Raw genomic sequence first — 104477 nt, forward strand, 5'->3', positions numbered from 1 at the left:
ACAAAGTGAGCAATCACCAGGAATGACAAGCTGGCACACAGAGCAGAAGTAATCATCTCATTGGAATCCGACTGCCCCTCTCAAGTGATTAAACAACTTCTCTACAAGCTGTTGAAGAGCCAGAACTGAGGTGATAATTGAGGAGGCCACACTTTTCCCAGTGCTATTAAATTATATGTGCTTCTTACCCAGTGTGCAGATTTTTTTGCTACTTAAGCCTAAAGCTCATGTCAGAACCCCATCAATAGGTTGCAATGCTTACTTGCCCTCTTTTCATAGTACATTGTGTTGATAAACCTGTTTCCTCAGCATTGCACTACCACTTGTCTCTGTAATGGGTATGGGAGCAAGTGGCCCTAGGCCTCTAGCCAGGGACTGTAGTTACATTCACTCACTTTTTTTTCCCCCTATGTACACACATCTGTGTGTTCTATATCTGTGCATCCTGGTGTCTTCATATAGAGGCTCCAATAGATTGAATTAGAGCCCTCCCACATAACCTCTCTGTGACTTGAATATTTCTTTTAAGACCATATATCCAAATTCTGTTACATTTAAAACTACAAAGAATTAGGATTTCATTGTAGAATTTTACAGGGAATCCAGCTTGGTTCATAACATTTGTAAATGGGAAAATAGAGAGCAGAATCAGGTATTGATAAGTTTTCTTCGTGTTTATATGTGTGTAAACTTAAGTAAATATAAGGATATCTGGTCATGAAAGTTACAAGAACAGTTTGAGCATGTGGGTTTAGCAAAAAGTGTCAGGGTAATGGAGACCTCTCCCATCAAAATTGGTTTTTGTAGCATTTTAATCACATTGTAGATCTAAGCCTCCTGAGTAGCTAAGGATTACAGGTGTAAGCCACCAGCATCCAGCTTGAGGTTTCCATTTTATTAATCATTTTTACCTAGCCATCTGTGCAACCTTTCTCCAAAGAACTTTTCTTTCCCAGCTACCACACTGCCCCCTGCAGGTCACGAAGTAGAAGTGTGTCCTCAGTGAGAATGTCAGGAGAACGTGAAACATTTTCTCTATGGAATTTACATCATTTTGAGAAAAACAGTACTTTATTTGTTTTGCTTTTGTTGCCAGCCTTGGGGCGTGGACTCAGGGCCTGAGCACTGTCCCTGGCTTCTTTTTGCTCAAGGCTAGCACTCTACCTCTCCAGCCACAGCAACACTTTCCGCTTTTTTCTATGTATGTGGTGCTAAGGAATTGAACCCAGGGCTTCATGTATACAAGGTGAGCACTTTACCACTAGGCCATATTCCCAGCCGAGAAAAACAGTATTTTTACTCTCATATATGCATTTTATTTGTTATGCCAAGTCACGAAACGACCACCAAGAAGGCCACCGAGACTCAGACGTTCCGAAATGCAAAAGCAAGGCAAGGCTTTATTCAGGCGTGCTGCAACTCGGGCCTCATCCTACCCATCGACACAGTGGAGGTTAGGAGGAAGCCTCGAGCTACGATTACACAGGGCTTATAAAGGCAAAACACAAAGTTACAGCAATCAGGTGTTCGAGCAAGCAAGATTAGGACACAGGTACAAATCTGACTGGCTCAGGGCTCGAGGCATTCTGGGGGCGGTTAGAGTTAAGCATTCCCAGCGGTTAGAGTTCTCCACCGGCTGGGCCCTAATAAGCTGCCTGCTTATCTCAGGTTCGCGTGGTAAAGTGGGGCCTGACTTCAAAGTCTGGCTCTTCATATGGATCGTGAAGGGGATTATAACAAGAAAGCAATAATTTTATTTATAACACAGGCCAAATTTTGAACAAATATACTTATGTGGTTATCATAAGGGGAAAAAAGGTCATCTTAGAATATCATGAATAGCATAGTGGTTTTTTTCAAAATGAGTGGTGTAATGAAGTAATTAACACATGAAATGAAATACAAAGCAAATTAGATTTTAGTTTATTTGTTTTGTTTTTGTTGCCAGTCCTGGGGCGTGGACTCAGGCAGGGCCTGAGCACTGTCCCTGGCTTCTTTTTGCTCAAGGCTAGTACTCTACCTCTTGAGCCACAGCACCACTTCCAGCTTTTTTCTATATATGTGGCGCTGAGGAGTCGAACCCAGGGCTTCATGTATACAAGGCAAGCATTTTCCCACTAGGCCATATTCCCAGCCCCAAAAGCAAATTAGAATGTTATTAAAATGACATTTTCAAATGTTCCTGTAATTTCAGGAAAAGTCATTTTGGTTTCAACAACCTTAGAAATGGTTATTATATTGGCGACTCCATAAACCTTGGTTTTATTTGTTTGTTTTTTTATTTATTTAATTTTTTTTGGCCAGTCCTGGGGCCTGGACTCAGGGCCTGAGCACTGTCCCTGGCTTCTTTTTGCTCAAGGCTAACACTCTGCCACTTCTGGCCATTCTCTGTATATGTGGTGCTGGGGAATTGAACCCAGGGCCTCATGTATACGAGGCAAGCACTCTTGCCACTAGGCCATATCTCCAGCCCCCAACCTTGGTTTTATTTGTGTGTGTGTGTGTGTGTGTGTGTGTGTGTGTGTGTGAACCTAGAGCTTGAACTCAGGGCCTGGGCACTGTTTCTTAGCTTCCCTCCTATGTCCTAAAGCTATTGTTCTGTCACTTGAGTCACGGGTCTACTTCCTGTTTTTTTGTGGTTAATTAGAGATAAGAGTCTCATAAGCTTCCTGTCTGGGCTGCCTTTGAACCAGGAACCTCAGATTTCAGTCTCCTGAGTAGCTAGGATGATAGGCATTAGCCACCAGCATTGAGCCATGACTTATTTTTTTGTCAGTCCTGGGGCTTGAACTCAGGGCCTAGGCATTGACCCTGAGCTTCCTTTTGCTCAAGGCTAGCATTCTACCACTTGAGCCATAATACCACTTCCATTTTTATCTGCTTATGTGATACTGAGGAATCAAACCCAGGGTTTCATGCATACTAGGCAAGCACTCTACCACTAAACCACATTCCCAGCCCCATGACTTATATTTTTAGTATAGAACAATATAACAAAAGCCGGGTGTGAGTGGCTCACATCTCTCATCTCAACTCCTCAAGAGGCAGAGATCTGAGGATCGCAGCTCAAAGCCAGCTCAGGTAGAAAAGTCCCTGGGAGGGCTGGGGATATGGCCTAGTGGCAAGAGTGCCTGCCTCGTATACATGAGGCCCTGGGTTCGATTCCCCAGCACCACATATACAGAAAACGGCCAGAAGTGGCGCTGTGGCTCAAGTGGCAGAGTGCTAGCCTTGAGCAAAAAGGAAGCCAGGGACAGTGCTCAGGCCCTGAGTCCAAGGCCCAGGACTGGCCAAAAAAAAAAAAAGAAAAGTCCCTGGGAGACTTTTATCTCCAATTAACTACTTCCAAGCCAAGTGGTAGAGTGGTAGAATACTAGCCTTGAACACAAAGAAGGGATAGTGCCCAGACCCTGAGTTCAAGCCCCAGGACTAGCTAGCAAAAAAAAACACAACAAAAAGGTCAAATGAATTTGGTAGCAAAGCATTTTTTTTTCAAACCAGATGTGATAGTGCACACCAGTAACTCCAGTGCTCTGGAGGCTAGAGACAGGAGGGCTTTGATTTCTGGGCGAATCTAGACTACACAGTGAATTGGAAGCCAGTGGGTGCTACCTTGCAAGGCTCAACCTCAAAATAATGACGCTATGGGCTGGGGATATGGCCTAGTGGCAAGAGTGCTTGCCTCGTACACATGAGGCCCTGGGTTCGATTCCCCAGCACCACATATACAGAAAACGGCCAGAAGTGGTGCTGTGGCTCAAGTAGCAAAGTGCTAGCCTTGAGCAAGAGGAAGCCAGGGACAGTGCTCAGGCCCTGAGTCCAAGCTCCAGTGAGGTGCCAGACTTTGAAGTCAGGCCCCACCACGTGAACCCCATTTTAGAATCGAACCCTGAGCCAATCAGATTTGTACCTGTATTCTAATCTTGCTTGCACAGCTGATTGTTGTAACCTTGTTCTTTGCCTTTATAAGCCCTTGTAATCACAGCTCGAGGCTTCCTCCTAACCTCCGCTGTGTCGGTGGGTAGGACGAGGCCCGAGTTGGCAGCTCGTTAAATAAAGCCTTGCCTTGCTTTTGCATTTCGGAGTGTCTGAATCTCGGTGGTCTTCTTGGGGGTGGTCTTGCGACTTGGCACAACACCAGGACTGGCCAAAAATAAATAAATAAATAAATAAAATAATGACGCCAGACACTGGTGGTTCATACTTGCAATCTTAGTACACAGGAGGCTAAGATCTGAGAACTGAGGTTTGAAGTAAGCCTCAGCAGGAAGGTCTGTGAGACTTTTATCTTCAACTCACCAGCAGAAAAATCCGGAAATGGGGGCATGCCTCAAATGGTAGAACACCGGGCTTGAGTCAAAAAAGCTAAGTACAAAGCCCTGAGTTCAAGCTTTAGTACGAACACACATACACACAGAGACTCAAAATAATAATGTTAACAGTAATATGCCAATAGAAAGATAAAATATGAAAACCATCATATTCCCAATTGAGTATATTTTCATTTGGATTTTTTAGGGTACATCATTGAAACTGTGCTTTCTGAAAGTCCCTCCTAAGACATTTGATAAGGCAAGCTCTCTGTGTCAGTTGGATCCCTTGAGAAGCAGGCACGGAGATAGATTTGGTGCATCAGAAACATACTGGGGAAACACTTGAAATAAATAAAGGGAAGAGACCAGGAAGCTGAGATAGGAAGATCAAAGTCCAAGGCAAAAAGTACACAACTATTGGGAAAGTGAGTCAAGAAGGTATTAGAATAAAGAAACAACCTCAGCAGATTAAGATCAACTCTCATGGAAGGCTGAAGAGGGACACCCCGGTGACTTGAGGGGACAGAAGGCCTGGCATAATGGGGCCAGGGTTGGGGGGGACTTAAGTCCGGGTACTGGATGGGGGCAGGGTCGCAGGTAGCTGGAGGGTTCCAAGAGTTTTGTGGGTTTCAGGAACAGCCCTATCTAAGTCCAGGGAGCAGCCTGACCACAGCCGCCTCGCCACCGCCCGACCGACAGAGGGCGCCCACGGCACCCCTCCGCGGAACGCACCGCTGCGCGTGCGTCGTCGCAACCCTGTCGGCTGGGCCCGCCCCTGGGCGGGGCGGGAGCCGAGCGTACGAAGCGCGACGCGCGACACCGTGCGGCGCGGCGGCAGCATGGAGGGCGAGAGCACGTCTGCGGTGCTGTCGGGCTTCATGTTCGGCGCGCTCGCCTTCCAGCACCTCAACACCCGTGCGGACACGGTGAGCCGGCGCGCGGCCTCCCTCCGCGCGCCTCTGCGGGGTCCTCGCGGGCCAGGCCCCCCGCCGCCGCCCGGCGTGTCCAGGCTTGCGGTCCCCGGGTGCCTTCTGTGGGTGGACCGCCGTCTACCCGGAGCCTTCCCCTTCCTCCTCCCCCGCGGTCCCCACTCCCTCCCGGTCTCCCTTAGACCCCTCTCCGAGGTCTCCGTTCCCCACCCTTCCCCTCCCTTACCTCCTCCCTTCCCCTTCCCTTCCCCCCTTCCCCTTCCCTCTCCCCCCTCCCTTCCTTTCCCTCCCCTCCCCTTCCCCTCCTTTTCTTCCGGGCACCCCGACCCCAGCTCTGCCCCGCGGGGCCGAGGAGGGCAGGGAAGCGGTGGGCGAGGCCGCCCGCCGGCCGCCTTACGCGGATCTTTGGGAGCCCAGGCCTAATCTGGGGTCTCATTTGACCTGCCCCCTTTTTGTGTCGCCGAAGTACTCAGCCCTCCTTTGGTTCCTTTCCTATTGTCAGCTATAAACAAACTTGCCCTCAAAGTCAAGCATGTAAGTTTTCTTCCCCTTTTTCCTTTTTTTTTCCCCCCCAGCTGGAGCTGCTTTTGCTCAAGGCTAGCACTCTACTACTAGAGCCACAGCGCCACTTCTGGCCCATTCTGTGTATGTGGTGCTGAGGAACCGAACCCAGGGTTTCATGCAGGCTAGACGAGCACTCTGCCGCTAAGCCACGTCCCAAGTCCCCTTACCCCCCAAATCGCCTGGACACGTTAAAAATGAGTGGTTTTTGTTTTGTTTTTAAATTTCAGAGACGGTGCCTGAAACTTTGTGAAATGAAAAACAAATTCTGTAAAACTTTGGGTAGTATCTAGTAGTAAATACTCACTTGAAAGACATTAGAAGCATCTAAAATATACCGTCCTACTGTACCAAGACTTTGTAGAGAATGCTTTGTAGTTTCGGTAATGTGCTCTTCATTTAAACATAAAAGTCTGGGTTATCATAAATCGGATGAATGACAATTCTGAGCACCATCCTAGTAAAGGGTGCAACTTAGTGTGCTGTTTGTACATTACTTCAATTACCTCACAAATTAACATGTGGTAAAGAACAGATTTATGACGATTTGAAATAATGTGAGTAGTTGTGGAAATTAATAGTATAAAGACAAACAGGATGGATTCCTCTGCTTAAAGGATTAGCTCTTGGTAATTACAGCTCCCTGGTGTTAAAGGAGACCTCTTTTGCCTGTTTAGCTTCTGTCTTGGAAATGTTAGTTTCCTTGAGAGTTGCCTTTTCATTGTCTCTTCCACTTTTCTCAGTTTTTCAGCACTCAAGGGCATTCCTGATTCCTTCTCTCCCTCCCCCCCCCATTCTATTAAAGACATTGTGGAAACATTGTTTTGTGCTTTTTTCCTTCCATGAAATGGAGATGGGGACAGAATTAACTTATTTTATTTCTGTTGATCATGGGGCTTCAACTCTGGGCACTGTCCCTGAGCTCTCAGGTCAAGGCTAGTACTCTACCACTTTGAGCCACAGCACCACTTCTGGTTTTCTGGTGGTTAGTTGGAGGTAAGAGTCTCACAGACTTTCCTGCCAGGATGGCTTTGAACCAAATTCCTCAAATCTCAGCCTTCTAAGCTAGGATTACAGCCATCAGCCATCAGCCCCCGACGCCCCACAGAATTAACTAATTTTAAATTAGACAAAATTTCATTGTCAAGCACCTTTGAGAGAAAATTATGTTCTCTGAAGTGTAAATCCATACTACTGTGGCACATGACTGCATTTTAAATCAGCCAGGCTAATATCACCCCTTGTATAAAAAGCAGACTTAAGCCTGTAATCCTAGCTACTCAGGTGGCTGAGATCTGAGGATCAAGATTTGAAGCCACAACTGTAACCTCTCTGTACATCACTTTGACAATAAATAATTATTTAAAAAAAAAATTGAAGCCAGCAGGGGCAGAAAAGTCCCTGTGAAACTCCAATTAGCTACTTAAAAGCTAGAAGTGGTTCTGTGGCTCAGAGTGGTAGAGCACTAGCTAGCCTTGAGTGTAAGAGCTCAGGGACAGTGCCCAGGCCCTGAGTTCAAACTCCACAACCAACAAAATAAAGCAGACTCAGAAATTGGATTCTAAGTTTTCAATTTTCACATTGTGGACAATTTTAAATCTGAAAACACAAATTGTGTTATTTTACAGCTTAGATACCTCCCCTGACTCTTAAAAACACATTTTAAACTCAGAACCCTGGTAAGTTACATGGGATGTTTCATGACTAGAGGGGAGCCTCTGTTCCAAGGCAAGATGCTTTACTAATTCCTCATAGGTTCTCTTGGCCTCTGCTGCCTGAAGTTGTGCTAAGAGCTTCTAGTTCTGCCTAAATAATGATTGCCAGCCTTTTAAAGTCAACTCCATTCCCACCCCTCCACCTGGCTTCAAGTCATTGGTAACCCCTTTTCCCTTGCCAAATATAACAGTGGTATTTATGATATATGCTAATTTTAACTTTTCCAATCAAACTGAAAGCACATATGCCACTTAGCTTGTAAATACCCAGAAAACAAGTTAACAGGTTAAGCAGTAATTCAATCAGTTAATTGAATTCCTTAGGCTGCTTATCTTTTTCCTCCTAGGAAGGTTTTCTCCTTGGGGAAGTAAAAGGTGAAGCCAAGAATAGCATTACTGATTCCCAAATGGATGATGTTGAAGTGGTTTATACAATTGGTAAGTCACTTCTGTATCTTTGTGTATGGTGCTTGAACTCAGGGCCTCACACTCCCCCTTGGCTTTTTTGTTCAAAGCTGGTGCTCTTATCACTTGCTCCATACCCCAACTTCAGCTTTTTGCTAGTTAATTGGAGATAAGAGTCTCATGGACCTTTCTGCCTGGGGTGCTTTCAAACATGGTCAGCACAAGATCCACAGAATGGGATATGCTGAAAGAGATCTGCTTGGAGCCTTCCTTTAAACCAGGATGCCCTTGAACCATGATATCACTATCTCTATCTCCAAGTCACTAGGATTACAGGCTGGAGTGTCCCAGGCATAAATTGTTTCTTTGTGTGTGTGCCAGCCCTGGAGGTTGAGCTCAGTGTCTGGACACTTTTTCTGAGCTTTTCTATTCAAGGTTAGAACTCTATCACTGGCGCCACAACTCTGCTTCTAGCATTTTGGAGGTTAACTGGAGATGAGTCTTACAGACTTTCTTGCCCAGACTGGCTTTGAACTATGATCCCTAGATCTTAGCCTCCTGAGTAGCTAAGATTACAGGTGTGAGCCACCAACACCTGGTTAAATTGCTGTTTTAAAATTATTAAAATGGATATAGAGTTTTTAAAGTCAGAATTTAAAAGGACATATTGTACTCATTTCCAGTTAAAATTATATATTGTGTACAGTAATGTAAAATGTTGCAGTTAAGATTGCTATGGTGGAATTAGGAAACAGCTGTTAGCAGCTATTCTTTTAGGGAAAAAAGGTTCATGAGCACTAAAATACATAGGGAGTTTTCTGATTAACATACAGTTCTAATCATGTTCTTTAATTTTTTTTAATTTTAAGTAGATGTACAAAGGAATTTCAGTTCAAGTCAGATTATGAGAATAATGAATCTAAGCAGATGTATATTATTTTAAGACAAATATACTTGATAAAAACTGGCATCATGATATACATATTATGACTATTTTCTTAAGTTAAACAATCTTAGTACCATTTTTCATAATGGCAGTATATTCTACTTTGGCCTTTCTGTGATTTCAGTAAGCTTTTAAATTATGGTCAGTTTAGTATCAAACTATTCTACAATAATATCTTTGTACATAATATTTTCTCTTTTATCTTCCCTCCTTTTTCTTTGAGACAAGAGGGTCTCTGTAGCCCCAGCTTACCTCTAACTACTAGGTTCAAGCAATTTTCCTATCTCAGCCTTCTAAATAGTTGGGACTATAGGCATGCACCACTGCACCTGGTAAGGTATGAACATTTTTAAGGGTTTTTGGTTTTTGTTTTGTTGGTTATGGGGCTTGAAGTCAGGGCCTGGGCACTGTCCCTGAGCTCTTTTGCTCAAGGCTAGTCCTCTGCCTCTTTGAGCCACAGCTCTACTTCTGGTTTTTGAGTGGTTAATTGCAGGTAAGAGTCTCTCATGGGCTTTTCTGCCCTGCCAGCTTGCAACCGAGATCCTTAGATCTCAGCCTCCTGAGTAGCTAAGTTTACATATGTGAGCCACTGGCAGCCAGCTGTAAGGTTGTTTTTGTTTGTTCAGGTTCTTTGTTTTGTTTTGTTTTGCCAGTCCTAGGGCTTGAATTCAGAGTCTGTGCATTGTCCCTGAGCTTCTTTCTGCTCAAGACTAGCACTACTACTTGAGCCACAGCACCACTTCTGGCTTTTTCTGTTTATGTGGTAGTACTGAGGAATTGAACCCAGGGCTTCATATATGTTAGGCAAGCACTCTACCACTGAGCCACACTCCCAGCTCTGTGTTGGTATTTCTTTTATTTCCAATGTACATAAACACACAACTATAAATGCATACATTTTTATTCGTACAAATAGGATATTATATAGGCATTCTTACCAAGGTATCATTAGTGCAGAAGAGAATCAGCACAAGTAGTCTGTCATTCTTTGTAATATATTCATATCCCATTGTATGGGTGTACCATAAGTTGCTTACCAGTTAATGGTTTTCTGTTTATTAATATAAACATATGTAGTATATATGTTTATATCGGAAACCACATTCCCAGAGGTAAACTAGCTGATAGTCCTTTAGGAAAGTTACGGCATTTCAGGTTCCTCTACAATACATAAAACATTACCTAGGTAAATGGGGAAAAGGCGCGTTCATTGTTTTGTTTTTTTGTTTATATTGCTTGGGATGGAACCCAGGGCCTCCTAGGGCCCCCTATACTGCACTATACTCCTAGCCCTTAACTACTCATGCTTTTTCTTTCTTTTTCCTTTTTTCTTTCCCATCTTTTTCTTTGAAAAAGCCTGCTTGGCCTGTTTTACCCTTTCTCTCTCTTTTGCTGGGGGGTGGGGTGGGAGGGTGGGGAGCAGGACTGAGGATTGAACCCAGGACCTTGCAACAGGCCAGGCAAGTGCTTTATCACTTGAGCCACATTTCCAGCCCTCTGTTCTACTCTGCATTTGTACTATTTAGTTTTAATTGTCTTGTAATAGCATAAATTAAGGAAACTGGCCTTTTGTAATATGGGTTATACATAGGTTCATATAGCTTTTGTTTGTTGAGGCTTTTTTTTTTTTTTTTTGGCAGAAACAGGTTGTGAATTCAAGGCCTCATACTTCTAAGCAAGTTCTCTACCACGGAGCCATGTCTCTACCCTCATACAGATTTTTGATATGGTCCTATGTTCTTTTGGTGCTGGGAATTGACCTTGCGGCCTTATGCATGTTAAGCACAACACTACCACTGAGCTGCACCCTCACCTTTATTTGTTTGCAACTTCTTTTTCTTTCCTATTTAGACACGTGGAGCATTCCCTACCAGCAAATTGAATTAGCATGCCACTAAGGAAATATTTCTCGAGGAAACACATTATATTAGGCAACAATACTAAGCTTTATGGTATTTGGCTAAATTGTTTAACAATGTTCATTTGTATGTCACCAAACACTCCCTTGCTTTAGCTCATGAGCTTTTCATCATTTTCAGACATTTTTTGAATGCACAGATTTTAATTTAGTGTAGTATAACTCCTTTACCTACCTTCCCCCACCTGAAATAGAGTTTGAATTTAGGGCTTAAAGCTTGCTCAGTTTTCTGATACTCTTTTCTGGTGCCGTTTTCTGATGTTCTACCACTTGAGTCATGCTTCCAGCCAAGCTTTTTGTTGGTTAATTTGAGATAAGAGGCTACCTGGGCTTGGGCTGGTTTTGAACATTAGCCTCTTGAGTAAAGTGGGATTACAGTAGTAAGTCACTGATACCCAGCTGTAATAATGCTTCTGATAAGAGAATAAAACTTAATTTTTAGGAGATAGTGGTGTTTTCACTTGTTTTGTTTTGTTTCATCAGTAGTGAACACTGACAAAACCTTTATGAAACAACTACTTGGAATAATAAAAGAAAAGCCTTTCAATAAATACTTTTAACAGTTGATCAAGCTTAGAGCATAACTTTTTTTCTTTTTTTTTTATTATCAAACTGAATTACAGAGAGGTTACAGTTTCATACATTAGGAGAGCATAACTTTTTAGTAGTAAATGAAAATATAGCCATATTTACTTGAAGATTATATAGTTCATAGCAGTATTTAACTAGCATGAAGTAAATACTCACTGCTAATCAAATTATTAATGTACTCATAACAAAATCCTTTATTTTTAGACATTCAGAAATATATTCCATGCTACCAGCTTTTTAGGTGAGTAAAGTATTAATACAAGCAAGTAAATACCCATTGTGAAAAATGAAATATGTGTTGAAACTAACAAAGTATCTTAGTTCCCACTTGTAAATGAGGGTTATTTTTTTATAGCTGACAATTCACATATGCATGTCTGTAGTTGTCTCTCTGTTAAGCTATATGAATTGTGTTAAGTCTTCACTGCCCTTCTCAAGAATCAGCTTATTTTGAGGATTGCTTTCCTTTGCAACTGCTCTCAGCTCATATTATGAGCTCATTGTGTGACTTGCTCTCTTAGAGCAATAACAGATCTTTTTTCCACCTTTTCATTCCACTGTATTTTTTTTGTTTTTGTTTTTGTTTTTGTTTTTGTTTTTTGCCAGTCCTGGGCCTTGGACTCAGGGCCTGAACACTGTTCCTGGCTTCTTTTTGCTTAAGGCTAGCACTCTGCCACTTGAGCCACAGCGCCACTTCTGGTCGTTTTCTATATATGTGGTGCTGGGGAATCGAACCCAAGACTTCATGTATATGAGGCTAGCACTCTTGCCACTAGGCCATATTCCCAGCCCTGTGGGTTTTTTGTTGTTGTTGTTGTTGTTGTTGTTGTTGTTGCTTTTGGTCTTGAACTCTGAGCCTGGGCACTGTCCCTGAGCTCTTTAGCTCAAGGCTAGTGCTCTGCCACTTGAGCAACAATGCCACTTCTGGTTTTCTGGTGGTTAATTGGACATAAGAGTCTCACAGACTTTTCCTGCCTGGGCTGGCTTCTAACTGTGATTCTCAGATCTCAGACTCTTCAGTAGCTAGGATTACAGGTGTGAGCCACCAGCTCAAGGCTCCTTGTTACACCTTTTTAGTGTTATCTTCTGTCTGCTGACTAGTTATATTCTTTAATCTGTTCTTCATATTCTTAGTACTACATTCAGTACTAGAATTGTTAGCTGCAACATACTGAACTTTTAACTTTTTTGTGTGTGCCAGTCCTAGGGCTTATACTCAGTACCTGAGTGCTGTCCCTGAGATTTTTTACTCAAGGCTAGTACTCTACTACTTGAGCCATATCTACTTTGAGCTTTTTGGTGGTTAAGTGGAGATACTACTCTTATAAACTTTCCTGCCTTGACTGGCTTTAAGCCATGATCCTTAAATCTCAGCCTCCTGAGTAATTAGGATTACAGGCATGAGCCACCAATGCCTGGCTATTTTTAACTTCTTACTGAGGTATAACATACATATAGAAAAAAGACAGAAATCAATTTTAAAAAATGAAAGCAAAACATGTAACCTGTAGCATGGCATGTTATTAATGAAATACCTTATGATTTACTTAAACCATACAAAAATCATTATCTTACATTCACAATATGTACAGATGTCTTAAGGCTATATAAAAGCACATGATCAAGGTATGAAAGATTTATGTTGAAGGGATGGCAGGAAAAACTTAATATGATCTGCAACTGATGTACCAGGAAAAGTTATACTGATAGTCCCTTAATATCAACTGACACAAAAGTATTTATTGAATGGGGAATTCTTGGTGGATACTCATACAAAGGACTAAGAGGGAGAGTGAAAAGTGAGTCTGTATCTTTGGGCAGATACATTAGTAATTAGATAAATTTAGTTAGAGTCTTAAACCTGTAGTAAGTATATAATCTAGACTTTTAAAAAGTTGTTTGTTTTTGTGCCAGTCATGGGGCTTGAACTCAGGGTCTCATACTCAGTTGGATTTTTCACCCAAGGCTGGCATTCCACCACTTGAGCTAAGCCTCCATGTTCCACTTTTGGGCGGTTAATTGGAGATAAGAGCCTCTAGGATGTGTCTATTCAAGCTGACTTCAAATTTTGACTCTCAGCTTCCTGAGTAGCTGGGATTTCAGGTAGGAACCACTAATTCTCAATTGTTATTCAGTTTTTTGAAACAGGATCTAGCTGTGTGTAGCCCAGGCATGCTTCAAGCTCATAATTCTCTTGCTTCAGCTTCCCAAGTGCTAGGATCATGATGTGCACCACCAAACCCAGTTTATTTATTTATTTTTGTACCAGTTCTGGAGCTTGAACTCAGGGCCTAGCCACTGTCTGTGAGCTTCTTTTACTCAAGGCTAGCACTCTACCACTAGAGCCACAGCTCTACTTCCAGCTTTTTGGTAGTTAATTCTAGATAAGAGCCTCAGACTTTCCTGTCCAGGGTGGCTTCGACCATAATCCTCAGCATTTAGACTCCTGGGTAGCTGGGATTACAGGATTACAGGCATGAACTACCCTCGCATGGCTATTGCATTTCTATATTAAACTATGTATGAAAATCCCACTGCCTTTCATCCCTCCAGAAACTTGACAGCACTGTCACAGATATAGTTTAATCTATGTCCCCTACATACTTATTTTTTCAAGGTAATAAAAGCTGAAAAAAATTAACTGCAACAAGTAAATCCCTCTCAAATGAAGAAGCACTTATCCATTACTTAGGGCAATAATGAGTTTCTATCACATGGCTTCTGTGTTCCCACAAATTGCTCTCAACAGCTGCTCTCGAGATTCCATCTCCGTCCTTGTCAACTCCAGATCATCCTTTTTGATTGTGACCATTCCCAGTTCCTTTTGCTACTATTTGGCTTTCTGCTCCTAGGACAGTCCATCTTAAACAATGGACATAGCTGTTTCCAGATTGGAGGTCTGGATATCCTTCTCTTCAGCATAGTGGGTGACCAGCCCCAGGTCTGCAGCACCACTGCCATGTTTCCAGGGCTTCTCAGGAGGCCACTCGAGGCTGCTGGTCTCCAGCACCAGCGTGGTTGCCATACAGATCACCAGGCCACCAGAAAAGCTGGCCTACACACTCTGGCCCACCCATTTGAGAAGCCCAGAAATAAGTTATCCTAGCAGGGTAGTTACAGGCTCATGCCTGTTATACTGGGTACTCAAAATAATCTCAGTTGGGGGGCTGGGAATGTGGCCTAGTGGTAGAGTGCTTGCCTAGCATGCATGAAGCCCTGGGTTTGATTCCTCAGCACCACATATATAGAAAAAGCCGGAAGTAGCACTGTGTCTCAAGTGCCACAGCAATAGCCTTGAGCAATGAAGCCAGGGACAGTGCTCAGGCCCTGAGTCCAAGGCCTAGGACTGGCCAAAAAAAAAGAATCTCAGTTGGAAGCCAGCCTTTGGGAGATAAAACCCACAGGACTCTTACCTCCAACTAACTAGCAAAATGCCAGAAGTGAAATGTGTGGCTTAATAATAGAACACTAGCCATGTGCAGAAAATGCCGAAGCCAAGTTTAAGCACCATTTTTTTTAAAGGTAGACCATGCTAGAAAATGTAGTTAGGAATAATAATTTAGGAACTATAAGTATGTAAGAAGGAGTAATCCGTTTGATCAGGTTAAATACTATGTTTTTTGTTTTAATTTTTGTTTTTGTTTTATTTTGATGTACAAAGAGGCTGCAGTTACATAAGTCAGGTAAAGAGTACATCGGACAATGTCACTTCTTTCTCTCTCCCAGTAAACATTGTGTTTTTAATGAAAAAATACTGTTGATTCCTTGTAGTTAAAAAGTAAAGGCATTAGTGGCAGAGTGCTTGCATAGCATGCATGAATCCATGGATTCAATTCCTCACTAACACATAAACGTACAAAAAAAAAAAAAAAAAGGCTGGAAGTGGTGCAGTGGCTCATGTAGTAGAGTGCTAGCCTTGAGCAAAAGAAGCCCAGGGACAGTGCCCAGGACCTGAGTTCAGGCCCCAGGACACAATTGTCAGCAGATTTCTGTTAAAATAGTTATTATTTAGGATTTTGCTTAACATTTCACCAACATAGAAAATAATATTGTTAGTCTTTATGTCTAAAGGAAGGAAATATTTACAGTTCCTGTCATGGAGTGGAAAGGGAAAGATGTTGGAAGTAAATGCTTTATAATCTTACAATTCTTGTTCCTCCTGTCTTGGGACATTCCAACTACAGAACCAAGGCTCTCAAACTAAATTAAAATCTGTTCCCTTCTGCCTCCTCCAAAACCCAACAGCCTTCTAAAATATAAATTTGCAATGAATAAGTTATCTTTTTGTTAATGGGCTTTAGTAACCATTACACCTTCTTTCATAGGTGTCAATATTATAAAAATAAAAACATTTATTAAGCTGAATCAATTATGAACTGGCTATATGAAATTACTTTCCAGTACTCTTATTTACTGGTTAGTTTATTGTTTTTGTTTTAGGTTAAAATAGTGATGCACAAAGTCACTTGAAGTTTCTCTGTTCTTTACCTTTTCATTGTTTATGGACCCTGTATTTCTACCACCTTAAGTCTTATATTTTGTAAACTTTCTCTGCTATTTATTTTAGGACTTTATCTGACAGATTAGAAGGTACAGGTCTTGGTTGGGCAGGTTGGGTTAGAAGTAACTAAAACTGAAAATGTTAATAAAATTATTCAGATACCTAGCTTATCTGAAATGTCTCTAATTTTGACCTTTGTAGCTTCTACAATTCTGTAGGTGAAGTAAATGAGCACTCACTGAAGAAAATATTTTCAAGTACACAAAAGGTATTTCCTAGTTTACCTTTTCTTTGTTGGTATTGTATGCATTATTTTGGGGATCCTAAAAATATACTATGACAAAACTTTTAGGTAGTGTTTGTCTTTATGTTGACAATTAATGCTAGTAAGAAAAAGCCTGTTCTTTCCCAATATTTACAAAGGTTTCCCTGAAAGAAAATCTAGTCATTAACACTATGAATCTTGGACAAGCTCTGGCTCAAGTTACTGTAGAGTTTCAGCCATGAGCAAGAAAGCCAAGAGTGCAAGCTTCTGAGTTCAAGCTTCAGTACTGACAAAGAAAAAAAACACATAAATCTTGTCTTTATTGCTCCCTGATTACCTAATTAACATCAATCTCTTTCTCTTGTGTTGACCGTTCTTAAGTTTCTGGACTCAAGTGTTCCTCTTTCTTCACACCTCCCAAGAAGCTTGGACTTCAGGTGTGCATCACCAAGACTGGCTTTGCAATTACTGTTTTTTTTATAACTGCAGGGAAAGCCATACAGCTATAGTATGTACTGAATAGTTGCCTATACAATACATTTTTTTATATTTTAATTCCTCCACAAAATGTTTGATGTTTAGCTAAAAGTTGTTGAATAACCAAGATGGATTATTTTCCACAAATACAAATACTTTCTGCAGTTTGAATTTTTTCCTCTTAAAAACTTTTCTATCTCTGATTTGAGAATAAAAGTATATTGAGTAAAATAAGTTTCTCTGAGTCTGGGAATGGTGACAAGTATCTGTAATCCCTGCTACCCGAGGCTTGGACAGGAGGACTGCAAGTGTGAGGATCGTCTAGGCAGTTTTAACAAGACAGGGTCTAGTTTATACCTGTAATCCTAGCTACTCAGGAGGAAGAGATCTGAGAATTGATGTTTAAAGCCAGCCTGGGCAGACAAATCTTGAGATTCCTATCTCTACAATTAATTAGCAAAAAGCCGAGAGTTGAGGTATGGTACAAGTGCCATCTATGAGTGGAAAAAGTAGAGCAAGAGCTGTTTAAACTCCAGTACTGGGTTGGGGTTTGGGGATACGGCTTCATAGTTGAATACCTGCCTAGCACGCAGAAGGACTTGGGAATCAATACAGAGTACTGTTGTGGTTTTTGTTTTTTTTTTTAATTTCTTAAAAAAAAATCCTTTGTTGAAAAGTGGTTGTTGGATTTTATTTATTTATTTTTTTTGGCCAGTCCTGGGCTTGGACTCAGGGCCTGAGCACTATCCCTGGCTTCTTTTTGCTCAAGGCTAGCACTCTGCCACCTAAGCCACAGCACCACTTCTGGCCATTTTCTGTATATGTGGTGCTGGGGAATTGAACCCAGGGCCTCATGTATACGAGGCAAGCTCTCTTGCCACTAGACCATATCCCCAGCCCCTGTTGGATTTTTTTTAACAATTGTATTTGAGTAATTTTTGTTTTGTTTTTGTGCTTGTCGTGAGGCTTGAACTCATGGCCTGGGCACTATCCCTGAGCATTTTTGCTCAAAGCTAGTGCTCTACCACTTGAACCACAACTCCACTTCTGACATTTTAGTGGCTAAGTGGGCATAACAGTCGCGTGGCCTTTCCTGCCTGGACTGCTGGCTTTGAACCATGATCCTCAACCTCTTGAGTTGCTAGGATTACAGGGATATGCCATCAGCACCCAGCTTTTCGATATTTTTTTTTAAATGCACCTATAAAAATGTTTAGCTTTAGAAAGAACAGAAACAATTGCTTTTGTTTTTTCTTTTGAAGCATTGTCAGTATACAGTCCAGGGTGGCCTCAAACTCACAGTTCTGCCTCACTTAGCTTCCCAGGTGCTGTGGTTGCAGGCACAGGAGCACTTGAAATGTGCAAATACAAAATGTTATTGCTGAATTGATCACAGATTTCTATGAATTAAAGCAATTATTTTTCTGTGTTAGATTTACTGAGTTTTTAGTAATGAGAATTGTTTTTCTGATTTAAGAACAGCTTAGTAATACATTTTTTAAAGGCATGTTATATTTCACAAAACCCTTTCCCATGATTATGAACCCAAATCAGATTATTCAACAAACCTGCAGGGAGCTAGTGATGCCTGTAAGGTGAAACACTGACATTGCTATTTCTTGCTTGTAAATTTTTACTAAAGATGAAGATTGCATGAGAGCAAATGCCATAAAAGGAACTAGAGTAAGTCAGGAATTTTTTTCTGTTGAAACTTTTCTCTATATAAATGAAAGTGGTCACCTTAACTGAATAGAAAGTAAGTATAAGTCAGTTTGCAAACTTTACAAAGGTAAGTAAAAAAATTAAGTATAGTTTTTATTACATGCCCCAAATCTTCCCAACTTAAGAAAGCATTTTAATATATCAGTTTTGCCTTTAGTTTGTTTTTGAGAGTGGGCCTCACTGTATATTCTAAGCTGCCTTGAACTCGGTCCTCCTGCTTTGGCCTCCAAATGAGTGCTGGAATTACAGGCATATTGCATCATTCTTGGCTCAAAACTGTCAATTTTATTGTAAGGTCATTATAAGACATGTAATGATAACTGTAACCATTGGAATTGAGATATCTAATTTTCTGTATTTTCTTTCAGAATATGGTAGGTTGGTACAAATTTCGTCGTCATTCAGATCAGGTCATGACATTTAGAGAGAGACTACTTCACAAAAACCTACAGGAGCACTTTCCAAGCCAAGAACTTATTTTTCTGCTGTTAACATCAAGTACAGTAACAGAAAGCTGCTCTACTCATAAACTGGAATATGCCTTATATAAACCTCAAAAAGGGTAAATGTTGGTTGATCACTGGCAATTTTAAACTAGTAGGAAAATATATATATATATATATGTATTTATCCAGTACAGTTTGTTTCTTATGTGTTTTCATACAGTGTTTTATTAGGTTGTCACAATAACTCTGAGTAGGTCATAAAGTGCACTAATTGTAGACCTGAAAATGGTCACCTAGGGAAATTCACTAAGTATGGAATGATGGCTTGGATTTCTGTTTTCTCCTGTATCATGTAGAAAAAAGGTTTGTTTTTTTGTCAGTATCGGGACTTGAACTCTGCCTGGGTACTGTCTCTGAGCTTCTTTTGCTGAAAGATAATCCTCTACCACTTAAGCCACAGCCACTTCTGACTTCTTCTGTTTATTTGGTACTGAGGAATTGAATCCAGGGCTTCATGCATGCTAGGCAAGCACTCTACCACCAAACTACATTCCCAACCCTGTATTTCTTAAGTATATTTTTGCAATATTTGTTTTGAACTCCTTTATCTTGTGCTTGCTAGGCAGGTGCTTTACCATTTGAGTCATACCTCCAGCCTTAAGTTTTTAATTTGTGTGTGTGTGTGTGCGCGTGCGTGCGTGCATGCATGCGTGTGTGTGTGCGCGTGCTCGCTGGTACTGGGGCTTGAATTCAGGGCCTTTTACTGCTGCTTAGCTTTTTTGCTCAATGCTAGTGCTCTACTACTGGAGCCATACCTCTGCTTTCAGCTTTTTGCTGGTTTAGAATCTCTTGGGTTTCTCTACCTGAGCTGGCTTCAAACAAGAATCCTCAGATCTCAGCCTCCCTGAGTAGCTAGAATTACAGGCTTGAGCTACCAGCACTTGGCTACACATTTTTGTTGAAATGTAAGGGAGTAGCTAGAATTACAGGCGTGAGCTACCAGCACTTGGCTACACATTTTTGTTGAAATGTAAGGGAGTAGCTAGAATTACAGGCGTGAGCTACCAGCACTTGGCTACACATTTTTGTTGAAATGTAAGGGCCTTAAGAGTGTTGACTCCTTCCCCAGGACCAGCCCATTGGGAAGAGCCACTGTCCACAGGTTGGGGAAAATTTACTGAATTGTAACTGACTAGGGCATGGTTTTGTGATCTGAATAAGTTAAAGATCTACTGTTATTTTGACTCAGTTTAGTCTTGATTTAAGCCTTTATCCATAAAATGAGTAGAGTACTCCACAAAAACTATCTTGTGACGTTCCATGACTTTGGTGGGGTATAAAGGCTGGTAATCTGTGAGACAGAAAACCTAATACCAGTGTTTTCTCTCAGCTAGCCTTGCAATCTCTCCCACTATTTTTACTTCCCTTTGCATTTCTACATGCTCATGACTACCTGCTACCTATCATTCTTGGTAGGGGTAGCTGGGATCCCGGGGCATCGATGCTGAGCAGTGTAGTAGGAATACATACTTTGGAGAATGTAGCCAGCCGTAGTTGTGTTTGAGAAGAGCCATACTAGAAGCCTCAGCTTTGCTTTTCTGAGGCAGGATCTACAGTCCAGGCTGCTCTGGAAGTCACATCTTCCTGCCTTGTCCTCCCAAGGAATTTTCCACTTGTGCTGGTGCTCAAAAATTCAGATTTTTTCCATGTGATAGTTCATGCTAGTAATCTAAGCTACTTGGGAGACAGATACAGGAGAATTACAGGTTGAAGCCAATCCAGGGAAAAAAGGAGAATAGATAACTGAAAAAAAAGTGGTATATGGTGCATGCCTATAAAGAATTATAGTTGTACTTTGGAGGCATAAATAGAATCACAATCCAAGGCCAGCCTTGGGCAAAAAAAGTATGAGACCATAGCTGAAAAATAACTAAAAGCAAAAAGGAATGGAGATGTGGTTTAACCAACACTTGCCTAGCAAGCACAAGGCTCTGAGTTCAAACTCCAGCACACCAAAACATAAGTTTGGGTTTTTTTCCTTTCAGATTTTAGATTTATTTTCCAGTGTTGGGAGAACACAGAATCTTGCACATAGCAGGCAAGCACTTTACCACTGAGCTTCATCCAGTCAAATTTCTTCTCTCTTTTTTTTTTTAAACTAGGTCTCATGATCTTGTTACCCATGCTAGCCTGAAACTTGCCATCCTTTTGCCCCAGTATCCCAAGTAGCTGTATTACCTTTTTTTTTTCATATATTGAATTAGTTAAACTAGTTGTTAAATATTTTTTCAGGTTTTTGTTTTGTCTTGTTTTCCAGTCCAGGAACTTGAATTCAGGGTCTGGGCCCTGTCCCTGAGCTTCTTTTCTTTTGCTCAAGGCTAGCACTCTACCACTTGAGCCACAGTGCTACTTCTGACTTTTTATGTTTATGTGGTACTGAGGAATCAAACACAGGGCTTCATACATGCTAGGCAAGCACTCTACCACTAAGCCACATTCCCAGCCCCTCACAGGTTTTTTGTGGTTTTTTTTTATAGTATACATACTTCACAACTTTTTTCCCCGTTATGGAACTTAAATTCAGGGCCAGAGTGCTGTCCCTGAGCTTTTTTGCTCAAGGCTAGTGTTTTACCACTTTGAGACACAGTACCACTTCTGATTTCTGGTGGTTAATTGGAGATGGGAGTCTCATAGACTTTCCTACCCACACCTCAGATCTAAGCCTCCTGAGTAGCTAGGATTATAGGCATGAGCCACCAGTGCCTGACTCCTTGAAACATAAAAACTAATTGCTTCAAGTTGGGAAATTTTGTCTTAGTACATAAGGAATGGGTTTTTCTGTTTAATTGTATAGGGGGAAAGTAGTATATTCTGATAGGTAGGGTGCTATTCTATTTAAATTTATATTTTAAAATTTTATGTTGTCAGACTTTTTTACAGGATCCCTTTAGTGGTTGCCAATCTGGGCATGTCTGAACAAATGGGTTATAAAAATGTGTCTGGTTCCTGTACGTCCACTGGTTTTCACAGAGCAGTAAAAGCACACAGGTAAGATACCTTTGAAATTAATTTCCTTGTTACACAAACAAGAATGAAAATGAAAGGGATGTTGGTGTGGGGTGTGTGTGTGTGTGTGTGTGTGTGTGTATGCCAGTCCTGAGGCTTGAACTCTGGGCCTATACACTGTCCCTGAGCTTGTTTTGCTTGAGGATAGTGCTACCATTTGAGCCAAAGCTTGACTCCTGGCTTTCTGGTGGTAAACCAGAGATAAAGGGTCTCAAGGACTTTCTTGCCCTGCCTAGCTTTGAATTGAGATCCTCAAATCTCAGCCTCCTGAGAGCTAGGTTTATATGTTTGCTCTTCTAGTGCCCATCTTAGGAAAACTGATTATACGAACATATTACTCAAACTAGATTGTGTTTTTTAACCACCTCTATACTTCTTGTATTTGTCCACTTGTAAGTTCTGTAGACTTAAGGAAGTTGTATTATTTTACAGGTCTGAATTTTTTGAAGAAGATGGCTCTTTAAGGGAGGTACATAAGGTAAATAAAATGTATAATTCACTACAAGAAGAATTAAAGGTAAGTTAACATCAAGCATTTAAAAACCACTTCTAGAGTTTATATTAAATTGTTCAGTATGCCATCAGATTTATTTGTATTGTATCACTTTATCTGCTGTAGTAGACTTAACATGTAGTAGACTTAAGTGATCTTAACACACAACAGTTTAATGTTATCCTAGCTACTCAAGAGGCTGAGATCTGGAATATTGAGGTTTGAGGCCAGCCTGGGCAAGGAAGTTGCTAAACTATCTCCAAAATAACCAGCAAAAAGAATGGCTGGAGGTAAGGCTCAAGTGGTAGTGCCAGTCAGTGACCTGAGTTCAAACTTAAGTACTGTTCTCGACCCCCAAAGAAAAGTTTAATCTGTTCTCATTCTGTCTTGGCTTCAGATATTCCTTCAGGTTGTCACCTTCATTTCAGGATCCAGGCTGAAGGAGCAGCCCTTACTTGGGGATGTTTCTGTGGTGAAAGGGAAAAAGGAAGATGATGGAAATTCTTAAACCTTAGCTGCCCTTTCCTCTCATACTTCATTGGCCAGAGTATATCATATGACAGTGATATATAATCCTTTTACAAGGTGAAGAGGGAAGTAAACATGGAGCACAACCATTTCAGTATTACAATCTGGTGTACCAGCGCAGGTCCTTTGAGAAGTAACGTCAAGATCCTGAGTTCAAGAGCTGCACTGGCCTTTGTAGGACAAAGCAGAGGGACTAACAAAAGACAAGAAGATTGAATGTATGTGTAACCCCTGAGAAAGAAGGGGTTAGAAAGAACCTCAGAATTCAGTATCATTCTAAGAACAGCCATTAGTTTGCTTGATCCAACTGAGTTGCCGCAGAGTTCTGAGTAGTTAGGATTACAGGCATGAGCCACCAGTACCCAGCATCAGCCCAGCTCTTTGATGGTTATTTTGGAGAACCAGCTGCCCTTGAATGGCAATCATCATCTTTCATGACTATTTGAATGGAAAGATATTCTAAAAAATATCCACAGAGGGCTGGGAATGTGGCTTAATGGTAGAGTGCTTGCCTAGAATACATGAAGCCTTGAGTTGGATTCCTCAGTGCCACATAAACAGAAAAAGGTGGTAGTGGTGTTGTGGCTCAAGTGGTAGAATGCTAGCCCTGAGCAAAAAGCTCAGGACAGGGACAGTGCCTGGCCCTGAGTTCAAGCCCCAGGACTGACTATATATACATGCATACATACACATATATGTATGTGTGAATATATATATATATATATATATATATATATATATATATCCACCCACAGAAACTAACCGTAACAACCTAACTTTTGTGATCTTGGGGCTTAGACTCAGGGACTGGGTACTGTACCTGAGCTTTTTTGCTAAGGCTAGCACTATACCACTTGAGCCACAGGTCTACTTCTGGGTTTTTGGTGGTTAATTGGAGATAAGAGTCTCACAGGCTTTCCTACCTGGCTGGGTACAAACCACAATTCTCAGATCCTTAGAAGATAAGATTACTGGTTTAAGTCACCATCACCCAGCCAAATTATTTTAAACTAAGATACTTAGAGCCAGTTTGCTTTTCCAAACTAATTTCTCTCCTTTTAAAAAAATATTGGTTAGCAGAAAAATAATTATAAATAAGCCAAGCACCAGTGGCTCACACCTGTAATCCTAGCTACTCTGGAGACTGAGATCTGAGGATTGTGGTTCAAAGCCAGCCCAGGCAGTCCTGGGGCTTGAACTCAGGGCCTGAGCACTGTCCCTGGCTTCTTTTTGCAAGACTAGCATTCTACCACTTGAGCCACAGTGCCACTTCTGGCTTTTTCTGTTCATGTGGTGCTGAGTAATTGAACCCAGGGCTTTGTGCATGCTAGGCAAGCATTCTACCACTAGGCCACATTCCCAGCCTTCAGTTTCCTTTCATAGGAGTAAAATAGCACCTATTTTTGTTATACTTTTCAGTTTCCTGATGTAAAATATGTGCATTCTTTGCATCTCTGTGTGTGTATGTGTGCGTGTGTGTGTATGTATGTATTGATCGTGGGGCTGGTAATTGAACCCAGAGCCCTGTTCATGCTAAGAAATCTATGGCAGCATGGAGCTGCATCCCCAGCCAGAATTTATTTGAAAGTGAATTTCATTTCTGTTATCAAGGAAATAACTGATATGATAAAGCCACAAATAAATAGCAAGTTAATGTATCTGAAAAGTTTTTACAACCTAATACAGTAGCATACAAGTCAGTGCTTGTTGAGGTCTTTTCTTTAGAAAACAGTAGCTGGGAATGTGTTTTAGTAGCAGAGTGCTTGCCTAGCATGCATGAAGCCCTGGGTTCGATTCCTCAGTACCACATAAACAGAAAAAGCCAGAAGTGGCGCTGTGGCTCAAGAGGTAGAGTGCTAGCCTTAAGCAGAGAGGCTCAGGGACAGAGCCCAGGCCCTGAGGTCAAGCCCCAGGATTGGCAAAATAAAGAATTTTTTTTAAAAAATAAGAAAAAAGCAAAATAAAATTTTTATGAAAGACAGAATTTAACTGAGAGTTTTATAGTATTTGTGTTTATACTCTGTTAACATAGTAGTTGGAATTTTATCTGTGCCTTTATTTTATTTTGTATAGTATGTATGCAAGAATGTGGAACAAAGTGAGAAACAGATAGATAAACTCATAAATGAGATAAACAGATTAAAAGAAGAAATTGGAAAAAAGCAAGCACAGATGCAAGCGTTAAGTAAGTACAAGAGCCCATGTGCCTCCCTTGCCTCACTGTCGTTCTTCTTTTCACCGCCATTCTTCTGCTCATGGGACCAGCCAACTATGAATACCTGTATACTTGTCCACCTTGGGACTGAAAGGATCATTCGTCAGTGTTCTTCACTCCCACTCAACAGAGAACATGGTTCTATACCAAGCAAGCAGCCTTTGCTCATATTACAGCACATAACTTTAATTTCCTCTTAGAATCCTGTGGCCTATAAATAGGAATGAAGACTATGTCATTGTGCTCACTTTGAATAATTGGATATGCTTGTTGAAATATTTTTGTGTTAAATGACATATAGCTATTATAAAAGCTTTGTGGCCTGAAACTGTTGAGCTGTTATTTTGTTTTGCTTAGGAGAGAAGAAAACCCCAGGAGACCAACAGGAGAACATTTTTCTCTATCAAGCTTTACAGACCTTTTTTCCAGATTGTGAACTTCTTCATTCTTGTGTGATCTCCTTGACAAATGGGCAGATTTTAAAAAGCAGATGTAGTACTGGCCACCAACTATATGCAGTAGACAACCTGACCTTAATGGTTCCGCACACCCACACCCCTAGAGCTAGTCCAGTTAGCTCACCACAGTTAACTAAGCGGACAGCTGCTGCAGAGACAGATGGAAACCAAATGAAGAGATCACGGTTGCTGGAGATAGAAAGCAAGCTGTCGAAGACAAACACTGACAATGAGGACCAGGAAGGAGCATTCACATCCAGCAGCTCAGACACAAATGAAGACAATGAGAAAATGAAGGGCTATGGCGAATATCCTCAGTCTCCCACATTTTGATCCTTTTAAAACAAAAATCACATTTTTTTGATTGGCTGACTGGAGAAAGCTAAATGTTTGTTTTTACTTTGGCCAGTAAAATGGCAGTAATACATGAAAAGCTCATTTGTTTTTACTAAGAAGCTACTTGTAAATGGAAAGGTTTTATTTTTACTATGTTCACTTAAAGATGATGAACTTTTTTATAAACTACTTTTAAAATATGAGATACCTCTTATCTATTTATTCATTCATTTATTTATTTGTGGTACTAGAGACTACCAGGACCTCATGGTCCTAGGCAAGTGTTCTTTCACTTATCTGTGCTTCTGTTCCAGGACCCACCCTCCTTTAATCCCTCCCTCCCTTCCTTCCTTTCATTTGCCAGTCCTGTGCCTTGAACTCTTGGCCTGGACACTGTCCCTGAGCTTCTTTTGCTCAAGGCTAGCACTCTACCTCTTGAGCTTCAGCACCACTTCTGGCCTTTTTTGTTTGTGGTACTGAGGAATCAATCCAGGGCTTCATGCATGCTAGACAAGCCCTCTACCACTAAGCCACATTCCCAGCTCACGCTTTTACTTTAAAATCAGCACTTTTCATTGTTCTGCATAATTCAGGAAAAAAATTACTTGGATGAGTTTTTAAATTTTTTACAGACATCTGGAACTGCAAGTCTTACAGTGTGGAAACATGAAAGTTTACCTTAGGATTTATTTTTAACTAAGTCATTTAAAATTCCTATTTCTTAAGTGATGGTACATTAAGTTGGGCACGGGGGTGTATAGTAGTCTCCAGCTACTTGGGAAACAGATTGAAGGATCACATTAGTACAGAAGTTAGTGGCCAGCCTAAGCAACATAGTGAGACCCCACTGCAAAAACGTACAAAAATCAAAAGAAATTTCTGCATTGTCTTTTTCAGTTTCTGGTGTGCACACCTATGAAGCCTTGTTTATTCACTCTGGAGATAAAGCCAATGAACACTTGTTTTTGCAAGACAATGCCCCTCCCTCCCAAGTACTGGGGGTTTGACCTCAGGGTCTCAGGGTTAGCTAGGCTGGCATTGTAACACTCCAGCCTTGTTTTTGACTAGTCTCACTTTCTGCTTTTAGGCTTCCAGTGTCCCTGGGATCACAGGTGTGCACCACTGTGTCTAGTTTCCTTCATGTGGAGATGAGCATCTAGAGACTTGTACCCAGGCTGTCCTAGCATCACAGACCTCCCAGTCTGCTTCCCAGTTAGCTTGAGATGACAGACACATTTCATCGCACCCATCTATAGTTAAATAGTCTCAAAAACGTCTGCCTGGGCTGGCCTGAAACCGTAGTCCTCCCATTTGCAGCCTTCCTAGTAGATAGAGTTATACAGATGTAAGCCATGGGTGTCCCTCCAAACAATTCTCTTAACAGCATTCTGATAATCTTCCAAGTTAACATGCATTAATCACCACAGGGTGTTTCTGAAGCCACATAATACCCAGGTGACTTGTGAAATTCCCAGGGCTGTGTTTTGTTGGAAACACATAACTATTAGACTAGGTACATCAAGGGAAGGAGAAATTGGGTTGTCAGTTGGTTCCTATTTATATCACTGGAGAAAAGATGACACAATAGGTGACATACCATCCTATGTGTGAAGAACACTATCAGTTTAGGAACAGACTTAAGAATACCTACAATTCCACTTCAAGCCATTTTTCCCTCCCATATTTCCTAGTGTCAATGGCATATAACTGTATACATTAACTCTTGAGGCCAGATCATGTACCATTTTGATCCAAAGTATGGACAATGAGCAAGGTACTGGTGACTCATGATGTAGTCCTAGCTACTCAGGAGGCTGAGATCTGAGGATTGTCATTCAAAGCCAGCCCCAGCAGAGAATTCCATGATACTCTTATCTCCAATTAACCACCAGAAAAATCTTAAGTGGAGCTGTGGCTCAAAGTATGGATAAAGAGCATTTTTTTGCCGGTCTTGGGGCTTGAACTCAGTCTGGGCGCCGTCCCTGAGCTCTTCAGAAGAGCTCAAGGCTAGTGCACTACCACTTTGAACTACATTGCCACTTCTGGTTTTCTGGTGGTTAACTGGAGATAAGAGTCTCAGGGACTTTCCTGCCCAGGCTGGCTTTGAACCGCAACTGTCAGATCTCAGCCTCCTGAGTAGGATTATGGGTGTGAGTCACCAGTGCCTGGCCACAAGGAGTATTTTGATTTAGTTGGGTTTTTTTTTTTTTGCGGGTTTTTTTTGTTGTTGTTTTTTGTCAGTCCTGGGGCTTGAACTCTGAGCCTGGGCACTGTCCCTGAGCTTTTCTTTTGCTCAAGGCTAGCACTCTACCACTTGAGCCACAGCACCACTTCTGGCTTTTTCTGTATATGTGGTACTGAGGAATCGAATCCAGGGCTTCACACATACTAGACAAGCACTCTACCACTAAGCCACATTCCCAACCCACAATGAGTATTTTGAGCAATTTTCACAGAACATTCATGGGTATGGAGAAGAAGCTTCACCACTTCTAATCCTGAAATACTTTTCTACTCAAAAGTTAGTCTGAATCAACACTGACATACAACTGCTTATTAGAAAAGAATTTATTAGCAATAACTTCACAATTTATTCCGGATATCTGATGTTACAAACTTTGGGGTCTTTGAGATAAGCAGGATCCTTGTATGTAACTGGCATGAATCCTGAAAAGAGATCATTAAAGTCCTTCACAGAAAATAATGAGCAGAATTTTGACCAGTACAACCCAGTTGTTCAGGTACACTTACCCATGATTTGAGCTCTTTTAATTGCTTTTGTTATTTCTTTCTGTTTCTTCCCACAAAGACCTATACATTTTGAAAAAAGTGATTTATTATTTGTAAGAAAATTCCAGTACTCAAAATTTGTCACTATTTCTAAGGTTAAAGGTTGGTAATTTTCTTTTCTGTGAAGATCACAATAGTAAATATTTGGGGCATATAACCAAGTCACAACTGCTCCATTTTGCTATTGTAGCTCAAGAGAAACCATGTGTCACTATGTAAGCAAACTAGAAAAAAAAAGTAATAAGCAACAAGCTGGATATGGCCTATTCATGGGCCACAGTTCACTGACACCAAGTCTTAGTCTAGGATGACTATGTGTGATATGTACACTCCATTTGTAATGTGTATACATCTCAAACACCACATAGTTTGGAAACACTGAGGTTTAGACTCAGGATCCTACACTTGCTAAACAGGTGCTCTATCTACCATTTGAGTCATGTTCCTTGTACTTTTTTTGCTTTAGTTATTTTTCCAAAAAGATCTTGAGGTTTGGCTAGGGGCTGGCATTGACTGTGTTTCTAACTACAGCCTCTTCTATAGCTGAGTTCACAGGCATACACCACCATGCTGCCTATTAGTCGAGACATGGTCTCATCTTAATTTTTTTTGTCTGGACTAGACTTGAACCACATTCCTCCCAATACCTGCCTCCATAGTAGGTAGGATTACAGGCATGAGACACCATATCCAGTCTTCAACTTTTTTTTTTTTTTTTGCCAGTCCTGAGGCTTGAACTCAGGGCCTGAGCACTGTCCCTGGCATCTTTTTGCTCAAGGCTAGCGCTCTGTCACTTGAGCCACAGTGCCCCTTCTGGCTTTTTCTATATATGTGTAGTGCTTAGGAATTGAACCCAGGGCTTCATGTATACAAGGCAAACACTCTACCACTAGGCCATATTCCTAGCCCCACCATATCCAGTCTTAAAAAAAAACAAAAACATTTTTATATGTTGTCAATCTACAGTTAGGTCTGAGCATTAAAAAACATACAAAAATTAGCACAGGTTTAGGCTAGTCACACCAGAGGATCACAAGAGTCCAATAGCTATATGCTTATGAACACATAAGATGATGCTAAGTGAAATGAACTCCATGTTATGGAAACGACTGTTATATCACTGTTGTAATTACTTTCAACATGCAATGTAAAACCGTAGCTTCTATTATTGATGATCCTCTTGTATCCCCTTCCCATGGTTGTACCTGCACTATCTCTGTATCTTATCTGAGTACATTGGAAACCATGTATACGGATATTAGAACTAGGAAACTGAAAGGGAATACCAAAATCGAGAGAAACAGGGTAAAAAGACAAACGACTATAAAAGTAATACTTGCAAAAGTGTTTGGTGTAAATTGTTCAGTGTAAATCAACTGAACAACTCATGGGGGGAAAGGGGGAGGAGGAATGAGGGAGGAGGTAACAAACAGTACAAGAAATGTATCCAGTGCCTAACGTATGAAACTGTAACCTCTCTGTACATAAGTTTGACAATAAAAAATATTTCTGTTTGTTTTTTTGCCAGTCCTGGGCCTTGGACTCAGGGCCTGAGCACTGTCCCTGGCTTCTTTTTGCTCAAGGCTAGCACTCTGCCACTTGAGTCACAGCGCCACTTCTGGTCATTTTCTGTATATGTGGTGCTGGGGAATCAAACCCAGGGCTTCATGTATACGAGGCAAGCGCTCTTGCCACTAGGCCATATCCCCAGCCCTAAAAAATATTTTAAAAAAACATACAAAATGATAACCCTGAGTTTAAAAAGAAACTTTCTCTAAGTACAAAATCCAGCTCCTGTAGCATATAGTCTAGAATGATTTATAGCAATGATAGTACACAGATACAATTCTTATTTACATTGAAATTACTATGATTAAAAAAATACCTGTTATATGCCTTCCATAAATTGATCCAGTAAATGGAGAAATAAACTGAGACAAAAGCTGTTTTTTGAGAAGGAAAATTACATTGTTATTCTGTGAATATATATATATATATACATGTATATATATTTAAAAATAATTAAAACCTTACACAAGTCCGTAAGTCCTATAAACATAAGTTTCTGACTTATTTTGTATCAAAAAGTATACTACCAATTAACAGGTCAATCAGCTTATTCAGTGCTAAAGGTAGTTTCTTGATTTCCACAAATATCTAAAACCACTGTTTCTAAAAACTTACTAAAATGCTTCATCTGTCATGACAGGTGGCCACATCATCACAAAGGTAAATAAGACTACAGTGAAGTCTTGGGAGGTATAGATACATTGGGTGATTTGTTATATATAACTTAGCTATTTAAAAAAAATTGTGTGCTGATATTAGGATTTGAACTCAAGTCTTCACTTTATTATTGATTTTGACACTTTAGTACTATCTTGGTGCCAGGCAGTTCTTGGCCTTTTATAATTTCCTAGACTTTCTCCCTCAGAAGCAGCTATTATTTTATGTTAATATGCCTAACACCGGCACCATTCACTGCTCTCAAATTTGAAACTTCTCACTTGCTGGGAGCTGATGAAGGACAATACTGAACCAGAACATGGAGGTACAAAGATCAGCTAAACATAGGAGTTTTTACAACTAAAGCACTTGTGCCCTCCAACTGGAAATCCCTGCTGTGGTGAGCCATTTCTCAAACCTTGGAGCATCAGATACAATGAGCTGAAATAATAGTACATGCAGATGAGCCAACAGGCTCCAAGGTGAATAAAGATACTTACATATAAAATTATACCCTAATTTGAAATTATAAGGCTGCTCAAACAGTTGCCCCTAAAGCTGCTATGAAAATGACATGATCCTCTTTAAGCAAGACTAGCAAAGAAGCAAAATCCTAAACTTAAATTTAATACAAAAGCAAAACCATATCTTACCTGAACATTCTTATAATCTACACGTTTCCCACATAAGACACATTTCTTAAGAGGTTCCTTATAAGGATTTTCCATTGGAATGGGCTATGATAAAGAAGAAAAGTGTCATGAAACAGACTTAATTTTGAAGTAAGAAAAGTTACTATGTACCTGTTTGAAAATAAAACAATGAAACTTATTGAAATAGTTTAGGAAAGAGGGAAGCAGGAATGGGGATATGACTAAGGAGTTTGATCATGGTACACTATATACATACATGGGCACCTGAAAATGAAATCCTCTTGTAAAACTGATTAATGCTAATAAAATGTAAAAAAAAAAAAAATCGTAAACATCCACTGAAGGTACACTGTACCTTTCTTACTGTGTGCCTATTTTGACCAAGCACTTTATTTTGTGTCAGTTGGCTAAGGAGAAGTTAATTTATGGAGGATTCTGGGATAAAGATAATCTTTGCAGGAAAGGGTTTATGGGAGAAAAAAAATACAAGTCTGATTTTGAAAAAGTGATCAGGTACTTTGTTCAGAATGTAGATGACTAAACCATTTAAATTTATTTTCATTTATTTTAACTTCAAGACAAACACACAGCACAAAGGTACCATGACATTTCTAAGTAAGTACAATTGCTAAAGTTTAGCCCTCCTATTTCTCCATCAGGTGTTTCATCACATCTTCTTTTAGGATAAGGCTAGAAAGTTGAACTGAGGACTTCTTACTATGCTAAGTTGTCAGACATTATGCTTCTTCTGTGAGTCTAGGAATAAGGAAGACGAAAGAGGCTAGACTACTGCTAGATTCCTCTTTATTTTAATGCTTACTTAAGTGAATATATCTTTTTTCCCCTGTAGTTTAGTTCCAAATATCTGAAATATAAGAAGTTCACTTCCTGTTTTCAAGTTCCTTACTAATACAAAGAAAATCTTACCAGGTCCTTATTGCTGGCCTCCTGTTTATACTGTGAACAACCTCTTCTCCATAGAACTGCAATTAAAAAGAAACAGAAGTAAACAAAGTCTGTTAACTGGCTGAACAGCCAATAAAGATTTTGAATTTATGGAATCAGGGGACACAAAACAAAAGTGCTATTAAGGAGTGACACTGTCAAAAAGAATTGTACTCATCACCTGATTTATGAAATGGTAAACCTTGTGTACAGCATCTTAATAATAACAATAAAACTACAGATATACATATATAAGATGCCGTACGGTCTTTATATTCACGATGGGTGGTTTACCGTGTGTTCCCACCCATAAAACCTCTTTTATGACCATTTCTCCTCATGGAACATTTCTCTTAGAGATTTCAATGCAGTTTCACACCGGAGGAGCAGTAGAAAGGCAATGTCATCCCCAAGGCAAAACGAGTAAAGTCAGTAAGACTCTCTAGAGAATACCTATTAGAGAAACACAGAGATACAGACTTGAAATGAGTTGACAGGGCAACTCGTTTGCTTTCCCTTCAGCTCTAGAATACTAGTCTCGCCCCCACGTATCCTGCAGAAACGCAAGCGAGAAGCCCTCCGCCGGCTGTGAGAGGCAAAGCCACGCGGCGTGATCCCAGGGAGGCTTTACCCGCGCGAGCTCCACGATCGGGAGGGCAGGCAGCAGCCAGCACCCAGCGTGTCAGACTCGTCCGCCCTAGACCCGGGCAAACAGGTAGCAGAGCCGCCATGGTCCTCCGCCCTTCCTCTTCCTTTCCTTTTCCCAAAGCGCCACGTCAAGTCCCTTCCGGTCTCTTCCCCAGTGGGCCCCGGGACTCCAAGGTTCCGGGGTCGGACGCCGGGGGACACCGCAAAAGGTATGCGAGGCCTTCAGTGCGCATGCGTGACAGCTGTCTGCCCACCCTCAACGCGCCGGAAGTCACAAAACGCTTGTAGCTGGACAGGGAACGGGCCGGGTTAACGCTTGTACCCCTGCTTCCGGTTGGGGAGTTCAGGGAGCTTAGTGGGGGTCTTTATCTGCGGTGTGTGGAGGCGCCCCCTCCTCTTGAGTCTGGCGGCCGGGTCTCCGGGGATGTGTTTGGGGCCGGATTCTCGCCTCCGCCATGGATGAAGGTGTCCCCCGCATCCGGCGGCGGGTGTCTGTCCGCAAGAGGAACCGAACTAGCGTACCGAGCCCCGGAGCCTCCCCCGCCGCGCCCCGGTCCCGGCCGTGCGACGGGGAGGACGAGGAGGACGAGGAGGAGGACGATGAGGAGGAGAGGACAGCCGGGAGGCGCCGGCGGAAACCCCTGGGTGTGCCAGGCGCGGAGGTACAAAGCCCGCCCCTCTCACTCCCCGGGGCGCCCGGGCCTGACTCCCGCGCGCGGGCGGGCGGTGGGGAGAGATCCAGGCCTCGCACTTCGCGTGACACTCAGAGGGCTGGCGGAGACGGGAGCTGGGTGCTCGGGCTGCAGACCTGCGGCAGTTTCCGTTAGATAATCGCTGTCGTTCGTTTCTGTTGCCGCCGCTGATTGACACATAGCAGATGTCTTGTTTTCCCTCCTTTAAATGGTCATGCGAGTTTGACCCCAGGCATGGAAGTTGTGTACTGGACAGCCTCTTGGCTTGACTCAGACAGAGGCCCAGAATCAAATCACCGCTGCTCCTACTGTGTAGTGAACTATGTATGTGTTGGTCATTCTGTGAAACTACCTATATGATCTAGATTTTTACCACAGTCACGCCTGACAAGTTGAGGATCTACAGTTCTGATTTCGAACTGCCCTTATCCCTTTACTATATTGCTATCTCACCATTTGCATCCCTTCTATTTAGTATTTGGCCACCCTAAGCCAAGTGTGCATACCGTCTCAATTCCGAATTCAGAAGCGATTTTTCTTTGGTAGTGTCTAGTGGTACAACCATGAATTTGTCCCACAGGCCGGTCCCCTTTAAGTCTGAGAATAGATTGCTGCAGTTATCAGAAGCATCTAGTGAGATGACATTCCAGTGGCTTAGCACAAATGTAGCAATTAGAATCTAGGAGCCAGAAGTGTAACTTAGTAGTAGAACCTGCCATCACCCCTCATGCAAACACATTTCTTCTCCCTCTCCATATACAATGCAAAATTAGAATCACTATCACTTCAACATTGTTTCAACAGGAACATTGTTTAGGCATGATCACTTTACCTCTTCAGGTTTCTATTTATCTGTAAAAAAGTTCTTTATCTGTAAAATTATAAATACTCATAGTGACACATATAATTGTATATTTGATTCAGAACTAGGCTGAAGATTTTGTTCTTATGCTGGAATTGTCCATAAGTCTTTTTTATTTCCTCCACAGCCAGTCGACAGTGAAGAGGACATGTTTGGTGACTATGATAGTTTTGCAGAAAACTCCTTCTTAGCCCAAATGGATGATGTGGAACAGAAATACATGCAGCTTCCTGAACACAGGAATCATGCTGCAGACTTTGCCACTGAAGAGCTTCATTCAGAAAGCATCAAAAATAAACTCAGCATTCCAACCGAGAGTAACTCTACTAAATATAAAACTAAAACCCAGCATGAACATGGTGTCCCTGTTGAACCTACCAATGATCTTTTGTATGATATGCCTTCTTCTCAAATTTTATTCTTTGAAAATTTGTGGAACTCTTCAAATGAATTGGATGCTCCATCTCCTATAGTAAGGGATAGGAACGTATCCTCTAACAATATCGTGAGTGAAGAACTGCCCCCTGGTCACACAGATCAACCCCAGCAAAATGATGAATTCTCTTCAAAAGTCAGAACTAGCTCGGATATGAGTAGGAGGAAAAGTATTAAAGATCATCTAAAGAGCGCCATGACTGGAAATGCCACAGTCCAAACCGCAATGTTTTCTAAGAGTAAACAGCTCAAAGAGACTCTCCTATCTGAAGAAATTAATGTTGCTATGAAAACAATAGAATCATCATCATATGATCTTGGCCCTTTTTATTCACTACCCAGCAAAGTGAGAGACCTTTATGTTCAGTTCAGAGGAATTGAGAAATTATATGGTAATGCTTTTTGTTGAAATGAAAACAGAATTTGGGGGTTGGAGGTGTGACTCAAGTGGCAGACCAACTGCCTAGCAAGCACAAGGCCCCAACTTTAAACCCCAGTATTACCAAACAAAAAAAAAAATCTTCCATCAACAGAAGCAGGTGTTTCCATTCATATTTGTCATCTTGAAAAATCAAAGGCAATTGTCTCTCAACCTTCCATTTTCTGTTCTGCCACTATGGAACCTCTTTCCTACACAGTCATTCTCAAACCAGGTTATCCTTGCTTTCCATTTTCTTAAGTAATTCTTCAGCACACACCAATGCTGAGTTCTGTGCTCCCAATTATGATATTATGGCTAGGAAAAAACAAAGATATAATGACTAGGGTGTGAAAATCCGAGGTTACTTTAGTAATAACCTTTCCTGACTTATCAGTACTTTATCTGCTGCTATGACCACACCTTTATTACAACTCTTGATACATCTACTTGTGTTCATTTTCCTCTGAGTAGCAGTTTCACAGTTTTCATTGGTTGGCTCTTGTCTTCTCAGCCCAAATTTAGTTTTACTCCATTGAATGCTGGGATGTCTTGAGGAAAAGAAGTCAACAATACCATTAATTAAGCTTTACCATTTCTAAAGCCAGCTGTAGTTGCTATTTAAATGCAAAGATATATAGTGTTTTTCAGATCCTTGCATATATTTCATTGTCACTTTAAAGAAGGGACAGTTGCTGTTCTACTGGGAGATCAGCTCATCAGCCAATTGCTTCATGAGTATTTCTGGAACTCCTGTTAAGATCTTATGAACTATATGAAAATATGGGCTCAACTAAGGGAGAAGACAGGTTGGAGAAGTAGGACTTCAGGAAGCAATCAAAGTTTAATACCAGACTACAAGGAGAGGTTCATGGTATAAGAGGTAACAGTCTATTGCACTTCAAGTAAATAGTAATTTTCTTATCTTTAGCTTTCTCCTCGCACTTTGATCTTTGTCAAACTTTCATTTCTTGCCAAAGTAAATTCCCTGAGAACAATATGCTAACCCTTCCTTATCTTTTGTAACTAGTACTATGCTTTGGACCTATGGTAGGTTTTCAGATGTTAAAGCTGTTAGCCTCCTTAGGAATTCTGGCCCTGTTGCCTAAACAGTAATGCGTTATCAAAAAGAGCCAATAGGGGCTGGGAATATGGCCTAGTGGTAAAATGCTCGCCTCGTATCAATGAAGCCCTGGGTTCGATTCCTCAGCACCACATACGCAGAAAAAGCTGGAAGTGGTGCTGTGGCTCAAGTGATAGAGTGCTAGCCTTAAGCAAAAAGAAGCCAGGGACAGTGCTCAGGCCCTGAGTCCAAGGCCCAGGGCTGGCAAAAAAAAAAAAAAGAGCCAATAATTGTTTTGCAAATTATACTTTGAAATGTCAAATTAAATTGTGCCAATAATTACATTGGTTCTAGGTAAGAATTTCAGTAAAGAACATTTTGTATGTGTGTGCATGTGCATACCTGGGCTTGGAATCGGGACCTGGGAGCCATCTCTAAGCTTTTTGGCTCTAGGCTAGGGCTCTACCCCTTGAGCCCCAGCTGTACTTCTAGCTTCCTGGTAATTGAAGAGTCTTATGAACTTCCTGCTCCTGCTTGCTTCAAACTGGGATCCTCAGATCCAGCCTCCTGAGTAGCTAGGAGACCTTGAGCCACCGATGCCCGGCTTATAACACTTTGAAAATTCTCATTTTATATAAATCTGGCTTAATAACATGGCCAATTTAAAGCATAAGTTCATGGGCTAACTCAGTATTCAAAAGCAGTGTCTTTTTTTTTTTTTAATAACATACATTAGTTGTACAAGTAGGAAGGAGGCTTATTGTGACATTTCCCTACACGTATACAGTCCCAGTCAAGCTCACGCCTTGTGGCACTCTACCTCTTCTTTCTTAAAACATTATCAATGGATTTCATTTTTCTATTTTTTATACATGTAAACAAACTCCTTTGGGTATAGTCATCCTCATTCACTCCCTTGTTAGCTCAGATGCTGAACACATCTCCCAACAGAACCTGTCTTATTTTGCTGTGTTCTTCTTTTTTAATGTGTATTAACTGCAGCAAGTGGTCTCACCATGGAATTAGGTGTGCATAACACCTAATAATGTTTTGATCAGAATATTCTCTATTGCTTTCTCTTTCCCCCAGCCCGACCTCCCCCCTTGAACCTTAGCGTTCATTGAGATTCTTTTATGCTGTTTTCATTCATAGTAACAATGTACTTCAAAATTACCCTCCTCTTTCCTCTCCTCTTCACCGCATCCTAAATAGTCTCATGGTTAGAATCTGTAATACATGAAGAAATTATATTCCTAAATATTAGTCACTTTGGTTTAGGCTTAAAATATCTGAGTTGGATAAAGTGAATATGAGTTTGGGCATGAACATCTGCAGTTTGATAGCTAATGGATGATATCAATCTGAGGTATTTTAAAATAATGAATTTTGAATATTAATTTAAGCATCTCAGTGTTTAATTTTAGTGCTGAGATTCAACCCAAGGCCTTATGTATGTTAAACATACTCTACTCAGCTGTTCCTCTAGTCAAGTATTTTAAAGATAGTTTTATATAGTTATATAGATACCTGAGAATTGTGTTAAAAAAAAACACAATGAGGTTATTCATAAATGTCATTCAGTCATTTTTTTTTTTTTTTTGCCAGTCCTGGGGCTTGAACTCAGGGCCTGAGCATGGTCCCTGGCTTCTTTTTGCTCAAGGCTAGCACTCTACCACTTGAGCCACAGCGCCACTTCCGGATTTTTCTACATATGTGGTGCTGAGGAATCGAACCCAGGGCTTCAAGTGTACGAGGTGAGCACTTTACACTAGGCCTTATTCCCAGCCCCTCATTTTTATTTTTTTAAATGTTCAAGCCCAACATTTTGATGCATAATTATTTTAAAATACTTGTGCGTAATTGGCTTCACATAATTCATCACATTTATGATCTGTTTTTACTGCTTATGAATGTACATAGATTGCTTATATTTAGATTCCCATGTGATTGTGCAATAAGTCATCCCCTCTACCACTCCATAGCCCCTTTGTTATCCTCAAGCAATGCTGTATCCTCTTGCTCTTTTGTATTTATATAGAGCCCTAGAAGTAACACTTCCAGATTAAAGGTAAGTGTGATTTTATTTTTGAAGCTTCCAGGTCATTATTGAGAAAGACTATAGCAGTTTATATTCTTACAGACCATAAGGAGGAATGCTTGCCTCTCCTCACTACTCAGCTGTAGATTTTACAAAGGAGGCCTTTATTTAGGCAATTCATCTGTTTATTTTACCAATTAAATTACAATTGATCCTCTATTCCAATGACCATTTTATTTTCCTATCATGAAATGACTTCCTTTGCTTATCTTTCTTATGATAAAATACTGGTGCATATTTTGGAGATTGTCACTCTCCATTGGGAATTATTCTATAGAATGTTATAGTAATTCTATAGTAATGTTATAGTATTTTCATCAATACTACCTTGCTAAGTGGTGGTAACCCTACGTGTACCAGTTAGTACTCCTCTTCTTTCATGCTTTACTCTTAGTTTAAAATGGTATTCAACCATTCAAAGTTTAGGTTTACAAGAGAGCTAACTGAAGTTAGTATTAGCTTATGCAAAACTTTGTGGACTTTCATTTCTTCTACCTTCTCTTCCTTTGTAAGATAGCTTTGGGTGAAGAAGGAAGGTCAGCTTTGCAGAATTTAAGAGGAAGATCCTAGAATATTCACATGTTGATTTGATCCGCACATCTCTTGGGTGATGGTCGCTTGTCACTCAGGCTGCAGTCAACTCTGTCCCTGACTAAGTTTTAAGCTGAGTTTTAAGGGGGCTAGCTGTTCACCCCATGGATAAGGCCTCTACTATACTCTCACTGGCTCTGGATATTGCATATTTTTAATTTGGGCATTTAATATTGATTTTAATGATATTTACCTTTAGGAGAAGATTGCTTCACCGGGAGAGATTTAATGTCTGTGCTTCTGGAAAAACAGATTGCTTCTCAGGGAGGGATTTAATGTCGGTGCTTCTGGAAAAACACTTGAGATTAAAAATATGAAGATGGCTGAGTGCTAGTGACTCATATCTGTAATCGTAGTTTCTCAGGAAGATGAGATCTGAGGATCACAGTTTGAAGCCAGCAGGAACAGGATCTAAGAGACTATTATCTCCAAGTAACCACCAGAAAGCTGGAAGTGGAGTTGTGACTCAAGTGATAGAGCACTAACCTGGAGCAAAAGAATGCTCAGGGTCAGCACCCAGGCCCTGAATTTAAGCCCAAGGACTGGTACACACATGTGCATGCACGCACAAACACACACACACACACACACACACACACCACTCCATATACATACAAGAATATGAAGAGAAAAAATAATGTTTTTTTGTTTTGTTTTGTTTTTTTGGCCAGTCCTGGGCCTTGAACTCAGGGCCTGAGCACTGTCCCTGGCTTCTTTTTGCTCAAGGCTAGCATTCTGCCACTTGAGCCGCAGCGCCACTTCTGGCCATTTTCTGTATATGTGGTGCTAGGGAATTGAACCCAGGGCCTCCTGTATACGAGGCAAGCACTCTTGCCACTAGGCCATATCCCCAGCCCCGAAAATAATGTTTTGTTTTTTAATTCCACAGAATGGCAACATACTTGCTTAACACTGAGTTCTGTGCAAGAAAGAAAAAATTTAATATATTCTTTGCCAACTAGTGGTGGAAAAACTCTTGTAGCTGAGATTTTAATGCTACAAGAACTACTTTGTCGTCAAAAAGATGTCTTAATGATCCTTCCATATGTGGCAATTGTCCAAGAAAAGGTATGTTTTTTTTCTAATATAATTTTTTTACTAATATTATTGTGACATTACGATCTAAAAAGCTTAAATGTACTAACTATACAGATGTATCTCTTCATGATGAATTTTTTTTAGTATGTACTAAAGCATCAAGTACTTACCTAATATATCATCAAATGCTCCTTGTATTTTTCTCTAAATTGGTAGCTTGAACTCTGTCTTAAATATACTATTCATGTTTACTTTGAATTTTAAAGCAAAACTAACCAAATGTTTTGTCAAATGAATGAGTTAATTCTGATACTTTTCTAACATCATAGAAGACAGAATTTATTTTCACATTTATTCGATGGGTTAAAAGTTTGCATTTATTTTATGAGCACCTTGTTTTTACTGTATTTCTTAGATAAAAATGTTTAATCTCATAACTGTTTTCGTTGATTGATATTAGATACTGCTTTGGCTACATTTTTTTTTGTTGTTGGCCATGGGGCTTGAACTGAGGGTCTGGATGCTGACCCTGAGCTTTTTTGCCTCTACCACTTTGAGTCACAGCACCTCTTTCTGTTTTGCTGGTAGTTAATTAGAGAAAAGAATCTCATGGCCTTTCCTGCATGGGCTGGCTTCAGACAGCCATTCTCAGATCTGAGCCTCCTGAGTAGCTAGGGTTATAGGTATGAGCCACTAGCACCCAACTAACTACTTTCTTAAATCATTCTAAGCACTTAATAATTGTTCTTATTTATTTGTATTTTTTATTTTGTTTATTTTAATATTCTAGATTTCTGGTTTGTCAAGTTTTGGTATAGAACTTGGTTTCTTTGTTGAAGAATATGCTGGAAGCAAAGGAAGATTTCCCCCAACCAAAAGAAGAGAAAAGAAATCCCTATATATTGCGACTATTGAGAAAGGTCATAGCCTGGTGAACTCCTTGATTGAAACTGGAAGGATTGGTAATTTGGGCCTCATTGTTGTAGATGAGGTCAGTTACCACTTTGACTTTTATCACTATTTTCTTTATACTAGTGCGTTACATTTTTGTTGTGATTATTTTGTGGACTTGCTTAATACCTCATCAAGAAGGAATTCATTTTAATATACAGAGGATAATACAAGTATAAACATTTCACTTTTGGAAAGCTCCAGTCTGCAAATTATTGATATTTCCAGTGTCAGGTGTTTCTTGAAGTGGAACTATATATTTTTATGGATAATTTTTTGGAATTGCAGATGTGTCAGTGTGTTGCCAACCAGACTAATTAACTTAAAATACCATCTGGTATTGTAACGTGTATTTACTGTAGTCATTATATCTAAAATGTTAAGGAATTATAAAGCAAGTATTAAATATTCATTTCTTACAATTTTTTATATGAACATTTTATGAAGATTTACTAATGCCTTATTTTGGGGAGGGGAGTTCTCTCTTTTCTTTTTCTCTCTGATTTGTTTTCTTTGTTTTATTTTAATCTCAAAGTTGCACATGATTGGTGAAGGGAGTCGTGGTGCCATTCTGGAAATGACCCTAGCAAAAATCCTCTATACTAGCAGTAAGTATTTGCTGATTCATAATTAAGAGATGTAACTATAGAAGACTCCTTTCAATGTATTATGTGACCTAGAGCAAGATACTTATAGTTCTTGCTTTAGTTTCTTTTTTTAATTTAATTTATTTATTAATTGAACACAAATTTTTTGACAAGGTGTTGTGCAAAAAGGGTACAGTTACATAGTAGGGCAGTGTGTAGATTTCTTGTGATATCTTACACCCTGTTTTGCTTTAGTTTCTAAAGTAAGCACATCATTTTTTGTTGGAAGAATTGATAAATGAGTAGAACTCTGAGGATAAGTTAAATTAACATTTGAAGGAGCTTTCTATTATTTCCTTCTACTCACTAGCTGTGTTTGCTTAGTCCCATTATTTAACCTGATGAGATCCTTGTGAGGATTACCTGAGTGAAAGCATGTGAAGTATTCTGCAGTGCCCAGCCACTGCTTCCATTGTCACCATCACCACCATCTTAATGAAATAGTATATTTAAGTAGTCACTTGAAGGAACTACTCGGCAGTCCCACTTTTCTTTAAATGTGCATGAAACATTCTAAATATCATCTCTATATCTGTAGTTGTTTTTACTTCTCCCTGCTTACCTTTTTCCCATATCATTTGAGAAGAATTTAGAACATAAAATGTTGCTAAAATTACTTTTGATGTAAATGAAACACTTTTCCTAATTCTTTGAGTTGTTGTTTTTTTTTAGAAACAACTCAGATTATTGGTATGAGTGCAACATTAAACAATGTTGAAGATTTACAGAAGTTCCTTCAAGCAGAATATTTCAGCAGTCACTTTAGACCAGTATGTACCTAAGGTTTGCATTGTATTGATTTGCTATGTATTATCTTAGAAATAAAAGTAGTAAACGTAATACATTTAAACATTTATAGAAGCCTTGTGCTAGTGGTTCATACCTGTAATCCTACTTCTCAGGAGGTTGAGATCTTTGAGGTTCAAAGCCAGCCTGAAAAGGAGAGCTCATGAGACTCTTGTCTCTAGTCACAAAAAGAAGCCAGAAGTGGAGCTGTAGCTCAAGTGGTAGAGTTCTAGCCTTGGGCAAAAAGCTCAGAGACAGTGCTCAGGCCCTAAGTTCAAGCCCTAGGACTGGCACATACATAAAAAAATTCTATAGAATAAGCTGGGCACCCATGACTAATGCCTATAATCCAGTTCCTTGAGAGCCTGAGAATGGGAAGTTTGTGGTTTGAAACCAACTCTTGTAGAAAAGTTCATGAAAACCCTCAATCTATAGCAGGGTTGAGCATGGCTCGGCATATCATCTCAAGCTACGTAGGAGGCCGAAATTGAGAGGATGGGTGTTCCAGGCTAGCCTAGACAGAAGCTCTAAACAGAAGATCTCCATGGAGGGAATCTGATTGCCGTGGTCCACACTTCACATCCCAGCAGTGAAAGAAAGCCAGAAGCAGGCAGATCATGTACCTAGATGGGAAGCAAAATACTATCTCAAAAATAACTAGTGAAAAATAGGGCTGGAGGCATGCCCTAACAAGCATGAGGATCCGAGTTCACACCCCAGTACTACCCAAAAAGTTCTATAGTAAGAGGTATAATTTCACTTACCATAACTACATATAACTATCTTCTTCCCCCCCCCCCCCCCGTGGTCATGTGGCTTGAACTCTTGGCCTGGGCGCTGTCCCTGAGTTTTTCAGCTCAAGACTAGCACTCTACCACTTGAGCCACAGCACCACTTCCAGTTTCCTAGTGGTTAATTGGAGATAAGAGTCTCACGGACTTTCTTGCCAAGGCTGGCTTTGAAATGTGATCTTCAGATCTCAGCCTCCTGAGTAGCTAGTGTTACAGGCATGAGCTACTGTCACCCGGCTCCATAACTACATTCTAACAATTAAGTTTGTGTGTAGAGAATGTAAGTTCTGTGGGGACCAGGATATTGGCTTATTAATGTATCTACAGCACTTGAAACAATGATTGGCTTGTGGACCCTCAGTGAACATTTGTTGAATGAATTATTCTAGACTTTTTTTTCTGTTATTTGTAAGGTATATTTTCATTTGGCTCAAATTTAGTGAGACATAATTGGCTGATGAAAAAAACGAAAATCTCTGCAGTTGCAGGTTTATAATCCCATCACTCAAGAGGGAAAGGTAGGATTGTGAGTTTGAGATAAGCTTAGATTGTAAAACAAGACTTTATCTGCAGCAAACTAACCCAAACAAAAGTTTACCTTTAAAATGTTTTCAAATAAGACTTGGAAAAAAATCATATTAAGTGAAGAAAGCCAGATCCAAAGAAACATATACTCCATGATTTCCCTCATTTGTAATAATAAGTGTATGTGTAAGATAGTTCTAGAAGAGGATCACAGTCGCCCAATAACTATGTACATATGACCATAGAAGATGATGCTAAACGAAATGAATTCCAAGACAAGGAAACGAGGTTTTTCTTTGATTTGGTTTTTAATGTACTGTGTGAAGTTATTTCTTTTTTCTTTTATTTTTTTTTCCTTTGGTTTTTCCCCTGTTGTCACTGTATTTGATTTTGGTACCTTGTGTCTCATATATATGTTTATCTGAATTGGGGAATGGGAGGGACTAACATAATGGTGAGACATAGGATGAAGGGCAAACCAGTGCAGCAGCAATACTCACAAGACAGTATAAAGTTCATTTTGGAAATTAACTTTACAACTTGGGGGGATGCCTGTGGGAGAGGGAAAGTGAGAGAAAAACAAGGGAGGGAATAACAGTGTTCGACAGGAAATGTACACATTACACATATAACTGCAACCCCTCTATATATTACCTTGACAATAAATTAAATGTAAAAATTTTCAAATATCTGCACTTTGATAGTGATAATACCTTTTTCATAAGTTAAGGCTTAACATAGATTTAAATTTAAACTCCTCAATAACATAATTCTCCAAATGCTTGAAGCAAGGAAACAAAATTTAGTTATTCAAAGTAGCTTGTAATGAATGCATGCGAGAATACTAGTGAGGATGTTCTAAGTAGAGCTCCAGAAAATAATATTTAAGAATTAGCAAATTGTATTTTGAAGTTGGGTAGCTTTACATTTTTTTCAATAACATGAAGAAAATTAAGAAGTACTAAGAAACATTTTCTAACCATATGTTTCACATTAGACACTTAAAAATTTCTTTTGAAATAGGGTTTCAGACTTGTGTAGCATGGCTAACCTCAAATTATAATTCTGCTTCAGCCTCCTGAGTGCTACCTGACCTAGCTAATAAACTTTTCTTTTTACTATTTTTTTTATTTTTTAAGTGTAATTTTATTTTATTGTAAAGCTGATGTACAGAGAGGTTACAGTTACATAAGTAGGGTAATGGGTACATTTCTTGTTGAATAGTGTTATCCTCTCCCTCATTTCTCCCACTTTCCCTTTCTCCCTACCTCCCTCCCCCCAGTAGACAAACTTTTAAAATGAAATTATCTGTTTTTGTTCATAAAGACTTAAATTGACAATAATAGCATGATGGTACTTAAAATAAGAAACTGATAAGTAGCACAGATAATTTTAGATCTTGAAAAATAACAGAAGATTAATGTGAACACTACAACTCACACTTCTTATTTCCTTTCAGATAATGTGCCTATTTCAGGTCAGTTTTTTTCAAAGATATTAATGCTTATTTTTATTTAGAAGCAAAATGAGGGAAATGAACGATAAATCTAATTTGAAGCATTGTTTTAGATTTCTTAGTCTAAAGTCTTTTTTTCTTTTTTGGCCGGTCCTGGGCCTTGGACTCAGGGCCTGAGCACTGTCCCTGGCTTCTTTTTGCTTAAGGCTAGCACTCTACCACTTGAGCCACATCACCATTTCTGGCCATTTTCTATACATGTGGTGCTGGGGAATTTAACCCGGGCTTCATGTATATGAGGCAAGCACTCTTGCCACTAGGCCATATTCCCAGCCCCAGTCTAAAATCTTTGTATAGCTTTTTCCTTTGTTAAAATATATTTTACCAACTTTCAGGTCTTGCAAAGTAGAATTTCTTTGTGTTGATTATTTCCTTTTATTTCAAGGTTGAATTAAAAGAATATCTGAAAATAAATGATACAATATATGAGGTTGACAACAAAGCTGAGAATGGTATGACTTTTTCACGGCTTCTTAATTTTAAGGTATGTTAGTGGGACTGGAGATAGTATTAACCTTTGAGAAAATGGCTGATGCTTGGGCAGGGAATGTGGCTTAGCGGAAGAGTGCTTGCCTCGTGTGCACAAAGCCCTGGGTTCAATTCCTCAGCACCACATAAACAGAAAAGGCCAGAGGTAGCACTGTGGCTCAAAAGGTAGAGTGCTAGCTTTGAAAAGAAGCCAGGGACAGTGCCCAGGCCCTGAGTACAAGTTCCAGGACTGGCAAAAAAAAAAAAAAAAAAAAAAATGTGGCTGATGCTTACCATATGTTGGTCAATATAATACAAACTACAAACTTTCTGTTCTGCTTTGTTTGCAGTGCTAGGGATTGAGCCCAGAGCTTTGTTCATACAGAGCAGGCACTCTACCAGTGAGCTACAACCCCATCCTTCATCTCCAATTTTAATGTCGGAACACAGCATATTTCTTTCTTTGATGTCAGATCTCTGTGCATTTGGGCTTTCTGTAGTTTCTATTTGCAAATACCACATGACTGTTAGTAGCTGTGTCCAGTCTCATTTCAAAGTTTGAAAGGTACCACCAACTCATACTGCCAATTCATACAACCCATTAGTGAGCTTCTATGGTTTTAGTAAATATCTCACTAACAAAACTGCTACTTATTTTTTCGCCTTGGTGCTCTAAAAACCTCTACTATGATTATTATTTAGCAACAACAAGAAAAATGTATAATCCACATACTTGGAGTGGATGTCTACAGTGTTAACATTATACCATTTACATGAAGAAAGTAGAGGGGAGAAAGGGACTGGTGGATGAGTCATGGGGTTTGAGCACAGGGTGGCGCTTGCAAAGCCGGTTCTCTTACCATATGAAGCATACCACTACGCCTTTTTGGTTAATTATTTTCTGGACACAGTCTTGATTTATGCTTGAGCCAAACTCAGCCATAATTCTTCAATTTGTGTTTCCCTTTGTCAGCTAGATGACAGGAATGCCCTATATTCCTAGCTATCGTGCTTCCTATATGGGGTAACAGGCATGTGCTATTGCACTAACTCATTGCTTGAAATGGAGGCTCATGAACGTCTATGCCTGGACTGGCCTTGAACCCAGATCCCCAATCTCTACATTTATTTTTATTATTTTTTTTTTTTTTGGCCAGTCCTGGGCCATGAACTCAGGGCCTGAGCACTGTCCCTGGCTTCCTTTTGCTCAAGGCTAGCACTCTGCCACTTGAGCCACAGCGCCACTTCTGGCCGTTTTCTACATATGTGGTGCTGGGGAATCGAACCCAGGGCTTCTTGTATAGGAGGCAAGCTCTCTTGCCACTAGGCCATATTCCCAGCCCCCCCCCCCCAATCTCTACATTTAAAGTAACTAGAATAATAGACTTTTTTTTCAGTGTCTAAGTCTGGACTCAAATTCAGTACCTCACGCTTTCACTTATTGGCTGGTGGTCTACCAACTGAGCTATACTTTCAACCCCAGGATAATAGACCTGAGCCACTATGTCCAATGCTAAGTCTATATCTCAATTCATTTTCAGTGAAATAAAAGATACTAAAGGCAATTTTAAATAACTTTACCTTTTTAAATTTTTCTTTGATTTTTTTCATACCTGTATAATGTTATAAAAGTTACCATAATTTGATGTCAATTTTTTTTTCTGAAAGTAAATTCTGTAATATGGTGAATCTGTTTTTAAAAGGTATTTGTTTTGTTTTGTTTTTGTTGCCAGTCCTGGGGCGTGGACTCAGGGCCTGAGGCGTGGACTCAGGGCCTGAGCACTGTCCCTGGCTTCTTTTTGCTCAAGGCTAGCACTCTACCTCTTGAGCCACAGCGCCACTTCTGGCTTTTTTCTATATATGTGGTGCTGAGGAATTGAACCCAGGGCTTCATGTATACGAGGCGAGCACTTTATCACTAGGCCATATTCCCAGCCCCTTTAAAAGATATTTGTAATAGTAAAGGGTATGTCTTTATACACTCCTTATTAAGACTGTTGGTAGGACCCATATTTGCTTTTCTCTGTGAACTTTTTTTTTTTTTTTTTTTTTTTTTTTTTGGCCAGTCCTGGGCCTTGGACTCAGGGCCTGAGCACCCTGGCTTCTTCCCGCTCAAGGCTAGCACTCTGCCACTTGAGCCACAGCGCCGCTTCTGGCCGTTTTCTGTATATGTGGTGCTGGGGAATCGAACCTAGGGCCTCGTGTATCCGAGGCAGGCACTCTTGCCACTAGGCTATATCCCCAGCCCCTCTGTGAACTTTTTTGATATGCTTTGTTGAAGATGGTATGTAGTAGAGTGACTAATAACAGTAACTGTTTTTCACTTCCTTAATTTACTACTTAATTCCTATTGTTTAAATACATCTAAGAGATCCCTAATAGCCAACGCAGAAAGCACAATTTAATTTTGATGTTTAATATAGGCTTCTTTTTTGTTGTTGTTTTTTGTCAGTTGTGGGGCTTGAACTCCGGGCCTGAGCATTGTCCCTCACCTCTTTTGCTCAAGTCTAGTGCTCTGCCACTTAGAGCCACAGTGCCACTTTTGGTTTTCTGGTGGCGTGTTGGAGATAAGAGTCTCACAGACTTTCCTACCAGGGCTAGCTTTGAAACATGATCCTTAGATCCCAGCCTCCTGAGTATTTAATATTATAGGCATGAGTTACACTCAGCCAGATTTCATTTTTTTTTAATATTCAGATTAACAAAGAAAGTTCAGAGATTGGGATGGTGCGTACATGCATGAGTGTTTGTGATTGTCTGTGTGTAAGAGGCAGGGTACTGGGCTCACACCAGTACTGGGACTTGAACTCGGGGTTTGAGCTCTCACTTGGCTTTTTAGCTTGTGCTGGTACTGTACCACTTGAGCCATCCTCCAGTTCTGCCTTTTTTCTGGTTAGAGATAAGAGCCTCTCAGATTTCTGCACAGCCTGGCTTTAAACTTCAGTCCTCAGATCTCATGAGCCACCAGTGTCTGATTGGTTTGCAACTTATTTTTCAAATCAAATAGATATAATAAGTTGATGATCTCAAGGATACTAACTAGCTGGAACTTACATGTTTTTGTTTGCAGTATTCGGATACCCTCAAAAAGATGGATCCTGATCACTTGGTAGCATTGGTGTCAGAAGTTATTCCCAATTATTCCTGCTTAGTTTTTTGTCCCACAAAGAAGAATTGTGAAAATGTAGCAGAAATGTTATGCAAATTTTTAAGCAAGTATGTTAACCTTTTATATATATATCCTATTTTATTTCTAGCATAGATTACAGATTGTGTATTCTGTTTATTGAAAGAGCACTCATTACTCCGTAGAGAACATTGTGTTAGTCTAGATTTTAAAGGAACTGACCCTGAAGGAAAAAAATCATCTGTGCAACAGAACTCCTTAAGTTGCATTTAGAATGCTAACTGATAGAATCTTCAGAAACTTTATATCCATGATTTGAAAGTTTGGCTGACTAATTAATCACCAGAGATTTGAAAAATCATCATGTCCAGGTTACATCTTAGACAAATGAGAACCTATGAGAGTGGGAACCAGGAAACAGCCAAGATCTAGATCTACTGACTTAGCAAGTCAAAGGATTAATCACTGTAGAGACGAATCATAACTTCAGCTTAACTTTCTCTTTAATTAAATATTTTTGTCTTCATTTTCCTGGTCAACTTCTTATTTAAGTTGTTTGGACCTTTGACTTTGATTTCCAAAGTAATTAAATATATTGGTTTAGAAGTTTATGATTTAAAAGTTATTTTTAATTTAATATTATTATAAAGGTGATGGCGAGAGGGGTTACAGTTGTACAAGTCAGGTAAAGAATACACTTCTTTTTGAACAATGTCACTCCTTTCCTCATGCTCTTCCAGTGTTTCCCTCATTTATGATGTTTAGACGTTAGCTCTGTCCTCCTCATAAGGCTAAATATAAAGTCATTTTAAGTACTAATTCTAATTTTTCTACACATATCCCATGTGTGTTTTTATTTTTCTAGATTGGTTTTTCCTCTTCGTTTGGACTATGTTAACAATCAGAGACTATTAACTTGGGTTTTAATCCTGTCATCCAGTTAGTGCCTACCATCTCAATCCACTGACATAAATTTTTCCTGAAATACTAGAATTTGATTTATGGATGTGTACAAAATGAAGGAGTGGCTCATCTTAGTAATTAGTTGCCTTTGCAATGATAATATTAACTATAGAAAATAAAGGAAAGTTTAAATTATCATTACAGGTTTCTCAATAAATGGCTAATTTTTTATAATAAGGTATTAAGACATAGAATATTATATTACTGTATACTCCTGAGATTTCTAAAGTGCTATTTTGGGCAACATTTTACCATATAATTGGTAAGATTTAATATATATTTCCATCTTCACAGAAGAAAATTTATGCCTCAAAATAAACCATATTCTGTAAAGGTACATCTTACAGAGAAAAGAACCAGTCATACCAACTAGAACAAACCTATACTTGGCATCCATGGATTTATGGGAAGTATAAGGTTGAGCTCTACAAACTTGAAATGACACGCAAAGTGTGTGTTTATTTGAATACTTGGGTTTTCCCTTAGCATTCATGAGGCTTTAATAGGGTTCTGTAACATACACAAAGATGGATAGAGAAATCAAGATCCAAATTACAAGAACATTTTATATACTTACACAAATAAAAGAAAGACTTTTTTTTCCTTTTTTCTGCGTGTGTGTATATGTGTGTGGGAGGGAGGGATGCGCATGTGTCCTTGTCCTGGAGCAAAACCCAAGGTTTGGGTGCTGTCCCGAGCTTTAGTGCTCCAGGACAGCTCTCTACCACTTTGAGCCACAGCACCACATCTGGCTTTTGGTCATTAATTAGAGATATGAGTCTCATGGACTTTCCTGCCCAGGATGGTTTGGAACTATGATCTTCAGATCTCAGCCTCCTGAGTAGCTAGGATTACAGGTGTGAGCCACCAACCCCCCTAGGCAGACATTTTTTAAAAGAACGCTACTAAAATTAAAATGATGGAATCTTCTTTGTTACTGCAAAATCAAGGGTTCTTTTTTTTTTTTAAAGGGCACATCTGAAGCACAGGGAGAAAGAAAAATGTGATGTGATTAAGAACTTGCAGAATGCCAGCAATGGCAATCTGTGTCGCGTCTTAAAGCACACTATCCCGTATGGAATTGCGTACCACCACAGTGGCCTAACAAACGAGGAGAGGAAGCTTCTGGAGGAGGCCTACTCCACTGGGGTTCTCTGCCTCTTCACCTGCACGTCCACCCTGGCCGCAGGGGTCAACCTGCCCGCTCGCAGGTGAGAGACCAAGAAGTGCTGGCCAGGCTCAGAACAGTTCACCTCCTAGCTTGTTTGTGTAGTAAGAATATATAAAATGGTAGTTTTTTTAGTAGTTGCAAGTTGACAGTTTATTTCCTCTAATATGTTTACTAAAAACTTAATATGTCCTGGTATTAGAATTTCTTCTTTCTTGCTCTCCCTATTTATTTTTGTTTTGAGGCTGTGTGTTAGTTTGTTTCCTCTTACTTATCTGGTTTTAATGTTTGAATCTATTATCCCAGTTGTACAGAAAGAATTGGAAAACTTAACAGTTTGGGTGACTCAATGAAAATAGAACATTTTGAAATCTTGAGGAAGTGATCCATAAAGCCGGGCTGGGGATATAGAGCAGTTAGTAGAGTCCCTGCCTAGCAGTCATGGTGCCCTGGATTTGATCCCTAACACTAGAAATAAAAGGAGAGGGATCTGGGATTTATGAAACCTTTTAATGGTTGAAACATTTGTGTGTGTGTGTGTGTGTGGCAGATATTGGTTAGTTTTTCAGTTATCACCAAAACTGATTCTTAAATTCGTAATTGATTTCTACCCTTTATAATTTCTGACTATGGGCTGGGACTGTGGTAGTGCTAGAGTGCCTAGCATACATGAAGCCCTGGGTTCGATGCTTCAGCACCACATAAATAGAAAAAGCCCAGAGTGGCACTGTGGCTCAAATGGTAGAGTGCTAGTCTTGAGCAAAAAGAAGCCAAGGACAGTGCTCAGGCCCTGAGTTCCATCCACAAGACTGGCAAATCACAATAATAATGTCTGTGAGTTTTTCTCTTCTAATAAATGATTTTGATGAATACTAGAAGATGTTTATTTTCCTGGGTATGCAAGATTTATGTTTTAATGGGATTGCAGTTGTTAATTGTGTTCTTGTTAGTCTATTTTTTTAACGTTTTGATTCTGTGCCAACTTAAGAGAAGTGTATTAGTCTCTCACTTTAAGTCGTTGTCAGTTTCTCCTTTTTGCATTTCTAGAAGTTTTTTTTTAACTACTATTTTCAGTTAACACATCATTAAACTTACTATTACAGATACATAATGGAACTAAGAATTTAAAATGTAGGTCCTATTGCTATAGATGCAGTATTGCCTTTAATTAATTTTGTCAATTCTATAGAGTTATTTTACGAGCTCCCTATGTTGCTAAGGAATTTTTAAAGAGGAATCAATATAAGCAGATGATTGGCAGAGCTGGTCGTGCTGGAATAGATACTACTGGGGAGAGCATCCTTATAATGCAAGAAAAAGACAAGAAGCAGGTAAAATTTAGATTTAGTTACCATCTGGTCAGTTGTTTATATTTTTCTTGGTCTTACATCTGGTCCTTATATGAGAATATCTCTCAAAAGCTAATTATTAATGTTCCTTGGGAAGATGTATCCTTCTCCTATATGGTTGTGATTTAGAAAGAGTATCTGAATATATTTCAGACAATGAAAACAATATTTGTCCAATTACCTGTTTTTAGTTTTAAAATTCTTCCTGTTCTGTCGAACTTTGAACTTTATTTTTTTATTCCCCCAAGATTTATTTAAAGTATAAAACCTTTATCTAAAACACAATTTATTTTAATAATAACATGTAATATTGCTTTGATTTTATAGGTCTTAGAATTAATAAGCAAGCCACTGGAAAACTGTTATAGCCATCTTGTTCAAGAATTCAACAAGGGAATCCAAAGTTTGTTTCTCTCTTTGATTGGTTTAAAGGTATTTTAAATATTTTTTTAAAACTTTACTACTATTGCCTAAACTAATAGTGCTTAAAAATTGTGCAAATAATTTAAAACTTTGTTGCAAAGAAACTTTATGCCCAAACAACTTTCCTGTGAATTCTAACGTACACTTAAGGAAGAAATAATAGTAATCACATACATTTTCTTCCAGAATTTAGAGAAAGAAAAAATATTGCTAATTCCTTCTTATGAGACCAGAATTACTATGACACTAAGACCTGACCCTCCCCACCAACAAAAATCACTGATGAACATAGATAAGAAAATCTTTATTATAGTATTAGTAATACATCAATACAGTAAATGAGTAATGTGCTGTGATCAAGATTTTTCCAATAATGTAAAATTGGTTCAACATTAAAAACTCAAGGGTTGAGAATGTGGCTTAGTGGTAGAGTGCTTACCTAGGATGCATGAAACCCTGGGTTCAGTTCCTCAGTACCACATAAACAGAAAAGGCCAGAAGTGGCTCAAGTGGTAGAGTGCTAGCCTTATTCATGGACAGTGCCTAAACCCTGAGTTCAAGCCCCAGGACTGGCCAAAAACCAAAAAATTCAAGCCAGGCATTGTGTAACATACCTATAATCTTAGTACTCAGTAGACAGAGGCTGGAAAATCCCCTGTTCAAATCCAGTATGAGGTACATGGACAGTTTAAGACTAACTTTAGCTACACTGTAAGACCCTAACTCAAAAAGACAAAGGCTTTAGATGTAGCTCAGTGGTTGAGCTCTCACCAACATGCATGAGGCCCTGAGTTAAAGCCTTAGCACTAAAAAAACAAAAAAAGGGGGAAAAAATTCTTCAGTCATATTGTTAGAATTTAATACACATTCATAATGAAAACCAAGCAAATTTAGGATTAAAAAATATCTTTTCCAACCTTATAAAGAATGTTCATTTGAAAGCCTAAGGTAACATCATACTTAAACTGAAGATCAGGAAAAGCAAAATGCCTGCTCTCACCATTCTGTTTTTAGGTCATAGGCAGTACAGGAAAGTAGATTGGAAAGAAAGAAAGAAAACCATCTTATTTGCTATTGACACTGTGTTCAAGAAAGTCCAAAGGGGGGGCTGGGGATATAGCCTAGTGGCAAGAGTGCCTGCCTCGGATATACGAGGCCCTAGGTTCGATTCCCCAGCACCACATATACAGAAAACGGCCAGAAGCGGCACTGTGGCTCAAGTGGCAGAGTGCTAGCCTTGAGCGGGAAGAAGCCAGGGACAGTGCTCAGGCCCTGAGTCCAAGGCCCAGGACTGGCCAAAAAAAAAAAAAAAAAAAAGAAAGAAAGTCCAAAGGAATGTACAAAAAACAACTAGAATATAGTTAGCAATGTTACAAGAAAGAGAACCAAAATACAAAACTCAGCTATATTTCCAAATACTAAAAATCATGAGAAAAACATTTTCATTTACAAAAGCATCAAGAAATAAGTAGGGGGCCTGGGAATAAGGCCTAGTGGCAAGAGTGCTTGCCTCGTATACATGAAGCCCTGGGTTCGATTCCCCAGCACCACATATATAGAAAACGGCCAGGAGTGTCGCTGTGGCTCAAGTGGCAGAGTGCTAGCCTTGAGCAAAGTAAGCCAGGGACAGTGCTCAGGCCGAGTCCAAGGCCCAGGACTGGCAAAAAAAAATGATAATAATAAAATAAAATAGGAATAAAGAGAAGATGTGTGCTAGACCTATACAATGAAAACCTTAAAACATGACTGAGAAAAACTAAGCGAGGTATAAATACATGGAGATACCATATTCATGAACTGGAACAATTTAACTTTGTGTTGCTTTTTCTCAAATTGATCTGTACACTCAGTGTAATCCCAAGAATAAAAATCTCAAGAGATCTCTTGTTTGTTTAAAAAAAAAATTCCATATTCCAGTGGAATTGGGAAGGAATCAGGACTTCACTTGAGTTCAGAGCACTCAGTAAACATGGAGACAGAGCTACTTTGGCTATAAGGATGTGGCTTCATCAACTCAACCAAACACAACATGAAATCACAGTTTTAACAACTACAATATAGTAGAGAGAGTCAGGCAGTAATCAGTTCAACAGCTGAGGGAGTCAGAAGCTGTCATTCAAGTCTGCTCATAGGAGATGGAAACCAAGCTATTGGGTCAAGTCCAGGGATCAGGGTTCCTCCTGGAGTTGACAGTAGCACTGTCATTATGGCAGGAGAGTGGAATTCTAGACAGTCTGTAACTAGGGAAATCTTTCAGGCTAGAATCAAGGCAGAAGTCATGTCCTCTGGAAAGGAAATAGCAAGTGGGAAAGGAATAAGAGGTCATTGTAAAATGGGGCAGAAGGGCAGAGGTGAACAGCCCTAGAGACAGTAGACCCATGCTTCGATCCATACATAGAAGAGATGGAAACTCCAGGAAGTGAGAAAACAATTGTTACGCCTTGGGTTTCAGGAATCCTCTAGTTTTAGTTTATTTATCACAATAGTGTTTCAGACACACTTGACATGGGTCTTTTGTTGTGGTTGTTGTTTGTTTTCCAGTCCTGGGGCTTGAACACTGGCCTGGGCACTGTCCCTGAGCTTCTTTTGCTCACGACTAGCATTCTACCCCTTGAGCCACAGAGCTACAGAGACCCTTCAGCTTTTTCTGAGTACTTTATTGGAGATAAAAGTTTCATGGGGGATTGGGAATGTGGCTTAGTGATAGAGCATTTGCCTAGCATACATGAAGCCTGGGTTTGATTCCTTAGTACCTTAGTACCACATAAAAAGAAAAGGCCAGAAGTGGCACTGTGACTCAAGTGGTAGAGTGCTAGCCTTGAGCAAAAGAAATTCAAGGACAGTGCCCAGGCGCTGAGTTCAAGCCCCAGGACTGGAAAAAAAGAAAAAGTTTCATGGAGACTTTTCTGCTGGCTTTGAACCACAGCCCAAAGATCTCAGCCTCCTTAGTGGCTAGGATTACAGATAGGCATGAGCCACAAGTGCCCATCAGTGTGGGATCTTTTTTTTTTTAATGTTTTATCCTAGTTCTTGCACAAGGATTCAGGTTTTGCATGAAGTAATATTATTTCTGTTTTATAAACAATGATTTGGAGGCAACGAAAAGCCCCTATTGGTCTCCCTGCAACCGCTGCTAGGCCTTCCTACATCGCCTCGAAGTAGTTCTTTACATAGAATAGTCTTTTCAAAATGTAAATCTGAACATGTCACTCCTTCTGCAGAAACCTTGCCAGTGGTTTCCCCTTGCTGTTAAGATGAAGTCCAAATTCCTTATTGTGATCTCTGTCATTGATATGGCTTCTGCCTGTCTTTCCAGGTCAGTTTTCTTGCACTGCAGCCTCTGTTTTCATTTCTCTAACATACTGTGCTCACTAGTGCTCCCTACACCTTCAGCCTTCGCTCCTCCCCTTGACTAGCCTCACGCTCAGCCTATTTCTTTCTCTTAGTCTCGCTGACCTTTAGATTTAGCTTACCATCACTTCCTAGGGAAAGGAAAGCCTTCCTACACATCTGAGTCTGCTCAGTAGTTGTTACATACTCCAAAAGAACTGCATTTCTTTCCTTAGCAGCGCCTTTCACACTGCTAGAGGAGTTGGAAAAAGGACTGGTTAAGCACTTGGGATTTGTATACCCTGAGATAGATAGATAGATAGATAGATAGATAGATAGATAGATAGATAGATAGATAGATAGATAGATAGACAGATAGATAGATCTGAGATATATATATATCTTATTTATAATAAATGTACCCCATCTTTTTTTCTAACAGTCGTGGGGCTTGAACTCAGGGTCAGGGCACTGTCCTTGAGCTCTTTTGCTCAAAGCTAGTGCTCTATAACTTTGCACTATAGCTCCATCTCCAGTTTTCTGGTGGTTAATTGGAGAGTCTTATGGACTCATGGTCCTGCTTGGTCTGGCTTTGAACCACAATCTTCAGATCTCAACCTCCTGAGTAGCTAGAATTACAGACATGAGCCACCAGCACCCAGCTAACACACTCCATCTTTAAGCCTGTATTTATCCACTGGTTTCTCTGGTGGCTTTTAGGCTGGCTTCACCAGCTGTGATGTTCTCTTGCTGTGACTAATTGCCATGTACCATATTCTTAGAATTTAGATAACCCTTTATAGAGAAACTGTGTGCCTGTACAGAGAATTATAAATCAACCTAACATTGAAAAAGGAAAAATTTCATGGGCTCACATTTGTTTTCCCTGATGACTGAATCCCAGTGTTTCACACAGTGCTTGGAATGTGTTCAGCACTCAGTCAATGCTTGAATGAGTATTACTGACTTTGGAATAGAGCCTAGGTAAACTTGCTAGTTGGGACATTGGTAGAGAATTCAGCTTTGAGAGGCAAAAGCTGAATTAATACGTTTAAATCACAAGGAGGAATGGAAGGCTGATGTGAGGGCAGATAGATGAAAAAAGTCAAGGTCTTCACCTGGACCGGCCCACCTGGCTCCCATAGTGAACTGTGATCAGTCAGGTAGGAAACATGATGGAAACAAAGCGCAATAATCCACAGACTGAATATGATCATCATTTTAGCTTGACAATATATTAAGAATGAATGTTACTGAAAGGAGAGAGAAATAATGGAAAACTTTGTTGCCATGTAGTATTTTTCTTATCCCTCTTGTTAGTCTAATGTAAAATAACCACTAAAATTTTCCAGTTGAAGTATCATCAGAGTTGTAAGAGAAATATTGATTGACATTATTTTTAAAAGTACAACATGCTGGCATTGAAATTGACTAGTAAAAGATTTGCTCTCATTCAGTGTTACTTCAACATCTTAATAACAAGCAGAGTACATAGGATTACTTATTTGTGGTCAATGTGATTTTAAAAAGTTGTTTTAAAAACAGTGGGGGTTTGGGGTTTTTTTTTTTGTTTTTTTAAGGTGGGCACCAGTGGCTCATGCGTGTAATTCTAGCTACTCAGGAGGCTGAGACCTGATGATGCAGCTTGAAGCCAGTCTGGGCTGTGAAACTCGGTATCTCCAATAAACTACTCAAAAACCGGATCAAGTGGTAGAGCACTAGCCTTAAGCACAAAGAGGATCAGGGACAGTGCCCCGGCCCTGAGTTCAAGCCCCACAACTGACAGAAAAATAAGTTTTCTTTTTTTAAAAAATACATTTTCATAAAAAGCATGAATATGAGAACTACATTTTCCCTTAAGTTGTTTTTCCTGTTAATTTTTACAGCTGTATAGTTTTTATACTAGTTGTTAATTTGAAAGGCTGGGCCGTGGCTGCAGGGAGACCATCAGGAGCTCGCTTCCCTTTCCTGCCAATTCATTGTTTAGAAAACAGGAATAATAGTACTTAATGTATTGATTAATGAACACAGGAATGCCTGGAATTAAGGAAAATGCTCCAATGATACCCACAATTGTTTCAGATTGCAACAAATCTCGGTGACATATATCATTTTATGAATGGCACATTTTTTGGTGTTCAGCAGAAGATTTTATTGAAAGACAAAAGTCTCTGGGAAATAACTGTTGAATCACTTAGATACCTGACAGAGAAAGGACTTCTACAAAGAGACACTGCTTGTAGGTCTGAAGAAGAGTTTCAATGCAATTTTCATATTACAAAATTGGGAAGAGCTTCTTTTAAAGGTAAGAATTTCCTTAAGTCTCTTTATTAATCTAAGAAAATGTGTTGGAAAAATAGAAATTAAGTTATTCTCTTTGCATTTGTACTCATATCAATAGCACTAATTTCATAAGCTGATAAGGTATGTAAGCTTAAATTGAAAATCATTTCAAATTTTAAGTGATTAAAATACTGTACAAGTGTATATAGACAAAGTTCGTCATTCCTCATTTGACTTCCCTCCTCAGCAACCACACAAATTTTAATATCTTACCCACTATAACAGAATGTCTTTCCCTACCTTCCCATACATTTCCTTTCAGTTTAGTTCATAATAAATGCATGTATACAGTTTTAAGTTTTTGCTTGTAAACAAGTGATCATTTATGTTGTTCTATAATTTGCTTTTTGGCTTAATATAGTAACATGCAAATTATTCTATGCTTGAATAAAGACATTCTTTTCTTCTTTTTTTGTGCCTATACTGGAGCTTTGAACTTAGCTTTTTCTTTTTTTTTTTTTTTCTTTTTTTGCCAGTCCTGGGGCTTGAACTCAGTACCTGGACACTGTCCCCGAGCTTCTTTTGCTCAAGGCTAGCACTCTACCACTTGAGCCACAGAGCCACTTCTGGCTTTTTCTGCTTATATGATACTGAAGAATTGAACCCAGGGCTTCATACATGCTAGGCAAGCACTCTACCACTAAGCCACATAAGTTGACAAAAGTTTCTTAATGGTATATTTTTTGTTTGCAAACATTCCTATTTATAAAATGTCATGAGAATTTTAACAGATGAGTTGTTTAAAAATTATCACATCTTACCATTAATAGTTTAGACATCAATAATTGGATATACCATAGTTTATTTAACCATTTAATCCATTTATTGATGGATGTCTTCATTGTTTCCGATTACAAACAGGGATGCATGAAAATCTTGCTTTATGTATTTTGGGTAAATACTGCAACGTGTTTCTTAGGTATATTCTCAACAATAAGATTTTAAGGACTTTTTGCTACATTAGGTAACTTATAAGCAAAACTTAATTTGGGCTGGGAATATAACTCAGTGATAAAAGTGTTTGTATGGCATGAATGAGGCCTTAGGTCTAATCTCCAGCATTGCCAAGCAACAAAAAATTAGATTCAATAAAGGACTGAGGATTTAAGCTTAGCGACAGGACATCTTTCTAGCATTGAACCTTAACACTGCAAATAAACAAGACTTTATTTAAAATCACTTCTCTCCCCCTCTAGTAATAATGCAAAAATTGAAATGTTTGTCTATTTTAGGAACTATAGACTTGGCTTATTGTGACATTCTCTATAGAGATTTGAAGAGAGGCCTTGAAGGCCTTGTGCTTGAAAGCTTCCTTCATCTGATCTACCTAACAACTCCCTATGACCTGGCTTCCCAGTGTGAACCAAATTGGATGATATACTTCAGGCAGGTGAGACTCAGATGTTTCCACTAGGCTACTTAGTTTGAAATCATGAAAATGATTTCAGTCAAATGGTTATCTTTTTTTGTCTATTGAAATTACATTTGGAATTGTCTTTTTTCTTTTCTGTTACTAAATATTAATTGTACAAAATAATGGGTTCCATGTTGACATTTTCATACATGTATATATGAAATAATTACATGACAACATTTTTATTTATTGAACTTAAATATTATTTCCCTGTTAAATAGAAGCATATTCAGTATTGGAGAGACAGACAGATTATCCCAAAGACAGTTTTACTAAGATTTGATAATAAGGCCTTATAATGCATAAAGCAAATGGTGCAAATGTTGCTGATGATTGGATTTAATTATGTGAAATCTCTATCAGAGTAAAGCATGGTGATGTATCAGATCTGATAATGATTATATCTGCAAAGCAATATTTATTTTATAGCCAATAGCAAGGTGAAACTCGCCATCCATTAGCAGAACCAAGTGATGGAGTACCGTGTATTATGGCTTACTGTGATTGGCTGATTGAATGCACACTAGAGAGAAACAGTATCCATACTCCTCCCCAGTGGTGGGAGTTAAACCCAGGGCCTTCCATGCTAAGCTAAGCTAAGCTAATACTAAGCTAAGTATGTGCTCTACCACTCCGCTATACCTCAGGCTCCCTGCATATGTCTTTCAGTCTTAGGAAACTAACTTATTTTATAATGTCATAGTTTAAAGCCACTGCTACGAGTCTTTAAGGTGGTATTTTATAATGCTTTCAAGATGTTTCCCTCTTCCCAGCTATATCCAATATTAAACATAATCGCATAGTCCATGAAAACTAGTACTTGTGTCACCTAATGATGGAGATATGTTCTAAGAAATGCATTGCTAGGCAACTTCATCATTGTGTGAACAGTCCTCTGGGATCACTATGATATATGTAATATGTGTTAGCTAAAGCATGAAGCATCTATTTGCTTCATATGACCACAATGCTATTGATGTATAATATTTACAATATTTTTGAAACTTTCAATATTTGTTAATTTGGGGCTGGGAATATGGCCTAGTGGTAGAGTGCCTGCCTCATGTACATGAAGCTCTGGGTTCGATTCCTCAGCACCACTTATATAGAAAAAGCTGGAAGTGGTGCTGTGGCTCAAGGGGTAGAGTGCCAGCCTTGAGCAAAAAGAAGCCAGGGATAGTGCTCAGGCCCTGAGTTCAAGTTCCTGGACTGGCAAAAAAAAATATTTGCTAATTTATGTCATTTTTATGTCCCTTCATATCATGAAAATGTGATCTTAGTGTAAATGCTAGATTTGACTTAAATGACAGATATTTTTTTAATTACAATTTTACTTTTTTTCTTTTATTTACTCTTTAGTTTAATCAACTCACTCCTGCAGAACAAAATTTAGCTTCTCTTCTTGGGGTCTCTGAAAGCTTTATTGGGAAGAAAGCATCAGGCCAAAACATCAGGAAGGTACTATAATCTTTTTTTTCTCTTATGATAAACTTCAGCTCATTCAAAAAAATATTATGTCATTTCCATTGTTGTGTTGATCTTTTTGTTTCACATTCTTTTTCCTTTAATATTATCCTCATGTTGCTATTTTAAATGTATCTGTATTGAGTCTTGTAATTACAAGCTTGTAATCCCAGCACTCAAGGGGCAGAGGCAGGCAGTAAGATCACAAATTCAGGTCAACTTGGGCTACGTAGGGGAAACTCTGTCTTTGACTGAATGAATGAATGAATGAATGAATGAATGAATAAATAAATGAATACCTAAACACCAGCAATGTGTGACTTTTTATAAACAGTATTTCTGGATGATATGATGGTATTTTTGTTGGCATTGTTGTCCCTGACTTTTTTTTTTAATTTCTGTTGGTCGTGGGACTTGAACTCTGGGCCTGGGCACTATCCCTGAGCTCTTCAGCTCAAGGCTAGCCCTCTACCACTTGAGCCACAGTGCCACTTTTCTGGTAGTTACTTGGAGAATCTTCCCCGGCTGGCTTTGAACTGCAGTCCTCTGATCTTAGCCTCCTGGGTAGCTAGGATTACAGGCTTAAGATACCATTACCTAGCTAGGCTAATATATCTTCTTTTAATTTATTTTTTTTGCCAGTCCTGGGGCTTGAACTCAGGGGCTGAGCACTGTTCCTGGCTTCTTTTGGCTCAGGGCTAGCACTCTACCACTTGAGCCACAGCACCACTTGTGGCTTTTTCTGTTTATGTGGCACTGAAGAATCGAACCCAGGGCTTCATGTATGTGAGGTAAGAATTCTACCACTAGGCCATATTCCTATCCCTAGGCTAATATAGCTTAATGCCTCAAATTTCAGTCAAAAGACGTGAAGCAAGGTCTAAGACATACACTAATTGTAAAAGAAGCAGAAATAATGCTTTGGTAACAGTACCTTCAGCTTTCTTAAGTTAACATCATTTTTCCCCTCATTTTTTTGTTTTAATTTTGTTTGTTAATTCAATTTTCATCGAAACCAAATTAATCTGTCATTTCCTGCTGTATCTTTTTATGTGTATGTATGATACTGGGACTTGTTAGAACTCAGAGCCTCAAACTTAATTAGCTACTGCTCTATCACTTGAGCCACACTTCCAGGTCTGCTTTTTGCTAGTTATTTGGGAAATGTGGTCTCACAAATTGGCTGGCTTCAAACCTCGATTCTCTGGATCTCAGCTTCCTGAGTAACTAGAACTACAGGCATGAGCCATCAGTACCTGATTTACCCTTATATCTTTTAGCTTATTCATGCAATGCTGATTTCATTTTCAAAAATAAAAGATGGTATTTACTTTCATTTACATTGAATGATGCAGCTTTTCCAACTGTTGTTGTATCAAAAAAGTTAAAAACATGTAATACTTAAGCATGCACATTATTGCAGTTGTTAGATTGAGTCTCTTACCTTAGAAATGGCTATGTTGTTTAGACTTTCAGTTTTGTGTTGTGTTTTGTTTTGTGACAGAGTCACATTATGTAGTCCTGGCTGGGTTCAAGCTTGGTATCCCTTTTTTCAGCCTCCCAAGTACTGAGATTACAGGCTTTCAAAATATTGAACACAAATACCTTTAAAATGTATACCTTGTATGTCAAACTCTCAAACCTCAAATCATGATTTGGAACTTATTACCAAGTAATAACTGTATGCAATATCTTTTTTAAGTTTTGTTCCAAAATTTAATTTGTTACATTTGATTTGTTTCTTTTTGAAAAATATTTATTTGGCCACCTCTTATGTTTTTGGGGGTACCACAAGTGTGTGTATGTGCATGTCCCATGCTGAAACCTGAACTCAGGTCCTGTGCTTCTTGCTTGGCCTTGTTTTTGCTCTGGCTTGTGCTCTAAGACTTGAGCCATGCCTCCAGTTCCAGTTTGTCAGTTTAAAAAAAAATCAGTTACTTCAAAAAATATTTTTGAGACAGAGACCTGTTAATAGCCCACACTAACCTTAAATTCATGGTCCTCCTTGTTACATTCCTTTGAGTACCTGAATTACAGGTGCACACCACTACAGCCGGGTCAGTTTTGTTACATTTTATCTAATATAGTCAGTAAATACTTGTTAACTAAGTAATTGAATATTCAAAGAATAATATATTAGTTTATCTCATTTAAAGTGAATTTGTTACTAGTTTAATATTTTATTATTTAGCATTCTTAGCGAGTACTGTACATTTGAGCAAAACCCATAGACCCTAGGAATGCTAAAGAACATGATGCTTAAAATCTAATTGATTTTTCCATATTCTTCTTTTGTACTTATTTCTTTCAAAAAAACTTTAATATTGGCATAAACCATTTTGCTCTGTAATAATTAAATCTTAATTTTTATTGGCTTAGGAAATACATTCTAAGCAAAACCTACATTAACTCAATTTATAGCTACTACTAAAGGTACATTAAAATTAGGAAATTAAAAAGCTATCTTTTTCTACTTGATATTCAACTACCATAGTTTTTTAGCTTAATGCTTTTAAAAAAAATTATTTTTTGGTGATGGAGCTTGAACTCAGGGCCTGGGCACTGTCCCTGAACTTTTTTGCTCAAGATTAAGCTTCTCTACTACTTTGAGCCACAGCTCCACTTCCAGTTTCCTGGTGGTTAATTGGAGATAAGAGGCTCACAGATTTTCTTGTTCAAGTTGGCTTCTAACTGTGATCCTCAAATCTCAGCCTCTTGAGTGGTTAGACTTATAGGCATGACCTACCATTAGCTGGCCTACCTTAATGCTTAAAAAAAAAATGATCCATGATGAACATGTAGAATGTGAAATATGTAACTCACAAATCTTTCAATATGTACCTTAAATTCTTATTTCAATCACAAGAAGGATATAATGTCTTTTCCCCCAGAGGGCCAGTTTTAAGTAGCCTCGAAGTTTTAATCCTCCTACCTTAACCTCTAAAGCACTGTGATTATAGGCATGCATCACTGTCACACCTAGCTAATTTTACATTTTCCACATTTCTCCCTCTGAAGTTCATTCTCCTTTTCTTCTGATTTTAAGCATACGTTAGGTTCAGAGTTAGCCTGATATTAGCAATGAGGTGCGTCATGAAAAAATATAGACACTAGATATACCACTGGCAAAATAGGTACCCAGAACGAAGCTGTCAATGACTATTTTTTTCATTCCTTTTACTGTCTTACCTTTGGAAATATTATTTTTCATAACCATGTAGAAATTGTAGCATAGTATTGTCTCTCATTTTATATGCATTTGTCTAACATAATCACAATCATTCACAGATTATATACATACACACAACCAACTAAACAGATAACTTAGTTCAGGGGACCACAGATGGACATCAGTGCGCCAGCAGCATTGATTTCTTCAGGAGTTTCTGAGGAGTGAGCCATCCTGAGGTACTCCCCTAATTCATGGCCGTCAGGAGTCCTTGGTGTTCCCACACCCGTCACTGGAGCCTCCCTCTTCTCATTGCTTAAACTCTGGGTGACTTCAACTAGAGATCCTATTCCCAAGTAAGGTCACAGATGTGGGTACCAGGTTTAGGACATGAAGTTTTTTTGGTTTTGTTTATTTTTTTTAGGACAGTTTAATTCTACTACTATATTCCCAGTAGAAGGAAGTTTAGTTTAAACTTGAAAATTGGAAACAGCTTGACATGTCTCTTTTTTATAGTTGGAAAAATGGGAGTCAATGTATGAAGTTATTCTCACCTTGCTAACCTGTATAATACAACCTCACTTCACAGTCGTTCCATCTACTTACTTGCTTGATTGTGTCTTTCTAGAAGGTGGACAAGGATATTGTCAACAGACTCTACCTGTCATTAGTTCTTTATACCTTGCTCAAGGACACTAACATTTGGAGTGTGTCTGAGAAGTTTAATATGCCTCGAGGATACTTACAAAACCTGCTTACTGGAGCTGCCTCATTCTCCTCCTGTGTCTTACACTTCTGTGAGGTAATTTGGATGACTGTACTGATCCTTTGTGGAGCTTCTTATTTTAACTGTTAGCCAATAGGTCAGTATTTTTTCCTAGTTAACTTACATTATTTCAAAGCAATCAAGATTTATTTAAAAATACATCTTTGTTTTTTATCTACCTATGTGGAAAATGTACAAAAATTACTGAATCAAATAAAATATATAATAAAATAGTAGAAAATGTTTTGATATCTAGAATGAACTGTTAAAAACAGACTTTTCCATACTGTAGTTTCTATGTCAGTATGTTGATACATGTTGATACATGTCTAGTGTTTGGTTACTAAGTTACCATTTCCAATAGCTGCTATGGGACTGCTCAGTACCACATTTTCTCTCTTTCCTTCTCCCTCCCTTTTTCCCTCCCTCTCCTCCTCTCTAATTAGTGTACATTAACTGTACAAAAGGGTTCGTCATAATACTTCCATACAGTCATATAATTTCCTTGATGGAATTCATCCCCTCTATTGTTCTCCCTCCCTCCCAACAATATGTTATCTTGATTTTTATTCTTCATCTTTAAATGGGCTCTTCTTTTCTTTTTTTTTTTTTTTTTTTTTTTTTTTGCCAGCCCTGGGCCTTGGACTCAGGGCCTGAGCACTGTCTCTGACTTCTTTTTGCTCAAGGTTAGCACTCTACCACTTGAGCCACAGTGCGACTTCTGGCCATTTTCTATATATGTGGTGCTGGGGAATCGAACCCAAGGCTTCATGTATGTGAGGCAAGCATGCTTGCCACTAGGCCATATCCCCAGCCCCAGCTCTTCTTTTCTTTTTTATTTTTTTTTTATTTTTTATTATTTTTTTTTTTTGGCCAGTCCTGGGCCTTGGACTCAGGGCCTGAGCACTGTCCCTGGCTTCTTCCCGCTCAAAGCTAGCACTCTGCCACCTGAGCCACAGCGCCCCTTCTGGCCATTTTCCATATATGTGGTGCTGGGGAATTGAACTGAGAGCTTCATGTGTAGGAGGCAAGCATTCTTGCCACTAGGCCATATTCCCAGCCCTCTTCTCTTCTTGATACTCTTTCTTTTCCTTTGTTTGATGTTGGATTGTGAAGACATATGTACCCTAGACAAATAACTTTAATGTTGATGGCCAGTCCTAAGAAATATCTAGCTAATGACCACTATCACTCTTAAATATTTTTCCTTCTAAAAAAGTATGTAAGTGGGGCTGGGAATGTGGCTTAGTGGTAGAGTGCTTTCCTAGCATGCATGAAGACCTGGGTTCGATTCCTCAGCACCACATATACAGAAAAAGCCGGAAGTGGTACTGTGGCTCAAGAGGTAGAGTGCTAGCCTTAAGCAAAAAGAAGCCAGGGACAGTGCTCAGGACCTGAGTCCCAAGCCCCTGTACTGGGGAAAAAAAAATATGTAAGTGGTATAAAATGATAAATTGGTTATATTGGTGAAAAAATGATTTTAACTGCAAATAATAGAAAAAAATCCACAGGGACTGGGGATATGGCCTAGTGGCAAGAGAGCTTGCCTCGTATACATGAGGCCCTGGGTTCGATTCCCCAGCACCACATATACCGAAAACGGCCAGAAGTGGCGCTGTGGCTCAAGTGGCAGAGTGCTAGCCTTGAGCAAAAGGAAGCCAGGGACAGTGCTCAGGCCCTGAGTCCAAGGCCTAGGACTGGCCAAAAAAAAACAAAAAAAAAACAAAAAAAAAAAAAACAAGAAAAAAATCCACAGAAGTTTAACCAGTAAAGAAAAATCCCTATTTCTGTAAAAATGAAGTCAGAACTAAGGCAATTCCAGGGTTTATTGGTTCAGTACTTGTAGTCAAAGATTGTCTTCTCTTTCATTTTCTTTATTGCATTAACTAATTTCTAACTGGTTGCAATGTGTCAGCTGATGTGTTCCATGCATCATGTATTACCATCAAGACCCAGAGGTGGAAAGCAACATTGAAAAATCAACCACTATAACAGAAAATGTCAAACAATTTAAGAAGACAAATTGATATGGTTCTATGCCACAGTTGCTAATTATTAACTCATGATTTCCGGTATTTCTGTTCATTTAATATCATATTGAACATTATGTATGTTTCATTTGAATTTTTTCATATTTAACATTTGTTGTTGTTTTGCCAGTCCTGGGGCTTGAACTCAGGGCCTGAGCACTGTCCCTATCTTCTTTTTGCTCAAGGCTAGCACTCTACCAATTGAATCACAGCGCCACTTTCCACTTTTTCTGTATATGTGGTGCTGAGGAATCGAGCACTCTACCACTAGGCCACATTCCCAGCCCCCATATTTAGCATTTTTTTCTGGATAAATATCCAGAAGGCACTGGTTTTAGTTACTTCAGAAAAAAATTATATCTAGTTCCTGAGGTTTTGATAAAAATTAATAGAGCCCTTATTTCTTCTGTGTGTGTTTGTGTGTGTATGTGCATACATATATGTACATATGTACATACATACCAGTCCTGTGGCTTGAACTTGGCCTGGGTGCTGATCCAGCTCAAAGCTCAAAGCTAGGACTCTACCACTTGATCAGCAGTTTGATCAACAGCTTCACTGCTGGCATTTTGCTGGGTAATTGAACCTAAGAGTCTCACGAACTTCCCTGCCCAGGCTGGATTTGAACCATGATCCTTAAATCTCAACCTCCTGAGCAGCTAAGATTACAGGTGTGAGCCACCAGTGCCCAGCCTTATTTTCCAATGTTTAACTTTTTTTCTTCATTTAAATTATATCACTAAATTTCTCAAAAGAGTCTCCCAACATTTATCCTCAAAACAGTTTTGATCAGAATCATCTTTTATTTCCTGCTTAACTCAAGTTAAGGAACTAGATATAAGGACTTAAGCCCTTGCCGCACAAACTAAACTAAAATAATGTAGAGAAGTTAAATTATATATATATGTGTATATATATGTGTGTGTGTGTATATATATATTGTGTGTGTGTTTTTCAGGAACTTGAAGAGTTTTGGGTTTATAAAGCCCTTCTGGCAGAACTTACCAAGAAGCTGACATATTGCGTAAAGGCAGAGTTAATCCCTCTCATGGAAGTGACTGGAGTCTTAGAGGTCAGGAGCTTCCCAATTTGTCACCTGAGGTTATTTTGGCTAACAGGGAAAAAAAAAAAGTTTTGCTGTTGTGCCAAATCTTACTATAGAGCAAATAATAGCAATGACTTATTTGTTATGGAAGATTTTGTTTGGTTTGGTTTCATTTTTAGGATAAATTGGTGCTATGGCCTCCCAGACATCCTTTGCTAATTGAGAAGCAGATTTGGTTTTAAACAAACAAACAAAAAAAAAAAAGACCCGATTGTGGAAAATAACAGTAATAATAACTATAAGAGGAGTCTCCCCAAGTGTGTATGCTGTCATTTGTACTTAGCTTCTCCTCCCTCTTTTAAGCTCCAGTGAGGAACTGCTTGGAGAAGCAAGGACCATTTGCATTCTCTTAAGACAGTCTGAAGAAAGTGTTCTTGATTGGTTGCTTTCTGATTTCTGTTAACTGTTTTCTTAGTTCTGCTTGAGTAAACACACACACATACACACACACAAAAGTGGTCCTTTGATTGATGGTGGAAACATTTAAGATATTGGGCTAGAATTTTTGTTTGTTTGTTTGTTTTGCCAGTACGAGGCTTGAACTCAGGGCCAGGACAGTCTCTGAGCTCCTTTTGCTCAAGGTTAGCACTCTACAACTTGAGCCACAGCGCCACTTCTGGCTTTTTCTGTTTATGTGCTAAAGAATCAAACCCAGGGCTTCATTGCATGCTAAGCAGCAAGCAAGCACTCCACCACTAAGCCACATTCTTAGCCGAAGCCCTCCCCCCTCAAATCCTGGAGCTTGAACTCAGGGCCTTGGCTCTGTCCTCGAGCTTTTTGCTCAAGGCTAGTGTTCTACCACTTGAGCCACAGTGCCACTGTGGGCCTTTTCTGAGTAGTTTATTGGAGATAAGAATTTCATGGACTTTCCTGCCTGGGTTGACTTCAAACCTCACTCTCAGATCTCAGCCTCCTGAATAGCTAGGATTACAGGTGTGAGCCACCTGCCCTTGGCTAGACTAGAGCATTTTACTTAGGTCAGTGCTATTCACCTAAGTTCATAATATCTTTCTCATTCCTGGGTTTAGCACATATTAACAGGTTTCAGCTGCATAAAATCTACTTCAAAGTCAGATTTGAAACATCCAAATGCACCTTAAAAACTTCTTCAGGATTCTCATGTTATTTCTTCACATTTAGTTTATTATCTTAGTTTATTCTTGTCTCTTGCATGTGGATTTTTTTTTCCCTATCTCAAATTCTGATTCTACTGATTTTTGTAACACTTTTCAGGGTCGAGCAAAACAGCTGTACAATGCAGGTTACAAAACTCTAATGCACTTAGCTAATGCAAATCCAGAAGTATTAATAAAGACCATTGATCATTTATCAAGGCGCCAGGCTAAGCAAATTGTTTCATCAGCAAAGGTAAGCAAGTAAATCATTCTCTAACTTTAAAATACTTTAAAAGTATACCCCCATATACCTTAGATGTCAAAACAAAATACTGAACACTGTATACAGTTGTACAGTTACAGACACAAAAATATATGTGCTCAGAATTTTGGGTGTGACGCAAGACTTGCTAAGAAAAAGACCTCCTTAAAAATATAGCTGCTCGACCCCTGGAAGCCACTACGCTCTGCTTCCCTACAGCCTCTCTACCGAAGTCCTTTCTCAGCATCCTCATTGTTTGTTCCTCCTCAGAAACACACTCACTGACAGGAATTATAGCCTCAGAAATCAAGCTCCTCTATCTCTGGATGCTTTTCCTCCTACAAAATTCGTCCCACTATCTTCAAGTTAAAGTTGTTCCTCTTAAATTCCTAGCACTGAAACAGAGTACTACTCTCTGGAGCCCAATCTACACTTTCTTACTGTCATAATTCACATGTTTGAAAATAGCCCTTACGACCTCTAAGTGTTTCTCTTATACTAAATAAAGCTGTTAGACTACTCACTCCCTCTCCTCTTACTCTTTGCTATATGAAATCCAGGTTCTTGATGCCCCTCTCTGTTCCATGTGGGTAAAGCCATTACATGGCAATTTAGACTTTTTGCCATCTTGATCTCAACTGTATGTTTCCTTTTGTTGTTGTTGTTGTTTTGGTTTTGGGGTTGTTTTTTTTTGCCAGTCCTGGGCCTTGGACTCAGGGCCTGAGCACTGTCCCTGGCTTCTTCCAGCTCAAGGCTAGCACTCTTGCCACTTGAGCCACAGCGCCACTAGGCCATATCCCCAGCCTCCTTTTTCTTTTATATTAGCATAGATTTGCTGCAAAGGGGGAGTTTTGTTGTGTCATGCATGCAGGTATACAGTGTACTCCATCCAATCCATCCCCCTATTACTCTGCTACCACTTCTGCCTTTCCTAATACATTTTCAAGCAACGTTACTGTTGGTTTCATGGGTGGAAACCATCTATTCTGAGCACATTCATTCTCTTACCCTTATGAGCCCAACCCCCTCCCATGGGTTCCCACCTCCAAAAGACCCTGTTTCTCTTTCCCCTCCTCCAACTCCTCTATTATATTTGTTTATACTTGTGTGTAAAAGGTGGTGGACTCATATCAATGACTCCAGTCCTAATACTTCCTGATACATACTATGGTATAACAGAACTTTGCTTTAAAACTTAGTGGCTTAAAACAGTCATTTTATTTTGCTGTGTTGTTGGCTAGAAAATTCAGAAGTGTTCAGCCACATGATTCTCTCATTTGGCCTTCCATCTAATCATAGCTAGATGTTGCCTGAGACTGGTTGTGTGGAGGCTCAATATGGCTGCATGTCCAAAAGAGCTCCCCCCCCCACCCCACCCCCGGCTGACAGTGGTGACGGGCTATTGCTGGGGCTTTCCATTGGAGGAGTAGCTAGCTGAACATGGCCATTCCATGACCATAGGTTTTGTGTCATCCACTTACTTATTGCTGATCTGTGTGGCTTTCATTGGATATATTGGGAGATTTGTTTTACATGGTCACAATTGCATCAAATATTTGAAAGCTTACCCAGTTACTTTTTTGTTTTTGTTGATTTTGTTTTCTTTTGATTTTGACAGCGTGTCACTGTGTAGCCCAGGCTGGCCTCAAGTCTGCTCATCCTCCTGTCTCAACCTCCCAAGTGCAGGGATTATAGATCTGAACTACCACACCCAGCTCCTTAACTACATTGTAATTTCTCTTATATAATGCTCTGCAATGCTGTGCTCCATCTAATTGGTAGAGAGTGCTTTTGTTTCATCTGATTTTGCAGAACTTCTAAGTATAAATTTATTATTATTACTATTACTGTCATTATGATTATTATTGTTGATGGTCCTGGGGCTTGAACTCGGGGCCTGGATGCTGTCCCTAAGCCTCTGTGCTCTAGGTTAGCACCCTACCAATTGAGCCACAGTGCCATTTCTGGCTGTTTCTGAGTAGTTTATTGAACATAAAAATGTCATGGACTTTTCTTCAAACCACAATCCTCAAATATCAGCCTCCTGAGTAGGTAGGATTACAGATGTGAGTCACCAGCACCTAAGTATAAAAATTTTATAACAGAAGAAACACAATTATTTCTCCCTTATATATACAACTAATACCAACATTTTATTTCTGATCATTAGAACAAAGGAGGGAAAGTCATTATTCAGGGGCCATGCTTTGTTGTTGTTATGGATTCTTTTTTTCTTTTGAGTCTGGGTCTCAACTCAAGAATGCCTGTGCCTACCAAATGCTGGAATGACAAGCATGTTCCCTTATGTGAGCTAGGTGCTATATTTAGAAATACTATTTTCCTGTACATTGGTTTTGAAATGAGCCATGTTTCTGAGTATGGTGGCACATATTTACAACTCCAGCAAACTGAAGTGCGAGGATTGCACATTTGAGGCCAAGCAGGCCTACATAGCAAAATTTTGTCTCAAAACAACAGAAAAAAAAAGTGGAAGGGAGCAAGGAAGAGGTTAACTATGTTAGCTTTAGCAACTTGAGTAAAGTCTTTCTTTGAAATGCCCATGAGTTTTTTTAAAGCATATTAAAATTTGAGGATTAATAAAATTATATAAATGATAACACTTTTAGGAGCTAATTAATATTTTGCAAAATTGTGCAAGATTTTATAGATTAAAAGGTAATCTTTAAGTGGCTAGGTCTTCAGTAAAACAAATCTTTAGATGTATTAAAGCTCCTTTATATTTGGTATACTAATGTAGTGATCAGCTGAAATGGTTTTTAACTAAATGCCTCAGCCACATTAATGATAATCACTTGTTCTTAAATGGCCATTTTTTTAATTCAGTCTCATTATTTTAGTTTTAATTCCTGGATTGTGGATGGATGTGGATTCAGGTTTCTGGTAGACAGTGGACCTGTGGGGCCTCATGACTTGATGTTCTATTGCAGATGCTGTTGCATGAAAAGGCTGAGGCTTTGCAAGAAGAAGTAGAGGAATTACTGAGGCCGCCCTCTGACCTCGCTGCGGGTGTGGCCCCATCTGTTGAAAAGGAATGAAGTTCTGTGATGCACATTTTTACAGATTATTTATTACATACATATTTTTAGGAAAGAATCCTTAAAATTTATAAATGACAATATATCAATTATGTGTTGAGTACTGTGGTCATGTTTAAATCTGTCTCACTCATAATTACCAGCACCTCCCCACTAATAATTTGTCTTCTTCAACACACACATCATTCCCCTGTGAAACTTCCTGCTCAGCGTAGCACCAGCCTACCCGTGTTGCCGTACCTTTCATTATTCTCTTACCCTATGCAAGCTAAGCACACACTCTACCACACTCTACCCCTTTCTTTTATCATACTGGACTGTTTGAAATCCCCAAACTTTCCCTGCAATTTTCAGGCTTCCATGTCCTAAACTGCTGTATGTTATTGCCAGTAAATGAAAATGTGCCTTGCATTTCAAGTATCAGGTAAAAATGTTTGAATACTGTCTATGACATTATCTCATCTTCATCCTCATATACCTTACAGGTGCTTTTTCCCCTCTTCAAGCATTGTGGGTCTCTCATTTATACCCCCCCCCCGCCAGCTACTAGTTTATAACCTGGAGGAAGGAGACCTTTTTGCTCATTATCCTTGATACCACATAGCATCTGCTACACTTTACTCCACAAATAGGAACCTCTGTGAAGAATAAATGCCACCCAGATTAACAACTTAATATTACCTTTCCCCATCAGAATCATAACTCAAGCATACATTTTTCAGATAAACCCACAGCCTACACCTTTTGTGATGTAGCATTTTAACCCTAAATATTAGACATTTACATATAGTACTTTCTGTGTACCAGGCACTAGTCTAAGTAGTTTGTGTGATTTAGGTAATTTAATCCCTTCAACAACCAAGTAAGCCAAGTGCTATTATTACTCTCACAATAAGTTACAGATGAGAAAGCTGAAATGGCAGGAGTTCCTAGCCTGGGCTATTGAGTGGTAAAAGAACAGGGATTCGGACCCATGCAGTCCAAACCTAAAGTCCATGTAGATGATGTACCCCTGTTTTCCCTTCCTAAGTGTTCTTTCACCTGACCTTAACTTTCTCCCTGACCTTACATGCCATTCTTGTGCCCCATTCTGGACTGTCTCTATACACATCAAAAATGGCATACTCATGTCTCAGTAGAATCTTGGGTGCCAGTGCACACATTCCCTTTGTAGCAGCTACTTTGTCTTTGGTAAAAGCAACTTCTGAGGAGTTCTCAGAGGTGCTGAGATACTCTGCTTCCTGGTATTAGTGCTGCAAGAGTCCTCAAAAGATGTGATATATTTTGTTTCTGAAGTCCTGAGTTCTTGAGGGTCGTGGTCGAGTCAATGGTTTGGTCTTAGTGGACAATTTCTGGTTTTGATGGTAGTTTTCCATCTTCCTCTTTTAACTAGGCAGATCTTGTGGGCAGCTCAGTAGATGTGAGACTGCAGGGCTGTTCTGCCGGCGCAGGGGAGCATGGGAAGGTCCTGCCACAGTCCTCCCACCGGAGTCATAAGGGCTGCTGCACCTGCGGCACTTAGGCTGCTTCTCAGCATGCATCTTCATAACGTGCTACTGTGCAAGAGAAAATTGAGAAAACAGCCTGTCGTGACCTCTAGGGCATCCTTTAATTAGTAAGAGAAGTTTGGTGCCGTTTTAAAGTCTTTTGGTGGGGGGGGGCGGGGGTGTCAGTCATGGGGCTTGAACTCAGGGCTTGGGCACTGTCCCTAGCTCTTCAGCTCAAGACTAGTGCTCTACCACTTGAGCCACGGCACTGCTTCCAGTTATCTGGTGGTTAATTGGAGATAAGAGTCTCACAAACTTTCCTGCCCAGGCTGGCTTTGAACTGTAATCCTCAGATCTCAGCCTTGTGAATAGCTAGGATTGCAGGCGTGAGCCACTGACTGGCACCCAGCTTCAGATCTTTAGTGTTGAATTTCCTGTGCTTTCCCTCAGACGATGGCTCTTGACCAGGTCAGGTGCGTGTTGAGCACGGGGCTGCTGGGCAGGACCTTGCTGCAGCCTGCTCAGTGCACTGATGGCACAGCCCCTTCATGGCTAGATGAGCTCCCGGGTCGTGGCAGCAGCCTCTCAGACATGGCCCTGGCACAACCGGGCCATCGGGCCTCTTGCATGGCTCCATACCTTCTAGTTTTGTGTGCAATATTTTTGTTTTATTTATGTGTCAATCATGGGGCTTGAACTCAGGACATGGGTGCTGTCCCTGAACTTTTTTGCTCAAAGCTAACGCTTTACCACTAGGGCCACAGGTCCATTTCAGGCTTTTTGATGGTTCATTGGAGGTAAGAGTCTCACTGACTTTCCTGCCTTCGAGCCCTAACCCTGAGATCTCAGCCTCCTCAATAGCGAGGGTTACAGGCTTAAGCCACCAGTGCCCTGCTTGTTTGCAATATTTTAAATTGTACTTGTGGCTAATGAGATATTTTTTCTCTTATCCTGTCAATGATGGCTTATGTAAAGTTTTTCATTAATTAAAACAAGAGGAAAGATGAAGCTACCACCAACAATTGGACATTTTCTCAAGCCTTCTCTCTTTAAAATGGGCAGAAAATATATTCTTATAATAAAGAGAAATACATAGAGTTATGAAAATGTAGGATAACAGCAATTTAAGTGTAAAGAATTGATATAATGCTATATGCTAAATTGTTTCCTTTTGTGGTAAAATAAAATGTTTTTGTAAGACCACATGAAATTGGGAACAAATTCATAGGCAATTGACTACTCACTGTGTACCAAATGTGACACTAGCTTGACTGTATAAATCCCTGGGAGTTAATAATAAGTATACTGTCTGCCCCAGAAATAATGAAGGCCTTTCACGTCATTTTGTAGAAATTTGTCAAAGCTATTTGGAAGCTCCGTGAAAATATTTAGGTGCATTTACTGACTCGTTTTAATATTTTTAGTTTGATGCCAACCACTGATGGAAAATAAAGTGAAATATCCCATCCATATTGGCCAGAAAGGAAATCTAGAAGCACTGATCGTTCTCAGGAAGACTCTTAAAGAGACTCTGGAATAATCCTAAGGGATCAGTTCTTAGAGTCAGGTTAGGGTCTGTTCAAGTCTTTTCTTTTTCTTTTTTCTTTTTTCTTTTTTCTTTTTTTTTTTTTTTTTTTGGCCAGTCCTGGGGCTTGGACTCAGGGCTTGAGCACTGTCCCTGGCTTCTTCCTGCTCAAGGTTAGCACTCTGCCACTTGAGCCACAGCACCAGTTCTGGCTTTTTCTGGTAATTAACTGGTGATGAGAGTCTCATAGACTCCTTCCCAGCTGGCTTCGAACCATGATTCTTGGATCTCAACCTCCTGAGTAACTGGGATTACAGGGTGTGTGCCACTAGCACCCAGTGAGTTTCTTGTTTTTTTTGTTGTTGTTGTTTTTTTGTTGTTGTTTTTTTTTTGGCCAGTCCTGGGCCTTGGACTCCGGGCCTGAGCACTGTCCCTGGCTTCTTCCCGCTCAAGGCTAGCACTCCGCCACTTGAGCCACAGTGCCGCTTCTGGCCGTTTTCTGTATATGTGGTGCTGGGGAATCGAACCTAGGGCCTCGTGTATCCGAGGCAGGCACTCTTGCCACTAGGCTATATCCCCAGCCCGAGTTTCTTGTTTTCATAGGCCAAAGATTGAAGCTTCAATCTTTCAATCAGACTCAAAGAAGTCTGTCTGGTCAAGAAGACAGTCTTAGCCATCTTCTAATATTTGTTCTAAATGCTCCACTTAGCTCATTTACCAATTCAGATTGATATTTTATTTCCTTCAATTCATTAAAAATCTAGGTCCTGACCTTTAAACTAACTTAATTTTGGTTCATTTTTATGCATAAATTCTCTAAATTGGAATGTTCCCAAAAAGGGAAGAACACCATAGTCATTTTTCAGATTATGTCAGAAAGATGAAAGCTACTGCTAATTTTTAGAGCATTTATCTGTTGCTCATTGAGGAAAAATGAATAGCTTTTCTGACCCGTGTAAGTGCAGAATGAAAGCCCTAAAAATTCAGCGATATAAAGCTCATCCTAATAGATAGGAATAGTATGAAGTACTGCTGAGAAGCTTGTTCTTTACTCCTCCTTGAGGGGCTGAGTTTAGGAGTTTCAACGAGCTCTATTGACTCGTGGGTTTACTCAGCTCCAAAGCCATGGTTGGTGTCAAACACATGACTTGAACTTGACAAGGAAAGGTGAGAAAACCTACATGATTTCAAACAGCCTCCTCTACCTCTTCATCTCCCATGATTGTGAGTTCTATTTACAGGCATGGGAAAAAAAATATTTGGAAAAGAGGTTGTGAATCTACTTTCTTCGGGTCATATTTTTTAAATTTCCCCCGATATCACAGGAGACTGAGTAGGAAGATTTTTTTGCAAAAGGCATGCTAGCTCTTGACATACGTTTCAGGCTCCTGCAGCAGACAGAAGCCTTTAGAAACTCCAGTAACCTTGACACACTTCCCTTGGCCATCACCTGGGCCTGAGCAGGTGCTGTTCAGAATGACCTGCAGAGGAGGCAACAGCCTGTGCTTTAGCTGTCCCAGCCTGTGCAGACACACTAAATCTAAATGAAATGTTAATGATGGTGGCGTCTGTGTCATTCTGCTGGGGAAGCTAAAGCACAGAGGAACAAGGCTCTAACAGCTGTCAGTAAGCAGGTCACCACCTTCCCTTGGGCCCTGTCTGCCACGGTTTATATTAACACCTATATCCTTAATGGTCCTGCGACCCAAAATGCCCTCCTTTGACAGGATGTGAGGCTAGAGAAACGTGCTCTTTCCAACGTCCTTGAGAAAATGTGAAAGGAGGGAGTGAGTCCACACAGAAGGAAGGATGGACTGATGCCCAAGTGAATACTGTCACAGGCTAAAGCGCAAGCCCATCAGCTGCTACAGCTGCCCTTCTGCTAAGTGGGCAGCTTGTACTTCAAGGGGGCCTGGGCCACCTCAGACTGATGGATTGTTGTTGCTGTTGCCTTTTTCTGAGAAAGGAGAAGATTCTAACCTGTCAACCCTTCTTGTCAATTCAACAATGAGCAAGAGTCTTTCCCATTATTTATTCCAGTTATGTGATTGGCAACTTACAGATTTTTTTGATGGTTGGTAGTTTTATTTATAAATAATGGCTGATTGGAATTCGTGCCTGACACAGAGCACTGAGAAAGCTAAGACCACAGAAACCCATTCTAGATTGCCACTTTTCCATCATGAACTTTGAGATCTTTCCTGAATGAAAAGCTTGGTTTGGGGGCTGCGAATATGACCTAGTGGTAAACTGCTCATCTTGTATACATGAAGCCCTGGGTTTGATTCCTCAGCACCATATATACAGAAAAGGCCGAAGTGGCGCTGTGGCTCAAGTGGTAGAGTGCTAGCCTTGAGGAAAAAGAAGCCAGGGACATTGCTCAGTCCCTGAGTTCAAGCCCCCAGGACTGGCAAAAAGCAAAACAAAACAAAGAAAAGCTTGGGTTTTGCCTTGAGGTCCTGGCTAGTCTGCAGGAACTGCAGAGAAATTGTTCCACAGCTAACTCAACTGGCTGATAAGGAGCTGAGCTCCATTCCATATTCCATTGACCAATTACATCACTAGTTTCACGTATGTAGCCGTTGGTGATAGTGGAAGTCTCGGATAAAAAGCTCTTTGTGCTACTTAGACAATATCTCTAAGCAAGTTAAACAGGGGTGAACTGTTAGGCTTGTCATTGGAGGGGTAGACATTGCTCCCCTCACAACAGAGTGCTATGTAAGAGGGACATGGTAAAACCATCCACAGAAAAGAGGTCAAAGCCAGGCACCAGTGGCTCACGCTTGTAATCCTAACTACTGAGGAAGCTGAGATCTGAGGATTGCATATTAACCCAGCAGGAAAGTTCATAAGACTTATTTCCAATTAACCACCAAAAAGTCAGAAGTGGAGCTATGGCTCAAGTGACAGAGCACCAGACATGAGTAAGAAAACAAAAAAAAGCTAAGGATCAGTGTCCAGGCCTTGAGTCCAAGCCCCAGGACTGGCACAATGAATGAATGAATGGTCTGTTTATTTGCCTGTTCATTCTTAGTGCTATTCTCTGTTCCTGTCCTCTCTCTGGACATTGGCATTTCCCAGGTTGCATTTCCCTCCAGGCACTAAGGTGTAGGCTATGGCGACCCCCCAAGGAGCCTCAGAGCCACTATGCAGATTATTTTAAATAGAAGACCTTTGAGAGTCTGCAGGTGCACAGAGCATAATCTCTGGGCACTTCTTTTATTGGACAAAAAGTAGAAACTTAAGAAATGAAGCTACCGTATCTGTTTGGAGAAAGCCTACTCAGAGAGAAGAGTTGAAGATCCCCACCAATTCTCTTTCAGAGGGAGTCATGGCTAGAAAAATGATAGAAAGACAGTCGCCCCTGTGTCACAAACATCTCAAACCTTTTTGTTTCCCGTTTATTCCCCTAAGATCCCAATTGCCTTAATTACACCTATTTGTTCTGAAGTCTATTTGGAAGTCGACTGTTGCAGATACAGGCAGTTAGGCTAGACCTTGGAGGGTAGGCCTCGAATCCAATATCACGGTTACCCTTTTAACAGTAGGATGCTGGACACCACAGGCCTAGCATGCAGGAGGCCTTGGGTTCCCTGCCCAGCACCTCGTTGGAGTGATGTGTCTACAAAATATGCTTGGTCCGTCTGATTTCAGACTTCTAGTCTCCAGAATTGAGACTAAATTTCTGCTGTCTTAAGTTCTGTGGGGTGTGGTATATCCTTTCATGCAGCAGACATGCTTTGCAAGCTAATTTGATGGCATTGGTGGGGCTCTTCCCCACCCCCTCCTCTCTTCCCTTTGACAGAGTAGGGTCCTGATGCCACCATCCATCTCCATCCAACCCTGCTCCTCCCCACGGAGGAGGGAACCGAAACCAATGGGGTTGGGACAAGAAGCAAGGCCCTCCTTGCCAGCTCTGTCTTCTCCACTTTGCTCTCGCTGAGATGCTCCTGGACCTCTTCTCTTCAGCTCTGCCATGGAGTCAGGGGTAGTAGGAGCAGAACTGCGCCCTGGCATGCTAGAAACGTGGCCTGGTCCAAGCACTCCAGAGAAGCAGGAAGGGCAACAGGATGGATCTCAGCAGCAGCAGAAGCCGATCTTCAGGCTAAGCCAGTGGAGCTGCTCCAAACCATAAGCTTCATCCCCTGCCCTCCACCATTGCTCAGGTGTGGGACCTCCAGAGGCAGGGAAGAGAAAGCAGAGCAGAGCCTTTGCCCAGGTCAGAGCTGCTTTTGGGTGGCAGTTCTCCAGCACAGGAGGAGCTGTGCCAGCAGCCAATGCTCAGCAACAGAGCATGGCACAGGCCATGCAGGGCCCGCACACCTCCACCAAGGGGCTGACCGCTTGACTCCTTCCTGGGTGGATGGATAATGGAAGAACTGGAACCAGAAACCCCTTCATCCTGAAGTGTCTTTCCAACACCCTCTGCTGACCAGACCAGGGCCAGTCCAATTTTACAGTCTATGATAAAGGGTATTTTTCAATCTGAGCAGTCATAAATTGTAACCTGCCACACCCACTGAGATCACAGCTAGATACTAAACCATCCTTGCTCCTGAGAAATTTTTTTTTTCCCCACCAGTCCTGGGGCTTGAACTCAGGGCCTGAGCACTGTCCCTGGCTTCTTTTTCTTCAAGGCTAGCACTCTACCCACTGAGCCACAGTGCCACTTCTGGCTTTTTCTATATATGTGGTGCTGAGGAATCGAACCCAGGGCTTCATACATGCTAAGCAAGCACTCTGCCACTAGGCCACATTCCCAGCCCCTCCTGAGAATTTTTAATAGCTATCAAAACCTTAGCCAGGAGCCAGTGGCTCATGCCTGTAATCCTAGCTACTCTGGAGGCTGAAATCTAAGGATCACGATTCAAAGCCAGCCTGGGCAGGAAAGTTCGTGAAACTCTTATCTCCAATTAACCACCAGAAAACTGGAAGTGGCACTGTGGCTTAAGTGGTAGAGTGCTAGCCTTGAGCTGAAGAGCTCAGGGATAGCACCCAGGCCCAGAGTTCAAGCCCCACAACTGACAAAAAAAAAAAAATCAAAGTCATCCGTGTGTCTCTGGGCCTTATACAAAATAAGGGAAAATGGGACTGGGCAGGTGGCCTAGTGGTAGAATGCTCGCCTAGCTAGCCTCAGTACCACATAAACAGAAAAAGCCGAAGTGGCGCTGAGGCCCAAGTGGCAGAGTACTAGCCTTGAGCAAAAAGAAGCCAGGGACAGTGCTCAGGCCCTGAGTTCAAGCCCCAGGACTGGCAAGAAACAACAACACAAAAAAAATAAGGAAAAAATCTAAACAACTAAATCCTAAGTTTTATGAATGCAAATATGATGTTAATAAATTTTCATGAAACATATCGAGCTTTCTGTATGCTGTTTTACATATTTTATACTAAATATTAGAAAAAGTGGAGTGTGACCCTTGGGGAGAACAAGAGACCACAGCCAGGAAGAGCACCGATCACAGGATTCTCATGAGCATCTGCAGGAGGCCTGGAAACCAAAGGTGATGCAGGTTTCTCTGTCAACTGCCCCACCTGCCGAAAAGTCGAGCACAAAACAAGAGAATTAACTCAAAATGTCAAGTGAAGAGAAAAGGGCACAACTAAAAAATGACGTAGGAGTAATTAAAAACCAAATTAGATTCTAAAAATGAACAAAACCTGGTTAGATGCTCTGCCTTAAAGAAAAATCTTACATGGGAGCCCTAACCCTCCTATTGTATTTGGAGATGAAAGTCTTTAAAAGCATAATTAATGGGCTGGAAATATGGTAGAGTGCTTGCCTCATATACATGAAGCCCTGGGTTCGATTCCTCAGTACCACATATATAGAAAAAGCCAGAAGTGGCGCTGTGGCTCAAGTGGTAGAGTGCTAGCCTTGAGCAAAAGGAAGCTCAGGGACAGTGCTCAGGCCCTGAGTCCAAGGCCCAGGACTGGCAAAAAAAAAGAAAAGAAAAGAAAACACAACATAAAAGCATAATTAATGTAAAATGAAGTCATTAGAGTGTACCCTTATACCATATGACGTGTTTTGTTATTGTTTTCTGTCAGTCATGGGGCTTGAACTCAGGGCCTGGGCACTGTCTTTGAGCTCTTTTTGCTCAAGGCTAGCACTCTACCACTTGAGCCACACTGCCACTTCTGGCTTTTTCTGTTTATGTGGTACCGAGGAATCGAACCCGGGGTGTCGTGCCTGCTAAGTGAGCACTCTACCACTAGGCCAAACTCCTGGCCCTTGACTGGTGTTTTTCAAGGAGAGAAGAGAAAGGGCCACATGAGGACGTAGGCAGTGGCTTCAGGAGAAACCATCCCTTCTGACACCTCCATCTTGGATTTCCAGCCTCCAGAGGTATGAAGGATTCCTGGGTTAAGCCACACAAGTGTGGCTGCTGTAGAAAATTAATACACAGATATTTTCCAGCGGAGAATGCAATGAATAAATGAGAGTATTCAAACCACAGGGAAGTCTCATCACCCATAAAGAAAAACTATTAACAACCACTGGATGTGTAGTTATTGTTCAAAGACAGCTTTTTTCTATTTTTCTATTTGTTGTTACTGTTGTTTTGTTTTCCTCCTGTCCCTTTGTAGCCAAGGCTCACCTTTAACTCTTCTTTTAAGGGGTGAGGAGTTCCAGGGATTAAACTCAGGGATTTGTGCTTTCTGGCAGGCTCTCTCCCATTTGAGCCATGTCTCTACCCCCTGGCCTTGAACACTATTTTTAATTTTTATTTTTATATGCTTGTCTCAGGGCTTGAACCCATGGACTGGTACTATCACTGGGCTTTTTTTTTTCTCAAGGCTAGCATTCTACCACTTGAGCCACAGTTCCACTTTTTTTTTTTCCTGTTTAATTGGAGATAGGAGTCTCATGGACTTATCTTGCCCAGGCTGGCTTTCAACTTTGATCCTCAGAGCTCAGCCTCCTGAGTAGCTAGAATTACAGGCATGAGCCCCTGGTGCCCAGCTGGCCTAGAACTCTTGATGGTCCAGCCTCAGCCTTCTAGTGATGGAGTTATAGGTGTGTGCCTCCATGCCAAGTTTATACATTTTTATTTATAAATAAACAAGGGAAACAAGCCACTTTTAACTTTATTCCAACAGAAATATATACCAGCTACTAATCTAAGTATCTTATTTTATTGCTTTGGCAGGGTTTTGTGGTAAGCTAATCTTAGGGTGAAAGATGACAAACTGATTAGATGCTTTGGGTGACTGCTGAGGCCCTGTGACATTGTCTGGGTGAGCCTGGGCCTTGTAGCTATTCCCCATGGATGGAGACGATGAACAGCCAACCACACAGCTACCACAAAAACACACACATTTTGCTTCCCAGAATTCCTTGCAGCTGGGTTGTAGACATGCAATGGCTTTATACTAAGGACATGCATGCATGTGTTTTATGCTACTTTCCACCCTTGTGACCTTGTGCTTAATCTCTCTTGCCTCAGTTTCATTGCCCACCAAATGAGGATACTGACAACAGCTACCTGATAGGAATGTTTTGTGTTTGTGTACATGCTATGCTGGGGCTCAAATTCAGGGCCTTTTGCTCTTACTTGGCTTTTTTTTTTTCTTTGACAGTCCTTGAACTCACGGCCTGGGAGCTGTCTCAGCCTCTTTGTGCTCAAGGCTAGCACTTTACCACTTGAGCCACAGCACCGTTTCTGGCTTTTTTTCTGAGTTGTTTTGGACATAAAAATCTGTCTTCATAAGAATTTATATATGTATTTATGAAGATGATTCTGTACTCTAATAAACTTTTTTGGGCATGGACTAATTTGTATCTCTTCATACTCATCCTCTGCACAGTCTGTATATACTACATCAAACATAGAGGTATAACCTTAAATTTAACTTTTTTAAAAAACTGGGAGGTTAATAAAATTTAAACTCCTTAACAAAAAAAAAAGCTCATGGACTTTCCTGCCTAAGCTGGGTTTCAACCAAGATCCTCAGATCTCCATCTCCTGAACAGCTAGGATTCCAGGTGTAAGTCACCAGTGCCCAGCTTACTTTGCTTTCTTTGTTCAAGGCTTGTGTTTTACCAGTTAAGCCATACCTTCACTTCTACCATCATCCTCATCACCATCACCACCACCACCACCATCATCATCATCGTCATCATTGTCGTCATCGTCGATACCGGGGTTTGAACTCAGAGACTAGCACTTCTCTGTAGGCACTTTGCCACTTGAACTATCCCTTCAGCCTTGGGACTTTGTAAGCTGAGTGATATGAATCTCTTTACCTGGCCCATGGTATCTGGAAGTGTTGTGCTGGTGCTGGTGGTTGTGAAGGTCAAGGGCGGCTACCTTTCCTGCGATGTCCCTTAGGTCCACGGAGGTTTTCATGGTGTTCATGGTGTTGGATTGAGGTTAGGAACATGTGTCTCTATGTCCATTACCCCCGGAGGACAAATCAGCCACAAGTCTCCATTAGAGGCTCAGTTTACAACCCTTTCTTCAAGGCCCCTCAACAATTCTGTAACTGCCTAATTCATTTTATAAAAATTTTCCCTCTTCTTAAAAACCTGTTAAGTGATGACCATTTCCCACGGCTGAGTGCTCAGTGATCTTCTCTTGTGAGCATCTTTCTCCCTTTCCCTATGTCCCGTTTCTAGTTATGGAAATACACTGGAAAATTTATTTAGAAACAAGGTTCTGCAGGCAAGATAGGAGAGCTCTGTAGGGGTTGGCAAAGCCCAGCCTGAAGGCCAAGTAGATCTCCCTTCCTCAATTCAGTGCCTCTTGTTAACTCAGACCCCCAGGGATACAGCCTGTCCTGACCTACTGGTCCTGTGACCCATCAGCAGAGAAAGACATGGAGGAATTTGCAGTTCACTCATGAACTGCTTCAGTCCTTTCAGGCCATCATAAAACAAAGCGCTGCAGGCCTGGAGGGTTATAAACAACAAATATTTATGGAGCTGGACATAGATAATGCAGTAAAAGCCAGTCAAACTGGATATGATTCTTTTAAGATGACCATTGCATTCTTTTCCTCTTAGAAGGGTTATTTTTTAAAAACCCATGAAAGATTCTATGAGGAATATTTTGTAAATGGCTTTTACTGAGCCAAGGTTGATTGAGTAAGAGACAGAAAGGCCTGCGGTAGAATGAAACAGAGGTTTCTTTGTAAACTTAGGATACATTGGATTCCAAGGTCAGAATTAAGTTCGTGTCACTGGGGGACAAGGCATGGAGCAGGAGCTTCCTAGTCTCTCCGCTGTGCCTGTAAGCCATTTCTGCCTTTGCTTTGCTGGGCGTGGCTGCTCCACCTTCCCGCCCCATGGGAGGGCTCCCCAGCCAGTTGCACTAAGTCAAGCCCATCATCCTCACAATCTCCATGACAGGGCCTGGCATTTCCACACCAGCAACCAATCTTCTTCTGGCTAAGTCCCATTTTCCAGAAAGCAGTGATCAAACTTCAATTCGAAAGCCAGACACTGGGGACTCACACCTGTAATCCTAGCTACCCAGGAGGCTGAGATGTGAGGATTGCAGTTCGAAGCCAGCCTGGGCAGAAAAGTCCATGAGACTCTTATCTCCAATTAATCACCCTCAAACTGGAAGTGGTGCTGTGGCTCAAAGTGGTAGAGTGCTAGCCTTGAGCACAAACGTTCCCCTGAGTTCAAACCCCATGACTGCCCCCCCCCCAAAATTGAAAAAACAAAATTTAAATTAGATTTCCTTTCTCAATCAATTGATGGTGGCCAAGAAACAATGCCCTTCATACAGTACAAACTGATGGCACAGAATTAACTCTGGATGATTCAGTGAATAGTTCTTGGAAGTGTGAAGTGTAGGCAAATACATCATAGGGAGTATGAGAGACACACTATTTCATGGAACACAGAAAACAGCCTTAGCTTCACATTTAAGAAATGATACTTTTCTACTCGGGATCGTGGTTCAAAACTAGTCCAGGCAGGAAAGCCTATGAAAGACTCTTATCTCCAATGAACTACCAAAAGAAAACAAAAACAACAAGTGAAGCTGTACCTCAAATGGTAGAGCACTCACCTTGAGCCCAAAAGCTTAACAACACCCAGGCCTGAGTTCAAGCCCCAGGACCAGCACCCAAAACAACAAAACCACAACAAAATGATACCCTTTGCATATAACGTTGAAATGTTTCCCAATGGTTCAGTGGTTTTAGTGTGTTCCAAGCAATATGACATGACTACTCTGAGACTAGCTAGCAAAGCAACTAGAAAACAAATTAATGAGCTAAAAATTGAATTCTAGATGTCTCTGGGAGATTAAATGATACTCAGCATGCAAATGGAGCACTTTTAAAGGTGTGTTCATTTATCTGAGGGTACCACTTAAGGGATTCTCATTTTGGTAAATAACAGTAAATAGGAAACTAATGATGGAAAATCACCAGGCTGCTTCCAAAAGCGCTGATTTTCACCCAGGAAGTCCACAGAAGAATGTGGATAGAACAAATAGCCAGATGAGTAACGCAGAAGCAGAGGGCGTGGCAGAGGCAGGATCCCTCTGAGAGATCCAGGGCTGGCAGTAAGCTTTAAAGTGTGTTTAGAGAACGCGCTGCTAGCAAGTTGATGGTACAGGCCTCCGAAGTTGCCGTGCCAGGAGCTAGGGCCTCTGTGCCATAGGAATTCCCAGACATAGTCATAGCTCAAGCTGTATTTGAGCTTACAACGTGAGCAAAGAAAAAAACACTAGCAAGTAAGAAGTGTGGGCAAGAGGAACAGGTTCCTCCTACTTGAATCCTGTTCCTGCTTCACACCTGTGCTCTCTGCTCATCTGAGGCAATTTTTTCCCTCTGTGTCACATTGATTATCAGCAGAAAGGTTTTTCTAAATCTTCACTGGTGGCTTTTGTGCCTTCTTGCTTTAAAAACTAGCATTCAAACAAGGTACTAGTAGCTTCCACCGATGAGGCTGTGATCTGGAGGGTAACTGGTCAAGGCTAGTCTTCAAGACCATCTGCAGCTATCCGCAGAAAGCGGGGCTGGAGCTGTGAGCAAGCTAGCAGTCCAAACTAGCAGAGCAAGCTCGAGGCCTTAAGTTCAAGTCCAGTTTCAGAAAATAACAGTAATAAGAATGAACAGCATTCAAATTCTCTAAAAATCCCATTATTTCTTAAGAAATAAGCCTTTTTTTTTTTTTTTTTTTTTTGTCGGTCATGGGGCTTGAACTCTGGGCCTGGGCACTGTCCCTGAGCTCTTTAGCTCAAGGCTAGTGCTCTACCACTTTGAGCCATAGTGCCACTTCTGATTTTCTGCCAGATATCAGAGTGTCAGAGACTTTCCTGCCCCGGCTGGCTTTGAACTGCGATCCTCAGATCTCAGCCTCCTGAGTAGCTAGGATTACAGGCATGAGTCACCAGCGCCGGGCTAAGAAATAAATATTTTTAAGGCATGTAATTTGACTTGTAACTCTAGGCACTTTTAAAACATATAATTTAATTCATCATAAATTCCTTTAAATATTTTAATAATAGCCATTTAAATAATTGAAGTGTTTTAGATTTTTTTTTTTTTTTTTTGCCAGTCCTGGGCCTTGGGCTCAGGGCCTGAGCACTGTCCCTGGCTTCTTTTTGCTCAAGGCTAGCACTCTGCCACTTGAGCCACAGCGCCACTTCTGGCCGTTTTCTATATATGTGGTGCTGGGGAATTGAACCCAGGGCTTCATGTATATGAGGCGAGCGCTCTACCACTAGGCCATATTCCCAGCCCTGAAATGTTTTAAATAATTTAAATAACATTAAATATACATTAATAAAGAAAAATATTTTAATAATAAAAGCATATTTAATAAATCAGTAAAAATTAATACACAGAACTATACTTAATATAGTAATATATTACCTTGTATAGTAGTTTGAATATAGTAGTAATTTGACTAACTCACTGGTGTTCATTCCTGTAATCCTGGCCACTCTGGAAGCTGAGATGAGACCTGGAAGATCATGTAGCTGGGAAAATTTGTCTGAGAATTCATCTCCAATTATCCAGCAATATGCCAACGTGTGGCTCAAGCAGCAAACTGCCAGCCTTGAGCTAGAAAGCCAAGTCAGGTACGAAGCCCTGAGTTCAAGCCCTGGGTACCAGTGCAAGAAAAAGAAAATCTAATAAACACATCATTAAACACTTGAATGTAAAATCATAAGCTAAATCAATTGCTCAATTACACACATATTTGGGGATTACAAAACTAAAATAGTGTGATATGGGTCAAATTCTTTACAATTCTTTCATACATATCAAATATATATAGTGCCTTTAGCCCCAAAGTATTCACAGATAGGGTAAATGGTTTTTAAATTTTTATTGTTATTATAAAGATGATGTACAGAGGGGTTACAGTTACATGAATGAGGTAAAAGAGTACTTTCTTTTTTGTTTTATTTTATTTTATTTCCAGTCCTGGGCTTGGACTCAGGGCCACTGTCCATGGCTTCTTTTTGCTCAAGGATAGCACTTTACCACTTGAGCCACAGCGCCACTTCTGGCTTTTTCCATATATGTGGTGCTGAGGAATTGAACCCAGGGCCTCATACATGCAAGGCTAGCTACTCTATCACTAAGCCACATTCCCAGTCCCAAGAGTACATTTCTTGTACACACTGCCCTACTATGTAACTGTACCCTTTTTGCACAACACCTTGTCAAAAAATTTGTGTTCTCCCATAGGATTAGCAAGGGAGCTGAGGACCTAAGTAACACCATTTCCCAAATGGATCTGACAGACCTATACAGAATCTTCCACCCTACAGAGACCCAATACACCTTCTTTTCAGCAGCCCATGGATCATATTCCAAAATAGACCACGTCATAGCCCACACAAAGAACCTCAGCAAATACAAAAGTATTGACGTCATCCCATGTATTATATCTGATCACAGTGGATTAAAGGTAACCCTCAACAACAAAGGATACCACAGAGGCTATATACACTCTTGGAGGCTAAACGCCACGCTGCTATCCAACACTTGGGCCACAGACCAAATTAAAGATGAAATCAACGAATTCATAAGCAACAATGACAATGAAAACACATCACAAAGAAACCTATGGGACACAGCTAAGGCAGTAGTGAGGGGCAAGATCATTGCCCTCAGCACTCACATTAAAAGAATGGAAGCAGAGGGCTGGGGATATAGCCTAGTGGCAAGAGTGCCTGCCTCGGATACACGAGGCCCTAGGTTCGATTCCCCAGCACCACATATGCAGAAAACGGCCAGAAGCGGCGCTGTGGCTCAAGTGGCAGAGTGCTAGCCTTGAGCGGGAAGAAGCCAGGGACAGTGCTCAGGCCCAGAGTCCAAGGCCCAGGACTGGCCAAAAAAAAAAAAAAAAAAAGAATGGAAGCAGAGCAGGTGAATAACCTCACGATGAAACTAAAACAACTGGAGAAACAAGAAATGACAGAATCTAAAATGACTAGGAGGGGAGAGATCTCAAAGATCAAAGAAGAGATAAATCTGATTGAAAATAGAAAGACCATTGAACAAATAAATAAGACTAAAAGCTGGTTCTTTGAGAAAATAAACAAAATTGACAGACCCCTCGCAAGACTTACAAAAAAAAGAAGAGAAGAGACTCATATACGTAAAATCAAGGACTCCACCGGAAAAATTACAAGTACACACGATATTCAAACAATCATAAGGAGCTATTTCCAGAACCTCTACTCAGCAAAAAACAATAATTTTACAAAAATGGATCAATTCTTAGAGAAGTACAAACTGCCCAAACTGAACCAAGAAGAAATAAATCAACTAAATAAACCAATAACTTACAGTGAGATACAGGAGGTAATCAAGAACCTCCCAACAAAGAAAAGCCCAGGCCCAGATGGATTCACCAACGAATTCTACAAAACCTTTAGTGAGGAGCTAAAACCAATACTCCTCAAACTCTTCCGCGAAATAGAAACAGAGGGAGAAATCCCAAACTCATTCTACGAAGCTAATATCATACTCATTCCCAAACCAGGCAAAGACCCAACAAAAAAAGAGAACTACAGACCAATATCACTAATGAATAGAGACGCAAAGCTCCTCAATAAAATATTAGCTAACAGGATCCAGAAACTGATCAAGAATATCATACATCATGACCAAGTAGGCTTCATCCCTCAGTCACAAGGATGGTTCAACATCCGTAAATCAATCAACGTAATTCACCACATAAACAGATCTAAAATTAAGAATTACATTGTTATCTCAGTCGATGCCCAAAAAGCCTTTGACAAAATACAACATCCATACCTATTAAAAGCTTTGGAGAGGGCTGGGGATATGGCCTAGTGTTAAGAGTGCCTGCCTCATATACATGAGGCCCTGGGTTCGATTCCCCAGCACCACATATACAGAAAATGGCCAGAAGTGGCGCTGTGGCTCAAGTGTCAGAGTGCTAGCCTTGAGCAAAAAGAAGCCAGGGACAGTGCTCAGGCTCTGAGTTCAAGCCCCGGGACTGGCCAAAAATAAAAAGAAAATAAAAAAGCTTTGGAGAGAACAGGAATAGATGGAACATTCCTCAAAACAATAAAAGCCGTATACAACAGACCAACTGCTAATATCATATTAAATGGAAAGAAACTTAAATCATTCCCCCTAAACTCAGGAACAAGACAAGGATGCCCACTCTCCCCACTTCTGTTCAACATAGTGCTGGAATCCCTAGCCATAGCAATAAGGCAAGAGGAGGACATCAAAGGGATCCACATTGGCAAGGAAGAAATCAAGTTATCCCTATTCGCAGATGACATGATCTTATATCTGAAGGACCCAAAAAACTCAGTACCCAAACTCCTACACCTAATAAACCAATTTGGCAAAGTAGCAGGATACAAAATCAATCCACAAAAGTCAGCAGCTTTTCTGTACACCAGCAATATACAAACAGAAAAGGAAATTATGGAAACAATTCCATTTACAATAGCCAAAAAAAGAATAAAGTACCTAGGGATCAACTTAACCAAGGATGTGACAGACCTATTTAATGAAAACTATAAAAATCTAATAAGGGAAATCAAAGAAGACACAAGGAGATGGAAAGACCTCCCATGCTCATGGGTAGGCAGAATCAATATAGTGAAAATGGCCATATTGCCCAAATTGTTATACAAATTCAATGCAATACCTATCAAAATCCCAGCCACATTCTTCACTGAAATAGAGAAACCAATCCATAAATTCATATGGAACAGCAAAAAACCTAGAATAGCCAAAGCAAATCTAGGCAAAAAAAGCAGTGCAGGAGGTATCACAATACCAAACTTCAAGCTCTACTACAAGGCCATCATAACAAAAACAGCATGGTATTGGTATAAAAACAGATCGGAAGACCAATGGATTAGAACTGAAGACCCAGAAATAAAACTGCACTCTTACAGCCAACTGATATTCGACAAAGAAGCTAAAGACATACAGTGGAATAAACATAGCCTCTTCAACTACTGGTGCTGGGAGAACTGGGCAGCCATATGGAGAAAACTCAAAGTAGACCCAACCCTATCACCATGCACCAAGATCAACTCAAAATGGATCAAGGACCTCAATATCAGACCTGAATCCTTGAAACTACTGAAGGACAGAGTAGGAAAGATGCTAGAACTTATAGGCACAGGAAGGAACTTCCTGAATAGAGTCCCAGGGGCACAACAAATAGGGGAAAGACTCGACAAATGGGACTACTACAAATTAAAAAGTTTCTGCACAGCTAAGGACATAGCCACCAAAACAGAAAGACAGCCAACGATATTGGAAAGGAAATTTACCAGCACAGCAACAGACAAAGGCCTGATATCTGTCATCTACAGAGAACTCAAAAAACTAAGCCCCTCCAAGCCCAATAAACCTATTAGGAAATGGGCAAAGGAGCTAAAGAGAGACTTCACAAGAGAAGATATAAAAATGGCAAAGAAACATATGAGGAAATGCTCAACATCCCTGCTAGTAAAGGAAATGCAAATAAAAACAACCCTGAGATACCACCTCACCCCAGTTAGAATGGCCTATACTCTGAACTCAGGCGACAACAAATGCTGGAGGGGGTGCGGGGAAAGAGGAACCCTTCTCCATTGTTGGTGGGAGTGCAAATTAGTACAACCACTTTGGAGAACAGTATGGAGGTTTCTCAAAAAGCTCAATATAGACCTACCCTATGACCCAGCCATACCACTCCTAGGCATCTATCCTAAACAGCAAAACCCAAGATATCAAAAAGACATTTGTACTTCCATGTTTATCGCAGCACAATTCACAATAGCCAAAACATGGAAACAACCCAGATGCCCCTCCACAGACGAATGGATCCAAAAAATATGGTACTGATACACAATGGAATACTACATAGCAATTAGGAATGGTGAAATATTGCTATTCGCAGGAAAATGGTCAGAACTCGAACAAATAATGTTGAGCGAGACAAGCCTAGAACACAGAAAACAAAGGGGCATGATCTCCCTGATATATGACTGTTAAGAAAGGGAGATGGAGGGGTTGGGGCTATAGCCTAGTGGCAAGAGTGCCTGCCTCGGATACACGAGGCCCTAGGTTCGATTCCCCAGCACCACATATACAGAAAAAACGGCCAGAAGCGGCGCTGTGGCTCACGTGGCAGAGTGCTAGCCTTGAGCGGGAAGAAGCCAGGGACAGTGCTCAGGCCCTGAGTCCAAGGCCCAGGACTGGCCAAAAAAAAAAAAAAAAAAAGAAAGAAAAAAGAAAGAAAGGGAGATGGAAAGACAGTAGAGACCAAGTCTGTGAAACCAAAAACTGCTTGTCAAATAGGATTGGGGCAGCTACCCAACAGTATGTAACTAAAACCAAACAATTACTTAACATATAAAGGTCAAAAACTGACCTCTCAGGGGAATACAATAGCTCAAAAGCTAGGTATGTACGTTCATATAAGACTACTGTCCACATATGGTCTAATATTGACATTACATTTAAAGCCCTAGGCGAACTTTCTTGGGCGTGGCCACGTGGCTACTGTATATGTTCTTGATACATTGTATATTGTATATATGTCTACCTGACCTAGAGAAGAGATAGAAAAACAGGGCTTAAGATATCACAAGAAATATACACAATGCCCTACTATATAACTGTACCCTTTTTGCACAACACCTTGTCAAAAAATTTGTGTTCAATTAATAAACAAATAAATTAAAATTTTTTGTGTTCAATTAATAAATAAATTAAATTTTAAAAAAAGAGTACATTTCTTTTTGGACAATGTCACCCCTTCCCTCACTCTCCCAATTTTCCCTCCCATCCCCACCCACAAATCGTATAGTTTACTTTCAACATAGTGTCTAGTGAGTACCACTGCTGCATTTGTTCACACTCTGTTCCTTCATTTCCGTGCCCCTTCTTCTCCCCCCCCCACCTCCGAAGACAGATAAATGAACAAACAGGATGAGAAAAAGCCAAAACCACCACCAACAACAACAAACCTTCTTGTTTCCATTTCCTGGAGTTCATTTCTATAGAGGTGTGATTCTTTCAATCGTTCTGTATTTATTATTTTTCTGAGGTAGAGGGACTGTGCCTTCCAAGGAAAAGAGCACCTTGCACTCCGTTCTTTGGGGCTGTTTCACAGGTGTGCAAGGTTCCAGCCAGGACATCAGTCCCCGACTTCAGAGCTTCAAGAGCGCTTTCCTCATAACCCTGAGGCAGGTCCAGTTCCCTTCTTCGATTACAGCACTTCTTCACCGCGTACCTTGAGGGGCCCCCGTCACCTCTAAGGCTGACTTAGCCTTTGGGTTTTAGGTGCCAATAAATAGATTCTAATTTCTTTTATAATCAGAAGAAAAACTTTAATACAATGAGCATGTAATACCAAATATAGCTTAGGTTATAAGTCTCTGACTTTTTTTTTTTCTCCCCACAAAGACAAAACTTCACTGAGCCTAGGAAAGCCGTCCTGTAGCCCCGATTCCCATCTCCCAGTGGCGTCCATCAGGACACAACTCAGACACACACCAGACTGGCCCAAAAGGCAAGGAACGCATTTACATGCCTTTGCTCTGCAGTTGTTTATGTATCGTTTGTCTGTGAGTGTGTGTGTGTGTGAGTGTGTGTGAGTGTGTGTGTGTGTGTGTGTGTGTGTGTGTGTGTGTACTGGTGATTGAACTCAGGGCCTGACCTCCTGCTTAGCCATTTTCTCACTCAAAGCTGGTACTCGTCGCTTGGGCCCCAACTCACCTGTCCACTTCTAGCTTTTGGCTGCTTAGTTGGGGATGAGAGCTTCTCACATGTTGTCTGCCCAGCTTAGCATCCAATCTCAGTCTTCAGCTCTCAGCCTCCTCAGTGGATTGGATTATAAGCATGAGACAGACTACCTTCTTTTTTGTAATGTTTTGTTATGTTGAAGGGTTTACCATCTTCACATATGTTAAAGTACCATCCAGTGAGCAAACTTTGGAGCCGTGTTGTAAAGGAACGTATTTCAGAGGCCAAATAAACCTATAAAAAGCCTTCATTAAGTCATCAGAGAGATGAAAAACAAAAGCCACATTCTTCAAAGGGAAGGGACTGTTCTTAGGTTTGACATCCACTAGAACCATTAAAATGTGTTTAACTGACAACAGTAAAAGTGGCACAAGTGTAAAGCTTCTGTGTTCAAGCCTGTAATCCTAGCTACTCAGGAGGGTCACGGTTCAAAGCCAGCACAAGCAGAAAAGTCTGTGAGACTCTCATCTCCAATTAACTAGGAAAAAAAACCAACAAACAGAAGTGGAGGTGTGGCTCATTGGTAGAGCACTAGCCTTGAGTGGAAAAGCTACAGGACAGTGCCCAGTTCCTGGCATGCGTGCACGCATGCACGCACACACATACACACACACGTACAAGTACAACCAGTTAAAAAAATGTGTTGGCAGTTTCCTATCAACCCCGTGAGCCAGCAATCCCACTCCTGACCATTTATTTGCCCTAGTAAGAACATACGCCTATAAAAAGACCAAGATAAGCTTGTTCTTAGCAACTTCCTTTCTAACAGCCCCAAACAGGCAGCAGCCTCAAATGCTCAGTAATAGGAAAATGGATCAGCAAGCTCGTGTATGTTCATACAATGGAAACTATTTTGGGGGGAAAAAAGAACTTCAATATTCACACAACCTATCTGAATTTCAAAAATAAGGTATCCAGTAAAGGAAGTCTTATGTCAAACAGTGTGTATTATATATTACATGTCATATTATGTATAGCATGCCTTATGTATTTTTGTTCTTTACATTCCAGAGCCAGCTAAAGTAATTCTTGATGACAAATGAGGAACAATTGCCTCAGGGGTCAGAGTCGGGGCTTTACTAAGAAAAGACTTGAAGGAACTTTCTGGAATGATAGAGTTTAGGTTTCTGTATTGTTATATTTAACATTTGTGTATTTTGCTGTGTGTAAATTTTGCCTACAGAAACGAATCACAAACTCCAATTAACAATATAAATATTGAGGTCCTAAACAGTATAGTGACATATCCAGTTTAGATAGAAATATTTCAAAAATTAAGCTAGTGGCCAAAGGATTTAAATAAATATTTCTTTCTTTCTTTTTTGCCAGTACTTGGGCTTGCACTCAAGGCCTGAGCACTGTCCCTGGATTCTTTTTTCTTTTCTTTTTTTTGCTCAAGACTAGCCCTCTACCATTTGAGCCACAGCGCCACTTCCAGCTTTTTCTGTGTATGTGGTGCTGAGGAATCAAACCCAGGAATTCATGCATGCAAGGCAAGCACTCTACCACGAGGCCATATTCCTAGCCCTAAATATTTCTTCAAAGAAGATGATAGGGGGCTGGGAATATGGCCTGGTGGTAAAGTGCTCGCCTCATATACATGAAGCCCTGGGTTCAATTGCTCAGCACTACATATATAGAAAAAGCCGGAAGTAGCGCTGTGGCTCAAGTGGCACAGTGCTAGCCTTGAGCAAAAAGAAGCCAGGGACAGTGCTCAGACCTTGAGTTCAAGCCCCAACAAAAACCAAAAAAAAACAAAAAAAACAAAGAAGATAATAGGTCCACAGAAATGTTCAGCAGGAGAGAAATGCAAATGAAACCACATGAGCTGTCATTTACCAACACTAAAAGATAAAGGGGTTCAAGACATGACACCCTCTGGTATTTTCAGCCTACGGCACTTGAGAAGAAACCGAGGTACTGATGACCTGCCCTTCCACTTCCTACGCAGAAGCCCTCACAAAAAGATACTACCCTCGTGCTAGGAAAAATAAGCCTTCTATCACCAGAGGCTGGGATCCCCGCCCAGCCCCCTTCATCTCCGTCCATCCTCACAAATGTGTCATTGGTTGTGTAAAAAGGTAGATACACTTTGGGGACTAATCACTTATTTGGGTTTTCATGTCTCTTCTGAAGGATTCCCATGTACAAAAAATTATTATGTATATCTATATGCTTTTCTCTCATTGACCTGTCTTCTGTTAGTTTAATTCTGAGGCCCAGCTCAGACAGCCAGAGACCACTATGGTGACAAGAGGTGAATTAACTCTCAGGCCTTAATCTATAACCTGTCACCCACTAATAGTATATTCCCTTTGCTGGGTGCTTGCTGTCTCGGGCTCTAATCCTAGCTATTCAGGAGGCTGAAATCAGAGAAGCAGTTTTCAGGGAATCAGGGCAAGAAAGTCCATGAGACTATTATCTCCAATTAACCAGCAAAAACCAAAAGTAGAAGTGTGGCTCCAGTAGTAGAACACAAGTGTTGAACAGAAAGTCTAAGGAAAAGTGTGAGGCCCTGAATTCAAGGCCCTGAGTGTATGTGTGTATATGTGTGTGAACACGTACATGCACACATGTGCACACATGTATGGAACATATCTTTCCTTCTCTTATCAAAGGGTCCAGATCAACCATGTACCATAATGACTAGGATTGTGTGCCATGATAGCTCTAAGGATGAACTGGTTGCTGATCTGTGTGTTATACAGGAATACATTTCTGAAAAAAAGTGCCATATCCACAGCCATTAAATAATCACGAGCTCCAAGCCTACGCCTTCAGGGACAGCTTGCTCTAGGAGTGCTGCTCCGCCTTCTTGAAGAAAAGCTTCCTCAAAGCTTTGTGTGTGCAGACTCAGCAGAACCTAACAGGGCAGAAGGACATTGGCTCTTTTCCAATGGCCACACTGAAATAGTCACACATGGACAAGCATTGGCAAAGATGTGGAGCCTTAGATTGATGAAAATCTAATGTATGGGACAGACACTCTGTGAAACAGTTTGGGAATTCCTCAACGTGTTAAACACAGAGTTTTCACAGAACTCCCCAGTTCTTCTCCAAGGTCTACACTAAAAAGAATAGAATATATATATTTACACACAAAAAACCTGTCTATGAATGTTTACATGAGCATTGTACTTAACATCCCCAAAGAAGAAATGGCACAAGTACCCATCAACTGATTAATGGACAAATACAAGGGATATATCCATATAAGGGAATATTAGGAAACCATGAAGAGGAATAAAATAGCCACTTATGCTGAAATACAGATGAACCTTGGAAACCTTGTGCTGAGTTAAAGAAGCCTGACACCAAAGGCTACAGTCTTTGATTCCTCTCATATAAAAGATCCAGCATATCCATGCAGGCAGAAATGGATGGTAATGAGTCTTGAGTTTCTTTGTGCCATGATGAAAAAATGTGGACTGAGAAAGTAGTGATGGTAGCACACCTTGTGAATAAGTAAAACAAACAAAGAAGAAAAAAAGTTGCTATTTACATTTTAGAACGATAAATCTAAGACATGAGAGCTGTATCTTTAAAAATAAGACAGATGGGCTGGGAATGTGGCTTAGTGGTAGAGCGCTTGCCTAGCATGCATGAAGCCCTGGGCTCGATTCCTCAGCACCACATAAACAGAAAAAGCCAGAAGTGGAGCTGTGGCTCAAGTGGTAAAGTGCTAGCCTTGAGCAAAAGAAGCTCAGGGACAGTGCTCAGGCCCAGGACTGGCACAAAAATAATCAGATGGATTGATGAATGGATAGAAAGACATTTGAGTGAAAGGACAAACAGAAAAATAGTGTAAAGTGTAAGTGGTGGTTATATAGGTGTCTGAGAATTCATTCTTTCAATTTTTCTATATGTTTATAATTTTTATAATAAAATGAAGAAAATGACTATACAACTTATAGGTGATTCTACAGATATATATCAAAGATATATATTTGTTTTAAAACACTAAGCAAAAAGATAGCTAGACAGACAGTTAATGCATACCCATGACTACAAAACAGCTGGAGAGACCTAATCTATGGTAACGAGTTTCCAGAATGGGGCCTGGTGAGAGAAACTTCTGAAAAGCAATATATATATATATATTTTTTTTTTGTGGTAGGTTGTGGGGCTTGAACTCTTGGCCTGGGCACTGTCCCTCTTCAGCTCAACGCTAGTGCTCTACCAGTTGAGCAACAGCACCATTTCCAGTTTTCTTAGTGGTTTATTAGAGATAAGAGTCTCACAGACTTTCCTGCCTGGACTGGCTTTGAACCGCAATCCTCAGACTTCAGCCTCCTGAGTAGTTAGGATTACAGATGTGAGCCACCGGTACCAGCTTAAAAATATTTCTTTTAAAAAAACTTTCGGGGGGCTGGGGATATAGCCTAGTGGCAAGAGAGCTTGCCTCGTATACATGAGGCCCTGGGTTTGATTCCCCAGCACCACATATACAGAAAACGGCCAGAAGTGGCACTGTGGCTCAAGTGGCAGAGTGCTAGCCTTGAGCAAAAAAAAAAAGAAGCCAGGAACAGTGCTCAGGCCCTGAGTCCATGGCCCAGGACTGGCAAAAAAAAAAAAAAAAAAAAAAAAAAAAAAGAATGTTAAAAAAAATAAAATAAAATAAAAAAATAAAAAAACTTTCGGGTGGGCTGGGGATATGGCCTAGTGGCTAGAGTGCCTGCCTCGTATTCATGAGGCCCTGGGTTCAATTCCCCAGCACCACATATACAGAAAATGGCCAGAAGTGGCGCTGTGGCTCAAGTGGCAGAGTGCTAGCCTTGAGCAAAAAAGAAGCCAGGGACAGTGTTCAGGCCCTGAGTTCACCACCTAAGACTGGCAAAACAAAAACAAAAAAAAACAAAAAAACAACTTTCGGGTTGGGCACGGTGGTTCATGCCTATAATCCTAGAGGCAGGAGGATAATACTTTGAGGTAAGCCTCAAGTACAATGCAAAATTCTACCAGAAAAATTAATACAAAAGGGGATGGGGCTACAGTTCAAGCGGTAGATGAAGCACTTGCCTCTCTCCTCTTGGCCCATTCTTCCTGTGGGGTTATGAAGGACTGACCTGTTTGCCCAGGTGCCTGCAGACACCAGGCAAGCCACCAAAGGTATTCACAGACTGTCTGAGCAGCAGGGCAATCTACCTAAGCCTGGCTGTAAACATTCCATTGTGGGACCAACCTCCCTTGACCTAATAGCTTTTTCACTAACTTTGTTCTCCTTGCTCAGACCTTATAAAAACCCAACTCCTGTCCCACCTCTTGGCACAATCTCCAAGCCTGTGGGACAGCTGTGCTCCTCACTGCTCTATCTCAATAAACAGTTCTCGCCCGTGAAAGATCGAGTCCAGCCTGTTTCCTTCCTTTCTTCTCCATTTTCTAACAGTAAATCACCAGCCTAGCATGCAGGAAGCCCTGAGATCAGTCCCCAGAAGTGCCAGTCATTCAATAATTTAGTCAAAAATTAAAAACTACCTTCTACTTCCCCAACAGAACTCCAGAGCACAAGAGCCATTCCTGCTGGCTGCTCCCTGTTACTTGGTGGGCACCATCCCTAACACAACTTTAAGTGGCTACAGGAAGAAGTGATTTTGTGAGCGCCCCTTAAGAGCCCACTTGGTATTATTAGCTTCACCTTTTCTTTTCTCCTGTCCTCCTTTCAGAGAACTGAGGGGTTTTTTTTGTTTTTGTTTTTCCTTTTTTACTTCTTCCTTTTTTTTTTTTTTTTTTTTTTTTTTTTTGCCAGTCCTGGAGCGTGGACTCAGGGCCTGAGCACTGCCCCTGGCTTCTTTTTGCTCAAGGCTAGCACTCTACCTCTTGAGCCACAGCGCCACTTCCAGCTTTTTCTATATATGTGGTGCTGAGGAATCCAACCCAGGGCTTCATGTATATGAGGCGAGCACTTCACCACTAGGCCATATTCCCAGCCCACTTCTTCTTTTCTCCTTCCTTCCTTCCTTCCTTCCTTCCTTCCTTCCTTCCTTCCTTCCTTCCTTCCTTCCTTCCTTCCTTCTCTCTCTCTCTCGCTCTCTCGCTCTCTCTTGCTTTATTTTTTTAAAGACAAAGTTCCATTATGTAGCCCAGATGGACCTCTGACTCTTGCTCCTCATTCTCCAAAGTACTTAGCTTCCAGCCTTTCAGCAACACACACACAGCAGAGTATGGTGTGCTCACCAAGTAATTAAAACTTAAGTTGACTTTAGTGATTCATAATCCAATAATCTAAAAAAAAAAAGAAACCACAATATAAAACTATTTACAAAACAATCTGTAATCACAGACGCCTGAAAGTTCAGCCTCCCTTAAGTTATTTCTACATTAGGAAAACCTAGACAGAAAAATGCAAAGGTTATCTTTTGAAACATGCAGAAATTAGTCTGTTATTTTACAAAACCTTTGGGTGAATCAGGTGCTCATGGTTCATATCTGTAATTCTAGTCACTCAAGATGTTGTGATCTGAGGATTGAGGTTGGAAATCCACCCTAAGCGCACGCTTGCCCCCCAACCCCCACCCTTTGCGTGAATCTCTAAAAGCCTAAGTCACTACTGAAAATCTATCAAAGCAACATGTGGCAAGGTCCCACATTGTCATTGATAAATTATTTACACAGACAGTCCTAATTCATTTGAGAACTTTTATATGTAAGTCTGATTTTCATTACCAATTTGTAAGTCACCCAATTGGAATGGTACAGTAGAAATACTCTGAACTTGCAATTCAGAAACTGTATCTAACTTATCTAATTATGATGATTAAATAGGGTAACAACTTTTGAAATTATCTGTTGATGATATACTTTGCATTGTACATGGAGTGTCGGGTGTTCTCTGTCACTTAATTAAAAAATATGAAAAGTTAATCATTACCTCCACTTTACAGATGAAGAAACTGAAGCTCTTTGAAGCTGACAAATGGGCTGAAGAGTCAAGACCCATGGCTTACCAAGAGCTCTGCTGGAAGGAAAGGGTTTAACTGGAGACACAGTAAGTTGTAATTCGCTGTGAAATGTAAAATGTCCTGTCACAAAGCATCTCTGAATTTGGGCCCCAGTGGCTCACACTTGTAATCATAGCTCTTGGCCGTACACAGGAGACGTCTTCTCCTCCAATGCTGCACAACTGTCAAGGGAAACGTAAAAAGGCAGGTCACGATTAAAGGTGCTTGTCCAGACAGGAAGCAAGTTCCTATCTCAAAAATAACCAATGCAGGGCTGGGGATATAGCCTAGTGGCAAAAGTGCCTGCCTCAGATACACGAGGCCCTAGGTTCGATTCCCCAGCACCACATATACAGAAAACGGCCAGAAGCGGCGCTGTGGCTCAAGTGGCAGAGTTGCTAGCCTTGAGCGGGAAGAAGCCAGGGACAGTGCTCAGGCCCTGAGTCCAAGGCCCAGGACTGGCCAAAAAATAAAAAATAAAAAAAATAACCAATGCAAAAGAAAGTATTGAAGCATGGCTCGGCAGTAGACTGCCACTTAGCTAGCATGAAGTCCTTAGTTTAAATCTCAGTATTATCTAAAAATGTCCTTGAAATAACAATTTCTAATCAAATTCCTACTCACTCCTCCCAGCTGTATGCCTATAAAGTCCCTTTGCCTGGGTCAAGTCAGGAACTAGAAAATTCTGATCTCAGCAGAGAGCCATTGCTCAACACGTGAGCAAATCATTTTTCTTTGCTTCCTCATTTAGGTTTCCCAGTTACCATACAAGTAATTGAATATAGACCATTGGTCCACATTTCACAATATTTACAAATATTGAACTTAGAAAACTTACATGATTCAGTTTTTAAATAACTCAAATATTCCAAAGACATTGCTGAGATTTTTGCCCCATGAGGATAAGAGACAGGACATAGGATGGATATAAGACCCATGTCCTGGAAAGTTTAAAAAAAAAAAAAGTGCTTTGTCTTTTTCTCCTCTCCTCTGCTTTCTTAGGATTGTTCTTAGCTTTGTGCTTGTATATGATTTGCAGTGTGTGTGTGTGTGCGTGTGTGTGTGTGTGTGGTCTGTGTGTGAGAGACAGAGAATTATATACCATTGCTTCAAGAGTCTGATACAGGGCTGGGAATATGGCCTAGTGGCAAGAGTACTTGCCTTACGAAGCCCTAGGTTTGATTCCTCAGCACCACATAAATAGAAAAGGCCACAAGTGGCGCTGTGGCTCAAGTGGTAGAGTGCTAGCCTTGAGAAAAAAAAAAAAAGCCAGCAGGGCTGGGGATACAGCCTAGTGGCAAGAGTGTTTGCCTCCTATACATGAAGCCCTGGGTTCAATTCCCCAGTACCACATATACAGAAAATGGCCAGAAGTGGCGCTGTGGCTCAAGTGGCAGAGTGCTAGCCTTGAGCAAAAAGAAGCCAGGGACAGTGCTCAGGCACTGAGTCCAAGCCCCAGGACTGCCAAAATAAAAAATAAATAAATAAAAATAAATAAAAGCCAGGGACAGTGCTCAGGCCCTGAGTCCATGCCCGGGACCGACAAAACAAAAAGTCTGATACAAGTTGCAAAATTATGCATTTAATTTCTAAGATGCTTAAAAACAGATTGATGCAAATTAAATAAACATTTCAAAACAATCCATTTTTATTGTTCTCCTTTATTGCTGGTGCAATCTCAGCAGAGAAATCTAAGTATCTGGGTCATTTGTTTACTCAACAGCTATTTATTGATGTCAAGCATAGTGTCAGGCATGAGCTATGGCTGGCATTGTGCCAAGACAAACCCAACCTCTGCTTTCAAAGAGCTCAGGATCCAGCAGAGGAGGCCAGAGCTGCGCACCGTCACAGCACTCACAAACATGGTCAGCTCTACCATGCTCAGAGTGTGTCCCCAGCGACCTCCACTGCCAACGGGAGACACACGAAAAAGCTCCCTTCAGGGAATTAGTGTCAGCAGGGACAGTCTGCCACGTGCTTGGGGTCGTGCAGGCACATTGACGGCTCAGTTCTGACACTTGGACAAATTACTGTCTCAAGACTTGGGCCTTCCTGTGTACAAGGAGGGAATTCTGTACCTGGCAGGGTTGCTGTGGAGATGAGATGGAGGAGAGCTAAGCTCCTGTCTCAGATGTGCATATATATGCATATATGTGTATGTACGTATATATTATATGTGTGTATATATTAGGCATATATGTATAATAGGCATATATGGTATATATATATATATATATATATATATATATATATATATATATATATATACATATCCTCAGTTTATGTCCCAGGACCCACTCCAAGGTTCCACTAAGTACTGTTTTCAGGATACATTGCTAAAGAGGGTGTGTGTGTGTGTGTGTGTGTGTGTGTGTGTGTGTGTGTGTGTGTGTGTGTGTGTGTGATGGTATTGGGACGAACTCAGGGCCTTGTGCTTTCCCTTAGCTTTTCCACTCAAGGCTGGTGCTTTGCCATTTGAGCCACAGCTCCACTTCTGGCTTTTTTTGCTGGTTAATTGGAGATCAGGAATAGCTCAAATTTGTCTGCCCAGTTTTAAAAATAATCCTCAAATCTCAGCCTCCTGGGTAGCTGCACCCCCCTCCCCCCTCCTCCTCCCCCTCCTCCACCCCCTCCCCCTCCTCCCCCTCCTCCCTCTTTCTTCTCTCCCACCCCGAAATGAATTTTTGAGGACTGATCTCTTTCTGGCTGCAGTTTAAGCTACCTGACCACCTGCTTCCTGGGCAGAGGGCTGGGGACCCCGGGTTTTAAGGGGCTCCGGTGGCACAGTGTTTGAGGCCAGCTGGGAAGGGGACTGGAGGCTCTCTCTCCTGGAGGGTCAGGAGAGGCGTCCGCCGCCGGGAGACGGCCCGGCCGAGGGTGGAGCAGCCCCAGCCGAGCGCAGGAAGGAGCTGGGGGAGCTGGTCTGGAGCTGAGCGCCGCTCCCGGGGTGTCCACGCCCCAGGCCACCGGGGAGCTTGGATCCAGGCTCCCTCCACGCCCTTCAGATGGGTGTGGACGGTTTCCTAAGTGGACGGGACGGCCAGGGAGTGGGGAAAGCTGCGAGGAAGTGGGTGTGACCGCCAGGGGCGGGGCGGGGAGGGAGGAGGGGGGAGGAGGGAGGAGGGCGCTGGGCACAGTGGGAGGGGTGAGCAGGCTGGAGGACCAGAGGACAGGGGACAGGTGGAGCACGGGGGACTGG

At 40.6% G+C, this 104477-nt stretch overlaps 3 protein-coding genes across 10 annotated transcripts; 2 read left to right on the forward strand and 1 right to left on the reverse strand.

Moving 5' to 3' along the window:
• Window positions 1-5101: 5101 nt before the first annotated feature.
• On the forward strand, window positions 5102-26088 carry Abraxas1 (abraxas 1, BRCA1 A complex subunit). 5 transcript variants are annotated; one of them, XM_048363843.1, is made up of 10 exons: window positions 5120-5239; window positions 6034-6186; window positions 7866-7956; window positions 11583-11619; window positions 16081-16147; window positions 18712-18905; window positions 21718-21837; window positions 22288-22372; window positions 24950-25061; window positions 25449-26088. In XM_048363843.1, the coding sequence occupies exons 3-10, from the start codon at window positions 7926-7928 to the stop codon at window positions 25880-25882; spliced, it is 1080 nt and encodes a 359-aa protein (XP_048219800.1). In that variant the 5' UTR covers window positions 5120-5239; window positions 6034-6186; window positions 7866-7925; the 3' UTR covers window positions 25883-26088. The 5 variants fall into 5 exon arrangements, with proteins under 5 accessions (XP_048219798.1, XP_048219799.1, XP_048219800.1 ...); XM_048363841.1 differs by lacking the exon at window positions 6034-6186 and having other exon boundaries at window positions 5102-5239; XM_048363842.1 differs by lacking the exon at window positions 6034-6186 and having other exon boundaries at window positions 5102-5239; window positions 22288-22333.
• A 2350-nt stretch (window positions 26089-28438) lies between these two features.
• Mrps18c (mitochondrial ribosomal protein S18C) lies at window positions 28439-33320 on the reverse strand. The gene is made up of 6 exons (XM_048363846.1): window positions 33131-33320; window positions 32482-32537; window positions 31555-31638; window positions 30561-30618; window positions 28637-28696; window positions 28439-28552 (listed from the first exon to the last, which is right to left on the reverse strand). Exons 1-6 carry the CDS (start codon window positions 33228-33230, stop codon window positions 28476-28478), a joined length of 435 nt encoding a protein of 144 aa, XP_048219803.1. The 5' UTR covers window positions 33231-33320; the 3' UTR covers window positions 28439-28475.
• A 68-nt stretch (window positions 33321-33388) lies between these two features.
• On the forward strand, window positions 33389-73212 carry Helq (helicase, POLQ like). Of its 4 annotated transcripts, XM_048363837.1 has the most exons (18): window positions 33389-33809; window positions 34829-35528; window positions 40196-40374; window positions 41135-41335; window positions 41831-41903; window positions 42615-42712; window positions 45946-46044; window positions 49099-49244; window positions 51090-51329; window positions 52476-52617; window positions 52963-53067; window positions 58471-58693; window positions 59964-60121; window positions 61505-61603; window positions 65407-65580; window positions 68533-68646; window positions 69913-70047; window positions 73005-73212. In XM_048363837.1, exons 1-18 carry the CDS (start codon window positions 33603-33605, stop codon window positions 73110-73112), a joined length of 3201 nt encoding a protein of 1066 aa, XP_048219794.1. In that variant the 5' UTR covers window positions 33389-33602; the 3' UTR covers window positions 73113-73212. The 4 variants fall into 4 exon arrangements, with proteins under 4 accessions (XP_048219794.1, XP_048219795.1, XP_048219796.1 ...); XM_048363838.1 differs by lacking the exon at window positions 68533-68646; XM_048363839.1 differs by lacking the exons at window positions 33389-33809; window positions 34829-35528 and adding an exon at window positions 35552-36437.
• The last annotated feature ends 31265 nt before the right edge of the window (window positions 73213-104477 follow it).

Source organism: Perognathus longimembris, chromosome 16 (assembly GCF_023159225.1).
Source record: "Perognathus longimembris pacificus isolate PPM17 chromosome 16, ASM2315922v1, whole genome shotgun sequence".
In the NCBI taxonomy this organism is placed as follows: Eukaryota; Metazoa; Chordata; class Mammalia; order Rodentia; family Heteromyidae; genus Perognathus; species Perognathus longimembris.

Bases quoted from the DNA above. Each gene is read 5' to 3' on its own strand.
- Abraxas1 (XM_048363841.1), top strand. From the start codon at position 5,153: ATGGAGGGCGAGAGCACGTCTGCGGTGCTGTCGGGCTTCATGTTCGGC. The intron at 7,957-11,582 runs GTAAGTCACTTC...CTTTATTTTTAG, and splicing joins TGAAGTGGTTTATACAATTG to ACATTCAGAAATATATTCCA. The intron at 22,373-24,949 runs GTAAGTTAACAT...TATTTTGTATAG, and splicing joins CACTACAAGAAGAATTAAAG to TATGTATGCAAGAATGTGGA.
- Mrps18c (XM_048363846.1), bottom strand. From the start codon at position 33,230: ATGGCGGCTCTGCTACCTGTTTGCCCGGGTCTAGGGCGGACGAGTCTG. The intron at 32,538-33,130 runs GTAAAGCCTCCC...TTTTAATTGCAG, and splicing joins CGATCGTGGAGCTCGCGCGG to TTCTATGGAGAAGAGGTTGT. The intron at 30,619-31,554 runs GTAAGATATGGT...CTCAAAAAACAG, and splicing joins TAGATTATAAGAATGTTCAG to CTTTTGTCTCAGTTTATTTC.
- Helq (XM_048363837.1), top strand. From the start codon at position 33,603: ATGGATGAAGGTGTCCCCCGCATCCGGCGGCGGGTGTCTGTCCGCAAG. The intron at 52,618-52,962 runs GTAAAATTTAGA...TTGATTTTATAG, and splicing joins AAGAAAAAGACAAGAAGCAG to GTCTTAGAATTAATAAGCAA. The intron at 68,647-69,912 runs GTCAGGAGCTTC...AACACTTTTCAG, and splicing joins AAGTGACTGGAGTCTTAGAG to GGTCGAGCAAAACAGCTGTA.